Raw genomic sequence first — 135,132 nt, forward strand, 5'->3', positions numbered from 1 at the left:
GCAAATATTACTTTGAATCTCTTCATCCAAATCATTGCTGTATATTGTAAATAGCTGTGGTCCCAGCACCGAGCCTTGTGGTACCCCGCTAGTCACTGCCTGCCATTCTGAAAGGGACCCGTTAATCCCTACTCTTTGTTTCCTGTCTGCCAACCACTTCTCTATCCATCAGCACTCTACCCCCAATAGCATGTGCCCTAATTTTGCCCAAGTGGGGCCTTAGCAAATGCTTTCTGAAAGTCCAGGTACACTACATCAACTGGCTCTCCTTGTCCATTTTCCTATTTACATCTTCAAAAACATCCAGAAGATTAGTCAAGCATGATTTCCCCTTCATAAATCCATGCTGACTCGGACCGATCCTGTTACTGCTATCTAAATGTTCAGCTATCTCATTTTTTATAATTGACTCCAGCATCTTCCCCACCACTGATGTCAGGCTAACTGGTCTATAATTTCCTGTTTTCTCTCTCCCACCTTTCTTAAAAAGTGAGATAACATTAGCAACCTTCCAATCCACAGGAACTGATCCTGAGTCTATAGAACATTGGAAAATTATCACCATGGCTCATTAACCTAGAGGTCCTTTATCAAATCCGTTTCATTACATAAAACTAAATCCAGAATTGCCTTCTCCCTGGTAGGCTGCAATACAAGCTGTTCTAAGAATCGATCACGAAGGCACTCTGCAAAGTCCCTTTCTTGGGGTCCAGTACCAACCTGATTTTCCCAGTCTACCTGCATGTTGAAATCCCCCATAACAACCACAGCATTACCTTTGCTACATGCCAATTTTAACTCCTGATTGACCTTGCATCCTATGTCCAGGCTACTGTTTGGGAGCCTGTAGATTGGTCCCATTTGGGTCTTTTTACCCTTACAATTCCTTAGTTCTATCCATACTGACTCCACATCTCCTGTTTCAATGTCACCCCTTGCAAGGGACTGAATTTCATTCCTCACCAACAGAGCAACCCCACCCCCTCTGCCCACCTGTCTGTCTTTTTCGATAGGAGGTATACCCTTGAATATTCAGTTCCCAGCCCTGGCCCTCTTGCAGCCATGTCTCAGTAATTCCCACAACAACATACTCGCCAGTTTCTAACTGAGCCTCAAGCTCGTCCACCTTATTCCTTATACTTCACGCATTCATATACAGCACTTTGACCTCCGTATTCACTTCCCCCCTCGCACCGCTCACAATTGGCTCTGACCTTACTCTGTTGTCCATTCTCGAGCTTTCCTTCCCATTAATTTGAGAATCTTTTGTAATTTATCCTGTAGTCACTTCCCCTTCAACTCCATCTTTATACTCCCAATTTGTCAATCCCTCGTCCCCACTATTTAGTTTAAACCCACACGTGTAGCCCTAGCAAACCTGCCTGCCAGAATTTGCACATAACGTTAATACCTATTTCTGCACTGTAGCTGAAGCCCTCTCAGAGATTCAACAAACACCTTTCAGCGGGTAGTGATATGTAAAAATTGCATCGTTTGGACCATCAATTCTTCGTAAAATTTCAATACTTTGTTGACAATAATTAAAATGAGCCTATCCATGAGTATTGTTGCTCTGCTTTGGAATGAGACTTTGATTATTAACCAGCCTGTTCCTCATCTCCATTCTCCATATTGTATGGGAAAAACAACATACTGTAATGCGGCTTTTTCACGGGGCGACTTGACGCAAGATGTAACCAGAGTGAAGTGGTCGTGGTCTAGCACGATATCACACGATATAACGGGGTGTAGATAAAGAGTTCCCACGGTACTCGGCATTTCTGTTATTTGTGCGAGTGACTTGTCCGTCTCCCGAGCTTTCCCGTTAAATCTTGAATGAACATTGTGAAGTGTTGTTAAATCATCACATGGCACAAATGATGTCACTTTTTTTTCACACACTATAAATATCCTCCCTTGGTTGAATTGGCTCATTTGGAGACATGTTTTACTGTGTATGTGGGAGACACAGATGGACTGAGCACAGTACCTCGGTCTTACTGTGTGTGGGAGAGGGGGAGAAAGAGACGTACACTCACAGAGGCAGAGTCTCTCAGCCTGTGTAAGAGGGAGGGAGGGAGAGAGAGAGAGAGGCACACACAAGGTGGATGTGAAATCTCACCTGCCTGTTTCAGTGACAGACACCCGCCGCCAGTAAATGAAGACTGTAAAACTGGGACCCTGGTTCTGGACTCCCCCAACATCAGGAACATTCTTCCTGCATCTAGCCTGTCCAATCCCGTAGATACTGATTAGACCGGTATCTATTTATTTACTTTATTGATGATTTCAATTAAATATTGGGAACATCAGGCCGCAAACGTTATTTCTTGAGTGTTAGTGCTGGACTTTGACTCGACCTTCCTAGTTAGCTGGCGCCTGAGACTGAGCCAAGCAATGTCCAGACCTGACTTCAACACAAAGTGATGGAGGAACTCAAAGGGTCAGGCTCGTCCAACGCTCTGTGTTTTGCTCGTGATTCCTGCATCTGCAGTTCCTCGTGTCTACAGACCAGAGTTGCCACTTGACTCCGAGATGACCATCACAGAGCATGCGGAAGATAGACACGAAATGCTGGAGTAACACAGCGGGACGGGCAGCATTTCTGGAGACCCTTCTTCAGAGTCTCATCCCGAAACGTCACCCATTCCTTTTATCCAGATGCTGCCCGTCCAGTATTTTATGTCTGTCTCCAGTATTACTGTGTCTATCATCGGCACAAACCAACATCTACAGTTCTTCCCGACACATTAGAGGATACCGTCTCGCCATCACTCTGATTACCCGCTTCATTTCCATAACGTTGCCACCTCTCTTTACTTTGCTTACTGAAGCCTGATCCTTGTCACACCCAGTGCTCTATCGCCCAGCCTCTCATCTTTCAATCGGGTTCGGCCAGGAAGGAACTGCAGATGCTGGATTAAAACGAAGATAGACACAACATGTAGCTCAGCAGGACAAGCAGCATATCAGAAGGGTCTCGACCCGAAATGTCACCCATTCCTTCTCCCCAGAGATGCTGCCTGCCGTCGAGTTACTCCAGCATTCTCTTTAAACCAGCATCTGCTGTTCCTTCCGACACATGCACAAGAAATAGGCCGCTTTTCGGGCCGAAACGTTGCCTATTTCCTTCGTTCCATAGATGCTGCTGCACCCGCTGAGTTTCTCCAGCATTTGTGTGTGTGGGTGGGAGTTGGGGGGGGGGGATTCGAATCGGAACCCTTCTTCAGACATCCTAATCGGAATTGAGTCTGAAGATGTGTCTCGTCCCGAAACATCACCTATTTTTCTCCAGAGATGCAGCTTGACTCGCTGAGTTACTCCAGCGTTTTGTGTCTGTCTTCGATTGAAACCAGCATGTGCAGTTCACTCCTTACACGGGTCTCTGGAGAACATTGATTGGTAGCGTTCCGGTCCCTGCTTCGGAAAGGCATCGATCGCTAGTTGGCGAGGACTCCGAGCTGTATCTCTCAAAGAAGTACATGTGAAAAATTTCTCACGGACCCTAAAAATGCGGGACCTTTCAGTAAAGTCCCTTTTAAAGATTCTTGAATCTCATTAACATAACTCATGAATAAGTTGATGTCCATATGTGGATGCAAATCTTTATTTTTTAAATTCAATCCCACAGAAGACAATTTTTACTCACCTTCTGTCCCCTCTGTCCAGCTTCCGGGTTCACCGTTCGCAGGAGTTCCCACGGTAATCGCAAGAGTTATTACGGATATCGCACGGATATCGCACTGGCCACTACGTTCATATAAAGTTGCAATGCTCAACCACAAGTGTACAAGTCACTCTTGGAGAAATTCAAACTTGCTTGAATTTTCTCCCGAGTCACCAAGTTACACGATTACTTGCCGTTAGCGCCACGGTGGTCCACGGTGGTCCACGAATGCCGTACTGTTATCGCACGAGGTTCCCACGATGTTAAACTCTGGTTAACTCTTGCGTCAAGTCGCCCCGTGAAAAAGCCCCATAAGACCATCACAGGACAGTGGCTTTGCTGCATCATCATGAATGAGAAGTCGTGAACTTGTGAATTCAGCAATAACTGCTGTGACTGCCAAAATATAGCTTTGTGTGTCTTTTCCAGTTCCATGTTGCTTTATGAGTATGCAACTCACGTAAAAGCTCCAAGCAGTGTTCAAAAATTGGAGGAAATGTCCACTGTGGCTGAACATTTTGTAGGCTTTCAAACTGTTTGGATGAAGTGTATTCTTAAGAACAAGAAGACAGATTATTATCTGAAAGGTGTCAGATTAGGAAAAGGGAAGGTGCAACGAGACCTGGGTGTCCTGGGAGGTCCTACTGCAGTTGTACAGGGCCCTGGTGAGACCGCACCTCCAGTATTGTGTGCAGTTTTGGTCTCCTAGTTTGAGGAAGGACATTCTTGCTATTGAGGGAGTGCAGCATAGGTTCACCAGGTTACTTCCCTGGGATGGCGGGACTGACATATAATGAAAGAATGGGTCGACTGGACTTATATTCACTGGAATTTAGAAGGATGAGATGGAATCTTATAGAAACATATAAAATTATTACGGGATTGGACAGGCTAGATGCAAGAAAAATGTTCCTGATGTTGGGGGAGTCCAGAACCAGGGATCACAGTTTAAGAATAAGGGGTAGACCATTTAGGACTGAGATGAAGAAATACTTTTTCACCCAGAGATTGTGAATTTGTGGAATTCTTGTGAATGCCACAGAAGGCAGTGGAGGCCAATTCACTGGATGTGTGCAAGAGAGAATTAGATTTAGCTCTTAGGGCTAACGGAATCAAGGGATATGGGGGGAAAGCAGGAATGGGATACTGATTCTGGATGATCAACCAGATAATCTTGAATGGTGGTGCTAGCTTGAAGAGCCGAATGGCCTACTCCTGCACGTATTTTCTATGTTTCACTATTCTTGTCAGTCTTCAACCTTGTCTCAAATGGATGGAGTCCCTCAGTGTCTGAGGCATGACTAAAGTTCATTACTCCTGATGCAATAAAATGATGCATAGAAACATAGAAACATAGAAATTAGGTGCAGGAGTAGGCCATTCGGCCCTTTGAGCCTGCACCGCCATTCAATATGATCATGGCTGATCATCCAACTCAGTATCCCGTACCTGCCTTCTCTCCATACCCTCTGATCCCCTTAGCCACAAGGGCCACATCTAACTCCCTCTTAAATATAGCCAATGAACTGGCCTCGACTACCCTCTGTGGCAGGGAGTTCCAGAGATTCACCACTCTCTGTGTGAAAAAAGTTCTTCTCATCTCGGTTTTAAAGGATTTCCCCCTTATCCTTAAGCTGTGACCCCTTGTCCTGGACTTCCCCAACATCGGGAGCAATCTTCCTGCATCTAGCCTGTCCAACCCCTTAAGAATTTTGTAAGTTTCTATAAGATCCCCTCTCAATCTCCTAAATTCTAGAGAGTATAAACCAAGTCTATCCAGTCTTTCTTCATAAGACAGTCCTGACATCCCAGGAATCAGTCTGGTGAACCTTCTCTGCACTCCCTCTATGGCAATAATGTCCTTCCTCAGATTTGGAGACCAAAACTGTACGCAATACTCCAGGTGTGGTCTCACCAAGACCCTGTACAACTGCAGTAGAACCTCCCTGCTCCTGTACTCAAATCCTTTTGCTATGAAAGCTAACATACCATTCGCTTTCTTCACTGCCTGCTGCACCTGCATGCCCACTTTCAATGACTGGTGTACCATGACACCCAGGTCTCGCTGCATCTCCCCTTTTCCTAGTCGGCTACCATTTAGATAATAGTCTGCTTTCCTGTTTTTGCCACCAAAATGGATAACCTCACATTTATCCACATTATACTGCATCTGCCAAACATTTGCCCACTCACCCAGCCTATCCAAGTCACCTTGCAGTCTCCTAGCATCCTCCTCACAGCTAACACTGCCCCCCAGCTTAGTGTCGTCCGCAAACTTGGAGATATTGCCTTCAATTCCCTCATCCAGATCATTAATATATATTGTAAATAGCTGGGGTCCCAGCACTGAGCCTTGCGGTACCCCACTAGTCACTGCCTGCCATTGTGAAAAGGACCCGTTTACTCCTACTCTTTGCTTCCTGTTTGCCAGCCAGTTCTCTATCCACATCAATACTGAACCCCCAATGCCGTGTGCTTTAAGTTTGTAAACTAATCTCTTATGTGGGACCTTGTCGAAAGCCTTCTGGAAGTCCAGATACACCACATCCACTGGTTCTCCCCTATCCACTCTACTAGTTACATCCTCGAAAAATTCTATAAGATTCATCAGACATGATTTACCTTTTGTAAATCCATGCTGACTTTGTCCAATGATTTCACCACTTTCCAAATGTGCTGCTATCCCATCTTTAATAACTGACTCTAGCAGTTTCCCCACTACCGATGTTAGACTAACTGGTCTGTAATTCCCCGTTTTCTCTTTCCCCGTTTCCAACTGTTCTGCTATGTTTAGCTTGTTGAAGTACACCATCTAGATTTTCCTTGTGTTTAGTTTAGTTTATCGTCATATGTAGAAAGGTGCAGTATGCTCTGGGAAATATTGGAGTTGATTTCATTCCAGATGATGGTCCAAGATGTGTTTTATTCTTCAGTACTCTTTTATGCATCTGTCTAACTTGATCTTGGGGCTTGTTAAGGATTGGAGAGATATGTCATCCTCCTATCTGATCAAGAAAAGAATCAATTAGAAGTAAGATAAATCTGCCTACCATTGCGTCTCCTTTGATCATGACCTTATAACCTAATGGCATCACCTGATTTCACATGGAATGAATGGAACATACGTTCATAGGTTATAGGAGCAGAATTAGGCCATTCGGTTCATCAAGTCTACTCCACCATTCAATCATTGCTGATCTATCTTTCCCCCTCAACCCCATACTCCTGCCTTCTCGCCATAACCCCTGACACCCGTACTAATTAAGTAGCCCAGCCCTATCAGAGAACTCAGCCAGTTCAATAGAAGCTTCCCCCTCTAGTACCTTTAGCTCTTTTTCAACCATTTCCTTTTTTCTGTAACATAAAGGTCAAGCTTTGGGGAACCACTCGCCTTCATGTCAATAATAATAATAATAACAATAATAATAATTTGTTTATGGGGACAGTGCATATTAATGAACATTTGCATGTAAATATGCGAGATTGTAGCCAATCAGTAGCTAATTTCCGTCTCTAGTCCGTCAAAGTCAATCTGACCGTTATGACTTTGAATGCTCTCAAATACATCAGGAAACAACTCAGATGCTGGTCAAGAAAGCTGGCACAAATGGACTTGCTCTTTCCCAATTCAACTTTATGTTTCATCACCTTTTCAGATTGTAACTCTGATTCAATCCCTAAGTTTTTTGTTTTTTTTTATATTTTATTTTATTAGAAGTAAGTACAGTCATATGGCACCAAAGTGCCTAATATATATTTTTATAATACATTTTATGTACAACTTCTTTTTTTTTTTTTGTTACATTGAAAAAAGATTAGAATAAGAAAAAGAAGTTAGATAGTAAAGGATAGAAAGATGTGAAATATATAGTGTGTGAAAAAAGAAAACGAGTAAATGAAGAAAGTTGAGAGAGAAAATAGAGAAAAGAAAATAAAATAAAAAAGAAAAGGAGATCATTATTTATAATCTTGACCAACCCTCGTCCAATCCTGAAACTGTTATTTTTTACAATTGTGTTGCACCATATGATTCCAAAAAAACGACGAATGGAGACCAACTCGTTATGAATTGGTCTGATTTATCCATTAGGAGGAATCGCATTTCCTCAAGATGAGCGGTGTCCAACATACTTGCAATCCACATTTTAAGCGTTGGTATTGATGTACCCTTCCAAAATTTAAGAATTAAGTTTTTTGCTATTATTAAACCATAGTTAAGGAATAGATTTTGAGATGTGTTCAATTTATTCCCATCTTCCATTACACCAAATATAATCGTTTCAGTATTAGGTTCCATTTTCAATCCCTAAGTTAACCAGAAGAGGGAGGGTTACTTCACTTTCACAATTTCTCATTCTACTTTCACACTTACATCGCTTTAACCCCTTTCCCAATGTGCTTCACACTTCCCAATATTTTCTCCCTCCCATAAATATTAATTTGAATTAAATTAAAAAGTTAATTCTTAATTAAGGTTGAATTAATAGTAAAATACTAAAAGTAGTATTCAATTTAATTAATTAATTGTTATTAATTTAATAACTATAGACAATAGGTGCAGGAGTAGGCCATTCGGCCCTTAGAGCCAGCACCGCCATTCAATTTGATCATGGCTGATCATGCCCAATCAGTACCCCGTTCCTGCCTTCTCCCCATATCCACTGACTCCGCTATCTTTAAGAGCCCTATCAAGCTCTCTCTTGAAAGTATCCAGAGAACCGGCCTCCACCGCCCTATGAGGCAAAGAATCCCATACTCACAACTCTCTGCGTGAAAAAGTGTTTCTTCATCTCCATTCTAAATGGCTTACCCCTTATTCTTAAACTGTGGCCCCTGGTTCTGGACTCCCCCAACATCGGGAACATGATTCCTGCCTCTAGCGTGTCCAAACCCTTAATAATCTTATATGTTTCAATAAAATCCCCTCCCATCCTTCTAAACTCCAGAGTGTACAAGCCCAGCAGCTCTATTCTCTCCGCATATGACAACCCCGCTATCCCGGGAATTAACCTTGTAAACCTACGCTGCACTCCCTCAATAGCAAGAATGTCTTTCCTCAAATTTGGAGACCAAAACTGCTCACAATACTACAGGTGTGGTCTCACTAGGGCCCTGTACAACTACAGAAGGACCTCTTTGCTCCTATACTCAACTCCTCTTGTTATGAAGGCCAACATGCCATTCGCTTTCTTCACTGCCTGCTGAACCTGCATGTTTACTTTCATTGTTTTTAAGAAGGAACTGCAGATGCTGGAATTTGAAGAAGAAACTGCAGACACTGGAATTGTCTGAAGAAGGGTTTCGGCCCGAAACGTTGCCTATTTCCTTCGCTCCATAGATGCTGCTGCACCTGCTGAGTTTCTCTAGCACTTTTGTCTACCTGCTTACTTTCATTGACTGATGAACAAGGACCCCCAGATCCCGTTGTACTTCCCCTTTTCCCAATTTGGCACCATTTAGATAATAATCTGCCTTCCTGTTTTTGCTACCAAAGTGGATAACCTCACATTTATCCACTTTAAACTGCATCTGCCATGCATCTGCCTACTCACCCCTGTCCATGTCACCCTGCATTCTCATAGCGTCCTCCTCATAGTTCACACTGCCACCCAGTATTAATTAATTAATTAATTAATTAGTCGTCTAATTTATTTACAAAAAGTATTAAAGAATGTGAATTTGACCTCCTGCTCAACAAGGCAGTGGGGGATCAAAGTGTTGAATTGCCCCATAAATCCACACAGGTCCTAAACTGGCTGCCCAAGGTCAGCCATTGATTGTGCCTCAGCCGATCTATTGGCAGCAATTCTTCCACACAATTACTTTTTGTTCACCAAGAATGTTGTCACTGTGATATGCTCCTGCCTGCATGCACAACTCACATCTCAATCAGGGTGGATTGCACTGCCTGGGTCTCTTTTCAGGGAACACACACTGATACACCAACTGAAGAAGTCTTCAATTGGAAAAATACTTACATCTTCAGTCCTATTGATAGAAAGAAGCAAAACAAAAGTGCACAGTGTCTCATCGCCATGGCAGTCTTCTGCTTCCAACCTGCCATCTTTATTAGTGGGAAGACAACCCATTCCCACCTACAGCTGTGAATTGTACACATCTGTGCTCATTATCCTGCAAGAAGTGAAGACGTCATATGCTAACCGTTTACTTCAAAACCGTTTCTGGATATGGCGTTGCAAGCAAGGTGAACACTTGTGGCCCATCATTGTTTACCTCTGAGAAAATGGCACTGTGGCATCTGCTTGAACCATTTTCGTTTTTGTTGATAAGAGCATGGTTCTCTTGAGGAGAGAGGTATCGGTCAGAGGCGGAAGTAGGGGGTGGGACTGAGGATAGAGCACGGTGATTGGAGGAGCAAAGCGGAACTTGAATCGGCCCGTTCGTGGGGCTTTTCATTGCCCGGCCCGACGCAGCTTAAAATCGGCCGCGGGATCTTCCACCGCCCCGCTGTCAAATTGCTGCGTCGAGGCGAACGAGGTTCCCGATGTTGAAGCCCCCGCCGGGCGATGAAAGTGCCCTCCAACCATGGGCGGAAATCCTGGGGGGGGGGGGCGGGGTGGAGGGGGCTCGTCCCCTCCATGCTTGAGAGGTGGGGGACAATCCCCCCCATGTTTTGTAATCCGGACTTTATCAGACGCTTTCTAAGGGCTGAATCGGCCCGATCGCTGGGCCTTTCGGCGCCCGGCGCAGTTTAAAATCAAACTGCTGCATCAGGGCGATCGAGGCTCCCGATGTTGAAGCCCCCTCCGGCCAATGAAAGACCCCACAAACGGGCCGATTGAAGCCCCACGGTTCTGGGCGGACTAAACTGCTGTTGCTGGAGTTCGGAGTCGGTCACCTGCCAGGTCATTGGTTGGAAGTTTCCTGATGTTGGGGGAGTCCAAAACTAGGGGCCACAGTTTAAGAAAAAGGGGTAGGCCATTTAGGACATAAATGAGGAAAAGCTTTTTCAGAGAGTTGTGAGTCTGTGGAATTCTCTGCCACAGAAGGCAGTGGAGGCCAATTCACTGGATGTTTTCAAGGGAGAGTTAGATATAGCTCTTAGGACTAATGGAATCAATGGATATGGGGAAAACGCAGGAACGGAGTACTGATTTTGGATGATGAGCCATGGTCATATTGAATGGTGGAGCTGGCTCGAAGGGCCGATTGGTCCACTCCTGAACCTACTTTCTATGTTTCCATTCTATAGCTGCTATTGTGATTCTATTGTGATTCTATTGTGATTCCAGGATGGTGTGTGGCTCCCTAGTGCTAGACTCCTGGATACCTTTGAGCAGCTGCAGAACATTCGCAAGGGTGAGGTAGAGTGAGCAGTCAGAGTTGTTGTGCAGGTCGGTACCAAAGACATAAGTAGGAAAAGGTATGATGTCCTGCAGAGTAAACATAGTGGGTAAGGGAAGAGGTTAAAAAATAGGATCTTGATGATGGTAATCTCTGGATTACTCCCAGTGTTACGTACTGGTGAAGGCAGGAATAGAAGGATAGGCCAGACAAATGCATGGCAGCTTCGGTTTGAAGATGTCACCAAGAGGATTGATGAGGGCAAGGCAGAGAAGATCGTCTATACGGTAGGCCAGTTAGATTACAGGGAATCCAAGGTGAGGTAGGAAATTGGATTTAAAATGTGCTTGTACGAAGAAGTCAAAGGGTGGTTGTGGAGGGGTTGTTAGTCTGATAGGAGGCCTGTGACCAATGGAGTGCTGCAGGGATCGGTTATCATTGATAATACATTTGTAGGGGACACCAATAGGGGGGGGGGGGACAAGGAATAACAAATTTAACTCTGGTAAGCATCAGGTGTTGCCATATCAAACCTGGGCAGGACTTGCACAGTAAATGGTAGATCCCTGGTGAGTGTCGCTGAACAGAGAGATCGGGAATACAGGTGCATGGTTTCCTGAGACGCGTCAGGTGGACAGCATAATGAATGAATGAATGAATGAATACGTTTATTGGCCAAGTATTCACATACAAGGAATTTGCCTTGGTGCTCCGCCTGCAAGTGGCAACATGACATGCAGTGACAGTTAGGAATGACACATAAAACATTAAACATTAATAATAAAACATTATCGATTAAACATGTGAATTAAATAGAATACCAGAGCAAAAGGAGGTTACAGATTTTTGGTGCAGAAGGCAATGCTTGCCTTCATTGAGAAGAGTATAGAGTACTCTATCTGCACAGCTCATGGGTGACTACTATGTGCAGTTCTGGAGTCCCAGCTGTAGGAAAAATGACATTACCTTGGAAAGGCTGCAGAAGAGATTCAGCATATTGTTGCCTGGTCTTGCGGTCTTGCGTTATTGGGAGCGGTTGGATAAGTTGGGACTTTTTTTCTTTGGAGCATAGGAGGCTGAGAGGTGCGCACAGTCAGATTCGGAATAGCTTTTTTCTCTCCATTATCAGGCTTCTGAACAGGCCTTCCATAAGCTGGGGTACTGTTCAATTCACCTCTGTCCTATTGAGACTGTCTAAGGAACTGATGTGCTACAATCTACTACAATGCTGAGAACTAAATCCTGCTCTCTGTATCTTCCCCGTTGTTCTATCTGTCGTAATTGAGTTCGAATTAAATGTATCGATGCATGGAATACGTGATCTGTTTGGATAGCATGCAAAACAAAGCTTTTCACTGTACCTCGGTGCATGTGCCAATAGCAAACCCTAACCTAAACTAACCTAACCTTATTGAGGTGTACCAGATCATGAGGGCGTGGATAAAGTCTTTTTCCCATAGTATAGGATTCATAAACTCAAGGGCATAGGCTTAGAGTGAGAATAGAGATATTTAAGAGGAATTTAAACAGTAGGGGAATTGAGAACGAGCTCATAGATATAAGGGGTGTGGCGGAAGATTTGATAGGAACCTGTAACTTATTTACACAATAGGTGGTGGATATATGGAATGAGTTGCTGGAGCAGGTAGTTGAGGTAGGTACTATCATAACTTTTAAGAGACATTTGTACAAGTACATGGATATGATAGCAAAGGCTTAGATGGTTATGGGCCAACTGTGGACAGGTGGGACTAGTATAGATGGGGCATGTTGGTCGGCGTGAACAAGTTGAGTCGAAGGGCCTGTTTCCATGCTGTATGACTTTATGACTCTAATTTAGGGACAACCATTTTACTCAAAGGGCAGTCGATATCTGGAATGAGCTTCTGAAGGAAGCTACAGAAATGGATACTGTTGTGACTTTTAGAAGACAGGTGGACAGATATATGGAAGGGGAGGGTTTAGAGGGCTACAGGCCAAATGCAGGCATATGGGACAAACACAGTGTGCCAAATTAATCAGCATGGACAAGGTGGGCTGAAGGACCTGTTTTTGTGCTGTACAGCTCCATCACACTGTGCCTCTATGAGGTGATCTTGGACACAGCAGAAATCTCTGTGAATGAGACTTGGGAAGCTCACACTGATGTCTGAAATATATATATTTGTGGCAGTGCAAACTCTTTGCAAATCTTTGAAAAAATTCCCATAAAAATGTCAAGAAAATTCAGTAGAAGTTGTGGGGATGGGAGTGGGGGGTGGGGTGAAATCAGTGAAATGTACAATATAAAAGGTATAAAACAGAGGTGCATACTAGAATAAAAAAACAGACAAAGTGCTGGAGTAAATCTGCAGGTCAGGAAGCATCTCTGGAGAACAGGGATAGGTGACGTTTCAGGGGTTGCGACCCTTCTTCAGACTAACACTGCTTGGCCACACTAGAATGTTTTAGCAGCAAATCATGATTCACGTGTTCAATGGTTACCCAGCCTGGTTAAGTAAAAGTTTTAAGGTGTGGTTGGCTGATGGGTGTAATACAATTTTCATTCGTGAGAAGTAAAACTGCAACCCTGATTGCAGTTTCAGCGTTTCTGAAATTAAAGCTTTGAGTCGCAACCAAGTGACAGGAAACGCTGCATTTCCTCGTTCATACTTTAGAGTCTATCATTCCTTCCAACAAACATCTTCAACGTGGGTCAGTAATTTTGCTGGATAACAAAGGAACAACAATTTTTTGATTGTTTGTAAGAAAAGTAAGTTCTATTTGCTAGTAGTGATTCTGCATTTAAATAGACAAACTTAAATATATTATTAATACAGATTATTAACATGAATGTGAGAGAAATGATTCTTGATTTTGTGCATTGGTCCCAATGACTGAAATACGCTGTGGGTATCATTTATATTTAATAATGTTTCTGGCTAAAATAAATTAATTTTGAGCCCAGTGAAAGTAACTTGCATCAATGAGTTAATTCTGATATAAGAGAGACTGACAGATGTCGGTTTGTTTCTAGTTTACTGAAAACTGAGTGAAACAATGAGTACAACGGAGATGCTGACTAACTACAGCGATTACGATTACAACTACGATACCAATGCTCCCTGTGCCATGGGATCTGCAAAGAACTTCGGTCAATTCCTCTTGCCAGTGCTCTACTCACTGGTGTTTTTGTTCGGGCTCCCAGGAAACGCTCTAGTGTTATGGATTTTCGGAAGATACCGGCGGCCAAGGACCATGACAGACATTTGCCTTCTCAATTTGGCAATATCGGATTTACTTTTTGTAATATCACTTCCTTTCTGGGCATATTTTGTTGCAAATCAATGGATTTTCGGAGATGCCTTCTGTAAGATTATTAATGCCTTTTATGTGCTGGGTTATTACGGCAGCATGATGTTCATAACCCTGATAAGTGTAGACCGTTACTTGGCAATTGTTCATGCTGTGTTTTCCATCAGGAGAAGGAATATTGTACATGGTCTTATTTCAAGCTTAGTCATGTGGTGCTTAGCTATTCTAGCATCACTTCCCTCTCTGATATTTACCCAAGTTATCTCCATGGAAGGAAGATATGTTTGCCATTTCTTTTCTCCAAATAATAACTGGAGACTTTTTACCATTTTCAGAGACAATGCATTGGGTTTTTTAGTGCCGTTGGTTATAATATTTTTCTGTTACTTAAATATAGTTATAACCCTGCTTAAGAACAGAAGTAAAAAGAAGCACAGGGCTATAAAAGTTATACTTATTGTAGTGATTTCTTTTTTTGTATGCTGGACACCACATAATATAGTGATGTTACTAATGTCTTTGAAAAATCTGCAAGTTTTAAGTGGCTGTGATATCAACTTGAGGCTGTCTATTGCTCAGCAGATAACTGAATCTTTCACATTTGTACACTGCTGTTTGAACCCAATTATCTATGCATTTGTGGGTCAAAATTTCAGGTCAGATATCCGCAGACTGTTTCATTTGCCTTCAACATGTGGACTTAAAGCATATAACAAAGATCAGTTCACTTCTCGTGAGGTTATTTCCAGTGACAATAAATCGTCCTCTGTAATGTAGTCCAGTGTTCATATGTTTTTTTACAATCAATGTACATATGCTCTTTTTTAATGCTATTTTTAAAATTTGTACAAAACGTAAACTGTGTCTAAATATAAAGCAATCTGCACATCCAGTTCAGGATTTGTGTCTTTTTTTTTCATTGTGATTACTCAAGTCAAATTAAACCAGTCCTAAGGCTGCTATCATCAGTGGGATTCCTTCGGTGCTGCACCTGTCCTACGTTGCTCTGAGTACTGATGACAAGGTTAACGTTCTTACACGATGGTTATACATTTACATGGGAACCAAGAGCCGCAAATGGAGGACAGGAACTAATAAATGCACCGGGAATTCAAGAGAAACTCATTTTAATTTTAGAACGAAGATAGACACAAAAAGCTGGAGTAACTCAATGGGTCAGACAGCATCTCTGGAGAAAAGGAATAGGTTACGATTAGGGTTGAGACCCTTCTTCAGGCTGAGAGTCAGGGGCTTTCTGTTTAAATTAGTTTAGTTTATTGTCATGTGTACCGAGGTACAGTGAAACGTTTTTGTTGCGTGCTAACCACTCAGCAGAAAGACAATACATGATTACACACGAGCCATTCAGTGTACAGATACAAGATAAGAGAATAACGTTTTGTGCAAGATAAAACCAGTAAAGTCCAATCAAAGATAGTCCGAGGGTCAGGACTGCTCTCTAGTTGTGGTAGGATGGTTCATTTATCAGCTTGTGGTGGTAATCGGAGCCTGACAGTTGAAACAAACGGCATGAATGTATTTAGGGGAAAGTCAGACAAGGGAGAAAGGAATAGAGGAATATGCTGAAAATTATAGATTTACAGTATGGTTGGTCGGGTTGTGACTAATTTAACGTGAAACAGTTGTGCACTTACCAGACTGAATAACTAGTTTCGGCACTGTAAATACATACTCTGCAATTGTTGTAGCAATTACACATTTTACAATGTCATCTTTATGATCAAGACCCATAAATATATGCTGCTATTTCATAAATCCATGACTAAGTGACAGCTGAATAAGGGAATTACACTCAGAGCAAGTATGAGACAAACCCAAGTTCTGCACAAGGTCTAGATTCCAATGTTAATTTAGACCACACTTGTCCCTACTACAATACTGCAACATAGATTAATCTCTATTCAATCAGATGCTTGCGTGGAACTGAGTTGCCTACTGTCTCACAGTATGCCTACAGCCTAGTAAGTAAACTTACTTTGTGTTCCACCGTATTTATTCAGTTACTTTCCTACAGACTCCATTTCTCTTTTGATTTTTCTTTTTTGATTTCAATTTTGGATTTCTACTCCTCTTGTCGTGAGATTTCTCCGCCACTGTTTCTGTCCTGAGGGATATAATAGAATAGTAATTAAGTGACTAGAAAAGCAACCAAGACATTAATTTAAATTCTATCATGCACTTGATGAATTCAAATTGTAGTTGCTCTGCTAGTTTCTTAAGGATCTCCATCTTTTACCACTGTTCTTACTCGGACTCATATCCAGATTTCCAATTTGATTTCCACTGAACATCAGATCCTCATTCCTAACATGAAGTAGTCACTGTCCCCTGATCTTCTACCCCTCAGGATTATCACTCTGCTTGCAAATGTGCCATGATGATTTCCAGTTCCTCTTGTTGTATTTTGTTTCGGATATATAGGACTGATATCGGCACGCTCTGCTAATTGTGATACAGTATGTCTTACAGGATCTTTCAAACCTCTCTACAATCTCTACAATTCAGTCTTCACGTCACTCATCCATTGAGGTCAGAGCTTGATTCAGTCCATTTAATCACTGTTAATATCCAATGCTTTGGAAATGCAAGTCCTTCTCCACATCTTGATCTAGCCTCACCTCCTGCAGAAATAAGATCTGTATCAGAAAAAACTTCCAACGGTCAAAATCTCAAATAAAACCACAGTCGGCATTTGTGGTTGGAGAAATATCATAGTTTTGCATCAGAAGAAAAACAGTAAGAAATCAATCATATCTCAAGTTGCAGACAAGGGGGAGAAATTGAAAGGACAAGGTGAATGTCTGTCATTGAAATTATTACACGGCAGCACCCTTTGCTGAAGCTTTTGATCGTGTACCTGTCGTTTCCTGTAATGGTACATCATCTTGAAACTCCCTTGAATCTGACTTTCTCACATTTCCCAAACAAATTAATTAGTTGCTCCACAGGATTGCAAATATTCCAGTTTCACTGAAAATGCTACATTGAATGTCTCGCTGAAAGTCACCACTCATGCACTCATAATGAACAGTCTTTCACTCTGGGACATTTAGTCCCTGGTCTAATTCTCTGACTTGCGTGCCACCTTTCTATGCAGGCTCATGTCGCAACATGTGATGACCTCTTGTGAAACTCCAGTAATGAACAGCTTCTTCCCTATTGTTCCACTGGCATCATGAAGCAATATCTTGTTCGCGTGCTGCCCTCAACAAGTAGGCAAGTGCCTATATCTTGCTGGTCCTCACTGCAAATCCCTCACATTTTCTGAAAGTTATTAATGTCACTGAGGTACATTCTTTATTGATATTACCAATTTGGAATATAATTTAGACGTAGAATAGAAATTGGACATCACCTCGGCCATACTGTAGGTGTACAATGCCATAACATGGCTCAACCTCAAGGAAATGAAGGTCTTTGGCGATTGCACATCAGGTAGCATTCGGATGGCAGCATCAAATCTGCTGATCAGAAGGCTGGGTTTTTCCTCAAACATTCTTTCCTTTCTGAGACACTTTTAAAAGCTGCATTCAGTGAAGTATAAATATTGTTGCCAATCCAGTGGAAGGAAAGCAGAGTCGAAGACCCTTCCTTTCCACTTTCCACAAAGGGTAGGGTGAGTTGCTGAAAGTTTCCAGAATTCACTAGTATTTAGCTGGATTGGATTTTCCCTGCGTTTTGTGGATAAGATATACCTGGGTAACTTACCATATTCTTTAGTAAATATAAGTCTTCTAATTGCACTGGGAAAGGTTGAGTAGAAATATTCCTAATTCTGATGGCAAACCTTCAGTACTACATTTACAAAGTAATCTTTGCTGTATCCAACACCATTAGTCATTCCTTGATTTCATGTGGATTGAATTGAATTGGCTGGAAACTGGTTTCTGTAGGTAGGAATTTCAGATGGAACCCAAAACAAATCATCTAGACAACATTTTTGGCTGATTCTGGTTCTGAATGGTTCATCCATGTATTCAGCACTCATATCTTCAGCCCCAACATTATTGAGAATGGGCGTATTATTGGAGTCTCCTTTTCTAATTAGCTGTCTAATAATCCACCATTATTCATGTCCAGATATTCAATGGTCCAATGCTGCTTTTATTGTCACACGCGCAAAGTACAAACACACAGTGAAATTCTTACAAACGGTCAAGTCGAGTATTGCCATAAGCACATCCCCGATTAGCAAATTATACAGAAATAGTCATCTGAGCCCGCATGCAAGAGGCACCATGTGTTGGTGCCATCTTCAAAGCCCAGTCCGTGCTCTCCTTCATTGGATGTATGGATCGAACCGACGTCCTCTCCTTGCCCATCCACCTTTGTTCCCTCGTGGAGCCTCCCGCAGCCGACCTGAAGAGTGTGGTAAGGCAGATGTCAGTTTCCTCTCCTCTCCTACTGGCCTCTCTCCTCACCCATCATGTCCATCATTGTCACTGGCTCCATCCTCTCTGTGGGACGGGCAGGGGCTGGTTTGGTGGGTTTACCCTGCCAGGTCGCAGTCTGCCTGGTCCTACGAGCAGGGGACCAGCCACCCCCTGCAGGCGATGGTTTGCTGGGTCTTGCGGTTGGCCGGGGGGGACTGGCTCGGTGGCTACCCCCTGTAGGCCGCGGTTGGTCAGGTCTTGCATTTGGCTGCGGGCGACTGGCTCTATAGTTCCCCCCGTTGGCCACGACACTCTATGAGCTTCAGCCACGCTTGGTAGGTGTGGTGAAATTGCAGAGCTTTTAGCTGAGATCTAATGTATGCTATTTTTGCTGTTTAGCCTACACGTCTTTCTGTGTTACAGCCTCACTATGTAAGCATTACATTATTTGTAGGTATGTCTGGTAGTGTCCTGGTATGTATTTCAACACCTCTCAATGACCCGGGGTTGATCTCCTGGCTTGATTATAATGGTAGAGTGAGGGACATGCCAGGCCGTGAGCTGATAAGATCGTGGAAGTGTGCATGTACCATTGCTGCTAACTGTACAAAACACCTCAAAGACACCCAATTTGAACTGCCAGATCAGTTCTAAATCTACCACATTTAGTACAATCTTAGCACCATATAACATAATCTACTGCATCCGCTGCTCTAGATGTCAGCTAATTTACATCGGTGAGACCAAGCGTAGGTTGGGCGACCGTTTCGCCGAACACCTCCGCTCAGTCCGCCTTAACCTACTTGACCTCCCGGTGGCTCAGCACTTCAACTCCCCCTCCCATTCCCAATCCGACCTCTCTGTCCTGGGTCTCCTCCATTGCCAGAGTGAGCAACAGCGGAAATTGGAGGAACAGCACCTCATATTCCGTCTGGGGTCCTTGCGCCCTTATGGCATCAACATTGAATTCCCCCAATTTGGCTAGCCTGTGCTGTCCCCTCCCCTTCCTTCACCCTCTAGCTGTCTCCTCCCACCCTCCCATCCGCCCGCCCTCGGGCTCCTCCTCCTCCCCTTTTTCCTTCTTTCTTTCCCCACCCCCCATCAGTCTGAAGAAGGGTTTCGGCCCGAAACGTCGCCTATTTCCTTCGCTCCATAGATGCTGCTGCACCCGCTGAGTTCCTCCAGCAATTTTGTGTACCTACCATATAACACAATGTATGTTTAGTTTAAAGAGCTGTTTTGTTGCGTTTGAAGTGAACTCAGCTTTAGAAGTGAACTCAGTGTGAAGATGGAACACCACCAGAAGTGTGCAACTGGCACTTCTACCGATACTATCACAGATAATCCGAGTTACCTTTGTGTGCATGCGTTTGAATAGGTCAATCCCTCATGTTGGATTACTCATGATCGAACTCAGACAATGTCTGGCAGCTCTCTCCAGTGCTACTCTTTATGACGAATGTGAAAATCCCCCACCCATTGTACATTCTGTGCTCTTGGCTTTTCAGTGTTTCTTCCAAGTATTGTTAAACATGGAAGAGATGAAACATGATTCATCAGCTGATAGAGGACAGTGTGTGATGGTCAGGAGGGGGTTTCCATGCCCATGTTTGTCCTAATACTTCATCATGTTTGCAGCCAATGCTGGGGATTACTGCTTTCTGCCTGTGTAGCCCTGTGTAGCCCTGTGTAGCCCTGTGTGGCCCTTCTAATGAGTCTGTCCTGACATTGGGACAGGGTTTGTGATGGAGGACTCTGGCACATTATCTGTAGCATATGATTCTATGTATTTGTGGTGCCTAAAAGTAATTATGCAACTGAGTCATAATTGTGGTGGTTACATAGAGATCTAGTAAAGATGGCAGATATCCTCTGCCCCAACTCCCCAGAGGGCATCGATCATATAACCATATAACAATTACAACACGGAAACAGGCCATCTCGGCCCTACAAGTCCGTGCCGAACAACTTTTTTCCCTTAGTCCCACCTGCCTGCACTCATACCATAACCCTCCATTCCCTTCTCATCCATATGCCTATCCAATTTATTTTTAAATGATACCAACGAACCTGCCTCCACCACTTCCACTGGAAGCTCATTCCACACCGCTACCACTCTCTGAGTAAAGAAGTTCCCCCTCATGTTACCCCTAAACTTCTGTCCCTTAATTCTGAAGTCATGTCCTCTTGTTTGAATCTTCCCTATTCTCAAAGGGAAAAGCTGATCCACATCAACTCTGTCTATCCCTCTCATCATTTTAAAGACCTCTATCAAGTCCCCCCTTAACCTTCTGCGCTCCAGAGAATAAAGACCTAACTTATTCAACCTTTCTCTGTAACTTAGTTGTTGAAACCCAGGCAACATTCTAGTAAATCTCCTCTGTACGCTCTCTATTTTGTTGACATCCTTCCTATAATTGGGCGACCAAAATTGTACACCATACTCCAGATTTGGTCTCACCAATGCCTTGTACAATTTTAACATTACATCCCAGCTTCTATACTCAATGCTCTGATTTATAAAGGCTAGCATACCAAAAGCTTTCTTTACCACCCTATCTATATGAGATTCCACCTTCAAGGAACTATGCACGGTTATTCCCAGATCCCTCTGTTCAACTGTATTCTTCAATTCCCTACCATTTACCATGTATGTCCTATTTTGATTTGTCCTGCTAAGGTGTAGCACCTCACATTTATCAGCATTAAACTCCATCTGCCATCTTTCAGCCCATTCTTCCAAATGGCCTAAATCACTCTGTAGCTTATCTCCGTGGCTTATAACAGCAGCTGCTATAAAAATTGTTTTTGTGGCTATTGCTACCAATGACGAGCCAGTGTTTTAATTCCAGATTATTAACTGCTCAAATTTCACAACTACCATGGTGGGATTCTTAATTCAGGTGTCTAGATTATAAATCCAAACCTTAATATTACTAAAGAGTAGTATCATATCTCTAGTTTATCTCTCCCCTGACTCTGAAGGAGGATCTCGACCTGAAATGTCACCTATTTCTTTTCTCCAGAGATGCTGCCTGACCCGCTGAGTTCCTCCAGCATTTTTGTCTATCCTCAATATTACTAGCAGAGTCAGGGGATGTGGGGAAAAAGCAGGAACAGGATACTGATTGGGGATGATCAGCCGTGATCACATTGAATGGCGCTGCTGGCTCGAAGGGCCGAATGGCCTTCTCCTGCACCTATTGTCTATACTAGATTGAATCAATTGATTAGCCACTGCCGTATTCCTATATGAAAAAACATTAGAATTGTACTGAGTGAATCATCAAACTACATTTTTTGCAGAAATCCAAGGTTTCTACAGCTCAAGAAAGCTAACAATTCTGAAATCGTATTTATTAAATCTCACACCAGCAAACACTGTCAAACAGGTCCCGAAAATCATGGACTATTCTCTGAGTGAAAAGGCTATCCTGAGATCTCTCTTAAATCTCTCCCCTCTCACCTTAAGCCTATGGCCTCCAGTTTTTGAATCCTCCACCCCAGAAAAATGACTGTGAACATTCACCTTATCCATGCCTCTAAGATAATGTACACCCCAACAAGGTCACCCCTCATCCTCTATTGCCGAAAAGAAAAATATCCCAGCCTCTCCAACTTCTCTGTATAACGTAAAGGGCCTGTCCCACTTAGGCGATTTTTTAGGTGACTACAGGTGACTAGGCTGTTGCCACATGGTCGTCGGGGTGTCGCCTGTATGGTCATGATTAGTCTCCTCAGTCGCCCAATGTAGCGTCTTTCTGGTCACCGCTGGATTTTCAAAATTTTGGAGACAGTCAGCGACAGTGGGTTCGACGCCAATGAGCATAGCTTGACTTCTCCAGACATAAGTGCTGTCGTAGTTGTCGCCAGGTTAACGTAGGTTGTCTCCAGGTGACGTAGGTTGTCGCCGGTGCTGACTTTGGGTTTTTTGTTGTTGTTAAAGTAATGATTCTATTTCAAATTTTATGTCGAAAGGGGGGGTCCAGTCGCCAGTTTTTCGGCAACCTGCTACGACTATGACGTCGTCGGCAGTCGCCTAAAAATAACTTGTGGGACAGGCATTGCAGCCATCTTTAGCTTATACTTGCTTAGGGGGCTAGTCCCCTTCTGTTTCCTTTAACATCCTGGTGCTTCTCTTCTCCACTCATTCCAATTTAATGACATATGCCCAATAGCTGCATGAACTGCACACAGTACACCAAGCGTGATCTTACTAAGCTGCATCATGATGTCCCAACTTTTGTTCTCAATACCTTTCCCAATAAAGGCAAGCATGCCAAACACCTTCAAAATCTCACTATCCACCTGGCATGTTACAGGTTACATTTACATTTAAGGAACCATGCACCTGTAATCCCAGATCTCTCTGTTCTGAAACACTCTCCACGCCTCTATGATTTACTGTATAAGCCCTGCTTTTTCACACACAGATGTGCAACATCTCACACTTGTCAAATTAAAATTCCATTTGCTATTCCTTGGCCCACCTACCCAACTGATCTAATTGTTATCAACTTAGATAATACTGTCTACTACACCACATATATTGGTGTGATCTTCAAAATTACTACATTGTCAATCAAATTATTAATGTGTATAACAGATTACCATGTGGAACCTTGCAAAGGCCTTATTAAAATGCATATAAACAATGTCCACACTGCCCTGCCTTCATCAATCCTATTTGTGACCTCTTCAACAAACTCTATGTGATTTGTGAAACCTTCTTCAACTCAGAATAGTTGGCCGATAATACTAGAGATAAAATTGGTTTCAGGCACAAGTAATAACATAATTAGCATTTCTTTCCCTGCATTTGTTTGACCCTTTCTTCTACTTGTCTCTAATATTGTGACATATCCACTAAGCCTCTATTGATGTAGCTGCAGAATAGCTATAAAGCTACAGCGTACTCACAATAGGCTTTATTAGCGGCAGTCTTTCAAGCCACTTGAGCCACTGCCTCATGTTCTCTTTTTCAGTGTTTCACTTGGGTGTCCCTAGTTTCCACCTACATCTCAAAGATATGCAGGTCGGTCAGTGAATTGGCCACTGGAAACTGCCCATAGTGTGAAGGAGAGTGATAGATTTTATAGGAGTTGATGAGATTGTGTGGAGCGTAAATGGTTGATTGGTGGTTGTACTTGGTGCACAGAAGGAGCTGTTTCCATGTTGCATTTCTTTGACGTTCCATTCAGCCGTTATTCCATTGTAACAAAAAACACCATCAAAACCGAAATGTTCACGCAGATAAAAATGTCAGAGCGCACAAACATCTAAACCACATTTCTATTCTGTTTATCAGGTGCTATATCTGTGCTGTTCTGGCAGCATAAAATATGTTGCTGTTGATAATGAGAGGATTTAGTCAAAGAAATTATGTGTCGAGAGTGTAAAATCATGTTTATTTGTCAAATGTACTGGAGTCATGAAATTCCTACTTGCTGCAGCTTTACGGGCACGTTAGTTGGAAAAGCAACAAGAGCAAAATACTATAATTTTTCAGTTATTCTAACTAGACTTCACTGGTCTTTCTAACTGCCCTGGACTACCATTTCAGAGGCAATCACATTGTTGGTCTGGAATTCTATATGGCTCAGTCCTTATAAGGGCAGATTACATTTTGTGACGATCATTAGTGAATCTGGCAGTGCCCTCCATAATGTTTGAGACAAAGACCCATCATTTATTTGTTTGCCTTTGTACTCCACAATTTGAGATTTGTAATAGAAAAAAAATCACATGTGGTTAAAGTGCACATTGTCAGATTTTAATAAAGGCCATTTTTATACATTTTGGTTTCACCATGTAGAAATTACAGCAGTGTTTATGCATAGTCCCCCCATTTCAGAGCATCATAATGTTTGGGATACAGCAATGTCATGTAAATTCAAGTAGTCATGTTTAGTATTTTGTTGCATATCCTTTGCACGCAATGCCTGCTTGAAGTGTGTGATTCATGGACATCACCAGTTGCTGGGTGTCTTCTCTGGTGATGCTCTGCCAGGCCTGTATTACAGCCATCTTAGCTTATGCTTGTTTTGGGGGCTAGTCCCCTTCAGTTTTCTCTTCAGCATATAAAAGGCAGGCTCAATTGGGTTCAGATCAGGTGATCGACTTGGCCACTCAAGAATTTACCATTTTTTTACTTTGAAAAACTCATTTGTTTCTTTAGCAGTATGTTTGGGATCATTGTCTTGCTGAAAAATGAACCGCCGGCCAATGAGTTTTGAGGCATTTTGTTTGAACTTGAGCAAATAGGATGTGTCTATACATTTCAGAATTCATTATGCTACTACCATTAGCAGTTGTATCATCAATGAAGATAAGTGAGCCAGTACCTTCAGCAGCCATACATGCCCAGGCCATAACACCCCCACCACCGTGTTTCACAGATGAGGTGGTGTGCTTTGGATCTTGGGCAGTTCCTTCTCTCCTCTATACTTTGCTCTTGCCATCACTCTGATATAAGTTAATCTTCATCTCATCTGTCCACAAGACTATTTTCCAGAACTGAGGTTGCTCTTTTAAGTACTTCTTGGCAAACTGTAACCTGGCCATCCTATTTTTGCGACTATACAGTGGCTTGCATCTTGCTGTGTAGCCTCTGTATTTCTGTTCATGAAGTCTTCTGCAGACAGTGGTCATTGACAAATCCACACCTGACTCATGAAGAGTGTTTCTGATCTGTCAGACAGATGTTTGGGGATTTTTCATTATTATAGAGAGAATTCTTCTGTCTTCAACTATGGTCTTTCTTGACCTGCCAGTCCTTTTGCGATTAGTAAGCTCACCAGTGCTCTTTTTCTTCTTAATGATGTTCAAAACAGTTGATTTTTGTAAGCCTAAGGTTTGGCTGATGTCTCTAACAGTTTTATTCTTGTTTCTCAGTCTCACAATGGCTTCTTTGACTTTCATTGGCACAACGTCGGTCCTCATGTTGATAAAAGTTTCCAAAGGTGATGGAAAGACTGGAGGAAAGACTAGGTGCTGAGAGATCTTATACCTGCATTAAGGAGGCGTGTAAATACACCTGAGCAATTACAAATGCCTGTGAAGCCATGTGTCCCAAACATTATGGTGCCCTGAAATGGGGGTCTATGTATAAACACAGCTGTAATTTCTACATGGTGAAACCAAAATGTATAAAAATGGCCTTTAATAAAATCTGACAATGTGCACTTTGACCACATGTGATTTTATATTTTATAAATCTCAAATTGTGTACAGAGGCAAATAAATAAATGATGGGAATTTGTCCCAAATATTATGGAGGGGTCTGTACAATATGTTGATAGTTTTCATGCCTACCATTGCTGACATTTTTTGTTACAGATTTATGTAAGTGAATTAAAAATGTTAGTCTGCTGTTATGTTTGTTCAATCCAGTTATTAGTTAAGTAGATTAACCAAAAAAATACCTTCTCATTGATACACTCATTGATTGAATGCAAGTCTTGGAATGATCCACTGAATGGCATCTTAACCGAAATATTTTAATTGAAAAAAAATCCAAAGTATATTTTATGTTTTAGTAAGTTTTCTGGTTTCACTCCTAAATATTCTGTTCTCATTTCAGAGACAATATTCTTGTATTTTCCCCCAGTCAAATATTTTTGCTTTCTTTGTAATTGCTTCTGTCTGTTTAAAGATGAACAATTCCACTTCCCCTTGCAATCGTGCAAATCTTTTCCTCTGGCTGAATACTGTACCTTTCTTCATTAATGACAATGACAAATTAGCTGTACAATGTAGTCTTTGAGATTAATGCATAACCTTCAATCAAATAGTTATTGAATTCTCATTGTAGTTCATGTATAGGTTCATCCATTAACATTTTGGTCAGTGACTAATTAATTTCTTACCACATTAAACTTTTCTTTTTTTTAACTTTGCATTTTTTAAATTTCAAGCAGTAGCTTGTTTTTTACCTTCTCCCTTTGAAACCTAAAATTAAATTTGATCGTGTTACCTTTACTATTTGCATAATGATCTCATATCATGAGATAGTTGACTAATTTTGGTTTATTGTTTACCACTAAATGCAGAACTATGTACCCATCAGATCTCAAGAATACATTTTAGGAAACAATTAGAATTGAGTCAGTTCTACTTAAAGTCCTTTCCAGTGTCCGACCATCCACAATTCCCCACAGTACTTGTTCGTATTATCAATACAGTTCATCCATTCTCCTTCCATTATTCTGACCCTCCTAAAGAAATGGTTGGGTTTCAATCATGCACAATTAAAATGAAGCCAGTGGTGTGACTTTTTTCTCCACCAGCTGAGCAGGATAGTATTAAATATAAGGTACACAAAAATGCTGGAGAAACTCAGCGGGTGCAGCAGCATCTATGGAGCGAAGGAAATAGGCAACGTTTCCGGCCGAAACCCTTCTTCAGAATAATAGTATTAAATATAATAGTATTAAATATAATAGCATTAAATATAATTGTTTTTAAATACTAAGATCAAGAAAAATTATACAAATCAGGTTTAGTTTAGTTTAGAAATACAGCAAGGAAACCTTGCCGTGCCGATCAGCGATCCTGACTATGGGTGCTGTCTGTATGGAGTATGCACGTTCTCCCTGTGACCTACATGGGGTTTCTCCAGGAGCACTGGTTTCCTCCCAGATTCCAAAGACCGGCAGGTTTGTGTGTGTTGGATAGTGTTCCTCTATTCCTACTGCTTTGGCTTTACATATCTTCTTCTTCTTCTTGCGTATGGCGTGCACAGCCTAAAGTTGTAAGACAACTTGTTCTGTTTGATCTTTTGTTTGTGCACGGCAGGTTGATTGCATTCGTTGAAACAGGGTGGACCACGTGAAGGTTGCAATCTCCCACCCCCCGCTTTACACATCAAAAATGAACAACTTCCTCAAAGTTGCCTCTTCCACTTTTTCTCAGTACAAAGGAAGAGTGAATTTGGGAAATCCATTTCACCAATTAAAATTTTAATTATTCCAATTCATTCCAACTGGCAAGAGAAATCTGGAGCAGCAAAAAGCAAATGTTGATACCAAACAAACCTATTTCAACATAAATGACAGTGTAGTTACTACTGGGCTGGCCAATACTGTCACATAAATAATGATGACTGTCTCACAAAGTAAGCTTATCATTCATGTTGAGATATTCTATACAGAAGCAATGTCAATTTCAGTCAGGTTTTCTTAATTTGGGGGAGAGGGGGTCAATCTTTTGCAGTGCAAGGGGCAAAAATATTGCAGGGCTTCAACATCTACTGTTGTCACCATGTGTGCCTGTGTTACAGGCAGGTACAGGATACTGAGTTGGATGATCAGCCATGATCATATTGAATGGCGGTGCAGGCTCAAAGGGCCGAATGGCCTACTCCTGCACCTATTTTCTATGTTTATATGTTAATCCTAGCCAAATTGAAGAGGCTAGGACCCTAAAATTGAGTAAAGGTTTCTGGGCTGCTAGGCCATTTGGTCAATTTAAAAGTACTTTGTGTAGAAATGGGACAAGCTGCAGAATGGTGCCAGTTTGTCTAGAGCCTAGATCAGAGCTGCAGGAAGAGAATGGGAACATCTGCAGACCCTGACAAATAGGTGCAAAATGCATAGAAAGGATTGGATGAATGCAAACCAGACATACACATTATAAATAATGTAGCAAAGCTTTACTGTTCTGTTGATTGGATTAAGCATTGAGCCTTGTCTGGTTTCTTGCATATCAGGGCACATGTTGTGATGTTACAGTACATGTATTAGCTACTGTATTATTGGGTTAGGGAAATGTCTGTCATGTATGGGGTTAATCGATATCTGTAATTGGATTGTAAAGAGACCACCCCCATGTGGTTCGGCCCCTCAAAGTCCAGGAACCGATAAAAAGTCTGCTGCCATGAGGAAGCAGTTCCTCATGAGGTCCTGCTTCGATCTTCAACGAGAGCGCTTAGGACAGCGTGACCTTCTGGAGTGTTTCTGTTTGAGCGAGGCCAAGAGAGCTTGATCAGGCAGATACGAGGGTCAAACCCGCGGTGGTTAGGTATAGTCGTTGGAACTGTAATTGTGTTTTGTCAAAATAAAGTTTAGATGCGCAAGTGCTTGATTCAGTGATTTTTGACTAGACTGGAGGAAGCTTAGAACGAGCTATTTACACCCGTGCTGCCTGATCAGTGGCCATGAGATACAAATGTGGCTATGATGTGGTGCCCCGATCTATTATCACCATTTATACAAATACAAATCAACCTGCAGGATTGTAGGTTAATTGGTCTTTATAAATTGCCTCTAGTATCTAGGGAAAGGATAATATAGAAATAGTGTGAACAGGTTCACGGGTTCATGGTTGGTGTGGATTGGGTGGGCCAAAGCACGTTTCTATGCTAAATCTCTGAACTAAAGTAAACAAACCTGAACCCAATACATTTATTGCAAACAGTTTTAAGAGCTTTCCAGTGCTTTTATTACAATGCCTCCCCCATTGAACAATCATTATATAGCTGCCTCTGAAAAAGGGTCCCGACCCGAAATGTCACCTATCTGTGTTCTCCAGAGATGCAGCCTGACCCGTTACTCCAGCACTTTGTGGGGGTTTTTATGATTACATAGTTTAATATTACTAATCTGGTGCTATAGCTGAGTGGTTCCCTGAGGCAGAAAAAGGAAGAACATAAGTTGCGTTGCTGTCTCTCTGGAGAATGCACATCAGTTGGTTTTATCTCAAGGTTTCAGTTCGTTCACCATTTTCAACCTGCTCATAGACATATTTCTGCAGTTAAGCAGAAAGATTGCAGGTGATAAATAAGGAAGCTTCTGGAAAGAGATGCCATCTACAATTAATCTATTCTTCAGTTGGACATTCAAAATAAGCTAATCAATAAACGGAGAAGATTGAAGTGAATCAGTATAGATATCCATAAAACATACGATTGATCATATTTTATTTTCCATTTACAGTACAATCATCAATAAAGCTGTAAGCACCCTGATTTTCTCCAAAGTCTGTATTAAATCAAAGATCAGTCTTAATGAAGAAGAACCAGTAATAACTGGTGTCTGGAATCACCCCAAAGCAAGTTTCCTTTCTCAGGATTTTGCCCCCTCCCCCAGAATTATCTTAATGGCTGTCGTGGGCTCTTTGGTACCGTCACCAATTTTGGGCAAAAAGGGAAAGATTTTTGCCTGTGCGTGCAATTCATTTCTTAATCTTTAAAAAAAAATCTTTATTTATTTCACCAATGTGGCCAAGATGGCTTGCGTTTGCAATGCTTATTATTTACCATCAACTTGAATTTGCAAAGCAAGAAGCAAAAAGAGTAGTAGCTTCTGTTGAAAAGCTTAATTTTCAGCATTTCTCCACACACACTGGCCCGTCACATTAGAAGAAACATATTAAACTTTTAGTTCAATTATGCTAAGAATATTTTCTGAAAAGGTAATTGTGCATGTTGGTAAGAGCATTGGTAGCATTTAGGATAGGCGTGTCGACAAATTCCACAGCACATGCCATACTTAGCTCTCCTATGCATGGTGCCTTTTCCAGCTCCAATACTGTGATGTTGTTAACTGCAGAGGTACTGAGAATATGAGCAGGAACATACAGAGTGATTTGGGGACCTTTAACTGGCCAATAACGACCCAGGTTGAAGCCATTGATCCACACTTGACCCTGCAGACAGAGGGAAGAATTATTGCAAACTTCATAATTAGTGACCTCATTAACAATGAACAGAAGATTCTTGGTATATTTTCCTCCAGCTATTTAATAAGGACTGTCCATCATGTCCCTGTTAACAATGACACTGCTACAACGTTACAGAAGTACATCTTCTTTATAAGTACATCTGCTATTTTTTATCATATTCTCTACATATCATTTGTAAAAACTCCAAGCTTCCCAGTTAACACTATTTACATGAGTGTTCAGTAATGTGACATTCTCACCTCAAGCCAGAAGCTCATACGTCATAGGAGCAGAATTAGGCCATTCATTCATGGCTGATCTGTCTTTCCCTCTCAACCCCATTCTTCTGCCTTCTCCCCATAACCCCTTACACCCAAGTAATGGGCTCAAGCCGCTCTTGGACCTGAGGGTCCAATACTACAATCAGTGCTGAAAGAACATGTCCCTTTTGCAGGTGTCATTATTCTGACATAACAGCATCCTTCTGCTTACTTTGATGAACGAAATATAGCACTTTGTGAATGTAAGCAGCTCCGCTCTCCCACCACCTTTGCTCACATCTGTCTTCTTTAACACAACACATTATCTGATGTTTTAAATCCTGGAGTAATGGCGAGAATACTCACTACTGTATTTGGCAACACTTCAACAATGATTAGACTTACTTATTTCATTGCAATCATGGAAAGAGTACATTAATATGAATCTTTTGTATGTTTACATTGGTCAGGGCGTTGAGTATAAGAGTCAGCCATGTAGAAATGTTGTCAGGCCACATTTGGAGTACTATGTAGTTTTGGTTGCAACGTTACAGGAAGGCCTTGTTTCTAGGGTGGAAATGTCATATACTAGCGGGATAGCTGTAAGGTGAAAGGGAGAAAGGTTACAGGAGATTTATGATTCTAGTTTTTTTTTACACCAAAGTGGCCTATCAATGTGCTATCAATGTGGAATGTGCTATAAAGGGAAGTGATGGAAGCAGATTCAATAAGAATGCTTCACAGGCATTTAGACCAATACATAAACAGGCAGGGAATGGAGGGATATAAACAGGCAAATACAAAGTTTAAATTAGCTTCATGATCAGGACAGACCTCGTGGGTCAAAGGGCCTGCTCCTGTGCTGCAATGTTCTATGTTGGCGTTTCCTGTGGTGCAACCGTGGGGTGGAAACAAAACTTTGCTTATTTTGACCTGTTACTACAGGCGTGCTTCAACCTGAACTTTTGGATGACATTAAGTTTACAGGGATTAAGCTGGACCAAGCCCAATGTCATCAGCAGTTAATCAGGTCAGAAGAGAACTGGGCATTACTCTAGTGATGCAAACAGGCAGAGACATGACATTAGTTGCTCACCACAGGGTCAAATATGACAGCATGTTTGCAAACATCTGAGAGGTACCATCTCAGACCCAGCCAGGAACAGGCACAGTGAATGGTCGCTGGGAAATTTGATATTTGTAAGGGACCAAAGATTGATGTAGCACACAAAGTACTGGAGTTATGCCCCTGTTCCACTTAGGAAACCTGAACGGAAACCTCTGGAGACTTTGCGCCCCATCCAAGGTTTCCGTGCGGTTCCCGGAGGTTGCAGGTGGTTGCAGGTAGTGAAAGCAGGTCGGGAGACTGACAAAAACCTCCGGGAACCGCACGGAAACCTTGGGTCGGGCGCAAAGTCTCCAGAGGTTTCCGTTCAGGTTTCCTAAGTGGGACAGGGGCATAACTCAATGGGTCAGGTAACATCTCTGGAGGATATGGATAGGTGACGTTTCGGGTAGGGACATTTCTCCAGCTCCTTGTGTAACATTGCAGCATCAGCTGTTTCTTGTGCCCTCATTCTTGCTGATATTTTTATTGGAGGGAATTTGTTACTCGTACAACACTGGATACCAGACAAGCAATGAGACAATTTGAAGACGGTGAAGATGTTGAGAGGGGTGGGTGCGGGAACAGAGCAGGTCCATCAGTTTGTTGCCTAGATTAGAAAGTATTAGTTATAAGGAAAGGTTTTACAAACTTACTGATTGTTTTCTCTTGAGCATACATAGAAACAGTGTGTTTTTGGATGATGTCAGCATACAAATGAGAAGAATGATGGATGAATAATAGACAATAAAGGAGTCAATGAGGGAAGAGGAAGAAGAGAATCCTTTGCAGATGCCCCACTTGGTGTAACTGTAAAGATAAGGATGAAACTGGACAAAGATGGTATTGGAAGAGGATAGCGTGGTTGACCACAATAACTACACAGGGAAAGTGATAGTTCATCATACCTCAACCACAAAAGGACACTGAGAGCCAAGATGGCAGGGGAAGAACTTCAAACACAGAAGCTCAGAAAAGTCTGGCACTATTTGAGTATTGAAGCTTGCGCCAAGATTAACTGAAGGATCCCTATCAGCCACTTGTATTGAACATCTTCAATAGTATCGTCTACGTCAGGTCTGCTATGAAACATTACTAGGTTAAACATTCTACCCACACTTTTGGCACATTTAACTCATCCACATAAAAGGAACAAAAAATCCCCCTTGAGTGACTATTTTGACTGAAGCTCAACATATGCAAATGAGTAATCTAGGCTGTGACTTATTCTAAAATCTTTCTATGTATTTATCATGATAAAGGCAATCTTACTCAGATATGGTCTAAGTGCACAAAAGCTGATATTAGGCAAGCATCCTTCCCTAATAGAAGCAATTAGAATACATAGAAATAAACTTCCCCTTTTATTCATCTGAAAACAATCTTTTAAGAAATCACCTGTGCTCCAGTGACTGAATCACTCTCCGGCTATTTTTCAGTTCTCATGTTTTTCTTTTCCTGATCCAGATTTAATGTAAGTGAGCCATATTCAGACAGTAATTGTGACGATGACAAGGGCTCTCCATTGTCAATAACTGTTGTCAATGGTTCTTTATTCTCAATGACACAATGTTCCCATTTATGTTAATGCTGAGGTGGTCATTACCATATCCACTCAAATTCTGTGCAGAACTCTCATGGAAACAATTCACTTTTCACATTTTCTGTACAAATACTGGTGTCTACTTTAGATTATTTGCCACTGCTGTGCTTCAAATTTCAAATAACCTGATCTTACTCTACACAAATGATTGCCTTAAATTACATTGGTGACTCTAGCCCCAAAATTACAGACCACTTGTACTGGGAGTGGTACTTGTTTAGACATGAACGGTAAAAATGTTAAGCCATGAGTAATCACCTCAAAGAAATCACAATGAGTGCAAACATTTTATTATTGCAGGTTTAAAGGTTGCATCACATCCTGTTCGCCTAGATTCTTAGGCTGGCTGGCTTTTGCTACAAATATATCTGAAACACTGCGAGGGCAAAAGCTGAGAAATAGAAACAGAAGTTGACCAAGTGACCCCTCCAGCCTGCTCTCTGTGAGTCATTCAGCACTTCATCTGCATAGCACTTGGTCACTGACAAAATCAAAGGATGTGGAAGAAGACAGGGCTGCCAACTCTCATGCTTTGAGCGTGAGAATCACGCCCTCAAGCAAACTCTCACGCACTCACGCTGATCAGAAATTTCTTACGCCCTGTGGTGAGAAATTCTGTGATCAACGAAAATTTCAAAACTCGGATAAACTGCATGGTCCGCGGGTGTTGGAGAGCTGGGGCTGAGGGAGGGATGGGAGCAGAACCAGCGGCCAGAACAGATGCGGGGAACCGGGACTGGCGCGTGTTTGCGGGGCTGCGAGTCGCTCGCTGCAGTTCCAGTCGTGGAGCACTCCGGACAGTGCGAGTGTCCCGGGCCGTCGGGAGCTTCGGAAGCGTTGTATCGCTGCCACGAGTCTCTGTGCCGAAGGGACAGACTCTCAAAGGGAGGTGGAGAGAGAGAGAGGTGGAGAGAGAGAGAGGTGGAGAGAGAGAGAGGTGGAGAGAGAGGTGGAGGGAGGGAGGTGGAGAGAGAGAGAGAGAGAGAGAGAGAGAGAGAGGTGGAGAGAGAGAGAGGTGGAGAGAGAGAAAGGTGGAGAGAGAGAGAGGTGGAGAGAGAGAGAGGGTGGCCAGAGAGAGACGCAGGCGGAAGAGAGAGATGAGCTGAGAGAGAGAGGGAAGAGATGCAGGGGGAAGAGAGAAGGTGAAGAGGAGAGACCGCGGAAAGAGGGGAGAGAGAGAGGGGAGAGGGGAGGGAGAGGGAGAGAGAGGGGGAGAGCGACCGGCGGACGACGAGAAAGGGGGGAGAGTGAGGTGGGAGGGAGATGGGGAAGAGAGAAAGGGAGAGAGAAGGGAGAGAGAGGGGAGAGAGAGAGGGGAGAGAGAGAGGGGAGAGAGAGAGGGTGAGAGAGAGAGGGAGAGGAGAGGGGAGAGAGAAGGAGAGGGGAGGGGAGAGAGGGAGAGGGGGGAGAGAGTGAGAGGGGGGAGAGTGAGAGGGGGAGAGAGAGGGGTGAGAGGAGAGGGGGTGAGAGGAGAGAGAGAGGGGAAAGAGAGGGAGAGGGGAGAGGATAGAGGGGGAGGGGGGGGAGGTTGAGAGGAGATAGAGCGGAAGAGAGGGGGGAGAGAGAGAGGGGAGAGAGAGGATGAGAGTGAGGTGGGAGGGAGATAGAGGGGAGAGAAAGAAAAGTTGGAGAGAGAGGGGAGGGAGAGGGGATAGAGAGAGGAGAGAGAGGGGGAGAGAGAGGGGGAGAGAGAGAGGGGGAGAGAGAGAGGGGGAGAGAGAGAGAGAGAGAGAGAGAGGGGGGGGGAGAGAGGGGGAGAGAGGCAGGGCTGCCAACTCCCATGCATTGAGTGTGAGAATCACGCATTTCACCAAATTCTCACGCTGAACACAAATTTATCTCGCTCTGTTGTGAGAAATTCTGTGATATACGAAAATTTCAAAACTCATATCAACTGCATAGGCCGCGGGTGTTGGAAGCAGAAGCAGCGGCGGGGACAGATGCGGACGGGGAGCAGGGCTGGCGAGTGTTTGCCGGGCTGGCGAGTCGCTCACTGCAGCTCCGGCCATGGAGCAGCCTCAGTGCAAGAGTCCCGGGCCGTCGGAGGCGTCGGAAGCGTTGCGCCGCTGCCGTGAGAGTCTCTGTGCCGAATTCGCCCAGGTGACCAGCATGGATCAGGCTGCGGCTCGGTGCATCCTGGAGAACAACCAGTGGCTGCTGGAAGTAAGTACCAAGCACTGGGTAGAAACGGTGGAAGAAAGTGGACCTCAAATGGGTTGCTGAAAGCATCCTGCTTGCCTGCTAGATTTTCACTTACGATAACTGCAAGAAAAATGTTCCCGATGTTCAGAACCATGGGTCACAGTTTAAGAATAAAGGTGGGGGGGGGGGGCAGTTAGGACTGAGATGAGAACAAAATGTCTTCACGCAGAGAGTTGTGAATCTGTGGAATTCTCTGCCACAGAAGGCAGTGCAGGCCAATTCACTGGATGTTTTCAAGAGAGAGTTACATTTAGTTCTTGGGGCTAACGACATCAAAGGATATGGGGGAAAAAACAGGAAAGAGGTACTGATTTTAGATGAATAGCCATGATTGTATTGAATGGCAGTGCTGGCTCGAAGGGCCGATGGCCTATTCCTGCACCTGTTTTCTATGTTTCTATGCTTGAGTACATGGCAATAAAACTCGATCACTTGATTTTGAAGCATTCATGCATGGTGGAGGTATAATGTAGTCATAGAGCGATACAGTGTGAAAACAGGCCCTTCCGCACAACTTGCCCACACCCGCCAACATGTCCCAGCTACGCTACCAGCTTTTGGTCCATACCTCCAAACCTGTCCAATCCATGTATCAGTCTAACTTTTTCTTAAATGTTGGGATGGTCCCTGCTCCTCTGGCAGCTTGTTCCATACACCCATCACCCTTTGTGTGGATAAGGTTACCCCTTAAAAAGTTACCTCTTAAAAATACTTCATACAAAAAACATTGAAATCATACTTCTACAGTGCAATAAAACATGATTTTAATATCAAATTTCAAAAAGTTCCTACCCTGGGAGGGGGGACACCCTGCTTCCACACCCTCTCCACACTCGGTTGCTCCACTCCCTCACCGGGTACCCCCAAGGCCAGTGATCAGTGATCGCACAGCCTCTTCCCTTTCAAAAATGCTCCAATCCAATTTAAAGCATATATATTGCATTCAAGTGTAAGTTAAAAGACTTGCTACAGTATGCACCATATTGCACAATTTCAAGCTGAAAAATGCAAATGGTCCGTACCAATGGGAGGGGGACACCCTCTGCCCCCCCCCCCCCCCCCCCCCCCCTATGCTCCCTCGAGCTTGGTCTCTCGCAATTTTTCACTCCCAACTCTCACCCAATGTTGGCAGCCCTGAAGAAGAGAACATTTCATAAGGTAGATGGAATGATTTTTATAGTTCTGTTAAATTCCAACCATAAGTCTGGCTTGTCAAAAGTTGGAAACACCGGGTAAGTGGCAACAAAAGACTGCTAATTTTAGCATATTCCAGACAGTTTTAGAGATGCCCGAATCTACCAGGTTCCAGAAATGGAGTCAGCAGCAGGGCCACCCTGAACCAGAAATTCCTGGATCCTTGCCCCAGTTCAGAGTCGGTCTAAGTTTAGAGGCTGGAATACTGAGAGATAAGAATCATCGTACAACACCAGAGCAAAGTTTGTGCTGAATATAATGCCAAGATAAACCAATCTTATCTGCCTGCACATGATCTATATCTCTCTCCTCCCTGCATGTTTTTCTGAAAGGTCAAGAAGGTGCATAAATTACCAGGCGTGACCCAGGATAGGAATAGGGCTCGTGTCCCAAGAAATTGGTTTATTTTCAATCAACAAAGGAATGGAATTTATATCTTCATTGTCCAGACAAACTCTGGAGTTGTGTCGTGACACTGCAGCCTTGGTCAATGGTGTACTGCCTCAGCCCTCTCAATCTCTGGTGGAATCAGCAATGGTGGACACCAACCCTTAAAGAAATTGCTGGGACAACATAGTTATTAAGCTGTTTACGCAGCATCGCCCAAACTTGCAACCTTTATGCCCAGAAGAACAACAACAATTGTGCAGAATGCCTCTGCCTACATCTTACATTATTTCAATGAACAAAAGCATCATTATTCCTTCACCGTTGTTGGTCTAAGGACTAGCATTTATTACCCAGAGGCAATGTAGGAGAGCCGTCAACACTTGTACTAAAATGGACTCAACACTATTTCCTTAAAGATAGGCACAAAATGCTGAAGTAACTCAGCAAGTCAGGCAGTATCTCTGGAGAAAAGGAGTAGGTGACATTTCTTTAGACTGAAGAAGGGTCTCAACTCAAAGTGTCACCTATGCCAACCGAGTTACTCCAGCAATTTGTGTCTATCTTTGGTGTAAACCATATCTGTAGTTTCTTCCTACACTATTTCCTTAAAGAAAATTAAGGATGATAGACAATAAATGAAGTGAAGTCCATATCCTATCCAATAATTAATTTAACAATAGCTTACATTTTTCGCCATTTCCAAATTAGATGTTAAGTTTGAACATATGGGAAGAAAGCAATTCCAAAACGCAAACGTCACCAGGCATAAAAATACAAAGAACATTCATGCACGGAATTTGTCTTTGCTGGATAATACCTAGGGGACCTTGATTATTAATCAAACGACACGTTAAGATTCCAGTATAACACATGCAATTAATCAAATAAAAGTAGATTAAAAATCCAGCATCAGTAAGAAATATCATCAAACATTGATGAACATTATCATCAAACATTAGTGAACTGGATTTGTGAATCCAGTTCACTAATGTCCTTCAGGAAAGGAAATTTAAAATCCTGACCCAATTTGGCTTTGCACCCACTTGGCTTGGCTTGGCTTTGATCCTTAACTGGTATCTGAAATGACCCAGCAGGTCACTTTGTTCTGAGGTAGTTACGGGTAAACATGAAATGCTTGCTCACCAGCTATGTTCACATTTCATCAACAAACATGAAAACAATTCACAGATCAATTGCACCACTGCATTAAAGTGAGTTCTCCAGATCTCATTCCACTAACATTTTCCCGTACTCTTTATGGAAGGTTCTCAAATATTTACCATCTTTCTTTGAAAAGTTAATACTCCATCTGCGTTTGGATGTTTTAACAATTTACTGTGTAAAATATATTTCTAATCTTGGCACTTACTCTTTTGGTTACTTTACATTTATGTTCTCCCAAGTACTGGTTCAATGGCGATTCTTTATCTTAATGGAAAATCTCTATCTTTTAATGAATTTGTTGCACAGAAACACTTCACAATTCTGAAGTTCATAAACTATTTTTTAACCTTCTTCTTCATGCAAAAAAGGCCTTAGTTTCTCTGAAATCTCAACAGACTGTATGCCCTCACCTTGGACAAAATGAATCATTCACCTCAAGAGCCAACAAGGTCGAGTGCTAAAACCTTCCCTTAATGTTCAAAATTATGGCCTGCTGATAGCTCAGCAAAAGCAAAACTACTGCTACAATCAGAATATATATTTTCAACCTGATACTGTTCTATGTCAACTTGGACTTGTCATACCTCCTTCAAGTATTGGGCCTACCTTTAAAAACATCAAACTCTCTGTGGGAATATCTGATTGCCATTTTGTTGCAACTTGGGCATATGATAATAAACTCAAAATTTGATGCAAAGCGCTGGAGTAAGTCAGCGGTTTAGGCAGCATCTCTGGAAAACATGGATAGGCTATGTTTCCGGTCGGGGCCCTTCTTCAGAGGTCTGAAGAAGAGCCCCAAAACAAACATTGCTTATCCATATTCTCCAGAGATCCCGCTTGACCCCCTGAGGTACTCCAATGCTTTGTGTCTTTTTTTCTAAACCAGCATCTGCAGTTTCTTGATAATAAACCTGACTTGAGCATGAAGTACCTTTTTTCAGTGAATGACAGTTTGGCTAATCAGGGGCAATGAACAACCATTGGTTTTAAACAGAAAATGTCATTAAATTATATATAACAGTGAATTAAAGAGAATATATATGTGCCCTTTATGGGAAAATGATTGTATTCATTCAAGAGAAAGGGACATTGTTGGCAAAATTTAAATGAGCTATCACTGGTTTCCAACTCTTCAGTGAGAGGAAATAGACTTAACCTTACTGAACATGGCAGAGCCATTTGGAATTTTAAAAACTCATGTTAACTCACCTCTCCCTTGCAATCCAATGTGATTATCTTCACAAATCAGACCCAAACTACTACTGTGCTAAATCATCTCCTCAGGCATTTAACAGGGTCTGATTCACATATATGTCAGACATAGTTAGGATGAAATATGTCCAGTTCAAAGATGAATGGAAGTAACACTTTTTTCCAGATTTATTCGTTTTGATTGAGTTTTAGATCCAGATGATGATTAATCTATGGAGAATGGCTTAAATGGATAATTACATGCTTTCAGAGGACACTATATGAACAATGACAGAAAAATATATAAATGTCATCATTTAATCTTCTTTGTTCCTAAATTGCTAAGATAAAATTGCAAGTCAACCTAAACAAACCAATATTCATGGAAACCAGAGCGATTATAATTTACGAAGTTCGCTTGCTGACTAGTTCTGCATTTAGTTCATGTGTTAGATGATTAGTAATTACTAAATTAAAACTTAGGAAACATCATCTTGTACCATGAATGTTCTTTTATGATATTACTTTGCAAGAGCTGAAGCATGAAAATTGAAAGTGTTGCTTTGCAGAGATACGTGCAAACCAAACATTCTGAGGCTATGGCGGTCAGACAGTGTCAAATTTATTTCCAAGCATAAGAAAAAAAAACACAATCTTTCCTTTAAAATAACATAATTTGAATCATGCATTTACATATGGTCTAGACTGTGGGCACTTTTCCAACAACAGGTTGCAGGGTATAGCTTACTTAATCGGAAACAACGGCGTTTGGGAAATAAGGTGAGTTTTACATAAGATATTCAAAAGCAGTGAGAGTTGAATCACACCAGTTAACAGCGCAGGAAGATGGCTGTTTTGCTCACCAAGTATGTTGGCATTTTTAGCATTTCATGAGTAACACTGCTATTACACATAGCTCGGCATCATGTTTCACTTCTAACATTAATCCATTTATTCCTTAAAAGATGCAGTAATGTTTGCCTCAAGCATTCTCTGTAGCACACTATTCTAACCTCCAACTGCTATCTGCAACACTTTAAACTGAGATTGCTCATACTCGAGGGCAATTTTAGATTCATTATGGCTTGTTACTGACAATGAAAGGGACATCATAACATATTCACAAGAGCAAAGCTACTTCCCATTTTAAAACCAAATATAAATATATATATAATATATATTCTGCAAATATATAAATACATTCATAAATGGCTTGAATGTAAATGTAGATGAGTTGGTGAAAAAGTTTGTTGATGACATCAAATCTGGAGGAGTTGCTGACAATGAGGAAGGCTGCCAGAAGATACAGTGGGATATTGATCAACTGCAGAAATAGGCGGAGAAATGACAGATGGAATTTAATCCGAGCAAGTGTGAAGTGTTGCACTTTGGAAGGTTGAATGTAAGGGGAGAGTATACAGTTTGTGGCAAGACCCTTGACAGTATGGATGTGCAGAGGGATCTTGGAGTCTAAGTTCAAAGCATACCGAAGGTGGCAATGACTTTGGTTCGGCCTCATTTGAAGTATTGCGTGCAGTTCTGGTTGCGCCATGTAGAGGCTTTAGAGAAGGTGCAGAGGAGGCTTACCAGAATGCTACCCAGATTAGAGCGGGTTTCTCCTATTCAACTTGGATTGTTTTCTTTGGAATATCTGACGTTTAGGGAGGTGATAAATGCATACAAAATTATGAGAGCCATAGAAGGGGGCGATAGTTGGATTCTTTTCCCCAGGGAGGAAATAACCAACACTAGAGGGCATAGTTATAAGGTGAGAGGGGATACTTTAATGGTGACGTGCAAGGCATGTTTTTCCCCCACACAGAGTGGTGGGGGCCTGGAAGGCATTGTCAGTGATGGTGATGGAGGAAGATACGAAAGTGGAATTTGGGAGACTTCTAGATAGGCACAAGCAAGTGCAAGGAATAGTGGGATATAGATTATGTACAGGCAGATGAGATCAGCTTAACTTGGCATCATGTTCGCACAAACATTGTGGGTTTAAGGGCCCATTCCTGTGCTTTCCTTTTCTATGCTGTATGTAATGTTAAATCTCTGCTCCAGTGCAGGTGTTCCCTGGTCATGGTTTTGCTGCTTCATTTATTAACCTTCATCCTCCGATACCATCCATGCATGAGGGGAAGAAGAACATGGCTTTCAAGTCACTTCACATGGAATTTTAAAAACCTAGATTGCCACTTCAGTACCATTTGGGGGAACGTTGAACTAACTTTTTTACATTCTTTAAAATGAGACATTAAACAAAGGCCCTTACTTAAAAAGTCCAGAGAAAGACATGCATTTCATTTTGCAGAGCAGATGGGATGTTCTGGCTAATATTAAATTCTCAAGTCAGCGGCACGGTGGCACAGGGGTAGTTGCTGCCTTACAGTGCCAGTAAACCCAGGTTCGATCCTGACTACGGGTGCTGTCTGTACAGAGTTTGTACGTTCTCCCTGTGACCCTGTGCTTTTTCTCTGAAATATTCGGTGTCCTCCCACATTCCATGGACGTATGGGTTTGTAGGTTAATTGGCTTGGTATAAGTGTAACTTGGCCCTAGTGTGTTTAGGATAGTGTTAATGTGCCGAGATCGCTGGTCTGTGCAGACTCATTGGCCCGAAGAGCCTGTTTCTGCGCTGTATCTCTAAACTAAACTAAAGTCAGGAATGCTGAAGTAAAACAATCTATCTAATCGTTGCTATCAACGTTTTGACTGGTACCTTCCAACAACAATGCTTAGCAAGTAATGTTTCCTGTCCACAAATCAGCGTGGGACTCTTTGAGTTTGGGGAAAGTCAGTATCCATGTAAGTCTCTGTTATTCTTTTGCAGCACTGAAATAAAACGCATTGAAAACACATCTCAAACTTATTGGGAAGTCTACTTCTCCAAAGCCCAATCCAACCATAATTGCCATCTGGGGGAAGAAACTAAGGCAAGATCTGGAATTACGGATTTTACTTCTGGCCCAAGCCAAATAAAGTTGCACCGGCACCCTTCTACCTCCTGTTTTCTGCAAAGCACAGCTCTGCTATTTACCATCCGTCCCTCCTCTTTGCCAAGTAAGTTCAAGCTCATTGTCATATGCACAAGTAGAGGTACAGAAAAAAACCTTGCTTGCACAGGCACACAGACTCAAACACACAAAAACCAAATTATATAAAAATAACACAAACAATTCTAAAAAAGAAAAAAGACTGTATAATACACAAGACATTAGTGCAAAGAAATAATTTTTAAAAATAATTAAATGGAAATACTTTAATCCTCTGACCACACTCCATTGGTACCTTGAAACGATATAATGTTTAAATTTAGAAAAAATTAGGAGTGACCTTGTTGAGCCATTGGTTAAATTTGATAGGATTTGGGGAAGCTTTATTCAACATTTTCACATGATATAAATTGTCCCCTCTCCAACTGTTATAATAATTATTTTACCTTTATACGGTGGAACGGACTTGACGACAAACAGGGAATTAAATTGTTGAAATTCTTTGCAGCCCAGATTCTGTTTTGCTTCTTTTTTTTCTTCTAGTTTTGGGGGTTTTGTTTTTCTCTTTTTCCTCTTTTTTTCTTTTTTTTTCTTTTTATAATTTTGTTTTTATATATACACAAGTTCTTTTTTAAACACTTAACTATATTTACATAGAGACCGGGAGGTCTATACTCAATGTGTATTTTGACACTGACTCATATTTAGGTTATACCTGTTATTAATGTAACCCTGATCCCTATGTATCAATATCATTGTTATGTTTATCATTATTATTTTTTGTTGTTCTTTTGTTTTTGTTTTTGAAAAAAAACTAATAAAAAGATTTTAAAAGAAAGAAAGAAAAATAATAAGCTATTTCAAATTAATGCAAGAGATGGGTCGTAGTGTTCAGATGTCGAAGTAGATTTTGGGTTGTGTAATCTGGTTCAAGACCTGATAGTTGTAGGAAAGTAGTTGTTCCTGATCCTGATGCAGTGGGGCTCCAGACCTCTGCACCTCCCTAATGGTAAGAGTGAGAACAGGGCATTGTCCGGATGATAGATAACTGCTTTCTTGAGGCAATACCTCATGCAGATGCTTTTGTTGGCGGGGAATGCTGATTCCACCTCTCTGCAGCCTCTTGTGATCCGGGCGTGTTGGAATTGCCATAATGGAACAAGTCAGGATACCTTCTACAGTATATCTGTGAAAGTTTGTTGGAGTATTCGGAGACATGCTGAATCTCATGAAACATCTAACAAAGTAGAGATGTAACAACAAGGAACTGCACGTGCTGGTTTCCCAAGGAAAGACAAAAAATGCTGAAGTAACTCAGCGGGTCAGCCAGCATTCCTTGAGAACATGGATAGGTGATGTTCCGGGGCATGACCCTTCTTCAGACACCTTCTTCATAATTGCACTATGTGCTAGGTCAAGGACTGGTCACTGAAGATGTTAACGCTCAGGAATTTGAAGCTGTTAACCACAACACATCAACAAAACTGACTAGTGGTCTACTGACTTCTCCTTTCAGATATCAACAATCTGTTCCTTAATGTTGTTGACGTCGAATGAGAGGTTGTTGGTGTTATAGAGTCATAGCGCATGGAGACAGGCCGACCAAGATGCCCCACCTAAGCTTGTTGCATTTGACCACGTTTAGCCCAGATTCCTCTGAACCTTTCCTATCCATATGCCCGTACTAATGCCAGAGTCATATAGCATGGAGACAGGCCCTTCAGCCAAACTTCCCCTTGCCGACCAAAATGCCCCATCTACCTCCAAATCTTTCCTCTCCTTGTACTGATCCAAATGTATTTTAAAAGTTGTTATAGTACTTGCCTCAACTACCTCCCCTGGCAGCTCGTACCGTATACCCACTGTGTGTAAACGTTGTCCCTCAAGTTCCAATTAAATATTTCCCCTCTCAACTTAAACCGATGTTGAAAAGGACACAAAGTGATGGAATAACTCAGCAAGTCAGGCAGCATCTCTGGAGAACATAGTTAGGTTCCGCGACATGTCCCTTCTTCAGAATAATCGTAGGGCGGAGAAGGCGGCCAGAAATGTGGAGATAGGCACAAAATGCCGGAGTAACTCAATGGGTCAGGCAGCATCTCTGGAGAAAAGGACTTTTCGGGTCGAGACCCTTCATCAGCTTTTCACCAGGTGAGGCACAGGGGAAGGGTTTGGGGGGTGGAAGTGGAAGGGTTTGGGGGATGGAAGGGGAGGTGTGGGAGAGAAAGGACGGAGGGTTTAGGGGTAGGGTTAGTCGGAAGCTACCTAAAATTTTGGAATTCAATGTTCATACCATTGGGTTGCAAGCTACCCAACCAGAATATGAGGTGCTGATCCTCTAGTTTGGGTGTGGTCACACACTGGCAAGGGAGACAGTCCAGGTCATGAAGGTTAGTGAGGGAATGGGAAGGGAGTATAAAATAGTTATTAACCAGAAGATCCAGCAGGCCATGATGGACTGAGCCTAAATGTTCAGCAAAATTACACACACTTGGTCTTGCCTTTGTACAGGAGGCTACAGTGGTAACACCGGATGCAGTAGGTGAGATAAGAGGAGGTGCGCGAGAACCTCTGTCTCACCTGGGAAGAGTCCTGAGGTCCCGAGATGGAGGCAAAAAAAGAGGTACAGACACAGGTGTTGCATCCCCTGCGGTTGTAGCGGAAAGTATCCGGGGAGGGGCTGATTTTGATGGGAAAGGATGAGTGAACCAAGGAGTTGCAGAGAGAGCAGTCTCTGCAGAAAGCTGAAAGCGGTGGAGATGGGAAGATGGGATCACGTTGGAGGTGACGGGAATGTTATGAGTGTGAATGGTTGGATGCAAAGACTGGTGGGGTGAGGATCATAGAACTATCCGTGTTCCATCCGGGAAGAGGGGAAGCAAGTACAAACCTTCGGGACACAGAGGAGACATGGGTGGAGGGATCCATCTATGAAACCACGTCACTAAGAAAGAGGATATCTTGGATTTTCTATCAACTGATCATTTACTATAAACCTACCAACACCCACAGTTACCTGGACTACATTTCCTCCAACCCTACCTCTTGTACCGGGAAGGGGGGGTGGGGGGTGGGGGGGGGGGGGGGGGGGAAGGACTGGACGCACAAAAAAAAGACTTTTGAATGGCATCTATTATAAACCTAGCAACTCACACAGTTATCATGACGGCACTTCCTCCCACCCTGCCTCTAGTAAAGACGCAACCGCTACTCTCAATTCCTCTGACTCCACCACATCTGCTCCCAAGATGAGGCTTTTTCATATGAGGACTTCCGAGATGTCCACATTTTTTTAGTGTGCGTGGTGTCATCGGGCTGTCGTCCCCCACTCACGTTTCTTCTGTTTCTCAGACTTCTGCTCTCGCTCCCTTTCTCCCCAGACACAACATTTCAACCCTCCAGTCTCCACAATCAGCACACATCCTACAACATTACCGTCACTTCCAACGTGATCCCTCCACCAGTTCCATCTTCCCAACTCCAGCCCTTTCTGCCTTTTGCAAAGACCGCTCCCTTAGTTCACTCATCCCTTCCCACCCAAGCCACCATATCCCCAGGTACATTCCCCTGCAACTGCAGAAGATATAACATCTGTCCTAATATCTCTTCCCTCATCTCAATCCAGGGACTCCGACAGTCCTTCCAGGTGAGGCAGAGATTCACATGCACGTCCTCTAACCTCATCTACTGCATCCGATGTTCCCCATGCGGGCTCCTGTACACTGGCAAAACAAAGCGTATACCCGGCGACTGTTTCATTGAACACTTGCGTTCAGGGCTGTATAGGGCTCTGGTGAGACCACATCTGGAGTATTGTGTCCAGTTTTGGTCTCCTAATTTGAGGAAGGACATCCTTGTGATTGAGGCAGTGCAGCGTAGGTTCACGAGATTGATCCCTGGGATGGCGGGACTGTCATATGAGGAAAGATTGAAAAGACTAGGCTTGTATTCACCGGAGTTTAGAAGGATGAGGGGGTATCTTATAGAAACATATAAAATTATAAAAGGACTGGACAAGCTAGATGCAGGAAAAATGTTCCCAATGTTGGGCGAGTCCAGAACCAGGGGCCACAGTCTTAGAATAAAGGGGAGGTCATTTAAGACTGAGGTGAGAAAAAACTTTTTCACCCAGAGAGTTGTGAATTTATGGAATTCCCTGCCACAGAGGGCAGTGGAGGCCAAATCACTGGATAGATTTAAGAGAGAGTTAGATAGAGCTCTAGGGGCTAGTGGAGTCAAGGGATATGGGGAGAAGGCAGCCACGGGTTATTGATAGGGGACGATCAGCCATGATCACAATGAATGGCGGTGCTGGCTCGAAGGCCTACTGGATCTCCTGGTTGATGATATGTTTGAGCAGTGAAGGAACTCAACAGATTGGGTACATAACTTTGCTGAAAGGTGTGTGACACAATGAGCATGCAGCACTGTAGTCAGCAATTATTCACATTTGGATCAACACTTCCTCATTCCAATGAGGAACAATTCATTTGTGCAATGGATTAGCTGTGCAAATCCCAATGATTTTTGCACATAGTGGACAGCATATGAATACTCTCAGGCCAATTTTGTGATGGAAACAAGGGATTTGGACTCAAAATGCATTCCCTGTGCACAGCTGTGACTGCTTCCCCTAAGAACAGATTGGCCTTCACCAGGCAGGTCGTGTCACTGCTGGCCCTTCCTTTTTGGGGTGTAATGTTCCCATGCAATGTCAACAAAGATGTCACACAAGTTGCACAGCCTCAGAAGCTGTGTAACAATTAGGTATTACTGTACGGTTAGGAATTTGGCTGATCTGTGGACACGGGAGCAAAACAAATAAGTAAAGATTCAACTTTGTGATCACTCTACTGTGATCAGAGCTGCAGGTGACATGAGCCCAGGTGTTGATGCAGCTATGATGAGTGCACTTCTAAGGCTTCACATCCGAAGGTTGGTATTCTGAGGCTAAAACAGTACTGCCCAACTTCCTGTCTTCACAAGGTTGCAGGCACTGATGCATATATATAACTCGTGATTCTTTATGCTGTTAGGTTTAGTTGAGAACAGTGATGGGTCAATATTTTATTTCTCCCCTTAGCTTGAATGTTCTTCGTGCCACTGACCAAGGCAGACACTTACTGATTATGAGGATTGTTGTTGGTCGGTGAGTGTACCAACATGCACCAATGAAGCATCAATCTTTGCAAAGCATGAAATACCACAAAACCTTACTAGGGAATGAAAATAAATAAAACATTCTGTCACGATGACTCTTTTTGGAAACCACTTTAGCCAATTATTAAATCTTGTTTCAAGTTGACAGCATTCGTTGAAAAAGTACAGCAAATAGAGAGTGTGATTGCCCAAAGAATATTTCTCTCCTATTACAGACACAACTGAACTTCATAAGAATCATAAAGTATAAAGAAAAATGGGAAAAGATTACACACAAATACTGGGAAGTTTTGTCTAGCCTGCGTGATCACATCCCAATGCAACGGAACCTAAGGAATGATATTCCTGTTTGTAATTTGGAATACGGGCAGCACAATGGCACGGCGGTAGAGTTGCACCCAGGTTCGATCCCGACTACGGGTGCTGTCTGTACGGAATTTGTACGTTCTCCCCGTGATCGTGAGGGTTTTCTCCAAGATCTTCGGTTTCCTACCACACTCCGAAGACGTACAGGTTTGTTGGTTAATTGGCTTGGGTTCGTATACTTGGTACAAGTGTAAATTGTTCCTAGTGTGTGCAGGCTTGTGTTAATGTGCCTTATGTTGATCGCTGGTCGGTGCGGACTCGGTGGGCCGAAGGGCCTGTTTCTGTGCTGGATCTAAACTAAACTATACGCAGAGAGGGAAGTCAGATTGAGTCATACAGCATGGCAACAGGCCCTTCGGCCCAACTTGCCCAGCATATGGTTCAAGAACCTGGAGGCCAGGTGGCAACGCCACAAAACGATCAACATTCCCCCTCTCCAAACAGGGCAACATCAAAGCCACACCATCATCTCTCTCAGATGGACTGATGGTAACTAACTATACTAATGATAATACCTGAAAGATTGGTGGATTGATTCTTGTAAATCGAGGAGTTATGGACTTAAAAGGCTCTGCCTGCAGTCATATGTGGCAATTCAGAGAAAAATACGCCCACTGGAAGGATTTTAATGATAAAGCCTTGATATTATCTTATACTGTTCAACGAATTTGCCCAAACACAGCAGAACTAAAAGAGCTTTATCAAATAAATCTGTCTCACCGTTTGACAGCAATGACTCTGATAACATCTGTAGGTTCACAGACTTCTGTAAAAGGTGTCAAAATTATTCATTTTGCATCAACTTCTACCAGGTAAGATATTGTCGCTTTCAGTCAAAGTTTACTGCTCATTGCATTTACAGTTAAGAGGAATCTCACATACCCACCAACTAACAAAATACCTTGCTATCCATTCTATATAAGATAGGTTTTACAAATTCTAGAGAATTTGTAAATAGAAGAAGCTATTGTAAAGAAAATAGCACATTTTTTAAAAAGCAAGAGGATTAGACAAAGTCAACAGAAGAAATCAACTGGATTTTGCTGAGGACATAACTGGTAGATTCTAAAAAAGAGAACCAGTTGATGTGGTGTACCAGGATTTTCATAAAGCTTTTGGAAAGTCCCACAAAAGAAGTCAGTGTACAAAATGAAAGCACATGGCATTGGGAGTAATGCACTGGCTAGTATTGAAAATGATTTGTGTAAACTGGAAACAAAGTCAGAATAAAGGGCAAAAACATAAGTTGCTGGAGTAACTCAATGTATTAGGCACATCTCTGGAGGACATGGATAGCTGACGATTCGGGTCGAGATTCTTCTTCAGATTGATGTTAGTTGTGGGGTGGGGGGAAAAGAACGCTTGAATATGAGGTCGAGGTGGGATGAAGCCAGGCAAATGACAGGTCAGTGTAGGCGAGGAGTGTTTTGATTGCCAGACGGACAAAGGCAAGAGTTGAAAAGGAGACAAAGGGGTGTAAGATAGGGAGAGAAGATGAATGAAATGTGAAGCCAGAGGAAGGGATATAGGTGGAAGGGGATGTATGTAAGGGGAAAAGGATGAAGTTAGTGGAAGTGCATGTGAACCTCTGTCTCATCTGGAAGGGCTGCTGGGGTCCGTGGCTGAATATGAGGGAGTAGATGTAGGGACCGGTTGGGACCGGGAGGGGTTGATTTGGATGGAGAGGGATGACTAAAATTGATTGTTTGGGGATGTCCAGCATTGACCAGTGAGGTTTTGCAGGGATTGGTGATTGGCCCATAACTGTTCAGATTTTATGACAAATTTGTTTTTTAATTTAATGATTTGGTCAAATTTAATACTTCAAAGTTTGCCAATATCATGAAACTGTATGGAATTATGAATTGGGAGACCATAAAGAGGCTTCAAGGCAATTTGGACAGGCTCAGCCAATTAATAAAACATGGCATATGGGGTATTATGTGATGAATGTGATGTTATCCATTTCAGTAGGAAAAATATGAAAGCAGTATATTATTTCATGTTAGATTGGGAGGTACGATTTACACAGAGGCTTGCGTGTCTATGCACACCAGTTATTCTAAGCAAGGATGCAGCTGTAGTTATGGATTGATGCGGTAAGGTATGTGGCGAGAGTTAGGGACTGGTGTGGTTAGATCAAAATTATTTAGGTCATTGGTGATATTGCTTACTGATTTGATTGTCTTACCAAAGAACGGATATACTTTGCTATAAGATTCACTAGACTTATTCCTGGGATGGTGGGATAGCCTTGCAAGGAAAGATTAAGTTGTTTAGTTTTGTATTCACCACAGTTTGGAAGAATGATAGGGGATCTAATTGAAGTGAACAACATTCTGACAGAGCAAAAATGAATGGACAAGGTCGCTCCTGTCTAGGCTGTCCAGAACACTCAGTCTCAGTTAGACATTTAGGAGAGAAATTAGATATGTTTTCACACAGGGTGTGTTCACTACAGAAAGAGCTGGTTGTTCAAGCCAAATCACTGAAAATATTTGACAAAAAGGTAGATTCCTGTTCCAAGAAGATAACAGGAATTTGATATTTAGGAGAGCACATTGATGTTATCTGTTTCTGTTTTCAATATTTCTAAGTTACAATTGATCAATTACAGAAAACAGAATAAATGCACACTATCAATGCAAATCATACTGATAGAATATAAGAATTGAGGGGAAACCCATTGACCATATAGATCCTCATTTTTGCTCCTAAACTCATGACTAGACTTCTGCTGCACAGATGCATTACATTTATTCCTGGTATGAAGAGGTTATCCTTCTGAGAAAAGTTGAGTAAAACAAGCCCCATTTTGTGGAATTAAGAAGAATGAGCGATGTTTGGTTTGGGACAACATATTCCGACTGAGATTGATCGGGTTGATGCCGAGATGACTGAAACAGTCCTATTTCCCACCTAAACCCCGGGACTTCAGTTTTACACAACAACCCTTCAAAGAATGTATACTGTACCTGCTATCAATTTTAAGAATATGTACTGCGCTAATTCTAAGAAAAGGATCAGAGACACATCCTGGGAAGTGGGGACAAAACTGCACAAAACACTTCAAATGACATCTCACTAAAACCTTTATAATCTCAACAGGACTTCCTTACATTCGTTTTCAAAACCTTTTTACATTAAAATCAACATATCCTGTGCTCCAATTGCTGTTGTTCCTGGAAGTTTACTAACTGTCACACAAAGGGGTTCGGCAAGACACAAGTTCACACCAAATTTTGCTAGTCTCCACCACTGTAAAACTATTCTTCATATGTATAACCTCACATTCTCCCACATTATACTCCATCTCCCACCTCCTTAACTTATCTATATGCCTTTGTGCACTATATATACCCTCCTCACTGCTATCTCTCTTTCTCCAAGCTTTGAGTCAGCAATGAACAGATCTATTACACCCTGTATTTTCAGCTGAACAATATATGTGAATAATGGTGATCTAAGTGGATGGATTGACAAATGGGACAAGTGTTGCAATACTTAAAAATACATATTCTACATATTGTGTTTTTCATTCACTATTGCTTAAAGCAAGGGTTCCTAATTATTTTCGTCCTGGCAACCTTAATAGTACATAACAATGTTATTCCACTTATTTATGAACAACTAATGAATGACAGATATCGATATACCAGAACCAAACAGTCAGTCAATGAGGAAAAAATATGTACAAATCCAGAATCAACAAATTTACCCCCTGGGTAGGCAAAATGTACCCCCTGGGGGTAAATTTACCCCCAGGTTGGGAACCCTTGGCTTAAAGCCTACCGCATTCTACCTGTTTGCATTCATTATTAATTAAAGCACACTCTAGGCTACATTATTTTGCGAAATTTAATTCAAATCTTGCACTCACCTTGGTCCATCCTGAAAATTTAAGGTATGTATCTTGAGGTAGGTCAGGAATTCCACTCGGAATCACAAAGGAGCCCAAGTAAAAGGATGGCACATTCACTTTGGTCGTAGCAGTGAGGCCTGGAAGTTTCTGGAGCTTATTTAACAGGCCATTTGATATGGCTTCATCGATATTTAATGAGTAGATAGTCCAGTTAGTTAGGGTTTGTGAACCCAGCGTAAGATTGGTTACCAGACCCTGTAGGGAAGAAAGAAAATGACATCTCTTTGCTGTGCCATCTGTCGTGGCAACAAATGAAGACAAAATATATCAGGGGATATACCATATTAGAACTAATGTATTTAACAATATGACTAAGAGAACATAATGGACACAAATTGCCAGAGTAACTCTGCAGGACAGACAACATCTCTGGAGAACATGAATAGGTGACATTTCTGGCTGTACGGGTGAGAAAGAATATTTAAGAAGGAACTGCAGATGCTGAAAAATCGAAGGTAGACAAAAATGCTGGAGAAACTCAGCATCTATAGAGGCAGCATCTATGGAGCGAAGGAAAAAGGCAACGTTTCAGGCCAAAACCCTTCTTCAGACTGATGTAGGGTAGGGGGGGGGGGGGAGAGGCAGGACATTGCGTGGCGGGTATTAAGTCGACACAGGCAAGGGGTATTGTTTGACCCCCTATCAGTCTGAAGAAGGGTTTCGACCCGAAATGTTACCTATTTCCTTCGCTCCATAGATGCTGCTGCACCCGCTGAGTTTCTCCAGCATTTTTGTGTACCTGGGATTGTTTGATAGGCAGATGGTTGGAACAAAAGTGAGAGATAAGAAGAGTCAGTGTGAGATAGATTTGAAGAGTTGCAGTTTGTGTATGTAGCCAGAGTGAGGAAAGTAGCGGGAGGAGGAGGGTGGGCTGAAGGGGAGTCCATGTGGGGCCCAGGGGAAAGAAGGGGAGGGTGTTGGGGAAAAAAGGAGAGGGGGAGGAGGGTTGTTATAGGATAACTAAAGTTGGAGAATTGATACCATTTGATTGGAACTGTAGATAAGCACATCACCAGGACCTAATTGATACTACTGAAAGTGGTCAGGAAACTACAGATGCTTTGGTCCCAATCTTCCAAATTCAGGAATTGTCCCCCCTGGAATTGAAAATTGGTTGCTTCACAATATAGATTATGAAGGCTGGAAAAAGACACTAGGAAATGAGGCCAAATTTTGTCATGAAGTTAATAGAATCCACTATTTGAGGACGATAGCGAGGACATGGAGATTAATGGACTATTGGAAAAAGTCTCCACTTACAATGTTTGATGCCTGATCAGGGAGAGTCAGGATGAATTCTGAAGAGCCAGTCAAGTGGAAAGAAAGGAGAACTGCTAGAGGGACACTGTGGGGCAGGCAGCAACGGAGAGGGAAATGGACAGTCAACATTCCATCAACATCAACTATCCACTTTCTTCCACAGATAATGCCTGATCTGCAGAATTCTTCTGGAACACTTTCATAGTTCTAGATTCCAGCATCTGTGGCCACTTGTGCCTCAAAGTCATGAGTTAGTCTTATTGATTTATTTATATAATCAATGTAAATGAACACTGATATTGAATACTGATGTTGAATTTCATAGGTCATTCAATAAGATTTTCACACAACACAGCAAGCATTAAGAAATGTTTACAATTGAAGGCAACTTATTGAGATGCACATGAAATTGATAAATGTTTTATTATTAATGTTTAATGTTTTATGTGTCATTCCTATGTATGTCATCTTGTCACTTGCGGGCGGAGCACCAAGGCAAATTCCTTGTATGTGAATATACTTGGCCAATAAACTTATTCATTCAAATTGATCAGGAGATTGGAGTCAAAAGATAGGGATGAAGGAACTGCTACCAGGAACTGCCAACGTGGCATTTGTTGGCTAAGAGAGTAAACAAAGCTGTGGCAGAAGGAATTCAGTGTGGGGAAAGCACAAGGTCATCTTTGGATCTTAAATATTTATTTTCTGAGTGGTGAGGTTCACAATTGTGAAAGAACATGGATATTTCCGTGCTGAAGAAGGATCTTACTCTGAAACATTGATCATTCCTTTCCCGATGTAGCCTGCTCTACATACTGTTGTTTTTGCAATATCATGGTCTAGTTTAATTAGAATTATTGATAAGTTATTGCAAATATATTTTCATTGTAATTATGTTCAATGTATCTAATGTCCTGTGAAGCTGTGGCAAGGATGAATTTTATTACTCTGGTTCATATCTAGAACAATGAAATTCTTACAAAGGATTAGTATGGGTGTCCAGGGTTATGGGGAGAAGGCAGGAAAATGGGGTGAAGAGGGAATGAATTGCGGAATAGACTTGATAGGATGAATGGCCTAATCTGCAAGGATCCAGCAAAATAAACTTACATTTATTCATTTACATGGTTTCAAATGGAGCTGTAATAATCATTAAGGATCTTCTTCACAAAAATTCAGCATAACTAGTTAATATATACCGAGACCATGTGTACATCTGACATTTCTGCTTTTAAAATGTAGATTTTGGAGATCATTGCACCCAAATAGAGATTGTGTTGTTAAAAGCACATGCATTGCAGGTCTTCTGAACTCAATGGTATACACTTGAATTTTAAGGGAAATAAACCAGACTGGTGTTTAAGAGTGCCATAACTAATACATCCCTGGAAAAGAATAATATGTCTTGATTACCAGTACAGGAAGATGACATCAATAAAATCAAAACTGCAAATATTTTCTTTAAATTATTAAACCATGATATGATTTGTTGAAGTATATCTCCACACATTTCTATAGGACCATCAACACTATCTGGCCATTCTAAAATTGTCCTTCCAATCAGTGCATACCACAGAATTATTAAAATAAGGCTCGTCGGTCGGAGGGTCCGATACCTCACCCGAAGCCTCGTCGATGGTAGGGGCCCCTCTGAAAGCTCGGCAGGATCGAAAACTCGCCCGAAGGCTCATTGTGGCCCGCCCAAAGGCCTGTCAGTCAACGTGACCAGGAACCGGCCGGAAAGCTCGGCGGACAGTGTAATCAGGAGGTAGTTGGAAATGTCACAGGTGAGGAGCAAGGACCAGTAGGATGGTGAACCGGGGTAATGTCTCCAGCGCCTTCAAGGTAGGCTGAGGGAGGTGCCTCCGGAAGACAAAGATGGCCAGATGAAGAGAGGGATGTTGGATCACGGGAACTGCTCAAGTACTCCGAGTGCGCGGGAGGACCGGGCTTTGGACTTTAAAGAATGGTGTCAAAAATGGCAGTGGCTGCATGTGTAATAAATGCAAAAAGAATTTCACTCTGCAGTTGCATATGCGATAAATAAACGCCATTGAACCACCAATGAAATAAAGCATATTTCATATACCTTTCGGTCATGGATGTCTTTGCCATAATTTATTCTGCCCATGTTTTCAACTAAAATATCAAGTCGTGATCCAGCTTGACCAGTGATGTTTATCCAGATTATTTTATTTCTTTCGAGAATACCTTGAAATACCTAATGAACAAACATGGGATAAAAAAAGAGGCATTATTACACTATCTCAACCACTTTTACAGAATTTTCAGCCACCGCTCCCAATATCTCAGTCATTGACAAAGCGCTAGAGGCACTCAGCAGATCAGGCAGAATCTGTTGTGGGAATGATCAGACGATGTTTCCGGTAGGGACCCTTCTTCAGACTAATGTAGGGGACAGATAGCTTGAAAAGAGAGGTGGGGCAAAGCCTAGCCAGTAATAGGTGGAATAGAAAACATAGAAAATAGGTGCAGGAGTAGGCCATTCGGCCCTTCGAGCCTGCACCGCCATTCAATGTGATCATGGCTGATCATCCAACTCAGTATCCTGTACCTGCTTTCTCTCCATACCCCCTGATCCCTTTAGCCACAAGGGCCACATTTAACTCCCTCCTAAATATAGCCAATGAACTGGCCTCAACTACCTTCTGTGGCAGAGAGTTCTATGGCACCACTCTGTGTGAAAAATGTTTTTCTCATCTCGGTCCTAAAATATGTTCTCTTTATCCTTAAACTGTGACCCCTTGTTCTGGACTTCCCCAACATTGGGAACAATCTTCCTGCATCTAGCCTGTCCAACCCCTTAAGAATTTTGTAAGTTTCTATAAGACCCCCCTCAATCTTCTAAATTCTAGCGAGTACAAGCCAAGTCTATCCAGTCTTTCTTCATATGAAAGTCCTGACATCCCAGGAATCAGTCTGATGAACCTTCTCTGTACTCCCTCTATGGCAAGAATGTCTTTCCTCAGATTAGGAGACCAAAACTGTACACAATACTCCAGGTGTGGTCTCACCAAGACCCTGTACAACTGCAGTAGAACTTCCCTGCTCCTATATTCAAATCTTTTTGCTATGAATGCTAACATACCATTCGCTTTCTTCACTGCCTGCTGCACCTGCATGCCTACTTTCAATGACTGGTGTACAATGACACCCAGGTCTTGTTGCATCTCCCCTTTTCCTAATCGGCCAATCGAAGATAGGATCAAAATGCTGGAGTAACTCAGCAGGCCAGGCAGCATTCCTGGAGAGAAGGAATGGGTCGAGACCCTTCTTCAGACTCTGGTCCACTCTAGTCCACAACCACTCCACGCTACACGTGTGGGTTTAAACTAAATAGTGTGGGGGAGGGATTGACAAATTGGGAGTATAAAGATGGTTGAAGAGGAAGTGACTACAGGAAAAATTACAAAAGATTCTCGAATTAATGGGAAGGAAAGTTCGAGAATGGATAAAAGAGTAAGGTCAGGGCCAATTGCAAGTGGTGCGAGGGGGGAAATGAATACGGAGGTCAAAGTGTTGTATATGAATGCGCGAAGTATAAGAAATAAAGTGGACGAGCTTGAGGCTCAGTTAGAAATTGGCAAGTATGATGTTGTGGGAGATACATGGCTGCAAGAAGGCCAGGGCTGGGAACTGAATATTCAAGGGTATACCTCCTATCGAAAAGACAGACAGGTGGGCAGAGGGGGTGGGGTTGCTCTGTTGGTGAGGAATGAAATTCAGTCCCTTGCAAGGGGTGACATTGAAACAGGGGATGTGGAGTCAGTATGGATAGAACTAAGGAATTGTAAGGGTAAAAAGACCCTAATGGGACTTATCTACAGGCCACCAAACAGTAGCCTGGACATAGGGTGCAAGTTGAATCAGGAGATAAAATTGGCATGTAGCAAAAGTAATGCTGGGTTGTTATGGGAGATTTCAACATGCAGGTAGACTGGGAAAATCAGGTTGGTACTGGACCCCAAGAAAGGGACTTTGTAGAGTGCCTTTGTGATGGATTCTTAGAGCAGCTTGTATTGGAACCTACCAGGGAGAAGGCAATTCTGGATTTAGTGTTATGTAATGAACTGAATTTGATAAAGGACCTTGAGGTTAATGAGCCATTAGGAAGCAGTGACCATAACATGGTCAGGTTTAATCTACAATTTGAGAGGGAGAAGGGTAGATCGGAGGTGTCAGTGTTACAGTTGAATAAAGGGGACTATGGGGCCATGAGGGAGGAGCTGGCCAAAGTTGACTGGAAAGATACACTAGCAGGGATGACAGTGGAACAAAAATGGCAGGTATTTCTAGGAATAATACAGAAGGTGCAGGATCAGTTCATTCCTGGGAGGAAGAACGATTCCAAGGGGAGTATGGGGCGACCGTGGCTGACAAGGGACGTCAGAGACAGTATAAAAATTAAAGAGAAGAAGTACAACGTAGCAAAGATGAGCGGGAAGCAAGAGGATTGGGTAATGTTTAAAGAGCAACAGAAGATAACTAAAAAGACAATACGGGGAGAAAAGATGAGGTACGAAGGTAAGCTAGCCAAGAATATAAAGCAGGATAGTAAAAGCTTCTTTAGGTATGTGAAGAGAAAAAAATTAGTTAAGACCAAAGTTGGACCCTTGAAGACCGAAAAAGGTGAATTTATTATGGGGAACAAGGAAATGGCAGATGCGTTGAACAGGTACTTTGGATCCGTCTTCACTAAGGAGGACACAAACAATCTTCCTAATATAGTAGTGGCCAGAGGATCTGGGGTGACAGAGGAACTGAAGAAAATCCACATTAGGCAGGAAATGGTGTTGGGTAGACTGATGGGACTGAAGGCTGATAAATCCCCAGGGCCTGATGGTCTGCATCACAGGGTACTTAAGGAAGTGGCTCTAGAAATTGTGGATGCATTGGTGATAATGTGCCCGTGGATTGCAGAGTAGCTAATGTTAAAAAAAAAAAAAAAAAAAAAAAAAAAAAAAAAAATAAATAAATTGGATAGTTATATGGATGGGAAAGGAATGGAGGGTTATGGTCTGAGCGCAGGTATATGGGACTAGGGGAGACTATGTGTTCGGCACGGACTAGAGGGGTCGAGATGGCCTGTTTCCGTGCTGTAATTGTTATATGGTTATATGGTTATATGGTAATGAAATAGCCGAACAATTGGATAGCAGTAACAGGATCGGTCCGAGTCAGCATGGATTTACGAAGGGGAAATCATGCTTGACTAATCTTCTGGAATTTTCTGAAGGTGTAACGAGGAAAATGGACAAGGGAGAGCCAGTGGATGTAGTGTATCTGGACTTGCAGAAAGCATTTGATAAGGTCCCACATAGGAGATTAGTGGGCAAAATTAGGGCACATGGTATTGGGGGTAGAGTGCAGACATGGATAGAGAAGTGGTTGGCAGACAGGAAACAGAGAGTGGGGATTAACGGGTCCCTTTCAGAATGGCAGGCAGTGACTAGTGGGGTACCACAAGGCTCGGTGCTGGGACCGCAGATATTTACAATATACAATTTACATGGATGAAGGGATTCAAAGTAACATTAGCAAATTTGCAGATGACACAAAGCTGGGTGGCAGTGTGAACTGTGAGGAGGATGCTTTGAGAATGCAGGGTGACTTGGACAGGTTGGGGGAGTGTGCGGATGCATGGCAGATGACGTTTAATGTGCAGAAATGTGAGGTTATCCACTTTGGTAGCAAAAACAGTTAGGCTGATTACTATCTAAATGGCGTCAAGTTGGGAAAAGGGGATTTGGGGGTCCTTGTTCATCAGTCTATGAAAGTAAGCATGCAGGTACAGCAGGCAGTGAAGAAAGCGAATGGCATGTTGGCCTTTATAACAAGAGGAGTCGAGTATAGGAGCAAAGAGGTCCTTCTGCAGTTGTACAGTGCCCTAGTGAGACCACACCTGGAGTATTGTGTGCAGTTTTGGTCCCCTAATTTGAGGAAGGACAATCTTGCTATTGAGGGAGTGCAGCGTAGGCTTACAAGGTTAATTCCCGGGATGGTGGGACTGTCATATGCTGAGAGAATGGAGCAGCTGGGCTTGTACACTCTGGAGTTTAGAAGGATGAGAGGATATCTCATTGAAACATATAAGATTGTTAAGGGTTTGGACACACTGGAGGCAGGAAACATGTTCCCGATGTTGGGGGAGTCCAGAACCAGGGGCCACAGTTTAAGAATAAGGAGTAAGCCATTTAGAAAGGAGACAAGGAAACACTTTTTCTCACAGAGAGTGGTGAGTCTGTGAAATTCTCTGCCTCTGAGGGCAGTGGAGGCAGGTTCTCTGGATGTTTTCAAGAGAGAGCTGGATGGGGCTCTTAAAGATAGCGGAGTCAGAGGATATGGGGAAAAGGCAGGAACAGGGTACTGATTGGGGATGATCAGCCTTGATCACATTGAATGGCGGTGTTGGCTCGAAGGGCCAAATGGCCTACTCCTGCACCTATTGTCTATTGTCTATTGTCACTCTAGTCTGAAGAAGGGTCTCGACCCAAAACATCACCCATTCCTTCTCTCTGGAGATGCTGCCTGTCCTGCTGAATTACTCCAGCATTTTGTGTCTATCTTTGGTTTAAACCAGCATCTGCAGTTCATTCCTACACAGTAATAGGTGGATAGAGGTGAGGGGGGATTAATTGGCAGATAGGTGGTGTAAATGACAAAGGATAAAGGAGGAAAAAAAGATGGTAGATGTAGAAAGAGGAGTGAAATCAGAGGGAGAGATATGGATTGAAGGAGGCAGGGAGGAAGAGAAAAAGGTATAAAAGGGAAAAATACAACTCGGGGATGGGAGATGAGTGTGTGGAAGAGGGGAAAGGAACAGGGTGACTGGGAGGGGAGGGGAGGGGAGGGGGGAAGTATGAGCATTGGATTGAGGGGGGGGGGTGTAATGGGGGGGGCACATCACTGAAACCGGAGCATTCATTGGTCATACTGTTGGGTTGCAAGCTATCCAAGCACAATATGAGATGTTCCTCAAGGTTGTGTGTGGCTATCTTCTGGCAATGCAGGAGACCACAAGGATAGAAAGGTATGGGAATAGGAAGAGAAGTGAAAAGGGTTTTGCCCCAGTCCCACTTAGGAAACCTGAACGGAAAGCTCTGGAGACTTTGCGCCCCTCCCAAGGTTTCCGTGCGGTTCCCGGAAGTTGCAGGTGGTTGCCGGATGTTGCAGGCAGTGGAAGCAGGTAGGGAGACTGACAAAAACCTCCGGGAACTGCACGGAAACCTTGGGTGGGGCGCAAAGTCTCCAGATGTTTCCGTTCAGGTTTCGTAAGTGGGACAGGGGCATTAGCAACTGAGAGATTCAGCAGGCCTTGGCAGGCAGAACGCAAGTGGTTGGTGAAACAGTCACCTACTCTACACTTCAACTTTTCAATGTAAGGTTACTTTCACTACTCTTCTTATCTGACACCATTTTGTTTCCATCTTCTCACCTCTTTCCTTTTTACTTACTCCACCCATCCACCACTCAAAACCCCCTCATCGCCATCCACCTAGCACTTGCCAGGCTTTGCCCCGCTCACTTCTTTTTCCAGCTATCCCCACCCTACTCCATCAGTCTGAAGAAGGATTCCAACTCAAAACGTATAGATCCATAGATACTGCCTGTCCTCCAGCACTTTGTGTTTTGCGAAATACCAATTACTGTTATTTAACTCAACTCCAAACAGTATTGGGGTTTTTTTAAATCAAGGTTAATTTTAGTACTGCTCAGTATTTGAACCTTTATTTATATTTCTCTTATTTTGAGCATAAGAAATAAACAGAGCTCATTCTGACACACGGAGGAAGTGGTCGGTCAATTTTGGAGAAGCAGCCAAGTGTTAAGTAAATACTCAAATCCAAATATCAGAAGAAAGCATTGGCACAATGGAATGCAATGTTTCAGATATTAAGTATGTAGATACACCAATGAATTTTGCTTTTGAAGCAATTAATTTTACTGACAGTCTACATATTTACATAGATTTGATTGCCATTCATTAGTTGAATGAATTTGGGCAAAACTTGCTTGATGCTTACTTTCAATCAGTCCAAAAGGTACACAACACGCCCTCATGTACCAAACACTATCATCAGGATGTGGCATTGGTGCAATTTTCTTTATCTATTTATTCTCCAAACCCCCCCCCCCCCCCCCCCCCCCCCCCACTCAACGCATCATTTTTTGAGTTTGGAAATACATCCAAAAAACGTATTCAGATAAAGATTTTAACCACAATTAAAATTAAGCTTTTTGTTTAAACAAACTGAGATCATTGAACAAAACATCATTGGAACAGGCCCTTTGGCCCACAATATTCATTCCGAATATAATGCCAAAATAAACAAATCTCCAGAACTATTGTAAATAAGAAAATGGTACAAACCTGATCTAAAAGCTAGAGAGGCAAATGCATAGCGTTACTTTGAGAAAACCCAGTTGAGATTTCATCTCAGACAGCAATTGAGGGGCAAGAGTACAGGGCGATTAGTTACAATTGGATTAATGCTTAGGTTTAGATAGATGGTACATGGGAAGAGTTCATAATCGGGAACATTGGCTAGCTACAGAGGAGTGGATAAGAGCAAAAAACTGCTCCAACTGAGAATTAATAAGGATATAGGACTAAAAGATAAGGGTTACAGTTATGCAGTTATGCAGCAGGGAAACAGGCCCTTCGGCATACTGGCCAAGTTGCCCAGCAGAGCTAGCCTCAGTTAATGCTGGCTCCTGGCCCATATCGCTCGCAAAAATGTTCCTATCCACGTCGCTCCCACTTCCTCTGGCAGCTTGTTCCATATATGCACCACCCTTTGTCCCTCCAGTCCCTTTTAAATCTTTCCCATCTCACCTTAAATTATGCCTTCTAGTTTCACTCTCCTACCCCGAGAAAAGACTGTGCCTTATCTATTTCCCTGAATATATATCTTCCTTCAAACTCCTAAGATAGAAACCTATCCAGCTTTTTCTTATCTCCAGAATCAGTCACATCCTTGTCAATAATGTTTGCACTCTTTCCTGTTCAATAACATCCTTCCTATAGCAGGGAGACCAGAATGACAAGTGTGGCTGAGAGCAGTGGATAGGGAAGTTGTAGAAAAGAGTTTGTCAAGTCAAATCAAGTGTAGTTTATTACCAGAAAAGGATACAGACAGCAGCATCACAGGCACATACACTCAGACGACACACAATAATATAAATGATACATCAATTTTGCAAGACAGCGAAAAGAGAAAGACTATGCAGAAAAAGTGGATGCATTAGTGATAATTTTTCAAAACTCTTTAGATTCTGGAGTAGTTCCTGGGGATTGGAGGGTAGCTAATGTAACCCCACTTTTTAAAAAGGGAGGGAGAGAGAAAACGGGGAATTACAGACCAGTTAGTCTAACATCGGTAGTGGGGAAACTGCTAGTCAGTTATTAAAGATGGAATAGCAGCACATTTGGAAAGTGGTGAAATCATTGGACAAAGTCAGCATGGATTTATGAAAGGTAAATCATGTCTGACGAATCTTATAGAATTTTTCGAGGATGTAACTAGTAGAGTGGATAAAGGGAGAACCAGTGGATGTGTTATATCTGGACTTTCAGAAGGCTTTCGACAAGGTCCCACATAAGAGATTAGTATGCAAACTTAAAGCACACGGTATTGGGGGTTCAGTATTGATGTGGATAGAGAACTGGCTGGCAGACAGGAAGCAAAGAGTAGGAGTAAACGGATCCTTTTCAGAATGGCAGGCAATGACGAGTGGGGTACCGCAAGGCTCGGTGCTGGGACCCCAGCTATTTACAATATATATTAATGATTTGGACGAGGGAATTGAATGCAACATCTCCAAGTTTGCGGATGACACAAAGCTAGGGGGCAGTGTTAGCTGTGAGGAGGATGCTAGGAGGCTGCAAGGAATCTTCGGTAGGTTGGGTGAGTGGGCAAATGCATGGCTGATGCAGTATAATGTGGATAAATGTGAGGTTATCCACTTTGGTGGCAAAAACAGGAAAGTAGACTATTATCTGAATGGTGGCCGATTAGGAAAAGGGTAGATGCAACAAGACCTGGGTGTCATGGTACACCAGTCATTGAAAGTAGGCATGCAGGTGCAGCAGGCAGTGAAGAAAGCGAATGGTATGTTAGCATTCATAGCAAAAGGATTTGAGTATAGGAGCAGGGAGGTTCTACTGCAGTTGTACAGGGTCTTGGTGAGACCACACCTGGAGTATTGCGTACCGTTTTGGTCTCCTAATCTGAGGAAAGACATTCTTGCCATAGAGGAAGTACAGAAAAGGTTCACCAGACTGATTCCTGGGATGTCAGGACTTTCATATGAAGAAAGACTGGATAGACTCGGCTTGTACTCGCTAGAATTTAGAAGATTGAGGGAGGATCTTATAAAAACTTACAAAATTCTTAAGGGGTTGGACAGGCTAGATGCAGGAAGATTGTTCCCGATGTTGGGGAAGTCCAGAACACGGGGTCACAGTTTAAGGATAAAGGGGAAATATTTTAGGACCGAGATGAGAAAAACATTTTTCACACAGAAGGCTCGAAGGGCAGAATGGCCTACTCCTGCACCTATTTTCTATGTTTCTATGTAAAAACATTTTTTAAAAAACAGCTCAACCAGGCAAATAAAAGGGTCAAAAAGGTGTGTGAAACATCATTGGCAAATTGGATTTAAGAAAATCCCAAGGCCTTTTATATATAAATTAAAAATAAGGATAACTATAACGAAGGAAGAACCACTCAAGGTTAAAGGTGGAAATTTAAGCTTGGAGCCACTAGATGTACTATGCATTTGTATTTACCAAGTTGATTGCATTGCATCTCTTGAAACGCATTAAGGTGGATAAGTCCCGAGGGCCCTATGGGATTTATTCCAGATTATTGAGAGAGGCAAGAGAGGATAATGCAGGGGCATTCACAAATATCTTTGTATCCTCTCTTTACACAGGCGAGTCCCGGGGGACTAAAGAGAGTCTAATATTGTTCATTGTTTAAAAAAGGAAGTTACCAAAGGATAATCCAGAAAATTATAGGCCAGTGAAGCTCATGTCAGTGGTAGAGAACTTATTGGAGAGGATTCTTTAGGATCGGGTTTACTCGCATTTGGAATAGGATATTAAATGACAATCAGCATTGACTTGTCCCCAGCAATCATATCAAAAACTTGACTGAGTTTTTTGTGGAAGTGGCAAAGGTGATTGATGAAATTAGGGCAGTGGATGTGGTCGGCAAGAATTTTAATAAGGCATTGAGAAAGTCCCTTGTGGGAGGCAGATCCACAAGATCAAGAGGAATGAGATCCACAGTGAGTTGGTAGTTTGGATTCACAACTCATAGAAGTCCAAGAGTAGTGGTGGAAGAATGTTATTCTGACTGGAGGTCTGGGACCAATGGTGTTCAGCAAGGATCTATGCTGAAACCTCTGTTTGCGATATATCTTGGACATTAACATGGATGGTGTGATTAATAAGCTTGCAGATGACACCAAAATTGGTGGTTGCAGACAGAGAGGTGGCTGTGGGATACAGTGGGATATAGATCAATTACAGATATGGACACAAAAAATGGTAGATGAGGCTTAAGATGAACAAGTGTCAGATATTGCTCTTTAGGAGATTGAAGTACAAAGTTAATGGCAAGACCTGTAACATAATTTTTGCATAGAAGGATCTTTGGGCTCCAGGTCCATTGTTCCCTGAAAGTGGCAATGCAAATAGATGTAATGGGCCTGTTCCACTTAGGCGATTTTTCAGGCGACTGTCAAGTTGCCACACACACACACAGCCACACACACACACACACACAGCCACACACACAGACACACACACACACACACACACACACACACACACACACACACACACACACACACACACACAGAGCCACACACACGCACACACACGCACACACACACGCACACACACACGCACACACACACGCACACACACAGAACCACACACACACACACACACACAGAGCCACACACACACAGAGCCACACACACACACACACACACACAGAGCCACACACACACAGAGCCACACACACACACACACACACACACAGAGCCACACACAGAGCCACACACACAGCCACACAGCCACACACACACACACACACACACACAGAGCCACACACAGAGCCACACACAGAGCCACACACACAGCCACACACACAGCCACACACACAGCCACACACACACACACACACCTTCCTTCACCAGCCCGTTATGCAGGCGGGGGACAGGGCAAGTGGGGGGAGCGCTGTCTGAGTGAAATTCACACAGTGCAAATCCAAGGTGATTCCGCGATGAACAGGAAAGTTGGTGCTGTAATTAAGATGGCTAAAGCAGTGTACGGCAAGTCCTTTAAAAGAGGGGGTGGAGAGGGGGAGAAGTGGGGTGAAGGGTGGAGAGGGGGGAGAAGTGGGGTGAAGGGTGGGGGGGGAGAAGGAGTGGAGACAACCTTTAAGAAGCCAGAGATACACGGCTGTGAAGCTCGGCGGACATTTAACATTACCGGTCGGTTATCCTTGGTTCTAAAAACTACTGCTTACGTTTTGTTTTCCCAATGAGCCAATGAAATTCACTGGTCAGCACCGGCTACAACCTACTAGAACCTATGAGAACCTTTGACCTCCTGGCAACCCACTAGGACCTCCTGGCCACCCACTAGGACCTCCTGGCCACCCACCAATGGCAGGAGAATTCTCGCTACCCTCCATGGCGGCTTGATTCTAGTCGCCGCTAATGTTTCAACATGTTGAAAAATTTGCGCCGACCATACTGAGGCCGCGACTAGTTCCCAGAATGCGGGAACTCCTCACGACCATGAAGGCGACTACCTGGCAGCCACCCGCGAACATGTGGCGACCATGTGGCGACTGCATAGTCTGCTGCAGTCGCCTAAAAAGTCGCCGGTGGGACAGGCCCATAAAAGTCAGGAAGTCTTGTGGCAGCTTTATAAATCTTTGATTAGGCAGTATTTGGTGTATTGTGTGCATTTCAGATAGCCACATTTCAGGAAGGATGTGGAGACCTTGGAGAAGGCACAGAAGAGGTTTACTAGAGTACTGACGCAAGTAACTGCGTATGAGGGCTAACAAAAAAAATGACACAAAGTTATGCTGCAACTCAGCAGGTCAGGCAGCATCTCTGAAGAACATAGGCAGGCGATGTTTCGTGTCAGGGCCTCACTTCAGATTTGTAGTGGGAGAGGAGAGAAAGCTGGAAGAGATGTGGGGGCGGGACAATATGGCAACCACCCTCAACTGTATCCACCTATCACTTGCCAGACTTTGACCCACATCCCCACCTTTCTTCCAGCTTTCTCCCCTCCTATTACAATCAGGTTCCCTACCCAAAATGCAGCCTATCCATGTTCTCCAGAGATGCTGCCCGCACCTCTGAGTTCCTCCAGCTCTGTCTTATCATTTTTTTAAACCAGAATCCTGCTTGGATTAGAGGGTATTAGCTGCAAGGAGAAATTAGACACACTTTGATCATTTTCTCTAGAGTGTTGGAGGTTGAGAGGAGAACTGATAGAAGTAATTAACATTATGAGAGGCATGGATAGAGTTGAGAATCAGAAACTTTTTCCCTGGGTGGAAATACTAGGAACGGCATAGGTTAAAGTTAAAATTGGGAAAAATCTAAGGAGATGTGTAGAGCAAGTTTTTTTACATAGAAGATAATGGGTGCCTGGAGGATGGTGTCAGGGGTGGTAGTTGAAGCAGATATGCCAGTAACATTTAAGAGGCTTATAGATAGGTACATGGATATGCAGGAAATGGAGGGAACTCATATTCCTGTGGGCCAAAGGGCATGTTCCTGTGCTGTAGTGTGCTATATAGTTCCTGTTCTGTAGTGTGCTATATAGTTCCTGGTCTGTAGTGTGCTATATAGTTCCTGTGCTGTAGTGTGCTATATAGTTCCTGTGCTGTAGTGTGCTATATAGTTCCTGTTCTGTAGTGTGCTATATAGTTCCTGTGCTGTAGTGTGCTATATGTTGAGGCATTAGTGAAAATAAAAGTGAGAAAGTAATTAAATGCTTGAGGGGGGTCTGTAGTCTTCCATTGCTGAGGTTGGATTAGGATCGTGTAGGTTGGTTCAAGAGTTTCAGATACATACAGCCAAAGTTCAGAGCACAAATGATCAATTGCCTGTTTTCTTTATCTCATACATTTCTCATCGGTTTTCTTATCAGGGGACCTCAATCAGTGTAAATTGGCAACAACACTTCCTCCTCGCCGATTGTCACCTCTCTAGACTGTGTGCTCAGCTCCCCTGTTCTTCACAGTCAATATGCACGACTATGTGACCAGACATAGCTCCAATGCTATCTTGAAATTCGCTGATGACACCACCACCGTTGAATGAATAACAGATAACTATGTGTCAGACTCTACTTGGAACACAGTACAGCAGCGGAATGGCCCTTCGGCTCACAATGTTTGTGCTGAACATGATGCCAAGTTAAACTGATCTTATTTGCCTGTACATGATCCATGTCACTCTATTCCTTGCTTCTTCTGCACCCTCCTCAAAACCTTCACATGCTTCCTGTAATGGGGTAACCAGAACTGCATGTTATACTTCAAATGTGGCCTAACCACATTTAAAAAACTGCATCATGACTTCCTGACTTTTATACTGAATGCCCCAACCAATTAAGGGAAGCATACCTTATGCCTTCTATCTACTGTGTTGCCACTTTCAGGGAAGTTGGACATGGATCCCAAGATCCCTCAGTACATCAATGGGTTAAGGGCCTTGCCTTCAACCTTCCCCTTCAGATTTGACATCCCATAGTGCAAGACCTCAGACCTCAATTCTGATGTGATCATTGTGGACAGATTGGTCTGAGATAGGGACTCAAAGTAATTGTTTGTGGCTTTTTACTGATACCTCTAAGTTTCTAACTTTGTTAAATGGGAGAGTCTGCACCAATATATATCCATCTAGATTTGACTACACAGAGATGTTTATCAATATCATGTTTTCTTCATGAACTATGCAGTAGTTCAGATTTGAATCTTCTGTTTTGCTTCCAGCAACTGGTCCCCCTCCACTTCAGATGCAACTCATCCACCTTGTTCAGTTCACCTCTGCCCCAGAAGAGATCCCAAACGTGAAAACAAATCTGAAACCCTACCCCTTGCACCAACTCCCGAGCCATGCACTCGTTTTTCCTATCTTCCTATTTCTACCCTTGCTAGCTAGTGGCACTGGGAGTAATCCAGAGATGACTACCCTTGGGGTCCTGCTTTTTAATCTTCTGCCATAACTCCCTAAACATCTTTGTGCATTCACTTTGCAGAAGGTCAACCCTTTGCCTACCCATGTCATTTGTCCCAACATGCACGTAATCTTCAGGTTGCTCACTCTCTGCCTTGAGAATGTTCTGCAACTGCTTGAAGACATCCTGGACCCCGACACCAGGGAGACAACACACCACCCTGAATCTCATTTACTGGTACAGAGTCTCCTGTCTGTGCCCCTAACTAACGAGTGATCTATAATAATGGCTCTGTCTGACTTTTCCGTTCCCCGCTGTGCATCTGAGCCAGGCCCGACACCATGGGCGAGACTGCTGCAGATCCTGCTCTCCCCAACCTGTCATCTGCCAAAACAATGTCCAAAGGAGCAGACCTGTTGTGGAGGAGAACGGCTACAGGGCATTCCTGCACTCTCTGCCAACTACCTTTCCTGGGGGCCACCCATCTACTTCCTTCCTGTACCTTAGGCATGACCACCTTACTGTAACTCTTATCTGTGGAACGCTCACACCCCCAGATAATTCCAATGTCATCCGGCTGCAGCTCCAGTTCCTTAACGCGGACCTTAAGGAGCTGCAAATGAACGCACTTACGCCTACTCCCATTTTCCTGTTTCTAATCTGCAAATTGCAGGGGGAAAAAACCTTAATTTTCTTGAGCCAAAATGCAACCTGGTTCAACAGAGGCTTCTCCAATGCCTGCCTGGCACAAGATAAATATCAATTTCTGCCTTTTGTCTGCAGTTCCAAGCATCCACTGCCCACAATCATCTGTAGCTCCTTCAGCCCTTGCCATATGTCTGTTCAACTCACCAGGAACATTCAGGACCGAATACTCCACTGCTTTAGAATTGTTGTTAATATTCCATAGTGTTCCAAAACTCTACAATGTTATATTTCTCCTAGTGATATAATATATTGACTGTGGAAATTAATGCCACAGTTTAGTTAGTAAACAGGACACCTTACCCCATTCACCATGACGTAGGCTCGGTCATGAACCCCATTCAAGGGCGATGCCAGCATCGTACCCTGCGTGCAATTTACTGGGAGGGTATTTCTGTAAAGCATGTATCCAAAATACTGAGGAGAAATGAACAATACATTCTGATTAGCAGTGAATTGGAAATTCAACATTTATCCAGCAAATGAGATAGGTAAAAGTTGGACCTGAGTATAGAAGTTGGGATGTAATGTTAAATTGTACAAGGCATTGGTGAGGCCAATTCTGGAGTATGGTGTACAATTATAGGAAGGATGTCAACAAAATAGAGAGAGTACAGAGGAGATTTACTAGAATGTTGCCTGGGTTTCAGCAACTAAGTTACAGAGAAAGGTTGAACAAGTTAAGGCTTTATTCTTTGGAGCGCAGAAGGTTAAGAGGGGACTTGATAGAGGTTTTTAAAATGATGAGAGGGATAGACAGAGTTGACGTGGAAAAGCTTTTCCCACTGAGAGTAGGGAAGATTCAAACAAGGGGACATGACTTGAGAATTAAGGGACTGAAGTTTAGGGGTAACATGAGGGGGAACTTCTTTACTCAGAGAGTGGTAGCTGTGTGGAATGAGCTTCCAGTGAAGGTGGTGGAGGCAGGTTCGTTTTTATCATTTAAAAATAAATTGGATAGTTATATGGATGGGAAAGGAATGGAGGGTTATGGTCTGAGCGCAGGTATATGGGACTAGGGGAGATTATGTGTTCGGCACGGACTAGAGGGGTCGAGATGGCCTGTTTCCGTGCTGTAATTGTTATATGTTATATATATGTTATGGTATGAGTGCAGGCAGGTGGGACTAAGGGAAAAAAGTTGTTCGGCACGGACTTGTAGGGCCGAGATGGCCTGTTTCCGTGCTGTAATTGTTATATGGTTATATGGTTATAAGTGTAATAAGTCAAACAAAGGCCAAAAGCAATAAACGCTGAACACGAGCTCAAAGGCTCCTTGGAACAGTTACCAAGGGAAGTGCAATATCAAATGCAATAACCACATTAACAGCTGGGCATCAGGAGGCAGCTAAACTGGCATCACACTTATCCAATTGAGGAAGGCAAATCAGTTGTAGTCTTCACCCTACAGCAAAATCATTTCAATAACTTTGGATCTGACGCAGACCAAGGAAAGCCTTACTGATGCATTTCGAGAACAGAGCCACAGAATAAATTGATATATCAAGGGAAAAAATAAACTTTAAACATTTAAGATTAAAATTCCCTTAATCTATAAAGAAGATCAGATTGAGAAATACAAGATGGGTTAAAGCTGCACTCGGAGGCTCTATTTAGTGAATGTTTATTTATTTAGAAAATGATTGGGTGGCGGTTCTGAACACTAAAAATAGTTGTGTTAATATTTGAAATAAAACTAAGTACAAAGTGTGATAGCAAGCTTGGTACATCCAGAGCTCAGCTACAAATTATGGTGTGATTAAGTGCAGAATATTCAAAGGACAGTATAGGACAGTATAGGAAGAGCACTGTCAGTTTCAAGTTGTGAGGCTAAACAAGATTGGAGATGAGAATGATTAAGATACAAAGGGATCTGAAAATAAAGAATAGAATATTTTCTATGTTTCTATGAAACTAACCAACAGAGCGGCACATTAGCGTAAGGACAGCACAGTAGCACGGCTGGTAGAGCTGCTGCCTGGGAAGGGTTGGGGGAGGAAGAATTAGCTACATTTTGAATTGAGACTTTGTAGCAGTTTGTTATTTGCTCACTTTCCGCAGGTGCTGTCTGACTAGCTCGGTGTTTCAGCACGTTCTGTGTTTATTTTTGATTTTCCAGTATCTGTAGTTTTGTTTAAAATGTTCACTTTAAAGGACTAAGGCAGAATTGCAGAAGGATTTAGGTAGGAAATTCCAGTTTTGGATCTACTCAACTAAGGGCATGGTCAAAATCTGAAGAAAATTTCTGATCAATCAACACCAATCAGGCTTTGTGAGCCGAAGGGCCTGTTCCTGTCCTGTGCTCTTCTATATCTGGAGAAGAAGCAAGGTCTTAATGCTGTGGCTGCTGATGAAAACAAAAGATTAAAATGCCATATATGGATGGGTAATATTTGTGCAGTAGCGTTGTGTACTGTTGTTCACGGCAGCTGGATATTATTTGTGTGTGGGGCGGATGTTTATGCCAAGGTGTGATGTTTCTGTGGCGGGAACAATGTCTATATAGAGGAAGTTCTGGTTGTGGGGCATGGTAGGAGGTGATGTGTGTACAGTAGCCATTCCTTATTTGAAGTTATGATTTTAACAAATGTCAGTGTTCAGTATGTCATGGCTCTACTCATAGCTAAAATCTGCTAATACTACAGTCTATCGAGTCTGTGTGGTTGGGTGCAGTCACTTCTGTATTTGCATATTTTTATCTTATTGAGTCGTGCTTTGATCAGAAGTGATTTAAACAGTACGAATGTTCCGTGAATTTATGATCTCATAAATTTCTTACACGTTGAAATATTTTTTGGAATCTTGACCCACTAAAGCAAATCAATATTTATAAGTTGTATGAAAAGATGCTTTTTTTCCCTCTGTACTTCATGACTTGGAGGAAATTTAGTAGTAAATATTTAAGGTCAAAGCTTTAAATCCAAGCATAGGCATTGTTTTTATAAAGGTACTGGCTGCCGATAGTGAAGCACTAAGAGATTTTAGGTGCAAGTCTAAAGCCTAAATGTTTAATTTGGAGTATCTGACCTTAATATAATTAGGTGTACAGCAAGAAGTGGTTCTTGTTGCTTAGCTTTCTCATGTGTTTAATTTTATCTGAGAAATCAAAAGGTGTCTAAAGAAACAACATGTTGAATTTGTTTATAAGCACCTACTCTTTATCTCTGTGATTATCTTTCTTTCGGGGTCAAGGAAAGAGCATTCACGTCGCGGCCCTGTTTCCACCAATCTTTCCACCACCACACACACAAGAAGCGACAAGACACCATTGAATGCAGATGCCGCGAAGTGTGTTCAGCTCTGGCTGAACAACTTCTAATCTTGTGAGTGGACTCAATAAGATCTTTCTTTCTATCATGTCTTGTTTTACTGATATAATAAATACTGTTGAGATGGTGCCAGAAGAACAAAGATACCACTATCGTACACTATAATTCTAGATAATGTTGTGAATTATGGGAGAATCTTGTGGGAGGTGCAGAGAGGGGAGGAGGGAAGTGGAAAGGATGGCAGGGAAAACTGAACTTGGCACGGAGGAGGGTGCTGAGAAATTTGATTTTTCATTTTGGGAAATTTGCGATGATTTTGTTCAACACTCTGATATTTGATTTAACAAAAAAAAAGTGGTTTGGAAATGACAAAGGATGACTAATTCACTACGGTATCAACATAATCCCTTGAACTTCTAAGCAGAGCCACAATGGATTCATTCGTTTTGAGAAAGAAACAATATCATTTTGAAACCAGACGGTGCACAATTAATGTTACATTTGAGAGAATCTGAGAAATTATCTGCAGACTTCAAATGAAACAGCACTGTGACACGGCTCTTTTTTTTATTTTATTTTTTTATTTATTTATTAGAAGTAGACATATTATAAAATGTAGTTACATATTATAGTAAAAAAAAAAACTTTTCATATACATCAGTCATACATTATTAAAATTTTCCATTATCAATTACTTCTGCTTCTAGTATTTTTATTTTTTATAGAAAGCGAGAAAAAGAGAGGGTAGAAAGTTACAAAATAAAAAAGAAAGCAAAAAAAAAACAAAAAAAAAAACAAGAAACAACACAACAGAAAAACAAGGGAGGTGGAATGGGTTACCTGTAATACATCAATGGAGATAGGTTCGTAGGTTATAAAGTATAGAGTATAGTTTTTCATCTGTTCCTGAGTTCAAGTTTCAGCTGGGTCCTCGTGCTGTGCCAATCTATCCCTTCAGATAGTTAATGAATGGAGCCCAAATTTTATGGAAAAGATCTTGTTTGTCCATTAAGACAAGTCTAATTCTTTCTAAGTATAGGGTCTCCGACATTTCCGTAATCCACATTTTAATTGTGGGGGTTGTAGGGCCTTTCCAAAATTGTAATATTAATTTTTTTTCGGTTATTATACTGTAATTGAGGAAGTTTCTTTGGTTTGTTGTGAGTGTTAAGCTTTGTTCTGATATTCCAAGTATTATTAATTTTGTGTCTGGGTCCAGTTTTGTATTAATAACTTCTGAAGTTATTTCAAAAATATCTGTCCAGAAATGTTTAAGTTTTATACAGTTTGTAAACGTATGTGTTAAATTAGCCTCTAAATGTAGACATTTATCACAAATAGGAGAGATTTGTGGGAAGATTCTATTTAGTTTTATTTTAGAGAAGTGTAGTCTATGTAAGACCTTGAATTGTATTAAAGTATGTCTGGCATTTAATGAACATTGATGTATTTGTTGTAAACTTTCGTCCCACATATCTTTCGTGATAGGATGACCTATTTCATTTTCCCATTTGTATCTATATGGTTCGGTCGGTGGTACCTCGTTATTTAGTAAGGTGTTATAAATATAAGCTATTAGTTTTTCAGTATTAGGATGCTTGTTCAGACATTCATCAAGAATTTCTGATTCCCTATTCCTGTAAACTTGTGTGTTAGATTTAACATAATCTCTAATTTGTAGATATCTGAAGAAATTATTTGAGTGCAGTCCATAATTCAGTTGTAACTCTTGAAATGAAAGAAAAGTACCTTTCCCATAAAGATGTCCTATATTTTTGATTCCATGATTTTTCCATTGTGTGAAACCTTTGTCCATAAAGGATGATTTGAATAAAGGATTATTTACAATGGGAAGGCAGAGTGGTATATTATTCAATTTTAAATCTTTTTTTATTTGTTTCCAAATTCGTATTCCACTATGTATTATGGGGTTTTCTTTATAGGTTTTTTTGTGCAGTTTTGTGGGGGCAAATATGATTGGTCCAATTTCAAAAGGTAGACAGTCTTCCTTTTCCATCATTAGCCAATCTGGTTGTTGGTCCATCTCTTCCAGCCAAAAATTCATGTTTTTAATATGGACTGCCCAAAAATAAAATAAGAAATTTGGCAAAGCCAGACCTCCATTTATCTTTGATTTACATAAATGTTTTTTACTTATTCTATGATTCTTATAATCCCAGACAAAACTTGTAACAATGGAGTCGACTTTTTTGAAAAATGTTTTTGGGATATATATCGGAATTAATTGAAGTAGGTACAGCAGTTGCGGTAAAAAAATCATTTTTATAGCATTAATTCTCCCAAGCATTGAAATGGGGAGTGTTTTCCAGTATTGAATATTCTTATGTAGTTTATTCAGTAAGGGTGGGAAATTTAGTTTAAATAAAGAGGTATATGTCTTAGTTACATAGATTCCTAAGTATTTAAATTTATCTTTAACTATTTTAAAAGGGGATTGTTGTATTGTATGTAAATTGAATTTTGTTATTGGCATGATTTCGCTTTTATTCCAATTGATTCTATATCCCGAAAACTGACCAAATTGAGTTATTAGATTTAATAGGTTTGGAATACTAGTTTCTAATTTTGTAATATATATTAGTATATCATCTGCATATAAGGAGATTTTATTCCTTGTGTCTCTAGTATTGTATCCAAATATTCCTGGATGGTTTCTAACGCTTTCTGCTAGGGGTTCGATTGCAAGAGCAAATAATAGTGGGGATAGTGAGCATCCTTGTCTACAGCCTCTAGAGAGATTAAATTTAGTTGATAACATTTTGTTTGTTAATATTCTAGCTGTTGGGTTAGAATATAACAATTTAACCCATGTACAGTACTTCTCTCCTAGTTGAAATTTTTCCATCACCGAAAATAAATATGGCCATTCTACCTGGTCAAATGCTTTTTCAGCATCTAACGAGATAATTGCTAGCTCTGCGTTAGGGATTCTATTGGAGTATATAATATTAAATAATCTTCTCAGATTTAAAAATGAATACCGTTTGGGGATAAACCCTGTTTGGTCAGGATGTATTAATTTACTGATCACTAAGCTCAATCTATTAGATAGAATCTTAGTTAATATTTTCTGATCAGTATTTAAGAGGGCTATAGCTCTGTATGAACCTGGGTCTTCAAGATCCTTGTCCGTTTTTGGTATAAGTATGATTGTTGATTCATTTAGAGTTTCTGGGAGTTTCTGTTGAGTATAAGCGTATTTGTACATTGTCTGTAGGCGTGGGGAAAGCAAATCATAATTTTTTAAATAAAATTCCAAATTTAGACCATCGGGTCCTGCCGCCTTTCCGTTTTTTAAGGACTTTATTGATTCTTCAATGTCTTTTATCGTAATTTCAGCCCCTAGCAATTCTCTCTCTTTCTGATCTAGACCCGCAAACTTACAATTCTGTAAAAATGTTTCCATTCCCGTTGATTGTTCTGTTATTTTAGATGAATACAATTTTTGGTAGTATTGTAGAAATCTACCATTAATATCTTTAGGCAGTGTTAATGTTTCTCCCTTATCTGTTCTAATTTTGTATATTGTTTTTTCCCCGTCCAATTTGCGAAGTTGACGCGCTAATAGTTTTTGTGGTTTGTCACCAAATTCAAAATTTAATTGTTTTGTATGTTGATAAAGTTTTATAACTTGGTCTGAATAAATCTTGTTTAATTTATATTTCAATACTGCAATTTTATTGTGTTTTATCGTGGATGGTGCTGCTGCATTTTCTGTGTCTAATTGCTTTATTTCCATTTCCAGTTTCTGTTGTTTGGCCCAATTCTCTTTATTAAAAAATGATTGGGAAGAAATTAATGCTCCTCGTACAAATGCTTTAAATGTCTCCCAAAGAAGGGAGGCAGAGATTTCAGGGCTATCGTTAGCCTCAAAAAACATTTTAATCTGTTTTACTAGATATTCATTACATGACTTATCTTTTAAGATTTGGGGATTAAATCTCCATTGTGACTGTGTCTCTGCCATTCCGTTTACTTTGATCATAAATGTTAATGGGGCGTGGTCTGAGATTATGATGTTATGATATTGTGAGTTATAGGTGAATGGGATAAGTTTTGAATCTACTAAAAAATAGTCTATCCTTGAGTAAGTTTTATGTACTGGTGAGTAAAATGAATATTCTCGGCCCGATGGATTTTCAATTCTCCAAACGTCCTTAATATTTGTGGTATTAATGTATGAATTTAAAAATTCACTTGATCGAGATTTTAGTTTTCTTTGAGTTGATGATCTATCCAAACAGGCATCCAATGTACAATTTAAATCTCCACCGATTATTAAGTTTTGTTGTGTACCTTCCGGGATATTGTTAAGAATTCTCTTAAAAAACAGAAGGCTATCAAAATTTGGTCCATACACATTGAGGAGAGTCACCTTTTTTAAGTATAACTCCCCTATTATTATAATATATCTGCCTTCAATGTCTTCTATCGTTGATATATGTTTAAAGGGTATACCTTTACGAATTAGTATTGCAACACCTCTTGATTTATGTGAGAATGAAGAATGGTACGCTTTAGCAATCCATTTTGCTTTCAGTCTATGTTGTGCTTCCTTTTTAAGATGTGTCTCCTGGAGAAATATTATATCTGTTTTCAATGATTTTAAATGTGCTAACACTTTGCCTCTCTTGATAGGTTCATTAATTCCCTTAACATTCCAACTACAGAATTTAATTCCCTCACCCCCAATTTTTATATTCATGTCTTGCATCTTGTGATTAAGTGGTAGAGCAGATGATTCAGCACACTCCACCCTACCTTATACTTGAACTTCAGGTAGATGAATTTTAGGTCACGTCTGTTTTCCATCCGAACGTATCTCCTTAAATAAAATATGCAATTCCATTCCAAATACAAAATATAATGTGATATAAGATTAAAAAAAAAGGTGATAGCTAATAGGGTTAGTAAAGTGTGGAAGGTAAAAAAGAAAAGCAACTACAACTACAATTAGTGCAGTTAGTGATAGCCACCCTAATGTGGCTAAGCATCTATGGACTTCCGTAGCTTTTGGTTTATAAAAATACTAGCTCCGTGCTTTCCTTGAAAGGAAAGTTTCCAATTCGATGCATACAATTTGTGGGGGGGAAAGAAATATTGATTATATTCCATTAATGGTATAATTAGTAGTCTCAAATTGAAATATTAGTTTTGTATAATATAAACATTTATCTAAGAATAATCAAAAACGAAAACATCAGAGAGAGGGCCATCAAACATTTCTCATTATAAAATACCTGAATCATACTTTACTTGTATTTCATACTTTTAATTAATTCTTAAATAATCTAAATAATCTTGTTATCATTAGTTAGTGTTAGTTAATATTCTTGATTATTAATAGTTGTTAGAGGTTAGAGGTTAGTACTAGAATGTTAGTATTATATATCCGTTGCAGGAAATATACCCAGTTCTTATTGCGAATTTTAGGCAACTCTTAAATATAATAGTTTAAAGTTTAGAGTTCCATATCTTCTCTGCGAGATAGCAGTGTCCGAGTAGGTGTTAAGAGTTGAATATTTTTCAATCTTTGATCTTGTCTTCGACTTTCTTGGCAAATTCAAATGCTTCCGTGTGCTTGTTGAAGAAGTATTCCTTCTTCTCGTAACTGATTCTCAGTGTTGCGGGGTATAACAGTCCATATCTCAGATTCTTTATGTTCTTCAGTATTCTTCTTGTTTCTGTGAACAACGCTCTTTTCTTAGCAACTTCCACGGGGTAATCTCTGAATACGCTAATCTTGTCTCCTTCATATACAAGATTTCTGCTTTTGCCAATTTTCCTCATCATGTCATCCAATACATGGTCATATTGGACCTTTACTATCATTATTCTTGGTCGGTCGCCCACCTTTGGGCGACCCACTCTGTGCGCTCGGGCAAGTAATGGCGCCTGATCCAGGTTCAAAATTGTTTTCAGTACTTCTGCAGCAAATTCACGGGGGTCACGAGTCCCTTCTCTGCCTTCCTGGATGCCCACGATTCTTAAGTTCTGACGCCTCTGTCGTCCCTCCAAGTCTGTACATTTTTCAGTTATTTGATACAATAACTTTGATAGGCGTTGGTTCTCAGTGATGAGTTGTTTTGTAGTTGCGGTGCTTGTCTCAGCAAGTTCCTCAAGTTCTTTTACAATCTTGTAGTGTTGGTCTAATGTCAGGAGAATAGGTTCAAGTTTAGACTCAAATCTGGATTCCATCTTATTCAGTTTTCCATTTACTTCTTCAGCGTTTTGAGTCATATTTCTTTCAATTTCTAATTTCCAGTCCTCAAGGACTTCGTGTACAATCTCTGTGACCTCTTCTTTAATTTGTTCTTGCATTTCTTTTTTTAAAGATGTTAGCTCCTTTTTAACCTCTTGAAAGTTCTGTCTGAGATTTTTAAGTTCCTCCTTAAGGAATGTTTTTAATTCTTCTTTTAATTCTTGCATCTCAGTCTTATACTTCTTCTTTGAGATGTCTTCTCGGGATGTTGTTAAACCTGAGGCCAAGGCTCCAGTTGGGCCTACCTCTTTAGACTTGCCGTTTTTTGCCTTGTGGGGGGGAGTATGTTGAGTCGACATACTGCCGGTGTCGCGCGCCTGATGACGTCACGGGCTTAGTACAAAACAATCGGTCCCGGTTTCTGCAGGTAGGATCTGTCTTTTCCTCCTGTTTTTTCGGTTTTTTCACGGAGCTAGTTGGCGCGAGTCTCTCCTACTCCATAGCGCCACCGGAAGTCAGAAGTGGCTCTTGTTGCTTAGCCTTACTGATGCATTTCGAGAACAGAGCCACAGAATAAATTGATATATCAAGGGAAAAAATAAACTTTAAACATTTAAGATTAAAATTCCCTTAATCTATAAAGAAGATCAGATTGAGAAATACAAGATGGGTTAAAGCTGCACTCGGAGGATCTATTTAGTGAATGTTTATTTATTTAGAAAATGATTGGGTGGCGGTTCTGAACACTAAAAATAGTTGTGTTAATATTTGAAATAAAACTAAGTACAAAGTGTGATAGCAAGCTTGGTACATCCAGAGCTCAGCTACAAATTATGGCGTGATTAAGTGCAGAATATTCAAAGTATTCATAGGACAGTATAGGAAGAGCACTGTCAGTTTCAAGTTGTGAGGCTAAACAAGATTGGAGATGAGAATGGTTAAGATACAAAGGGATCTGAAAATAAAGAATAGAATATTTTCTATGTTTCTATGAAACTAACCAACAGAGCGGCACATTAGCGTAAGGACAGCACAGTAGCACGGCTGGTAGAGCTGCTGCCTGGGAAGGGTTGGGGGAGGAAGAATTAGCTACATTTTGAATTGAGACTTTGTAGCAGTTTGTTATTTGCTCACTTTCCGCAGGTGCTGTCTGACTAGCTCGGTGTTTCAGCACGTTCTGTGTTTATTTTTGATTTTCCAGTATCTGTAGTTTTGTTTAAAATGTTCACTTTAAAGGACTAAGGCAGAATTGCAGAAGGATTTAGGTAGGAAATTCCAGTTTTGGATCTACTCAACTAAGGGCATGGTCAAAATCTGAAGAAAATTTCTGATCAATCAACACCAATCAGGCTTTGTGGGCCGAAGGGCCTGTTCCTGTCCTGTGCTCTTCTATATCTGGAGAAGAAGCAAGGTCTTAATGCTGTGGCTGCTGATGAAAACAAAAGATTAAAATGCCATATATGGATGGGTAATATTTGTGCAGTAGCGTTGTGTACTGTTGTTCACGGCAGCTGGATATTATTTGTGTGTGGGGCGGATGTTTATGCCAAGGTGTGATGTTTCTGTGGCGGGAACAATGTCTATATAGAGGAAGTTCTGGTTGTGGGGCATGGTAGGAGGTGATGTGTGTACAGTAGCCATTCCTTATTTGAAGTTATGATTTTAACAAATATCAGTGTTCAGTATGTCATGGCTCTACTCATAGCTAAAATCTGCTAATACTACACAGTCTATCGAGTCTGTGTGGTTGGGTGCGGTCACTTCTGTATTTGCATATTTTTATCTTATTGAGTCGTGCTTTGATCAGAAGTGATTTAAACAGTACGAATGTTCCGTGAATTTATGATCTCATAAATTTCTTACACGTTGAAATAGTTTTTGGAATCTTGACCCACTATAGCAAATCAATATTTATAAGTTGTATGAAAAGATGCTTTTTTTTCCCTCTGTACTTCATGACGGAGGAAATTTAGTAGTAAATATTTAAGGTCAAAGCTTTAAATCCAAGCATAGGCATTGTTTTTATAAAGGTACTGGCTGCCGATAGTGAAGCACTAAGAGATTTTAGGTGCAAGTCTAAAGCCTAAATTTTTAATTTGGAGTATCTGACCTTAATATAATTAGGTGTACAGCAAGAAGTGGTTCTTGTTGCTTAGCTTTCTCATGTGTTCAATTTTATCTGAGAAATTAAAAGGTGTCTAAAGAAACAACATGTTGAATTTGTTTATAAGCACCTACTCTTTATCTCTGTGATTATCTTTCTTTCGGGGTCAAGGAAAGAGCATTCACGTCGCGGCCCTGTTTCCACCAATCTTTCCACCACCACACACACAAAAAGCGACAAGACACCATTGAATGCAGATGCCGCGAAGTGTGTTCAGCTCTGGCTGAACAACTTCTAATCTTGTGAGTGGACTCAATAAGATCTTTCTTTCTATCATGTCTTGTTTTACTGATATAATAAATACTGTTGAGATGGTGCCAGAAGAACAAAGATACCACTATCGTACACTATAATTCTAGATAATGTTGTGAATTATGGGAGAATCTTGTGGGAGGAGCAGAGAGGGGAGGAGGGAAGTGGAAAGGATGGCAGGGAAAACTGAACTTGGCACAGCAGGGTGCTGAGAAATTTGATTTTTCATTTTGGGAAATTTGCGATGATTTTGTTCAACACTCTGATTTTTGATTTAACAAAAAAAAAGTGGTTTGGAAATGACAAAGGATGACTAATTCACTACGGTATCAACATAATCCCTTGAACTTCTAAGCAGAGCCACAATGGATTCATTCGTTTTGAGAAAGAAACAATATCATTTTGAAACCAGACGGTGCACAATTAATGTTACATTTGAGAGAATCTGAGAAATTATCTGCAGACTTCAAATGAAGCACTGTGACAATTTGAGCTTGTGACTTTCCCTTCAACAACCTAATGCGCTCCTTCCCAATTTCTGGGAACAGCCAGGAAGTGGGCTGCAAAGGATTGAAACTGTGCCGTGAGGGGGCCAAAAGCTTTAAAAATAAATCATGGAAAATGTCAGCGATAGTTGTTGAAACGATTGGCACACAACCTTGCAGCTGTGCAAGTTTCAGCCCACAAGGTGCAGGCAAGTAGACTGGTATTCAATGTCATCACAATATACATTATGTGTTTTTCATTTTGTGTTTTAATTTTGTTTAGAATTATTGCAATTCATTTTTAATTAATGTTATAATTTTTTGATTAATAAACAAAAATAAAAAATTTTGAAAACACAAATAATTTTGACAGATTTATCAATTGAATAAAAAATGTAGGAAGCCATTGACCGAGGGCATAATATATTCATGTCTGTTTGATATTTTGTTTATATTCCACTAAGAGCTGGAAAGCGTGCAGAAGAGATTTGCTAGGATGTTGCCAGACTTCAAGGATCTGAGCTATAGGGAGAGGTTGAGCAGGCTGGGACTTTATTACTTGGACGAGGGAGATCTTATTGAAGTGTATAAGATCATAAGGGGAATAGGCAGGGTGATTACACAGAGTATTTTACACAGCGTAGAAACAGAGGACATAGTTTTAAAGTGAGAGAGAAAATATTTAATAGGAACCTGAGAAGCAACATTTTCACTCACAGGGTGGTGGGCTGCCAGAAAAGGGAATTGAGGGAGGTAAATTAACAACATTTAAAAGACACTTGGACGAGTACATGAATATGAAAGGTTCAGTCAGGTAGGGATTAAATGTGGGCAAATGGGACTAGCTTAGATGGAGCATCGTGGTCGGCATGGACGAGTTGGGCTGAAGGGCCTGTTTCTGAGATATATGACTCTATGGTTCTAAGGGACTGGAGTTGAAATTTGCTGGATACCGCCAAAATGTAGCGACTCTCTGCGTGCTTCCCAGAAGAGGATCTGCATACATTTGTTTCACACATTTACTTGTGTATGATTATAGTCTGTTTAGTATGATTTGACTAGATAGCACGGAAATTAAACTTTTCACTGTATCTTGGTAGACGTGACAGTACAAAACTAAACTGAACTAAAATAATCAACCAGTGATTAGTTATTCAAAAAGGCAGTCAGCGGTTTACAACATGTAAAGGAATATAGTTTTAACTGGTTAAATAATACTGAATGGAGATAAAACTGTTAGTCCAATCATTTTTATATCTGAGATTTTGAAATGAAATAAATGAATTACTATATAATCATATGATATAAATATAACATCTTACAGAACATAGAACAGTACAGCACAGTAACGGGGCATTCTGCCCACAATGTTAGTGCCGAGCAGGATGCCAACCTAGAAACAAAATGCAGGAATAACTTCACAGGTCAGGCAGCATCTCTGGAGAAAAGGAATAGGTAACGTTTCGGGTCAGAAGAAGGGTTCTGACTCGAAATATCACCTATTCCTTTTCTCAAAAGACGCTGCGTGACCCTGCAGAGTTGTTCCAGCGTTTTGTGTCTATCTTTGGTATAAATCAGCATCCACAGTTCCTTCCTACATATGATGGGATTAACGGGTCCCTTTCAGAATGGCAGGCAGTGACTAGTGGGGTACCACAAGGCTCGGTGCTGGGACCACAGCTATTTACATTATATAAATTATTTAGATGAAGGGATTACAAGTAACATTAGCAAATTTGCAGATGACACAAGGCTGGGTGGCAGTGTGAACTGTGAGTAGGATGCTATGAAAATGCAGGGTGACTTGGACAGGTTGGGTGAGTGGGCAGATGCATGGCAGATGCAGTTTAATGTGGATAAATGTGACATTATCCACTTTGGTAGCAAAAACAGGAAGGCAGATTATTATCTAAATGGTGTCAAGTTGGGAAAAGGGGAAGAACAATAGGATCTGGGGGTCCTTGCTCATCAGTCAATGAAAATAAGCATGCAGGTACAGCAGGCAGTGAAGAAAGTGAATGGCATGTTGGCCTTCATAACAAGAGGAGTATAGGAGCTAAGAGGTCCTTCTGCAGTTGTACAGGGTCCTCGTGAGACCACACCTGGAGTATTGTGTGCAGTTTTGGTCTCCAAATTTGAGGAAGGACATTCTTGCAATTGAGGGAGTGCAGAGTAGGTTCACAAGGTTAATTCCCGGGATGGCAGGACAGTCATATGCTGAGAGAATGAAGCGGCTGGGCTTGTACACTCTGAAATTTAGAAGGATGAGAGGATATGTTATCGAAACATATAAGATTATTAAGGAGGGAAATGCTTCTGAAGAAGGGTTTCGGCCCGAAACGTTGCCTATTTCCTTCGCTCCATAGATGCTGCTGCACCCGCTGAGTTTCTCCAGCATTTTTGTGTACCTAAGATTATTAAGGGTTTGGACATGCTAGAGGCAGGAAACATGTTCATGATGTTGGGGGAGTCCAGAACCAGGGGCCACAGTTTAAGAATAAGGGATTAGCCATTTAGAACGGAGATGAGAAAACACTTTTTTACACAGAGAGTTGTGAGTCTGTGGAATTCTCTGCCTCAGAGGACGGTGGAGACCGGTTCTCTGGATACTTTCAAGAGAGAGCTAGATAGGGCTCTTGAGGATAGCGGTCAGGGGATATGGGGAGAAGGCAGGAACGGGGTATTGATTGTAGATGATCAGCCATGATCACATTGAATGACGGTGCTGACTCAAAGGGCCTACTCCTGCACCTATTGTCTATTGATGCCGTTCACCTGATTTAATCTGCCAGTAGATGACCCATATCCCTCTATTCCCTGCACCTCCATTGCCCATCTAACAGCTTCTTAAATGTCACTATTGTATCTGTTTCCACCACCACCCCCGGCAATGCATTCCAGGCCCACACTACTCTCCTTGCAAAAAACCTTCCCTGCATATCTCAATTAAACTCACACTGTATAGCTATGCCCTCTAGTGTTAAGACATTACCTGTCATCTACCCTATCTTAGCCTCTCATTATTTTATATACTTCTATCAAGTCTCACCGTAACCTTCAAACAATCCAAGTCTATCCACCATCTCCGTGTGGCTGAAACCCTCTAATCCAGGCAGCATTCTGGTAAATCTCCACTGCACCCTCTCCAATGTCTCCACATCTCTCTTGTAATGGGGTGACCAGAACTGCATGCAATACTCCAAATGTGGCCTAATCAAAGTCCTACAGAGCTGCATCATGACTTCCTGACTCTTATTGAAGCAAATATGAAGGAGATGGCAGTTAGAAGAATGGAATTTAGTCCTTACAGCAGACCATGTATGTGAGGCAGTATAGTCAATATCTTTACTTGACTCATTGGGTAACACTTGAAAGGTTGCAAACCACTGCAAAATTCCCCAGTTTTGTAGCTTAATTGTGGCTTGTGGCCTGTGGCCTCTGGCCTAATGTGTAGGAGGTAGATGCAAAAGTGTGAACGGGTGATCTATGGTCTGCGTATACTTAATGGGCCGAAGGGACTGTTTCCATGCTGTATGTCTAAACTAAAACTATTAATAAATAATAATTACATTTTAAAAGCACATATTTTAGACTTGAAATGGGAAAGTCAACATTTAAAATGCTCAAATAATTGAAATTATTGCTAAAAATGTTATAAAAACTTGCAGCTTAATATTTCTCACAACAGCAGTCCTCATACAAACAAATCGGTATTGTGGCAGTTCTAATGTGGCACAAGGTCGAGAAGCAGACTAGGTTGAAAATACAAGGAATTCACGAATGCTTCTTGCCCATTACTGGACCCCATTCAAAGTACATTCACAGGGGAGTCCCAAGCTACGAACACCAACACAAAACAATTCCAGCACTTCTTCACAAGATGCCAGAAAAGATTGCTCCATTAATTTTTTACTGCTACCATGTTGGTTGGAAGATCTCCAAGGTGTGAGTTAAATTTGAGGAAATATTTGATTTTTTTCCCCCCTATATTTTTGATAATTAAAACAATATTGGTGTAGCATGATTGTGCTGCAATGAAGCAATAGAGAAAGGTTCATGTGCCCCATCTGTAGAAAGATGACCACAGTGATATTAAAAGAAGCAATCAACCGAATGCCTCAGATTCAATAAAGATACAGCCTCCCCCTCCAACTCCAACTCCCCATCAGAAACACAAAGTCTTCCTTCTGCTACATTTAAAATAAATACTAGTTATTTTATATCCAGAGAATAAAAGGGTGTGAAAATCAATTTAAACTCAATCACATATCAATGTGACCTTACAATAACTGTAAATCTCACCTGTCTCCCGTATCTTGTATTTTGGCATTAGGGAATATGGCTAACAGGATCCAGGCAATCAGTAAGAGACGTGCTTGCTGTAACTATTCATTATTGAATGCACAATGTCCTTATAAATCAAGTTTCCAACAATCTTTCCACCATCACACACAAGAAGCACCAAGACAGACACAATTGTATGCAGATGCCAAGAAGTGTTTCAGCTCTGGCTGAACAACTATTGTGTGTGTGGACTCGATAAGAAGAAGCAAAAATAATTAAAAGATGGCCTATTCCAAAATGTATGTGATCAATGGGCTGAGGAAAATGTACGCCTTCAATGAACACATAATAATCAAATAGGATCTTATGTGGCCTTAGATTAAGAGCCTGTATGTTTAATCTGAACAATCATATTTAATGCAGCAACGACTCACATTTAATGCAACATGTCTGAATGCAAAAACTTGACAGATCTCACCTGGTCCATTTCAACAAAGGTCAATGGATATTCTGATGTGACAGGTGCAGAAAATGAAAGGTAGCTGACCAATTCCACAACACTCTGTAACTGAATAATGGAATTATTGATCACAAGTTTGAACGTCAAAATAGATCTAAATATTATTTTCACAAAATATGAAAATTAATTTCTGAACAAATATTTGATGTTGTTCAAGATTAACTACATCTTTAAAATTGGCAAACTTAATATCTGATAACGAATCTTCCTTTTGACCTATCGACTTTATCAGGCACTTATGTGAAGGAAAATAATGATTGGCCAATTTTGCCAATTAGGCAAAAAACCTACGCACTCAGCCAATATTACTGCACCAAAGTCCAAATCCATTGTGTTAGCAGAATAACGGTAGTTCCCATGAGAAATGTGGGGATTTTTTTTTTAAAGTCTCACCCATGTTGACCAGCTGCTTGCTAAGCTAAAGAGGAACTAAGCAGGTTCTCAGCAAATTCCTAGGCCCTGCGTTTATGGAGCACAGCTGTTTGCCCTACACTCACATTCATGGAATCTGTTGAAATATAATCTGTTTTATCATCAGCAATGCAGTTGCCAGGAACCTGCAGACATCCCTGCATCATGTTATGCCATGGCAAGTAATGGCTGGATATGATTTCCTATTTTGAAGACTAAAGGGCCTGTCCCACGAGCATGCGACTCCATGCTGCAAGCGCGACCTAAAAGGGCCTGTCCCACGAGCATGCGACTGCATGCGGCAAGCGCGACCAAACCAGAAGCGGGGGCCGCGCGGAGGTCGAGTGAGTGACATGAAGTTCGAGCGAAGTCCGCGGGAAGTTCGTGCGCGATGTACGGTGTCAAGGCGGTGCGTACGGCGTCGAGGCGGCTGCGGGCCAGAAGGCAGTTGCCGCGCGGAATTTTTGAACACGGTCAGTTTTTCGGAGCCCCGCGCGATGTCGGGACCAGCTCCGCACAACTCCATACGGCTCCGGCGATCGAAGTCGGACCGGCCCCGCGAGGCCGTTCGGCTCAAGCGACCACGTTAGGTCGCGCTTGCCGCATGGAGTTGCATACTCGTGGGACAGGCCCTTAAGAGGGGCATTGATCTAACACTGCATAATCACAATATTGTACTGAAACATTAGCCCAAATAGTGGGTTCAGATCCATGCTCAATTTTTCCAATGTTTTCTCATGACCACCCAAGGATGCTCGTCTATATAATATATGAATTAAACTATTCCAAATATTTTTCAATTAATTTATTTTTAAATATTATCAATGTTGCAATGTAGTATGGCAGGGAGTTTAACCGCGCACAGCTTTAGAGTAGCATATTACCTTTTTAACTCCAATGGTCCCATATGCAAATTTTGGAGTTGCTGGAAGAACTGGACCGATGGGTAACTTTTTAAACTAAAGAAAGAGAAAAAACATAATTACACTGTTTTTAATCTCCTCAGTAAGTGAGTTACAAGTATATTTATTGTCACCTTCATCCTATTGAGACAGGTATTTATAGGTCAAAACTATGTTGAGGACAGGGACAAGTTTTAAAGTGAGACTATCTATACTCATGCTTCAATTTTCAGATATCAGAGCAGTGACCAACTGAGAACACCAGAGCAATTCTGCATTATTGAGTACATTTGGGCCAGACACTAGTGCAAGTAGCTGAAGTATAATTAGCCGATCCTTATGAACCCTCAATCAGTCTAATTTTGAATAAATCTGATGTTCGAGTTAAAACCAGAAAATTGTTATGACTGCTTTTCGCAATGCATTCTCAAGAGGTCTGTCCTCTGCCGGTCAGCATGGTTTTATGAAGAGGAGATTTTGCCTGACAAATTTCTACACATTTGTTAGGCAAGAGTTATTTGAAGAGGTAACAGCAGGTTAGACAAAGGAGAGTCAGTGGATGTTGTTAACCTGGATTTACGGAAGGCCTTTGATGAGGTGCTGCATGTGAGGCTACTAAAGAAGATGAGACCCTATGGTACCAGGGGGAATATACTAGCATGGATAGAAGGCTGGCTGAATAGCAGAAGGCAAAGAGTGGGTGTAAAGGGAGCTTTTTCTGCCAGTGACTAGTGGTGTTCCGCAGGGATCAGTGCTGGGGCCGTTATTTTTTACATTGTATATCAATGATTTGGATGAGGGAATTGACGGCTTTCTGGCCAAGTTTGCGGATGATTTAAGGATAGGTGGAAGGACAGGTGGTATAGAGACACTGCAGAAGGACTTGGACAGGCTGGGAGAGTGGACAAAGAAGTGGGAGAAGGAATACAGAATAGCAAAGTGTGCAATCATCATTTTGGTTGTAAGAAAAAAAGTGTAGACTGTTTTCTAATTGGGGAGAGGATTCAAAAATTGGAGCTTCAAAGGGACTTGGGAATGTTGGTGCAGGATTTCAAAAGGTTAATTTGCAAGTTGAATTACTGTCAGGAAGGTAAATGCAACATTTGTATTTATTTCAAGAGGACTAGAAAAGAAAAACAGGGATGTAATGCTGAGGCTTCATAAGTCACTGATCAGACCGCATTTGGAATATTGTGAGCAGTTGTAGGCCCCGTATCCTGAGGCATTGGAGAGGATCCAGAGGAGGTTTACGAGAATGATCCCAGGGATGACTGGGTTAAGATATGATGAGATTTGATGGCACAGGGTCTGTAGTCGCTGGAGTTTAGAAGGATGACGGGAGACCTTATTGAAACTCACCAAATAGTGAAAGGCCTGGATAGAGTGGATGTGGAAGAGTCTAGGATCAGAGGGCATAGCCCCAGAATAAAAGGGCATACCTTTAGAAAGGAGATGAGGAGGAATTTCTTTCATCAGAGCGTGGTAAATCTGTGGAATTCATTGCCAGACGGCTGTGGACGCCATGTCATTAAGTATTTTTAAAGTGAAGATTGGCAGATACTTGATTGGTAAGTGTATCAAAGGTTATGGGGAGAAGGCTGGAGAATGGGTTGAGAGGGAAAAATAGATCAGCCATGATTGAATGATTGACTCAATGGATACTCCAAATGCAGCCTCACCAACGTCTAATATAATGTCCCAACTTATACTCTATACCCTGGTACTTGAAGGCACTGGGTGTGACTTGCAGTGAAGTTAATTAACCTACCAGCACTTCTCTATGACATTGGAGAAAAGTGGAGCACTGGAAAACAACCCTTGTGATCATGGAGTGAACAATATAACTATATAACCATATAACAATTACAGCACGGAAACAGGCCATCTCGGCCCTACAAGTCCGTGCCGAACACTTATTTTCCCCTTATATATACTCTTCTCAGACAGCATCTGAGATCAGGGTACAACGTAGTCCATGGAACTACGAGACAAAATTGGCAAGGTTGGAAATGTGTTGTTTAAAGAACAATTTAGCCAAATGATGGTTGACATTGTCCGAACAGAGGAGGTTTTAGAAATATTTAAAGCAAAATCCATTGATAACAACCCTAGATATGACCTATTAGCAGAAAGGAATGAGATGAAGATGATAAGCATGTATATTTAGAGAGATTTGAGGAATTATTTTCCATCTAGAAACCCTGACCATGTTGAAGAGGTTCCTGGATGAGCACTTGATGTGCTAATGTCCTACACTGTTTTGGATAAAGAACTGAATTAGTATGAATGGATCTTTATCAGATATCAGGAGCATGGTATCCTTCTGTTCAATAAATATCTGATTTCATGATAATCATATAAAATTTCAGATTTCTTCAAGATAGTAAGTGCTGTGGGATATTTGAGTACCACACTTACACTTTCTAAAATAGTCAAAATTGGCATCAGAAGTTTGTTTATATTTTTATAATTAAAAGTCTCATCTTGACCACTTCCTGTTTGCACTGTGCTTTGATTTTAGGAAAAAACGCTACCACATACGGCTGTGATCTTTGGCCATCTTACTCAGAGTCCTCCTCCGCTGCGCAGGCCCTGAGGATTTTTCCCATCGATTAAAAATAAAAGACTTATTAGTGTTTAAAAAATCTTGAGATTCTCTCACCTGTCAATCACTGTCATGAAGGGCACGCCCCTTCCGGTGGGAGAGGGGAGGGACTATAGAACTCAGAAATGTGGGCGTGGCTCAGTCTGTCTTCAAGATGGCAAGGGAGAGGTCACGACTCTCTGTCTGTGCTGGGAAACTACAGAACACAGAGTATGCAATGTACTTGAATAAATGATTTGTTAGGCCTTATTAAAATTGAAATGAGTTGTTTGGTCTACCCTGTGCTTGAAACTGCACTGGCAATGGAAATGAAGTGAAAATGCAATGAGCTGTTTGGCTTGAGCTTGCCCTGTGCTTGAAAATGCAATGGAAATGAAGTGAAAATGCAATCAGCTGTTTGGCTTGAGCCTGCCATTTGCTTGAAACTGCAATGGCAATGGAAATGTAGTGAAAATGTAATGAGCTGTTAGTCTTGAGCCTGCCCTGTGCTTGAAAGTGCAATGGCAATGGAAATGAAGTGAAAATGCAATGAGCTGTTTGGCTTGAGCCTGCCCTGTGCTTGAAAATGAAATGGCAATGGAAGTGAAATGAAAATGCAATGAGCTAATCGGCCTGCCCTGTGCTTGAAACTGCAATGCAATTGGAAATGAAATGAAATGAGTTCTTTGGCCTGCCTGAAACCACTAATTTCGGCCCACAAGGCCCCTATTTAAGCCGAGAAACCAGTCCCTTTCGCCCAAAATGCCCGTATTAGCCCAGGAGGAGCATTTTGGCCCAATAGGGCCCTGCCATTCCAGGAAAAGTCCAGAAAAAGTGCCTTTCACTGAGTTTTCACCCAGATTTTTTTTAAATAGCCCCTTCGGCCCATCAGGCCTGTACTAGACCAGGAGTCCCTTCAGACCATCAGTAAGTATTCCCTCTGCAAGTATTAAACCTCACCCTAGTATTTTTCTCCCTCCCTTCATTTGCTCCCTGTGAGATCCAGGCCAGGATAGTCTTTCCTCCTTCATTGCTGTGATCTGCAGAAAAAGCTGAACATTTTCTAAAATTTATTCTCAACCCTCTCCCCTTCTCTCTCACACAGAGTCTCTCACCTGTTTTAGGCAGAATTTCTAGCAGTTTCTGAGCTGCCAGCCCACCAGGCCTGAGTGACTGAGTTGCCAGCCCACAAATCCATTCTGCCCACAATGTCCATACTAGCCCTCTGGAAACCAGTCCTTTTGGCCCAGACCCATACTAGCACTCCAGAAAGCACATCCCCCCACCCCGGCCAGCAATATTGGAATTGGTGGAGAGGTGAAATATTGCGTCGGGGGACCAGCCCTCCCGTGTGAACATGGGGCCCGGCGGGTCCCACTTAGTCTAGTTGGTTTTTTAAATGCCTTGGGAACTACTTGTTTTTCATCTTTTATTTTTTTTTAAAGATTTACAAATGTGACAATTATAAAGCTGCAGCTAGTTGCATAAGAGACAGAGGAGCGGACTGGATGCGGCCTTCAGCGGCACTGAGCGGTGGAGTAGTACTGGAGGACACCACCAGCTTCAACTGGCCAGCTGCACATATAACCATATAACCATATAACAATTACAGCACGGAAACAGGCCATCTCGACCCTTCTAGTCCGTGCCGAACACGTATTCTCCCCTAGTCCCATATACCTGCGCTCAGACCATAACCCTCCATTCCTTTCCCATCCATATAACTATCCAATTTATTTTTAAATGATAAAAACGAACCTGCCTCCACCACCTTCACTGGAAGCTCATTCCACACAACCACCACTCTCTGAGTAAAGAAGTTCCCCGTCATGTTACTCCTAAACTTCTGTCCCTTAATTCTCAAGCCGTCCCCTTGTTTGAATCTTCCCCACTCTCAGTGGGAAAAGCTTATCCACGTCAACTCTGTCTATCCCTCTCATCATTTTAAAGACCTCTATCAAGTCCCCCCTTAACCTTCTGCGCTCCAAAGAATAAAGCCCTAATTTGTTCAACCTTTCTCTGTAACTTAGTTGCTGAAACCCAGGCAATGTTCTAGTAAATCTCCTCTGTACTCTCTCTATTTTGTTGACATCCTTCCTATAATTAGGCGACCAAAATTGTACACCATACTCCAGAATTGGCCTCACCAATGCCTTGTACAATTTTAACATTACATCCCAACTTCTACACTCAATGCTCTGATTTATAAAGGCCAGCACACCAAAAGCTTTCTTTACCACCCTATCTACATGAGATTCCACTTTCAGGGAACTGTGCACAGTTATTCCCAGATCCCTCTGTTCACCTGCATTCTTCAATTCCCTACCATTTACCATGTACGTCCTATTTTGATTTGTCCTGCCAAGATGTAGCACCTCACACTTATCAGCATTAAACTCCATCTGCCATCTTTCAGCCCACTATTCCAACTGGCATAAATCTCTCTGTAGACTTTGAAAATCTACTTCATTATCCACAACCCCACCTATCTTAGTATCATCTGCATACTTACTAATCCAATTTACCACACCATCATCCAGATCATTGATGTACATGACAAACAACAGTGGATCCAACACAGATCCCTGTGGCACCCCACTAGTCACTGGCCTCCAACCTGACAAACAACCATCCACCATTACTCTCTGGCATCTCCCATTCAGCCACTGTTGAATCCATCTTGCTACTCCACCATTAATACCCAACAATTGAACCTTCTTAACCAACCTTCCGTGAGGAACCTTGTCAAAGGCCTTACTGAAGTCCATATATACAACATCCACTGCTTTACCCTCATCAATTTCCCGAGTAACCTCTTCAAAAAATTCAAGAAGATTAGTCAAACATGACCTTCCAGGCACAAATCCATGTTGACTGTTCCTAATCAGACCCTGTTTATCCAGATGCTTATATATATTATCTCTAAGTATCCTTTCCATTAATTTGCCCACCACTGACGTCAAACTAACAGGTCAATAATTGCTAGGTTTACTCTTAGACCCCTTTTTAAACAATGGAACAACATGCGCAGTACGCCAATCCTCCGGCACTATTCCCGTTTCTAATGACATTTGAAATATTTTGTATTGTATTCAAATTTCAAATTTCAAATTTATTGTCATTGTCTCAATTAGAGACAACGAAATGAATTTTCCTTACAGGCAGTATCATAAAAATAAATAAATAATACATTATAAAACATATTAGGGCTTTATTCTTTGGAGCGCAGAAGGTTAAGGGGGGACTTGATAGAGGTCTTTAAAATGATGAGAGGGATAGACAGAGTTGACGTGGATAAGCTTTTCCCACTGAGAGTGGGGAAGATTCAAACAAGGGGACGGCTTGAGAATTAAGGGACAGAAGTTTAGGAGTAACATGACGGGGAACTTCTTTACTCAGAGAGTGGTGGTTGTGTGGAATGAGCTTCCAGTGAAGGTGGTGGAGGCAGGTTCGTTTTTATCATTTAAAAATAAATTGGATAGTTATATGGATGGGAAAGGAATGGAGGGTTATGGTCTGAGCGCAGGTATATGGGACTAGGGGAGAATACGTGTTCGGCACGGACTAGAAGGGTCGAGATGGCCTGTTTCCGTGCTGTAATTGTTATATGGTTATATGGTTATATGTGCAGCTGGCCAGTTGAAGCTGGTGGTGTCCTCCAGTACTACTCCACCGCTCAGTGCCGCTGAAGGCCGCATCCAGTCCGCTCCTCTGTCTCTTATGCAACTAGCTGCAGCTTTATAATTGTCACATTTGTAAATCTTTTTTTTTAAATAAAAGATGAAAAACAAGTAGTTCCCAAGGCATTTAACAAAACAACTAGACTAAGTGGGACCCGCCGGGCCCCATGTTCACACGGGAGGGCTGGTCCCCCGATGCAATATTTCACCTCTCCACTAATGTACAGTAATACTTTACTGAACTGTATGAAAATAAATAATGTCACTGTACCTAGGTGTATATGGCAATAAAGAGCAATTGGACCACTGAATTACAGATCTTAGTGCGACAATTTTTCACATTAGAAAATTAAATAAATGTAGTCAATATGACTTCTTGCAAAGCAATCTTGATCAACACCAGTATATCGCTCAAGTACCTATAAACTAATAATACCCAATAATATAAGTGTGTAGTCCTGGATGTTACAGATCACAACACACAATCTTGTTTGAAAAGGTAAAGCTTCTACCTACCTTGCCAATAACCTGCCTGATGGTAAAGTATTTTTCTGTTGGGTCCCCTGCTTCTGACAGAGGAGCATCATAGTCATAGCTTGTTGGCTGTGGCGAATATGGCGAGTTCGCTCCTGCAACAAGAACGAATTCCACACTCCAATTTTAGAACCACAGGAAAATCTTGTATGCAGGAACTCATTGATAGGTCAAACCTGCCCCACACATCCCCATTAAACTTTCTGCCTGGGAAGAAGGTTCTGACTAACGACTCTATCTATGATCATAATTTTTTAACTCTTCCATCAAGTATTCCTTCAACCTCTGACGTTCCAGAGAAAACAATCCAAGTCTATCCAACCTCTCCCTGTAGCTGAAACACTCTATTCCAGGCAGCATTCTGGTAAATGTTTAAGAAGGAACTGCAATGCTGGAACATCGAAGAGTTTCTCGAGCATTTTTGTCAGCATTCTGGTAAATAATGGCTTTGCAGCATTCTTTTCTTGTTTCTGTGAGACTTCAATTGAATTCAGCATTCTGGTAAAGTGAGTCTTGAGAACCCACTTGGGGGAATTGATCCTAACAATTGGCAATCAGGAGCTGCTGTCCCACTACTGGGATAGAATAAGAGATAGATCCTCACCATTCCAATAGCCAAAATTAGTTCCACCTTCAAACATGTACCTAGAGACAAAATAAAAATCAGATTTCAAAAAGGAACAGCACCGTTTAGTTTTGGAACATCTTTAAAACATTAGAAAATACAAATATACTACTTACATGTTAACATTAGCTCCAAGGGCAAGCATTTCATCCAATGATTGAGCAATCATCTCCTTACTGACCACAGAATGTTTTTGGCCCCAGTGATCCAACCATCCTGTATAAAACTCAGAGTTTACCTGAAAAGAAAGGAAATAATAAAATAGTATTTAGCAGGTGGAGCAATCTTTCAGATCTTCTTAATCATGTTTATTGAATTGGAGTTGATGGGTTGATGATATTATTTCCTATCAGCAACACATTCAAGGATGTCAGCATTCATAATGGTGCGGCTACCAACTGCATGCTCTCCACAGACCTGTGTGCTCAGCTGATCATATATGTATCCAATTTTACCTTAAAAGGGCCCATTGCCTCAACACTAAACACTTCCTTTGACAAAATAATTCACACTCCAATAACTCTTCACGTTAAATACATGTCTCAAAGTAACAATTTTAGAAACATAGAAAATAGGTGCAGGAGTGGGCCATTCGGCCCTTCGAGCCTGCACCGCCATTCAATATGATCATGGCTGATCATCCAACTCAGTATCCTGTACCTGCCTTCTATCCATACCCCCTGATCTCTTTAGCCACAAGGGCCACATCTAACTCCCTCTTAAATATAGCCAATGAACTGGCCTCAACTACCTTCTGTGGCAGAGAATTCCAGAGATTCATCACTCTCTGTGTGAAATATGTTTTTCTCATCTCGATCCTAAAAGATTTCCCCCTTATCCTTAAACTGTGACCCCTTGTTCTGGACTTCCCCAATATCGGGAACAATTTTCCTGCATCTAACCTGTCCAACCCCTTAAGAATTTTGTAAGTTTCTATAAGATCCCCCCTCAATCTTCTAAATTCTAGCGAGTTTATTTTAAATTAGAGTCATAGCGTTATACAGTGTGGAAAAGGCCCTTCAGCCCAATTTGCCCACAACGGCCAACATGTCCCAGCTATGCTAATCCCACCTGCTCACATTTGGTCTATTTCCCTCCAAACCTGTTCTATCCATGTACCTGTCAAACTGTTTTTTAAACGTTGGGATTGTCCCTGCCTCAACTACCTCCTCTAGCAGCTTGTTCCGTCCACCTACCACCGTCTGTGTGAAAAGGTTACACCTCAGATTCCTATTAAATTGATGAAGTTTGCCAGTTACTCTTCGGAGGAGAACAATCTCCCTTATCCACTATTAACGTCCTTCATAATAAAACAGGTAGAAAAATGTAGATATGTATTAAAACACATATTAACATTTTTTAAATAACTTTTTGCTACGTAGGAATTATAATTAAAATACTCAATGCAAACATTTCAGAAAGCATTTTAAGCACATGGTGTTTTCTGCAGGGGCCCAAAGACATCATTCTGCACCCTAATGTACACACTCAAATTTCTATGCAAATAGGAGAAATATATATTTTTCCCCAGATATTCTCTCATTAATGAAAACTAAAGTAAGTAATAGAAGTTTGAAAAGAAAACTGATACAATAGGAAAACTGAATTTGCATTTAAATTTGTGTTTAGGGCCGAAGAAATCTTGCACATCCCCAAGATGCAAAAGGGAGATTCATTCCAAATAAATGACTAAACTAAAAACTGTAAAAGGAGAGTTAACAAAAAAAAATTCTCATTATTGATTAAAATTATGGAAGAAATAATTCATCATAGCAAAAGCAAAGAAGGAATTAAAACAAATTGTCTCAACGACATCAAAGATTCATTCATTTATGTGAAATATAAGTAAATGCGTAAAGATGAATTTGGTCACAAAGGATAGATCAGGTTTTGTAAAGATATGACTGATGAACTGAATGTGTGCTTTAGTGCAAGTTTCCTTTCTGAAGACATTTGTCATTGTAAAATTGTTTCAATACGACAATAGCTATTGACACTCTTAGCAAGGGTTTAAAAATATAAAGCTAAGCATCTTGCAGCACTGACATCAATGTGCTAAAGAAAATGCAAAGTGAATATTGCTTCATACACAAAATGGCTCACCAATGTCTTGCTGAAACACATAAACTGGGGAAATGTGAACATAGGGTACAGAGTTAAAGCTCTGCAAATGTGAGCTTGGTGCCTATTGCAATGAAACTATTTAATATGAAACAATTTATCATCCTTGGAAGGTTTGGTGACTATTACTGATTTCTAACATAGTTTAAAACACAAACATACTGCTTCCATGGTCTGATTATATTAGATGAGCAAACAATAAGCATGGTGGGGAGTATGCGTGCATTTCCAGCAGGATTTAACAATGTTGGAACAAATTAATCAGAAGAAGAATAGGAATAATACATGGATAACCAAATGAGATACTAAGAGCAGGGCTGACACAGCAGGAAGGGTTCACAGTTTAACCTTTGTGAAAGAAGTTCTGTAAACATTTATGATGAAACAGTAGCTGTTCATCACTTTAGTGATTAAATAAAGGTATAAATGGAACCATGCATAAAATATCTTGCACCAGCAGCAATGAAGAAATCAAGATATATTTCTAGTCAAATATATTAATTTCTCGTAGCACCTCATAAATCTTTTTGAAGATTAATTTACAGGAATTTACAGGAAATTGAGACTAGCTAGATTGGGCATCTTGGTTGGCATGGATGTGTTGGGCCAATGGGCATGACTCTATGAAATGTTGGGTTGAACTCTCTGTTTGATTGCTTCTACGTTTTGTAATTGTTGGACAAGCTAATTACGCCAAAGAAAGGTGTTCTATCTCATGCAGTATAATATGATTTGCTGAAAGTATGCTTGTTAGTTGGTTGATGCTTACCAGTGGTCCATGGGGTTCTGCATATCGTTGAATGTTTAACTTTGTTGTCATGTTTCCACCTGTTGAGAGAATAAGGCATTGCACAATGTGAGGCTGGCAACACTTGGACTTGGAATCGCATGTGTACCAGACCAGGGTCGCCATAAGGCAGCTGTGTTGTCTGCGAATAGGCATTTTGGTTATAGGTCCATTGCAGCAAACTGTCTAATGCTTGGGCAGCAGTGGATGCTTGTTACGTATTTTCCAATCCATACCGCAGAGAGCAGATAGCAAAATCTTTCTGAATGTATTGAGATTAGTTCTGGAAGGATGGGGGATGCTGGTGAAGAGGGTGGTCCGTGTCTTAACTCTGAGCAGTGGGTGTCAGCCATCAAAGGACTGATCAGTGAGGGTGGGAAAGTGCAAATATTTGGTTTATTTGGGGTTCATCAATGGGGTAAGGGGGTCATTCCACTGATGTTGTGAGGACTGGGGTTGAGAGAGAAACATGGTGGAAAGAAATTGTGGAATAACATGTCAATGATCAGGATGGAGATCATGGGGCTTGGGATATCTATATCATTTTGGGAATGCCTGAAGGAGAAACGTTACGTAGTAGGATTTATGGAGGTATGAAAGTCTAGTGGCCAGGAGGTGCTCGATAATGTGGCCAGCCATGTTCAGACTGTAGCCTTGCGGAGGGGCAATGTATGGAAAGCATGATCAACATGGAAATTGTGCAAGACATTCAACGGAGACACACATGTTAGATGCAGGAAGATTGTTCCCGATGTTGGGGAAGTCCAGAACAAGGGGTCACAGTTGAAGGATAAGAGGAAATTTAGGACCGAGATGAGAAAAACATTTTTCACACAGAGAGTGGTGAATCTCTGGAATTCTCTGCAACAGAAGGTAGCTGAGGCCAGTTCATTGGCTATATTTAAGAGGGAGTTAGATGTGGCCCTTGTGGCTGAAGCTAAAGGGGGTATGGAGAGAAGGCAGGTACAGGATACTGAGTTGGATGATCAGCCATGATCATATTGAATGGCGGTGCAGGCTCGAAGGGCCGAATGGCCTACTCCTGCACCTATTTTCTGTTTCTATGTTAGAACCCAGGTCAACATTACAGAGTCATTATTGTAACTTACCAGGGAAAAGTCCATTTGCAATCAAAAAACACAACAGCACTAAATCAAATTCCAATGCTTTGATGTATGACGACTGCAGATGGCTCAATACTTCAAAAGTATAAATATAACTTGCATCGATTGTAATCGTGTATTGTCTTTCTGCTGACTGGTCAGCGCACAACAAAAGCTTTTCACTGTACACGTGACAATAAACTAAACTGAACTTTTTAAACCAGCATCTGAAGTACCTTCCTACACATAAACTGATCTTTTACAGCTTGAAGCAGGGTCTTACTGTATGTAAACCATGCGTAAGTAGATCAGGGATAGTACTGGCTCTCTTTGAGTTCCAAACATATTTTGATCAGTTAAAATCACTTTCCTTTCTCCACATGTACGCTGTTAAAACAACTTCATGGATAATATCCTAAGAGGTATGTAAAGTGACAATATAAATGTAAAAGGTAGACAAAAATGCTTGAGAAACTCAGCGGGTGAGGCAGCGTCTATGAAGCGAAAGAAATAGGCAACGTTTCAGGTCGCCACCCTTCAGTGATGTGCGGGTGGGGGGGCGGGAAGAAGAAAGGAAGAGGCGGAGACAGTGGGCGGAGACAGTGGGCTGAGAAGGGGAGGAGAAAGCAAGGACTACCTGAAATTGGAGAAGTCAATGTTCATACCGCTGGGGTGTAAACTGCCCAAGCGAAATATGAGGTGCTGCTCCTCTAATTTACGGTGGGCCTCACTCTGACCAGGACAGAAAGGTCGGATTCGGAATGGGAGGGGGAGTTGAAGTGCTGAGCCACCAGGAGATCAGGTTGGTTATTGCCAACCGAGCTGAGGTGTTGGGCGAAACGATCGCCAAGCCTACGCTTGGTCTCACCAGTGTAGAGCAGCTGACACCTAGAGCAGCGGATGCAATAGATGAGGTTGGAGGAGGTGCAGGTGAACCTCTGCCGCACCTGGAAAGGCTGCTTGGGTCCTTGAATGGAGCCAAGGGGGGAGGTAAAGCGACAAGTGTAGCATTTCCTGCGGTTACAAGGGAAAGTGCCAGGAGTGGGGGTGGTTTGGGTGGGAATTGACCAGGGAGTTACAGAGGGAGCAGTCTCTGCGGAAAGCAGACAGGGGAGGAGATGGGAAGATGTGGCCAGTGGTGGGATCCCGTTGGAGGTGACGAAAATGTCGGAGGATTATTTGTTGTATGTGACGGCTGGTAGGATGGAAGGCGAGGACAAGGGGGACTCTGCCCTTGTTATGAGTGGGGGGGAATGGGGAGTGAGAGCAGAGTTACGGGGTATAGAAGAGACCCTGGTGAGAGCCTCATCTATAGTAGAAGAGGGGAGTCCCCGTATTAATGCAAATTTTTTTTTTGGAAGCCAGCTGTGAAACAAAATTAATCAAGACAGATCATTGGAGCAGCGGAATTCACCGCAGAGTTCTTTGTCCTTGCATCCAAATGATTTCAGGTATTCCAAGAAAAAGAGAAAGATTTTTACCTGGAAAAAAGTCAATGGTTGCATACAGTCCTTGCAAAGACCCACACTTGAGGTATGCTTCGCCATCGCCATCCGTTGTAAACAGAATAACCTCATCTCCCAGGAAATATCGAAAGAGTTTTGATAGATGGCGCAAATAATCATAGTCACAGGCAAAGTAGCTGCCATATTCATTCTCCACCTGGAACAGCACAAGAATTTTAACCCACTTGTCACTTTTAGTCATGTAAAAAATCCACCCTCACAGTTATTGATTACAGTTCTTTTGTAATTCATTTATCGGGCATGATGGTGGCGGTAGAGGCATTTAAGAGGCTTTTAGTTAGGCACATGGTTATGCAGGGAATAGAAGTATATGGATTACATCAAGGCAGATGAGATTAGTTTAACCTGGCATCACAGTCAGTGTGGACCTTTTGAGTCAAATAACCTGTTCCTCTGCTGTACTGTTCTCTGTTCTGTGAATGTTGATGGCAAATCTAGCATTCGTTTCTCATCCCTGGTTGCCCACAGGAGTCTGATAGTGTGCAGTTTTGTTGAATTGCTGTAGTTTGTGTGTTGAAGGTACTCATGAGTGCTGAATCATTACGTTTCAGGACAATGACTAAGTGACATTGATGAAGGAGGGCCAAAGGGCCTGTTTCAGTGCCACACAACTGCATGACCTCTATAAAATCACTACTCAGCTGCCTACGTTCCAAGGAGAATAGCCCTGGACTGCCCAACCTTTCCCTAAAGCTCAGACCCTCGATTCATGGCAACATACTTGTAAATCTTCTCCTGCATTCTTTCCAGTTTAATGGCATCTTTCCTAAAGCAGGCGTGACTAAAGCCAAACAGAATACTCCAAGTGCAGCCTCACCAATGTCTTGTAGGACAATAACATAACGTCCAAACTTCTATACTCAATTCCCTGGCCCTTGTTGGCCAAGGTGCCAGAAACGTTCTTCACCATCTATCTACTTGTGATGCCACATTCAGGGAACTATGTACTTGTACTCTTACATCCCTCTGCTCAACCACATTTCCTTGGATCCCAGCATTCACTGTGAAGTCCAGAACCGGTATGACTTCCAAAAATGCAACACTCTACATAGAAACATAGAAAATAGGTGCAGGAGTAGGCCATTCGGCCCTTCGAGCCTGCACCGCCATTCAATATGATCATGGCTGATCATCCAACAGTATCCTGTACCTGCCTTCTCTCCATACCCCCTGATCCCTTTAGCCACAAGGGCCACATCTAACTCCCTCTTAAATATAGCTGCACATGTATTTGATATAAACCACATTAGCTATTCCTCAGCGCACTTTCCCAACTGATCTGGATCCCACTGTAACTTTAGATAATCATCTACATTGTCTACAATACCACCTACTTTAGTATCATCTTCAAACTTAGTAATCATTTGTTTCCAGCAGTTTTAGCTTTTATTTCATATTTCTAATCACAATGGTGAATGACTTGGAAATGAACCTGCAACCCCAATCCTTTAATGCATTAGAGGTCACAGGCCAATAGGTTAGTGCTGCACAAAACCTATCCTCTAATGTGTCATCACTGCAGTATCTAGATAGCCAGTCAAGTAGAGTTCTGATGGCATGTCTCACAGAACAAAGAACAGTACAGCACAAGAACAGGCCCTTTGGCTCACAATGTCTGTGCCAAACATGATGCCAATACCATAATCCATATCCCTCCATTTGCTGCATCTCCAAATCTGTATCCATAAGTCTTTTAAATGCTAATAATGTATTTGCTTCAAGCACCACCCCGGGCAGCACATTCCAGGCAATCACCACTCTCTGTGCAAAAAACTTGTACACAGATCTTCTTTGTCTACCGTATCGATGCCTCTCATAGTTTTACACACTTCCTCTACCTCCCGATTGCTACTGGGAAGGCCTATCATACAATACCATTAGTGTGTTTGCACCTATCTTATTTCTAAACTCCATCCATACCACCTCTGCAGACAATCCTCTGGAATGTCCTCTCTGAGTGTTGCCGCGATGATCTCCATGATCAGTCCCACAACTCCTCCACCTCTTTTGCCTCCCTCTCGATCATGTCTGAAACATTGATACCCGGGAACATTGAGTTGCCAGTCAAGTACATCCTGCAACCACGTTTTCCACAACATTATAGTTCCAACCATCAATCCAGGCTCTACCTTCACCTGCTTTCTCCACAATACTACCTGCATTGAAATAAACACACTTCAGTCCATCAGCATCATCATTTTCCTTCACCTCTACCCACCTGTCCTTCCTTTCAGATTTATTGATCCTGACCCCTATCTTCCAATCACTCCTTCCAATTTCTGACCTACTACTCTGGTTCCCCCCCCCCCCCCCCCCCCCCGCCTCTCGACTTTAAACCCACCCGAGTAGCACCAGCAAACCTCCCTACAGGGATACCGGTCTTCTCTAGTTCAAATGGTCCCTCTTGTCCATGTCACCTCTGCTCTCGAAGAGATCCCAATGGTCTAAAAATCTGAATCACTGTCCCTGCACCAACTCCTGAGCCACACATTTATCTGTTCTAGCTTCTTATTCCTACCGTCACTGGCACGTGGCACCAGTAGTAATCCACAGATTCACTATCCCTTTTCCTACCTATATAATTTTTGCCAACGTGCACAACTACTTCCTAAAACGTTGACTCTGTTTCTCTTCCCACAGATTCAACCTGACTTGTATTTCCCATATTTCCAGCATTTTCTGTTTTTATTTTATCTTTCCGGCATCTACTTTTTAAAAATTATCTCTTGTTCAAGCTAAGTTCCGAGTCAAGAATGGTCTCCTATAACACTACTGACTGTCAAGGGGTGGTGTCTGAACACCCCCTGCTGGACACTGTTATTATCTGACAGGAACGTCATTTGCCACTTCTCAGCCAAATCAGAATGTTGTCCCGATCTTGCACCATGCAAATATTGTTGGAAAGACATTGATCTCATTGATACAACATTTCTCACTGGGTTTTGGCGTGGGAAACATAAATACATGCGATTAATCAAAAAATGGTTGGCGCGGACTCAGGGCTGAAGGGCCAATTTCCAAGCTGTAGCTCTAAATTAAACTAATGTTTATTAAGATGAGAACAGTTTCATCATCTACGTACAGTGGCTTGCAAAAGTATTCATACCCCTTGAACTTTTCCACATTTTGTCACGTTACAACCACAAACGTAAATATATTTTATTATGATTTTATGTGATAGACCAACACAAAGTGGTGCATAATTGTGAAGTGGAAGGAAAATGATACATGGTTTTCAAATTTTTTTACAAATAAAAAACTGAAAAGTGTGGCGTGCAAAAGTATTCAGCACCCCTGAGTCAATACTTTGTAGAACCACCTTTCGCTGCAATTACAGCTGCAAGTCTTTTGGGGTATGTCTCTACCAGCTTTGCACATCTAGAGACTGACATTTTTGCCCATTCTTCTTTGCAAAATAGCTCAAGCTCAGTCAGATTGGATGGAGAGCGTCTGTGAACAGCAATTTTCAAGTCTTGCCAGAGATTCTCAATTGGATTTAGGTCTGGACTTAGACTGGGCCATTCTAACACATGAATATGCTTTGATCTAAACCATTCCATTGTAGCTCTGGCTGTATGTTTAGGGTTGTTGTCCTGCTGGAAGGTGAACCTCCGCCCCAGTCTCAAGTCTTTTGCAGACTCTAACAGGTTTTCTTCCAAGATTGCCCTGTATTTGGCTCCATCCATCTTCCCATCAACTCTGACCAGCTTCCCTGTCCCTGCTGAAGAAAAGCATCCCCACAGCATGATGCTGCCACCACCATGTTTCACAGTGGGGATGGTGTGTTCAGGGCGATGTGCAGTGTTAGTTTTCCGCCACACATAGCGTTTTGCATTTAGGCCAATAACTTCAATTTTGGTCTCATCTGGCCAGAGCACCTTCCTCCACATGTTTGCTGTGTCCCCCACATGGCTTGTGGCAAACTGCAAACGGGACTTCTTATGGCTTTTTTTCAACAATGGCTTTCTTCTTGCCACTCTTCCATAAAGGCCCGATTTGTGGAGTGCACGACTAATAGTTTTCCTGTGGACAGATTCTCCCACCTGAGCTGTGAATCTCTGCAGCTCCTCCAGAGTTACCATGGGCCTCTTGGCTGCTTCTCTGATCAATGCTCTCCTTGCCCGGCCTGTCAGTTTAGGTGGACGGCCATGTCTTGGTAGGTTTGCAGTTGTGCCATACTCTTTCCATTTTCGGATGATGGATTGAACAGTGCTCCGTGAGATGTTCAAAGCTTGGGATATTTTTTTATAACCTAACCCTGCTTTAAACTTCTCCACATCTTTATCCCTGACCTGTCTGGTGTGTTCCTTGGGCTTCATGATGCTGTTTGTTCACTAATTTCTCTAACAAACCTCTGAGGCCTTCACAGAACAGCTGTATTTATACTGAGATTAGATTACACACACGTGGACTCTATTTACTAATTAGGTGACTTCTGAAGGCAATTGGTTGCACTGGATTTTATTTAGGGGTATCAGAGTAAAGGGGGCTGAATACCTTTGCACGCCACACTTTTCAGTTTTTTTATTTGTAAAAAAATTTGAAAACCATGTATCATTTTCCTTCCACTTCACAATTATGCGCCACTTTGTGTTGGTCTATCACATAAAATCCCAATAAAATACATTTACGTTTGTGGTTGTAACGTGACAAAATATGGAAAAGTTCAAGGGGTATGAATACTTTTGCAAGCCAATGTAACTAAAACTCTGACTGAGGGGAAGGAGAGGGAGGGAGAGGTGAGGGAGGCATTGGGGGAGGGGGAGGGGGTAGAGGGGAAAGATCCTGGGGAGATGAGGAGGGAGTGGGAGGATTGAGGGAGAGGAAGGGGTAGTGAAGGAGAGGGGAAAAGTGGGACAGGTGAGGAGAGTGGGGGCAGAGGGGGGGGATAATAATAATAATAAATTTTATATTTAATGGGCGCCTTTCATACAAAATCTCAAGGACACCTTACATAGTAATCGGAATAAAAACATATAATCGGAGTAAAACAAGTAATTAAAGACATCACAATGACACAAATTAAAAACAGAATTCAATCCAAAAACAGAAAATCAAAAACACAGTGTGAAGAGAGAGCAGCGGCAACCAAATCGTGCCAGCGTCCACTCTCTCTTCACGGCAGCCATCTTGGACACAGACCTACAAGAGGGAGATGAGATAGAGGGAGATGAGATCAGTGTGGGGCGGTCAGGAGGGATAGTGGGGGGGAATAGGGGGATGTGAGGAGTGGAGGATAGAGGGAAGGGAGGGAGATAGGGAGGGGGATAGTGACTGAGGGTAAGGGGAAGGAGAGGGAGAGATTGGAGGAGGGGAGGAGGAGAGGGGAAACAAGAGGGAGGGTGAAGAGGATGGGGAGAGAGTGCTGGGGTAATGAGCCATGCCTGTGCTGTTGGGGTTTATGCGTGAGTGATGCAATATTGTGTTGGGGGGACGGGTTGCATTGGGGGACCGGGTGAGCGGTGGAATATTGAATTGAGGAACGGGTTGTGTTGGGGGCCCAGGCCTCCCGTGTGACAGGGACCCAACGGGTCCCACTTAGTAGTTATATTTAAATGTGACATCTTGTATTATTATGGTAATAGCCAAAGTTGGCTAGATATCTGCCAAAGTGATATTTGATAAAAATTCCACATATGGGAATTAAGATTCAGACAGGTTTGTTGGGTGGGCATGGGTGAAAGAGGGGGTTCACTGCATGTGGCAGATAGGCCAGCAGAATGGCACTAAAGATGGATTGAGGGGGGGACAAATATTTAATGAAAATATGCTTGACCTAACACACAAACTGTGTGTTATAGAGAGATTTTAATTCAAGATGGCAGACAAAGAGTTACTTTGTGATCTAGTGGAAGATAGAGTACAGCAGCACTATATTATTGCCATTTTTTTAAAATGTTAATAATAAGAGCCATCTTGGAAATTGGAAAAGCTTGAAAAATAGAGAAGCATCCGAAAGGAATATTGGACATGGGCTTAACCAGATGGTTAAGAACAAAGAAAGAAGCAGTGGTCAATGCAACAACCTGGTTTCAAATAACTTGGAAAAGCTTTGGAAATCATGACAGTGTATTCCTTTTAACTTGTTATTCTCTTGTGTTGCTTTCTCATGGGTCTCTGTCACACTCTCTCCAGCCACCTTCCTTTTGTTGTTGTCACATTTACTTCCTCCTCAGTACATTGCATCCTCAACTCTGAAACACTGTCTGTCTTTAATCACATTATTCCCACTGCTGACTGAAATTTACTGTGTTGATATTGCGTAAGTCACCCCTTCCATTCAAATAGTATGCAGTATTCCATTTTTCTTTTGGGGACTGTCCAAACTTTTCTCTCTTGGTTCATCTGTCAAAATGTTTGAAAGATACAGCATCAAAACAGGCCCTTCAGCCGACCGAGTCTGACCAGACATTGATCACCCATTCACACATTCTGTTATCCCACTTGCACATCCACTCCCAACACGCTAATCATCATTTCGTGATTTCTCCATAGCATTGAGAAACGTGCACATTAGCACTGTGCAAGCACTGTTTCTATTAAAGTATTTCTTCATAACTCACCTCTAACAAAAAGAGATCATAGCCACAACAACAAAATTTCCTCAAAATGCAGCCTGGTCAGAGTATATAGCACCAACTCTTTCAGGTCATCTGACTGATCTCAGTAATCCTTTTGCCTTGTTGATTACTGTTTTGCAAATATAGTATACGGCTGGTACTGAAACTTTCATTGATGGAATCTTTCTACTGTATTCATAAAATCTTAACACACAGGAGCCCATTCTCCTGTTTTCTCCCCATAACCTTTGACGCCCTTACTATTCAAGAGCCTATAGTCCTTCCATTCTGAACCTGTGGCCTCAGAATCTCCCACTAATGGAAACACCCTCTCCACATCCACTCTATCATTGCCTTTCATTATTCGGTAAGTTTAAATGAAATCCACATCATCCTTTTAAGTTCCACCGGATATGGGTCTAATGGGCCCAGAGCCAGCAAACTTACATTACCCAATCATCCCCAGGATCACTGGCGCAAACAGGCGTTCCTCTTACATTAACCCAATCATCTCCACAATCATTATCGCCAATCAAAGGAACTAAGTGATAGTCAAAAAGTAGTGCTTGATAAATTATTGATGTTGTAAATTGATAAATCTCGGGGACCTGGTGATTTTCATCCAAGAGTTTTGAAAGTGCTGACGTTAGAGACAGTACTGTGGCCATCATCTTCCAAAGTTCTCGAGAATCTGGGATTATCTAGTGGATTGGAACAAGTATGACCACATTTCTAAGGAGGGAGAATTTAAACAGGGAACCACCAACTTATCAGCCTGATGTCAGTACACGTGCAAAGGTGAGAATCATTATGTTTTGTTTCAACTGAAGATAGACACAGAAAGCTGAAGCGAGTCAGACAGTACATCTGGAGAAAAGGAATAGGTGACAATTTGGTTCAAGCCCCTTCTTCAGAGCTTTGTTAGGAATAGGATTGCAGAGAGCCAAGAGGGTCTAATGAAAGCAGAATTACATCTATTGGCAGCATCATGGTACAGCACGTAGAGTTGTTGCTTCACAGTTACAGCGACATAAGACTCATTCCTGACCTCTGGTCCTATCTGTGTGGAGTTTGCTCATTTGCTGTGACCACATGGATTTCTCCCAGGTGCTCTGGTTTGCTCCCAGATTGCAAAGATTCGTTTATTTGTGAGAGAATTTGCCACTAATAATTGTCCCTAACGAGTAGCTGAGCAGTAGAATCCATAAAGGTTGATGGAATTACAGAGAAAATCAAATGGGATTAATGTAAATTGTGTACATGTTATTCAGCATGGTCTCATTGGGGAAATGGCCTATTTCAATGCTGTTTCAATCTATGATTCCAATATGTTGGAATTTATTGAAGACGTGATCAGTAATATAAACAAGGAGAAACCAGTGAATGTGATATTTGAATATTTTGGGGGGGTCAGATACGGTCCCACAGATTTTGACTAACAAGATTATAGCATGTGGAATTGGGGTAATATACTGACATGTATTGAGAATTGGTTATCTGGAATTGGGGTAATATACTGACATGTATTGAGAATTGGTTATCAAACAGAAATCAAAGAATCAGAAAAAGAGTAAAAATAATTGTTTGGTGGGGAGGCTATAACAGGGGTACTGCAGAGTGTAATGCTTAGGGCCCAGTTTTTCTGCCTGCTGGAGTTATCTCCAAATACCTTGAATCTATCTCTAGGTATGTTACAAAGCGTACCTGAAGCGTCTTTGAAGATCTGCCGTTGCGGGTGTGCGCGATTTTGGCGCCGTTTAGAGGGGGTGGGTTTAAAACGCGATTTTCTCTAGGCTGTTCAAATCGAAGATGTTCAGCCTAGTTAATTATTAACGAAAAATCGCTGGAAGACCCCGTCGCAAAAGCTATTATTAGTTTTAAAGGCCTCGTATAATAGTTATAGTAGTTTAAAAATCAATCTTTAAACCCGCGACCGCCAGCAACCGCAGAGTCTCATAAAGCAAATAGCAGAAGTTAGGTTGTATATTTTTACATTAAAAAGGGCTTCTAAAGATCCCTTTATACAAAATTTAATATTGCGAGTAGCTCAATTTGGCCCCATTATATCGCGCAGTATTTTTCTCGGCATTTGGGGCACAAATCTACCGCAATGTGAACGTTCTAAACCAGCGCGTTCCACAGGATCCCACTAGAAAGCTGATTTAAATGGGCATTTATTTACAGCAATTGAACACTGAATTCCTTCCATTTGGCCTATAAATTAATGTAAATGAGATTTAAAAATCATGTTTTATTGTGAATTATTTGTGAATATTATTTGGACATTTAGGCTATTTAAAAATGTTAATAATTATTAAGAAATGGATAGATGTTTAGATCTAGTAATTGAAGTCTGAAATTAGCTACAATTAGGTAACTAACTAATTATATGCTTTAATTTCAGGTCATCCAAGTAAGATTATTTTATATTTGTTTCAGAATGCTTCAATCTATGATAACTGAAAATTTCATTCAGTTCTCTTAATTTTTAAGAAAGTTATGGGCTTTTGACTGTTCACGATCACAACTTTTTGTTATGTCCATAGAAAATCAATAGGGAACAAGATGCTCATTTCCGAGTATGAAAATGGCCATAACTTTTTAAATACTTGAGATATGAAAGTGAATTAGGTGTCAAATTAAACTTATTTTTATGCTTTATCTGATGGGATAAATTACAGACTTGATTTTTAAAATCTCAAAATTTTGTAACATTGCTACTATCTCATACCCCCTTATCCCCGACCAACATCCAAGATACCTTACAAGGTCTTCAACACTTCAATAACTTTTATTTCCTAGATACTCATTGCCTCATCTCTACCATGATCACCCACCTCCATTCCCCACCAAGAAATGGGTTCAGTAAACAGGATTACCCTAGCAACCTTTATCTAGTCTGTTGAACAGTTTAGTCATGCTTTTAAGTTAAACATAAATCCATACCTGTACAGCAATAATCGGTCCATTATTCTGATACAGGTATTGTCTGATCTTGGGCAAGAGAACATACATCCATTTGTCAACATAATTGAGATAATCTAAAATGAGAAAAAACAGGTTGATAACCTTTACCTGCCTATTTGTTTAAATCCGTCCACGTTGTGCTATTCACGTGCTATACAAGCATAGAATGCAGCATAGTCCAGATTTTATTTGTACAGTCGAGACATTTGTTACATCCAGACAAATGACAAATAGAAGGCAGTTTTAGTTACACAAAGATACTTGAAAATACAAGGACGAGTCAGGTTTCGATGAGTGTGCAATGTGCACAGTAAGCTAAGGTGTGTGGTGTGCAGGGCCTGGTTGTGAAAACAACTTTACTCTGATTGGGCCTTTACTTAACTTTGTTTCTGAATCATAATGGCTGGTTCTTTGATGTGAGTAAGGACAATTTTTCACTGTCATACGAGGTCAAAAAATAAAACAAGGGAACAAGAAAATCTAACCTCTAAATAAGTCGATAATGTTGCTACCCATATACAGAAACATTCACAAAATTGACTAACTGTGTGATAACATGGGACTCAATTTGGAGTTACATACATTAATTTCTAGGCCAGGCTTCCCCATACACTGCTGACACAGTTTTACCTGACCAACACGTCGCTTATTTGTCATTAAATTGTCAGATTGCTTCCCAACGTCGGATATGGGATAAGCACAAAATAGTTATTGTCTTTGGATCTACTGACAAATTCCATTCCCAAACCACCCAAAACATTTCTCTTCCCAGCAACTGATTGAGAATGAATTAGAACAGTTAAAACCTTGGTATTATATTTGACTCTTCCATATTTGAGTTTGGTCAACATGGATTTGGTGGCCAGAGGGCTTGTTTCCATACTGAATTACTTTATGAAAATTGTGTGACTAACAATGGCAAAGGCTGAGGGTGGGTCAATGCTATACTTTTGTCGCAATCACTTTGGACGCCATTTGTGATTTGGATGAAAGGTGTTTTGAAATACTAGCAGAGGTACATATGTCAGAAATAAAAACTGTTGCGAAAAAAGGGCACACATTTCAACGCCCATGTGTTGAAGGATTTAGACATTTCAAGTTGAAGACTGGTAATTTGAATGATGAAGAGGCTCAAGGCTTGGTGACTGGGGGATACCACGACTATAGTGTGGCAGCAGAAAGAGAAGCCATGAAACTCTGCTTATGACTGAATAAGGAAGAGTGTCAAGCGAATACCATACAACCTGACAAAGATGAAGACCATTGGAGGTCAATCACATTATTTGTGATGTACCTGTCTTACCTGGATCTGAAGATCGGAGAACAACTGAATCTTTCCGCAGCAGCCAGGCAGGAAGGCCACCCTATAAAAGTGAAAACCCATCACATTTGGCAAACTTCTTTTCACATTCAAATGGTGATTTCTTAACTGAAATTAACTGCGCTCACCATGTCCCATTCGGCACAAATATAGGGGCCAGCTCGTAAGATGACCAACAAGCCAATGTCATTGGCCAACTTTATAAATGTTTCTAAATCTCGGTCTCCAGCGAAGTCATATTTTCCTGGTGCAGTTTCATGAAAATTCCATGGCACATATCTACATAATGGGATTATTTAAAATGTCATTCCAATGTCAGCATGCTTACAGCTGGAGAAGATTAGCTCCAAAGAACATTAATTTATTAATTATGCACAGTTCCACATTCTGCACATGTTCTTTGATCTTTATCTGTAGGAATAGAAGTTAGCAACATGAAGATTCAACTGGGACACTGGCCTCGAGGTTGAAGCAGCTGAACAAAAAGAACTATCCCATCGCCCAGATATTACCCCATATAAATATTAATTCTATGAAGCCAGCAGCAAAGAGAAGATTTTGAACTAATGAATTTGGAAAAAATACATAGCACGAGTGGAAGAATACCAAGGCACAGGAAAGAAATGTCCTTTCTCTTTGAACTGCACTCAAAGAACAAAGGTCATATTTACAATGGTAACTGAATGTCCTGAACTGTCCAGAAAATCCCAACTAGTTGAGGACAGAGAAGGTCAGGGCAGGAGGAAAGGTTAAAAGGTATAAAGAACTGCATTGATATAGTGATTCCAACAATCGCAAAATACCCGATATATTAAAAAAGTTTTCTTCCTCACGTTTGAATAGCATTCAATCCTGCCATATACATTTTCATCAGACGGTCCTTCCAGTAGTATCGAGGTACACGGGAGTAGTGGATACTTCCTGAGATATAACGGAAAGGTTTACCATCCTTAAGGAAACTGTCATTGTCATAATCGATCTGAAAGCTCCTTGATGAACTCTGCAACCAAAAGAGACCAGATTAATCCCCCTGAGCCTATACATCAAGGTCACATTTATGCACAGTAAAATTAAGGAAAAGCTTAATATCAAGGAAATCATGCTTGCTCCACTAGGCCAGCTCCCAAACCAATGGAATATCTATGAAGGTTACCATACAATTCTCTAATGAAATGCAAGTTTCGAAATAGAAAATACGCTCCAGAACATGGGTAAAAATTCTTGCATTGGGGCTGATTTGTAAGATCCATGCCAATGTTTTTTTGCATCAGGGCAGCTGATGTAACTGTTAGTTTCAACTGATTCTGTGTTACTTGCATTTTCTGTTTTTGTTTCAGGCAGCAAAGGTTTATACCTCAAAAGTATAATGGGAATGAACAAATACTGCTGCTGAAAATCTGACACCCATTGAGAAAACACCGGAGAACCAGTGGGCATAGGGAAAGATTTAATAGGAACTCGAGGGGCAAATTCTTTTAGACAAAGGATGGGAGGAATATGGAACGAGCTGCCCGAGGAGGTAGTTGAGGCAGGTACTTACACAATGTTTAAAAAACATTTAGACAGGTACATGAATAGGATTGGTTTGGAGGGATATGGCCCATACGCAGGCAGGTGGGACAAGTGTAGATTGCACATGTTGTTCAATGTTGGGCAAGTTGGACCGAAGGGCCTGTTTCCATGCTGTATGGTTCTATGACTGGAAATAGCAACACCTGTGATACCTCAATGAACTCCCTTCAGAACTGGAGGCGTTTAGGAGGTGAAAAAGACCCTAAACATATATTCACAGTCATGCTTACAAACCGAAGTGAGGTATCCTGAAAAGGGACTACCTATTTGTGTTAGATCTCGCCAATGTTTAGGAATGCAAGGTATGACATGTGAATGCTGTACACAAGGCAAGAAATATAAGTGAAGAACTGCATTTGTGAAAATGATGGAACAGTGCTCAATAGGCAAGAAGAGATGAATGCCCCATTCAATTGAACTGATTGAAGTAGGAGGGAGAAAGTTGGAAAAGAATAGCAGAAGTGGGGCAATGCCTGGCAAATGATAGGTTGATAAAGAATAAGTATTTATGCTCACTGGATCTATATTGTTTCCTCTGAGTTTCATGTGAACAAGGAATTTCATTGCACTCTGATGTATATGAAAATAACCTAATCTGAAGTAGACCACACATCACACACATCACAACGAGACCCAACTGCTGAGAGCAGATAATAAGAATGAAGAAGAGGAAGTCTACACCATGGAGGGGAAACAAACTGCTGCAATACAAAATTGAACCTTTTCACATATCAGCAATTTTATTCACATTAGCAGCATTTACTCAACCTTGTTTTGGTTATTTCCCAGATGTTGCCAGGACTTAAGGGGCTGAGCAGAGGGAGAGGTGAGCAGGCTAGGAGCACAGGAGACTGAGGGGCAATCATATAGAGGTGTATAAAATCATCAAAGTTAGATAGTATAAATGCAGTCTTTTACCCCGACCAAGAGAACCAGATGGCATATGTTTAAGGTGAGAGGGGAATGATTCAATATGAAGCTGAGGGGCAACGCTTTTACTCAGAGGGTAGTGGGTGTGTGGAACATGCTGCCAGAGAAGATAGTTGAGGCAGATGCCTTCAAATACCTGGGCATACATATCTCTAGATATATCTAAAGATCTGTCCTGGACCCAGCATATTGATGCAATCATAAAGAAAGCCCATCAACACCTATACTTCCTTAGAAGATTGAGGATATTCAGTACACCAATTAATACTCTCTTGAACTTCTACAGGTGTGCGGTAGAGAGTATATTGACTCGTTTCAACACAGCCTTGTTTTGGCAATTTGACCGCCCAGGAATGAAGGGTGCAAAAAGTGGTGAACACTACCAAGTTCGTCATGGGTACTGACCTCCCCAGCATCAAAGGGATCTACAGGAATCATGCCTCAAATAACCAGCCAGCATCGTCAGAGACCTACTCCACCCTGGCCACACTATCATTTCACTCCTGTCATCGGGAAGAAGGTTTAGGAGCCTGAAAACTGTTATGTCCATGTTCAGGAACTGTTTCTTCTCAACAACCATTAGGCTATTAAACACTACAACCTCCAAATAAGTCTGAACAACTTAGACGGAGTACTGTTTTTGTCTTTGGACTATTATTGTTTGTTTACTGTTTTTGTTGTTTATAATAGTGTTCACAGAGAACTATGTTTACTTATCTGTTGTGTAGCTACAAGTACGAATTTCATTGTTCAGTTTTGGGACATATGGCAATCAAACACTGTTGACTACTATAACAGCATTTAAAAGATATGTGGACAGGTACCTTGATAGGACAGGTTTAAAGGTATATGGGCGAAACGCAGGCAAATTGGACAAGCTCAGATGGAGCATCTTGGTTGACATGAACAAGTTGGGCCAAAGGACCTGTTTCCATGATGCATTACTCTAATAACTCTGCTTCCTCCGTTTGCTGACGTGCAATGACAATAAAAGATATATTATTATTTCCAGTTGTATCTTCACCACCTTTAATCACCTTGCAAGATCATTCCATTTATTGTGCTTTCATTCCCCACTGACCTTCCTTTTATTCGCCTCTTAGCTGGATATAAAAATCCGTATTATCCCAAAACGTTTCTACTTCTGATGAAAGTTCATCTCAGAAACTTAACCCTATAATTCTTTCAACATTCTCTGCCCTAGCAAAAGAGTCCAAGCAGTCGCTGATATTACTCAAAACAAACCTGAAGCCTCCCACTGGCAGCGGGGGAGCTTGGAGCGCACTGAAGGCTTTATTGGGGGAAATGGGTGCCTAAAGCCCTGAACAACGTTTCCAGCATCTGCAGTTCCTTCTTGAAAACAACGTAACCCGGGACCCGGTTTACAAAGGTGGGCAATCGGGTGCCAGATGCACAGAGAGAGGGAACTCGCTGCGGGGTGTACAGAGCTGCTGTCTCTCTGGCGGGTCGAGTGATTTGCTTCCTGATTACTAAATTGGCGAAATCCTATCCAATGCACAGTGAGCCCACCTCAGGGAAGAAGGGGGATTGCTGACCGGCACAGAGATATAACTTGCTAGCCAGTTTCCGAAGGTGAGGGGGCTTGCTGCAGAACGGGTTCATTTATTGTCTCTTGCAGTGGGCTGCATGAACTCGCTTCCCTTAAGTGACTGCAAAGGAAGTATTCCCTTTGCAGATCTGAGGACATTTCATTGTCCGATTCGAACAGCCCATTGAATGTAATACTGAATGCAAAATAAAAAGGGCACTTACTGGCGTGTACAGATAGAAGAAGTTAATCGCCACCAGAAGCCCCACACTCGGTCTCATGTTCCTTCTTCAATCAGCTGGTCGCAAATGCCAATGATCATCACATGACTGAGGAAGTGTGATGCTATTCGCTGTTTGTATCGCGCACACTGTCACACACACACACACAGTAAGTGGCGGCCAGTTCTTTCCAAGATCTTTGCATCCAGGCGGGATTTTTGGTTTGGTGCTTCCGTGCGTCATAGTCTGTGAGCATCTCACACTTCACTCTTTTGCTGAAAGAGATCCATGTGGAGCTGCAAATCGACTTATTTTTCCCAACAATCCTCAATTCAATATTTGTAAAACTCAAATATTCCATTCACAAGATAGTTTGCAATTTTCTTCTTTCCACGTAATAATTGGCCTTTTTTAACGCTCAAATTGAAACTGCATGGAGTAATATTGGTTTCCCATCCAGAATTAAGAGATCCATTTGAATTATCAATGTCCAGAATTGATGGCACATCAGTTGATCCAAAATTTCTGTCAATAGATTATCAGATACATTTCTTGGAATCGTCCTATGAACGGTTGCCACTGTGAATACATCACCAAATTTGGAAGATGCCCCTTGCGTATCAGTCCAGTGCTGGTTTGGTCCATCTCAATAGAACGTGTTTTATGATACATCCTGGCTAATTAGACAGATGACATAGAATCTGTAAATAGGCATCTGTAAATTTCCCTTAGTGTGTATGGAGTGGATGAGAAAGAACTAGTATGAACGGGACATCAATAGTCAGCGTGGATCACTGGGCCGAAGGGCCTGTTTCCATGTTATATCTCTAAATTAAACTAAACAAAACAAAATAGGCAAGCAAGCCATATACTTCCTATGCCACCCTATCTACTTCTGTTGCCACTTTCAGAGGAGTCCGGACTTGGACCGCCATAGACTAATGCCCCTGTCCCACTTAGGGAACCTTTGGAGACTTTGCGCCCCACCCAAGGTTTCCGTGCGGTTCCCAGAGGTTGCAGGTGGTTGCCGGAGGTTGCAGGTAGTGGAAGCAGGTAGGGAGACTGACAGGAACCTCCGGGAACCGCACGGTAACCTTGTGTGGGGCACAAAGTCTCCAGAGGTTTCCATACAGGTTTCCTAAGTGGGACAGCGGCATTAGATACCGCGGTACATCAATGCTTATAATGCTCCTGCCATTGATTGTACACCTTTCTTTTGCATTTATCTACCCAAACACCTCACACTTTTCCAAATTAAACTTATGGTTGTTTGGAAACACAGGGACTGACTGCAGAGGCTGGTTTACAAAAAGAATACAATGTGCTGGAGTAACTCAGCGGGTTAGGCAGCATCTCTGCAGGACATGGACAGGCAAAGTTTGGGGTCAGTACCATTCTTTCAATTGTTTTCTCTATCACTAAAACAAACACCAAAATATCTGCTGTGCATACAATTTTCTGCCTTGAACTGTAATACCTAAAACAAAGGTTTCAATAAATGTATAAAAATGTTGAAACAAAGGCAATTATAATTGTCTAGATTCTTGACATATACAGTAAAAGAATTGTAAGTTTTTTTAAAGTACGCTTCCTGGTTTGTCACTCGACTGTCTGTGCAAATTATTATCCAACCCCTCACTACACCTGTATGCAGAGCTGCAGGCAAGCTGGCTAATGAAGTGATCATTAATCTCATTTTAACTGCTGCACTCCCACCTCTAGAACTGATGCTGCACCTGCTTGCTGGTATTTCCCTGTATGAGTCTAATGCTCTCCAGCCTTTTCCTAGATTAGCTCATAAATGAAAACACTGAGCATTGTCGACTGTTATGAGTTTTTTCTACGATCTTATGGCTGTTCTCTCTATTACAAAGAAGATTGTACCACGATTTAGGATCTTGCTACTGAAGAATTCAATTTCTCTGGTTCATTTGACTGAAATCCATTGCGATGTTAGCTACCAGAAATTGATTATTGAGTGAAATTCCATTGCTCCCGTGTTGACCTATCAAAGCTATTTTCTTACGACTTCTGGATAAGCGAGTTCGGTATTCTGCAAAAAGCAAGGAATCATGGGATTTGTCAAAGGTCAAACGCTATAAATAAAAATCTAACGAAGCGCTGTAGATTCAGTGAGTATAGCTTTTTCAAGTTTGTTTTTGTCAGAGGGCAGCTAGAGGGGGCAGATACGAGTGGGAGACCGGGGGGGGGGAGAGAAAAACGGGGAGAGACCAGGAGACGGGGAGTGAGGGGGAGAGGGAGAGACCAGGAGATGGGGAGTGAGGGGGGAGGGAGAGACCGGGAGACGGGGGGTGTGGAGAGACAGCCGGAGATGTCCGGACTGACGGGACACCGGCCCCCAGGCCCACCGCCAGCGTAGAGAAGCGCCAACCCCAGCTCACCTCCGCCTCTCCCGCCTGGCCAACCGACCGCCCGGACCAACGACACCAGCGGCCCCAGGCCCACAGCCAGCACGGAGAACCAACAGGCCCACAGCCAGCGCGGAGAACCAACAGGCCCACAGCCTGCGCCAACTCCAGCCCAATCCCGCTCCAACTCCAGAGGAACCCGCTCCCGATGGGCCGCTATGGCGACAAGTGCCAGTTCGCCCACGGCCTGGCCGAGCTGCGCTCCCTCAGCCACCACCCCAAGTACAAGACGTACCTTGCCAGAGCTGCCAACTCTCACGCATTGAGCGTGAGAATCACGTATTTCGCCAAATTCTCACGTTCTCACACTGATCACAAATTTCTCACACTCTGTCATGAGAAATTCTGTTATCAACGAAAATCTTAAAACTAATATTAACTGCATGGGCTGCGGGTGTTGGAGAGCCGGGACGGAGGGAGGGATGGAGTGGCGAGGGCAGATGCAGACTGGGAGTCGATGGCGGGGGCAGATGCAGATGGCAATAGCCATTCCTGCAGCTTCTTTATATCTCACTGCAACATACCTACATCAGTATTCACCTCACAGTACTGTCAGGTTTATTTTTGTCTGCCAGTTTAGAAATTATGGCATGCAAACTCGGGTCTGGTTTATTAATGTATATCAAAGAAAGCTATGATCCCCATCATTGACCCCGAGGTACAAAGCTATTCGTCTTCCTCCAGATGAAAAAAACTACCATTCGTCACGACCCTTTGTTGTACTTCAGTTTTGCTGATAAAGCCATTCTGTGACGTCCTATCACCTCTTCTGGAAATGCAAGTATATTAGGGTTATGTTACATTTACCTCCACATATCTCATCAAAAAAATTTAAGATATTGGTTAAATACATTTTTCCTTTAAATATTAGTGTTGGCATGCCTTAATGAATCAATTTCTTTTCTTGGTAACTGCTGATGCTGTCCTACTTCGAATTTTCGCAATATTGGTTCACACATTAACAATCTTACAAATGCTGGGCTTTTCCTTATTCCCCTGGTTGAATAGGGAGTAATATTTAATATTCTCTCATCCTCCGGAAATACCACCTCCCCCACCCTTATTTAAGAAGAATTGAAAAATTATAATCAGTGCCCCCATGATTTCCTTACATATTTCCCCTAAAATCCAAGATTGCATCATTCGTACTTAAACCATCTCTTCATTAAACACAGACTGTGGTTTTGTTATGTTTTTTTCCTTTAAACCTTTGGGCTACACCCACTTCTTTTTCCTCCAATTAATTGTTTTTCAAGAGTTCATTCAAGTTCGAGAGTTTATTGTCATGTGGCCCAGATAGGACAATGAAATTCTTGCTTTGCTTCAGCACAACTGGTAGGCATAAATAAATACAGAACAGATCAGTGTGTCCATATACCATCGAATATATATATATATACACACATAAATAAGCATATAAAGTGCAATAGGCTATTAAAGTTCACATTTTTGTTTGAGTTGAGTTTAGTAGCCTGATGGCTGTGGGGAAGAGGCTGTTCCTGCAGGTTTCAGGCTCCTGTACCTTCTACCTGAAGGCAGCGAGGAGATGAGTGTGTGGCCAGGATGGTGTGGGTCCTTGATGATGCTGCCAGCCTTTTTGAGGCAGCGACTGTGGTAGATCCCCTTGATGGTAGAGAGGTCAGAGCCAATGATGGACTGGCCAGTGTTTACAACTTTTTGCAGTCTTTTCCGCTCCTGGGCACACAAGTTGCCGAACCAAGCCACGGTATAACCGATCAGCTCTACTGTGCACATCGAAACATAGAAACATAGAAAATAGGTGCAGGAGTAGGCTATTCGGCCCTTCGAGCCTGCACCGCCATTCAATATGATCATGGCTGATCATCCAACTCAGTATCCTGTACCTGCCTTCTCTCCATACCCCCTGATCCCTTTAGCCACAAGGGCCACATCTAACTCCCTCTTAAACATAGCCAATGAACTGGCCTCAACTACCAGCCTGTAGAAGTTCGAGAGAGTCCTCCTCGCCATACCGACTCTCCGTAATCTTCTCAGGAAGTAGAGGCGCTGATGTGCTTTCTTTATAATTGCATCAGTGTTCTGGGACCAGGAGATACCTTCAGAAATATGCACGCCCAGGAATTTGAAGCTCTTGACCCTTTCCACCATCGACCCGTTGATATAAACGGGACTGTGGGTCCCCATCCTACCCCTTCCAAAGTCCACGATCAGTTCCTTGGTTTTGCTGGTGTTGAGAGCCAGGTTATTGTGCTGGCACCATTTGGTCAGTCGGTGGATCTCACGTTTATACTCTGACTCGTATCCATCAGTGATACGTTCCACAACAGTGGTGTCATCGGCGAACTTGATGATGGAGTTTGCATTTTGTCTGGCTACGCAGTCATGAGTATAGAGTGTATAGAGTATAGAATTGAAACATCCCATTTTCCTACTCATTACAAACTGAAATCGAATTATGTTACGGGCATTATCATTTACCAAATCTTGATGCACTTGATCCACATTATTATCTAAAACCAGATCCAGCAATGCCTCCTTCCTCAATGCGACAGAAACATACCATTCTGGAAAATTATCCTGGATAGATCTGGAAACTCTTCATACACACTATCGTTTTAACAGACCACTTTATAACAGATTTTGGTTGTAGCAGACTAACCTCGGGGTTATCGGGATAATGGGGAGAAGGCAGGAGAACGGGGTTAGGAGGGAGAGATAGATCAGCCATGATTGAATGGCGGATCCCCGTCTACATATACTCTACTCTGCCTAGTCCTTACCCTTAATAACTTCTCGTTTGACTCCTCCCATTTCCTCCAAATACAAGGCGTAGCTATGGGCACGTGCATGGGCCCCACCTATGCCTGCCTCCTTGTTCGAGATGTACCAGGGCCCCATCCCCGACCTCTACCTCCGCTAGATCGATGACTGCATTGGTGCTACCTCCTGCACCCACACACAACTCATTAACTTCATCCGCTTCACCACTAACTTCCAACTGGCACTCAAATACACCTGGACCATTTCCGACACTTCCCTACCATTTCTTGACCTCACTATCTCCATCGCAGGTGATAGACTTCTGACCGACATCCATTATAAACCCACTGACTCCCATGGCTATCTAGACTACACTTCTTTCCACCCTGCTTCCTGTAAGGACTCCATCCCCTACTCCCAATTCCTCCGTCTAAGCCGCATCTTCTCTCAGGATGAGATGTTCCACACCAGGACATTGGAAATGTCCTAATTCTTCAGGGAACGGGGGTTCCCCTCCCCTACTATAGATGAGGCTCTCACCAGGGTCTCTTCAATACCCCGTAACACTGCTCTCTCTCCCCATCCCCCCACTCGTAACAAGGGCAGAGTCCCCCTAGTCCTCACCTTTCACCCCACTAGCCGTCACATGCAACAAATAATCCTCCGTCATTTTCGCCATCTCCAACGTGACCCCACCACTCGCCACACCTTCCCATCTCCCCCCCTGTCTGCTTTCCGCAAAGACCGCTCCCTCCGTAACTCCCTGGTCAATTCTTCCCTTCCCTCCCGCACCACCCCCTCCCCGGGCACTTTCCCTTGCAACCGCAAGAGGTGCTACACTTGTCGCTTTACCTCCCCCCTCGACTCCATTCAAGGGCACAAACAACTGGTGCAACACGAACAATCTGATCCTGAATGTTGACAAAACAAAGGAGGTCATCGTGACTTCAGGAGAAACCGGCACAGTCATACACCACTGCACATTAATGACATCGATGTGGAGTTGGTCAGTAGCACTAAGTTCCTGGGGGTGAAGATCACGAACAGTCTGACCTGGTGACAAAACATCGCATCACTAGTTAAGAGAGCGCAGCAGCATTTGCACTTTCTGCGCCGGATGAGAAGAGCTCACCTCCCCCATCCCGTCCTCACCACTTTCTACAGGGACACCATAGAGAGCATTTTGACCAGCTGCATCTCTGTCTGGTTTGGGGACTGCAAAGCCTCCGACTGGAAGTCCGTGCAGAGAGTGGTGAGGATGGCTGAAAAAATCATCGGGGCTTCTCTTCCTTCAATCCGGGACATTGCGTGCAAACGTTGCTTGTCAAAGGCCAACAGCATTATAAAAGACCCCACACATCTCCATCATGGACTATTCACTCTGCTGCCCTCGGGCAAAAGGTATCACAGTATAAAGGGCCTGTCCCACTTACATGTCCTTGACATGCAAATTACGTGACCTCGTGGTCGCGTTGAGGCTCACGGGCATCATGTGGCCGCGCGGGGCCGGTTCCACTGAGAAGCGCGGAGGGGTATGTAGTTGTACGCGACATCGCGCGGGCCTCCAAAATTTTTGTAGCGAACAAAATCTTTGCGCGCCAACGGCCAGTCGCGTAACTGACGGCCAAAGTGGGACAGGCCCAAGACCCTGGCGCAACGCAACGTCTCACCTCCAACAGCAGCAGAAACAGGCAAACGATCGCTGAGCTCGACCTGGGGCTCACGGCCGTTGCGGACCGGATCCGCCCCCACTTCTACTCCCAGAGTGGGGCCAAGAAAATTGAAGATAGGCACAAAATGCTGGAGTAATTCAGCGGGACCGGCAGCATTTCTGGTGAGAAGCAATGGGTGACGTTTTTGGTCAAGATCCTTCTTTCAGACTGAAGAAGGGTCTCGACATGAAACATCACCCATTCCTTTTCTCCAGAGATGCTGCCAGTCTCGCTGAGTTACTTCAGCATTTTGCTTCCATCTTCAAATGACGTCACGCGCTCCAGATGGCTGTGCGGGCGTATGAAATCGCGCGCGTCCTTCGCGAGACCGTCGCGCCTCAACGCGACCACGAGTTCGCGTAATTAGCGTGCCAAGGACACGTAAGTGGGACAGGGGCTTAAGAAGCAGAACGGCCAGGTTCTGCAACAGCTTCTTCCCCCGAGCCATCAGACTCTTGAATTCCATATAATGTGCCGCCACTATTATTTATTTTATCTTTTTATCTATTTTATCTTTTTATCTATTTTATCCTTTTATTATTTTATGTTGCACGGTGTGTCAGATGCAACAAAATTTCATTCAGATTTGCATTTGTTGGTGTATTTTTGAATGACAATAAAGTCTTGCGAGCACTTTCCCTTGCAACCGCAAGAGATGTTACACTTGTCGCTTTACCTCCCCCCTCGACTTCATTCAAGGTCCCAAGCAGTTGTTCCAGGTGCGACAGAGGTTCACCTGTATCTCCTCCAACCTCATCTATTGCATCCGCTGCTCTAGATGTCAGCTGAACTACATCGGTGAGACCAAGCGTAGGCTTCGCGATCGTTTCGCCGAACACCTCCGCTCGGTCCGCATTAACCAACCTGATCTCCCTGTGGCTCAGCACTTCAACTCCCCCTCCCATTCCGAATCTGACCTTTCTGTCCTGGGCCTCCTCCATGACCAGAGTGAGTACTACCGGAAATTGGAGGAGAAGCACCTCATATTCCGCTTGGGAAGTTTGCACCCTAGCGACATAAACATAGACTTCTCCAATTTCCAGTAGCCCTTGCTGTCTCCTCCCCTTCTCAGCTCTCCCTCAGCCCTCGGGCTCCTCCTCTTCCTTTCTCCTCTCTTATCCCCCGCACCCCCCCCCCCCCCCCCCCCCCCCCCCGCCTGAGACATAACCTACCCTTGGCCGCAGCTTGCAGTGCTGGCCACACCCAGCTCATGCCTGTCGCCCATGCCTTCTCTCCTGCCAAAACCGCCGTCGACACCGCCAACCAGACCCACTATGCGGCACCTTCACTCTGGCTGCATCAAATTACCAATTTCTAACTGAGCTATAGGCTCACCCACCTTGTTCCGTACACTATATGCATTCAAATATAACATCTTTAGTTCAGTATTCACCAACCCTCTTCACAAACCTCAGTAACCTTCCCTGCCCTCTCCTTACCTTTAACTTCATCCATACATTTCCAATTTGTTAAACCCACCCACTATTCAATTTAAAGCACTATCTACGGGCCTAGTTATACAGATTACCAGTACCATGGTCCCAGCAGGGTTCAGGTGGATCTGTCCCATTGGAACAATTCCCTCCTTCCCCAATACTGATGCCAATGTCCCACAAATTCAAACCCCCTTCTCCCACACTAATCTTTCAGCCACACTTTCAGCTCTTTAATCTTCTCAACACTATGCCTATTTTCTCATGGCTCAGGCAATTCAGATATCATTACCTTTTAGGTTCTGCTTTTTAATTAGCCCCTAGTTGCTCAAATTCCCTCAGTAGTACCTCTTTCCTTGTTCTACCTATGCCATTGGTAACCACAGCGTTCGAGACTCTTGATCCTTGCGACAGAGAATCATATCTATTCACGAGGCCACAGTTGGAATATTGTGTTTAGTTTTGGTCACCCTGATGTAGGAAAGATGTTGTTAAGCTGGAAAGAGTGCAGGGAAAATTTACAAGGACTTTGACCTCAGGACTTGAGGCCCCAGGGAATAGGGAGATGTTAGGCAGGCTAGGACTATATTCTTTGGGACAGGATGAGAGATGATCTTATAGAGGTATATAAAGATCATGAGGGGAATAGATAGGGTAGATAGTCTTTTACCCAGAGTAGAGAAAACGAAAAGCAGAGGACATAGGTTTAAAGTGAGAGGGGAAAGATTTAATGGGAATCTGTGCGGCAAGTGGGTATATGGAATGAGATGGTAGAGAGAGAGGCAAAAGCTTCAAATTCCTGGGTGTGCATATTTCTGAAGATCTTTCCTGGATCCAGCACACTGATGCAATTATAAAGAAAGCACATCAATGCCTCTACTTCCTGAGAAGATTATAGGGACTTGGTGTGTCAGAGAGGATTATCTTGAACTCCTACAGTTGTACAGTAGAGAGCATATTGACTGGTTGCATCAAGGCCTGGTTCGACAACTTGAATGCACAGGAGTGAAGACTGCACAAAGTTGTGAGCACTGCCCAATCCATCATGGGCTCTGACCTCCTCACCATCAAAGGGATTTACTGGAATTGCTGCCTCAAAAAGGCAGCCAGCATCATGAGAAACCCCCACCACCCTGGCCACACACTCATTTAACCCTTGCCATCGGGAAGAAGGTACAGGAGCCTGAAAACAGTAACATCCAGGTTTAGGAACAGCTTCTTCCCTACAGCCATTAGGCTATTAAACACTACAACCTCAAATAAGGTCTGAGCTACATAGACTATTATTGTTATTATTGCACTGTTACTGATTGTTTTTTACGTGTATGTGTGCTTGTGTATATAACCTTTTTTTCTCATTTATTATATTAACAGTGTACTGTGCTTACATATTATGTTCTGCTGCTGCAAGTAAGAATTTAATTGTTCTATCTGGGACATATGACAATAAAACACTCTTGACTCTCTTGATGATATTTGAGGAGGTAGTTGAGGCAGAAACTATTGTAGCGGCAGATTTTTATATCGTTCAAGAGATTACTCCCTCTAGCCACTTAGGAGACTACATGGTTATAGGAGAATGTCGTAATACATATGTGAGCTCTCCATGAGACCTTCAGAGCTTCTTCACAGATAAATCTTCATAACAGTCTATTGATTAATAGTTTCTTTATTGTTGAAGAAAAACAATAAGATATGCATCCGACCTTCTTCTCTGACTCGTACACTTTAATCTTGTTCAAACTCCGGCATATCGCTTTAAACGTTAGAAAACTCCTCGTGTCTCGGTTACATTTCACATGGTCGAAGGGTATACCTTCCCCAAGTAACTCCAAAACTAAACTAAAATCTAGACTTCTGCGCAAGAAACCCGGCACCAAACACGCCCTTGACCACGGAATAAATCCCACCCACATAATTACAGGCAGTCTAAAATGTAAAGACAAATGCCATAATTAACGACATACAAAATAAGCCAAATGGCCACTTCATACCGGCCCCGAATTGTTCCGAGTATATAACGAGGGAATTATTAATAAACATCAAAAAAGTAGCCATGAAGGCTTAACATATATCAAAAGCAAAAAATAGCATGCACTATATATCCGCAATCAGAATTCTTCATCGACTCTTCCATCTTCTCCTTCGCTTTCTAGAAGCAAGCATAACTTATTATTGGTCTTATTAAAACACTGTTTTTAGTTTGAAGCCGTACCGTGCACACCAAAGCATGAAATCCAGTATATCGTCCAAAACATAAAAGTCCAAAATTTTGATAGCATGAAACTACTTACTACATGTCCGATCAACTCATGGATGTGTTGTAACAATAATGTTGAAGTGTGAAAATCCTACGAGAGAATAACAGGATTTTTGGCAATAACGTTCACCGTTAGGTTTGATTTAATTTCAGGATCATTAGCAGAGATTTCAAATCCCAGCTCAAGCTTTGGCCATTCTCTGTCTGACTTACAGAGAGACTTTAGTTTATTGATCCATCTCTTATCGCTAAAGAAGCGGTTCGCTGTCAGTTCTCTAGAAACTTCATCCGCAGGATTTTCTTTTGTGTTAACATAGAAACATGTAACATAGAAAATAGGTGCAGGAGTAGGCTATTCGGCCCTTCGAGCCTGCACTGCCATTGAATATGATCATGGCTGATCATCCAACTCAGTATCCTGTACCTGCTTTCTCTCCATACCCCCTGATCCCTTTAGCCACAAGGGCCACATCTAACTCCCTCTTAAATATAGCCAATGAACTGGCCTCAACTACATTCTGTGGCAGAGAATTCCAGAGATTCACCATTCTCTGTGTAAAAAATGTTTTTCTCATCTCAGTCCTAAAAGATTTCCCCTTTATCCTTAAACTGTGACCCCTTGTTCTGGACTTCCCCAACATCGGGAACATATTTCATTTCATTAACATATTGTGCAACATTAGTAACTGCCAATGCTCTTTCCATTGGCAAATTGTCTTTGTCCAAATCCAACCCTCTGGTTTCTTTGGCACTATCATCTAGTGGAATGCTTTCACAATTGTCGCTGATACGCTTGAATCCTCCCTTATTGCAAAGGGAAGTCAGATGTTTTACCATTTGAATTGCTTCCTGCTCAGTAGACATGGATTTTACGCAATCATCCTTGTAGAAATAATTCCTCAAAGAGAATATTACTTCATGAAATTTAGTATTCTCGGCAAACTTGCGTTTCAAATTCTGGGATCCTCCAAAGCTCTGCCATACGACGATTATTCGGCAGATTAACATATTCTTGTTTGAAAGGTAAGTCCAGACAATAATGTCCATCAATCTTTACTGAGTAGTTCATAATATCCACAAACTTTAACTCTTCTATGGACATTTCTTCAGATTCCTTATTGGTACTTTCATTGAAGTCATGATTGTATTGCTTCATCATCTAATTTATCAGTAGATATTTGATTAACAGTAATGGCAGGGTAGTTCTTCTGACTCCCATTTTCATTATTCCTTCTCAAGGAGCCATAGATAACCCAACCAAGTCGGGTTTTCGCAGCATACGGTCCATCACCTTGGCTCCTCACAATCTGTATAGGTTCCAATGCTTTCAAAACATTTGTTCCGATAGGGAGGTCAACACTAGAATTTATTTTAGATATTTTGACATCTTTCAGGTAAGGCCATTGTTTCAAGTCTTCATGTCTGGTTATATTTTGATGACCAGCAGACATGGTTTCATGTGTAAACACTTCAGATATTGGTATAAAATTATCTTAATCCAAATTGGATATCTCCATGCTTGTAATATAATCACTCATGCTCTCTTTATCTTTATTCATGGTACGCAATCAAATCTTAGTCTCTTCTGTGATGTTCAGCCTTCTCACCAGGTTTTCTGTGCAAAAGGTAGTCGAACATCCATGATCCAAAAATGCATACGTTTGCAACACTGTATTTGTTTTGTCAATCCTTACCTGTACTGGTAAGATAGAAAAGATACAGGCTTCAACCCCAGCCCCAATATGAGCAGTTAGTTGAGGCCAGGTGACAGCATCACTAGTGGTTGGCTTCTCCTTCTGTTCCATTTGCTTCGGCTCCTTCTCCTCTATTTGCTCTGGTAGCTTTTCTTCTATTTGTTCCGGTTCCTCCTCTTCCATTTGCTCTGGTGGCTTATTTACAGTGTAGTGCTTCAGGATGATATTGCTTGCACTTATAACAAATTATACGACTCCTACAGTCTCTCACCATGTGTCCTTTTTTCAAACATCCAAAACAGATTCCCTTCTCTTTCAAGAAATCCACCATTTCTTCATATTCTTTCTTCTTGAATCTTCAACTACATCTTGTGATCAACTACATCACATAACAAACAAAATCCTATTTGCTTGCTAGTAGATACATCTCCTTTCATTCCGTCTGTCGTTTCCACAGGTATTATAGTGGTAGCAAAATAATAATAATAATAACTTTATTTATAAAGCACTTTAAGCAACTGCAGTTGCCACAAAGTGCTGTACATGAGAACTCATGAACAAAAAGCTATTACAAACAATTAAAAACCATTAAAAACCGTAAAACGAAGGACTATAAAAAACACACTAAAAATTAAAAGACATTAAAAGCACTAAAAACAGGAGCAATGCCTCAGCCAGTGTCGAAAGCCAAAGAATAAAAATGTGTTTTTGGGGAGGATTTGAAGATGGACAGTGAGGGGGCCTGTCTGATGTGCAGCGGCAAGGTGTTCCAGAGTGCCGGAGCAGCAACAGAAAAGGCTCTATCCCCTCTGAGCTTCCGCTTAGACCTTGGTACCTCAAGGAGCAGCTGATCAGCTGACCTGAGGCACCGGGCAGGAGCATATAGGTGGAGCAGCTCAGAGAGGTAAGGCGGGGCGAGCCCATTCAACGATTTAAAAACAAATAAAAGAATTTTGAAATGAACTCGAAAATGCACTGGGAGCCAGTGAAGGGAGGCCAAAATTGGCGTAATGTGCTCCCTCTTTCGAGTTCCAGTCAAAAGGCGAGCGGCAGCATTTTGAACAAGCTGGAGACGAGCCAATGAAGCTCGTGCGACTCCAGAGTAGAGTGCGTTACAGTAATCCAGCCTAGATGTAATAAAGGCATGGATTACTGTTTCAATATGCTCCCGCTCGAGAATGGGCTTCACCTTTGCCAGCTTCCTTAGGTGAAAGAAGCTGGACTTAACCACCGCGCCTATTTGTTTATCTAGTTTAAAATCACCGTCCATCCTAAAACCCAGGTTCAAGACGGTTGGCTTTACAGACAATGCCAGTGGACCCAAGTCAACAAAGGGAGGTTCACGGCAGCCATTGGGGCCAAACAAAATCACCTCTGTCTTCTCTTCATTAAGTCCCAGAAAGTTTAAGGCCATCCAGGACTTAATGTCCTCAAGACAAGACAGAAGTGATTTTAGAGAATAGTCGTCTTCTTTCCTGAGTGGCATATATAACTGGCTATCATCTGCATAAAAGTGAAAGGAGATGCCATGCCTTCTTAAAATTGAGCCCAGAGGAAGTAGGTATAAAGAGAAGAGCAGGGGCCCTAAAATTGAGCCCTGTGGAACCCCATATACCAAGGGAGTGGAGGAGGATTCAAAGCCAGCAAGGCTTACACGCATGGTTCTGTCTGCCAGATAGGACCTGAACCATCCCAGGGCACTGCCACAAATGCCCACTTGGTGCTGTAATCGGGAAATTAAAATTCCATGGTCCACTGTATCGAAGGCGGCAGATAGGTCCAGATAGGTGACTTTTCTTAGATTCTGATCTTTCTTCAGTTTTGGTAAAGGTAGAAACTTTGTTAGTTGCAATTGGTTTATGATCTTCTATAATCCCGTGGTGTGGCTCTAACATGTACTGTACTTCCTTGTCCAAGAAATTCACCAGGTCTGGTAGCCTGGCTACTTGCTTCCTCTCATCCAATATTCTGCCTGCTTCATCTCTCCACCTTTCTCTCAGTCTTCTGGGCAGCTTACTAATGATGACTCTAGTATTACTTGCAAGATTCATTTCCTCCATGTGGACGAGATTTTTCATCGAGCTGCAACAACCTCAAAGAAATATTGCATAATCACTCAATGCCTCCCCATCTTCTGGCTTGATTTCTTTCCAAGCATGGGCCTTCTCCATGTATGCGTTAGCAATCCTCTGTTCATTACCAAAACGTTCTTTAAGTAACCTTCTTGCCTCTTTATAGCCTTGTCTGCCAGGCTCATTTTGACAACTTTCTACAAGTACCTGAACATCTCTGCTTGTGTATTTCACCAGAAATCGTAAGCGCTCCTTTTCATCCGTAATTTTCCTTTCTAATACTTCTTCTAATGCCTTTACAAAAGCTTCATACTGCAAAGGATCTCCATCATATGTAGGAATTTCTGCTGGTGGTAGAGTGAGAGAGGTATTTTGTCGAGCTATGATCTGGTTGAATTCAGCTCGCCTATTCACCAATGCCAATAATCCATCCTGATAACCTTGGCTTGGCACCAATGGAAGATAGGCAGGCCTCTGTGACTCATACGGGCTTGCTGGAGCCTGTGCATCAAGCCTCGGAAAAGTGGACTCAGCTGTTGGTTTGTCCCGAGCCTCTCCAGTGGCTCCATAAGTAGTTTGTTTCGATCTAGCACCCATTTGCTGAGATGAAGTTTTACCCATGTTCTTCTGTCCCAATGGGTGTTCAAAGCTGTGAAATCCAGTGGACCTTGATTGTGGAATTGATCCAACTGCTAACTCAGTTGGAGCAGTTTTTTCTCTTGGTCTAGAGTTCATCGACTTCGATGCTCTAGAGCTGCATCTTGAACCCTCACTTTCCAATATCTCCTTCTTTGATTTGACCACCACCATCTTCGTGTCTAGTTTCAGCTGTTCTTTTCATCGCCTGATCTGCTCCTTTACCCGTTCTTCTAGTTGTCTTATCCGTTTTTCTTGTTCAATATCATGTTTCTTCTTCAAGGCATCCACTTCTATTGAGAGCTTCAACTCCCAATCGAGCAGAAACACTTGATACCGAACTAGCTATAGAACCAATTTTATGTCCTGATCTTCGTTTAGATACGTTCGAGATATTATCTTGTGGTGTAATCTCATCTTCCAATCCAGCACCTTGTTGCATCGCACTTCCAGCTGTTATGCGCGTAAGTTGTGGTATAATTTCAGATAACCACTCCTTTGCCTCAACCATTGAATATCTCCACCCTTGCTTCCCACCACTGGGTGTGTCTTTCGCGTTCTACCCGAGGCGGCTGTGAACACAGCAGCACATTTTGTTTCTTTCCAACCTCTTGGCAGAGATTGCATAGTTGGCCCAGATCAGATTCTACTTTGATCGCGTTCTTAACTGATTCCATTAGTTTCTTCTGTTTCTCAATTGATTTGGTAACCTGTTTCCATAACTTGTTTCTCTCTCTCTCTCAGTTTCTTTCAGATAGGTAGCTTGGGTATTATCTGCTTCTTCTCGATACATGAGTTTTCTGTAGCTTTCAATTGACACTTTAACTTGTTCCCATATCGAGTTTTCCTCCTTCTTAGTTTCTTTCAGGTAGGCAGCTTGGCCTTGACTGAGCTTGACCTCGCCACCTTGTGGTTCCTTTGATGTATCTATTCCAACCATGGATTTAAACAGGTCTTGGCAGATTGCCAAGTCTTTAAATTGGACGAACAAAGTCTTCTTCAATTTTGCGTAAACATCTTTTCTTAGGAACAATAACAAATTGGATTTCCAGACAACATCCCTCAACATCTACGAAGTAATAATGACATTAGTTCAAAAGGAATGACTCTTATCTTGACTTCAAAACAATCCAAGGTCAGACATCTGGATTTCTCTAGGCACATGGAAAAAAACTTTATTGGCTATCTTCCAAGCCAACAGCACTAGCTTTCTGCAAAAAGCTTCCCAGCTTTAAAATTCAAGGTATACTAGTTCAAAATTTAAGCTTTTCGGCTTTTATTCAAAAGGAATGGGTCGATATCCACTCACGATTTTGTGATAATGTCTTCAATCTTCAGATAAGTCGTGTCACTGTCATTAAACCTCCAGGCCATCTCTGGCCGAGATCTATTGTCTTCAGTTCCTCTGGAAGCTGGAACCGGTCTTCTGGCGAAAACCTCTTTCGAGATCCTACCCAAGTCTTCTGTCCCACTCTCTGGGACTGGCTCTCACCTCCTGTCAGGGGTATCCTTCGACTTTATGTAGCGGCAGATTTTTATATCGTTCAAGAGATTACTCCCTCTAGCCACTTAGGAGACTACATGGTTATAGGAGAATGTCGTAATACGCATGTGAGCTCTCCATGAGACCTTCAGAGCTTCTTCACAGATAAATCTTCATAACACGGACTTTTGATTTATTGTTGAAGAAAAACAATAAGATATACATCCAACCTTCTTCTCCGACTCGTACACTTTAATCTTGTTCAAACTCCAGCATATCGCTTTAAACGTTAGAAAACTCCTCGTGTCTCGGTTACACTTCACATGGTCGAAGGGTATACCTTCCCCATGTAACTCCAAAACTAAACTAAAAACTAGGCTTCTGCGCAAGAAACCCAGCACCAAACACGCCCTTGACTATGTAATAAATCCCTCCCACATAATTACATGCAGTCTAAAGTTTAAAGACAAATGCCATAATTAATGGCACACAAAATGGCCAAATGGCCACTACAACTATGACAACATTTAAAAGACAGGTACATGGACAGGAAAGGTTTAGAGGCATATGGGCCAAATGTGGGCAGATGGACTAGTGTAGATGGGCACCTTGGTAGGCATGGGCAAGCTGGGCCGAAGGGCCTGTTGCTGTGCTATATGACTCTGTTACTGAATCTGACTATGGTAATAGAAACATAGAAACATAGAAAATAGGTGCAGGAGTAGGCCATTCAATATGATCATGGCTGATCATCCAACTCAGTATCCTGTACCTGCCTTCTCTCCATACCCCCTGATCCCTTTAGCCACAAGGGCCACATCTAACTCCCTCTTAAATATAGCCAATGAACTGGCCTCAACTACCTTCTGCGGGAGAGAATTCCACAGATTCACCACTCTCTGTGTGAAAAAAGTTTTCCTCATCTCGGTCCTAAAAGATTTCCCCTTTATCCTTAAACTGTGACCCCTTGTTCTGGACTTCCCCAACATCGGGAACAATCTTCCTGCATCTAGCCTGTCCAACCCCTTAAGAATTTTGTACGTTTCTATAAGATCCCCCCTCAATCTTCTAAATTCTAGCGGGTACAAACCGAGTCTATCCAGTCTTTCTTCATATGAAAGTCCTGACATCCCAGGAATCAGTCTGGTGAACCTTCTCTGTACTCCCTCTATGGCAAGAATGTCTTTCCTCAGATTAGGAGACCAAAACTGTACGCAATACTCCAGGTGTGGTCTCACCAAGACCCTGTACAACTGCAGTAGAACCTCCCTGCTCCTATACTCAAATCCAAATAGCAGGGGTGTTGCTATAGTTAGCACAGGGAAATATATCTCTGGGACCCCCTTTGAACTTCTCATGGTGACAGAACAGATGCTCCCCATATTGTAGTGTGAATTATATCCATCTCAAGACCATGTAATGACTCCAAGAGAAATGCAGGGCGCTTCATCAACCACTATACCTGTCCAATTTCTAACCCACTGAAGCTTTTTGCTTCATTAAGCTGGAGAGACAACGGACATTTAGGCACAATATGCTCTAATTTGAGCCCTATATCTGAGGAAGGATGGGCTGGCTCTGGTGGGGGTCCGGAGGAGGTTTACAAGAATGATTCCAGGAATGAGTGAGTTAGCATGTGATGAGCATTTGACAACACTCGCTGGAGTTTAGAAGGTTGAGGGGGACCTCATTGAAACTTACAGAATAATTAAAGGCATAGAGTGGATGTGGAAAGTATGTTTCCACTGATGGGAGAGTATAGAATCAGAGGTCATAGCATCAGAATTAAAGGGTGCTCTTTTAGAAAGGAGGTGAGGGGGAACCTCTTTAGCCAGAGGGTAATTCATCTGTTGAACTCATTGCCACATAGGGCTGTGGAGTCCAAGTCAGTGGATATTTTCAAGGCAGAGATAGACAAAATAGTTGATTAGAATGGGAGTCAAGGGTTATGGGGAGAAGGCAGGAAATGGGATTAGGAGGCAGAGATCAGCCATGATTGAATGGTGGAATAGACTCAATGGGCCGAATGACCTAATTCTACTATAACTTGTAACTTGACATCATCATCAAATTTGAACACAGCCAGAAATCCATCTCCATCTAGTGCCCTTTGCATGATGGTATGCTGTGATTTTATCCAACCAGTTCATAACACATTCAATCTTTGTGCAGATAGACACAAAAAGCTGGATTAATTCAGCGGGACAGGCAGCATCTCAGTCTGGAGAGAAGGAATAGGTGACGTGTTGGGTCAAGACTAAGGGTCTCAACCTGAAACGTCACCCATTCCTTCTCTCCAGAGATGCTGCCTGTCCCGCTGAGTTACTCCAACCTTTTGTGTCTATACGGAGGTTGCACGCAGTCAAGGTCACGACCCGTGACCCGTACTGTTGCAACGCAACACCAACTGGAGTACACGCGATGAACTGCAGGTAAGCATTTACTCTGGCTGCCAGCACAGCGGGCCCTTCTTCTGGCCCAACAACCACTCGCGGACCCCGGGCCATCTATCCCCGCGGCTGGGGGTAGGGGGGGGGAGGAGGGGGTCGGGGTGAGGTTGGGGGGGAAGGAAGAGGTCGGGGTGTCGGTGCAGTGACTCTGGGTGGGCGGACGGAGCAGACCGTCCCCAACTTTGCTGCAGCTGACGTTGCCCAGAGCCGCGGCCCCACCTCACCCGGCCCCGCTCCACCCGGCCCCACTTCACCCGGCCCCGCTTCACCCGGCCCCACCTCACCTGGCCCCGCTCCACCCGGCCCCACCTCACCTGGCCCCGCTCCATCTGGCCCCATGTGTGGGCGCTGCCGACCCACAGCCCCTGACAGTGCAGCCCACAGAGGGAGACGGGGCGGAGGGCAGCCGTGGCCGGACAATGCTGATCCTGGGGGGGGGGAGAGTGGGGGCTGTCTCGAGGGATGTGCTCCTTCGGCCGCTTACACCTTGGGGCTTGGGTTCAGAGCAAAGATACTAGAGCATTTGGTTCTGAGCGCTCAGTCACCCA

At 42.2% G+C, this 135,132-nt stretch overlaps 2 protein-coding genes across 2 annotated transcripts; one reads left to right on the forward strand and one right to left on the reverse strand.

Moving 5' to 3' along the window:
* The first annotated feature begins 13,594 nt into the window (after positions 1–13,594).
* On the forward strand, positions 13,595–15,155 carry LOC116984508 (C-C chemokine receptor type 4-like). Its single transcript, XM_033038648.1, has 2 exons — positions 13,595–13,724; positions 13,989–15,155. The coding sequence occupies exon 2, from the start codon at positions 14,012–14,014 to the stop codon at positions 15,041–15,043; it is 1,032 nt and encodes a 343-aa protein (XP_032894539.1). The 5' UTR covers positions 13,595–13,724; positions 13,989–14,011; the 3' UTR covers positions 15,044–15,155.
* A 14,406-nt stretch (positions 15,156–29,561) lies between these two features.
* Positions 29,562–115,821, reverse strand: glb1 (galactosidase beta 1). Its single transcript, XM_033049273.1, has 16 exons — positions 115,677–115,821; positions 112,235–112,401; positions 111,530–111,680; positions 111,384–111,444; positions 110,060–110,154; positions 100,509–100,689; positions 97,907–97,965; positions 95,133–95,254; positions 94,996–95,036; positions 94,374–94,486; positions 87,576–87,650; positions 86,239–86,328; positions 69,387–69,500; positions 55,221–55,352; positions 51,830–52,066; positions 29,562–30,306 (listed from the first exon to the last, which is right to left on the reverse strand). The coding sequence occupies exons 1-16, from the start codon at positions 115,731–115,733 to the stop codon at positions 30,052–30,054; spliced, it is 1,950 nt and encodes a 649-aa protein (XP_032905164.1). The 5' UTR covers positions 115,734–115,821; the 3' UTR covers positions 29,562–30,051.
* Between the last annotated feature and the right edge of the window lie 19,311 nt (positions 115,822–135,132).

Source organism: Amblyraja radiata, chromosome 2 (genome assembly GCF_010909765.2).
Source record: "Amblyraja radiata isolate CabotCenter1 chromosome 2, sAmbRad1.1.pri, whole genome shotgun sequence".
Classification (NCBI taxonomy): Eukaryota; Metazoa; Chordata; class Chondrichthyes; order Rajiformes; family Rajidae; genus Amblyraja; species Amblyraja radiata.

Coding starts and splice junctions, on each gene's coding strand:
- LOC116984508 (XM_033038648.1), top strand. CDS start 14,012: ATGAGTACAACGGAGATGCTGACTAACTACAGCGATTACGATTACAAC.
- glb1 (XM_033049273.1), bottom strand. CDS start 115,733: ATGAGACCGAGTGTGGGGCTTCTGGTGGCGATTAACTTCTTCTATCTG. Junction 86,329..87,575: donor GGACCATTGGAGTTAAAAAG/GTAATATGCTAC, acceptor TCCATTATTCAG/TTACAGAGTGTTGTGGAATT. Junction 30,307..51,829: donor AATTTTCAGGATGGACCAAG/GTGAGTGCAAGA, acceptor CTCTGTCTGCAG/GGTCAAGTGTGGATCAATGG.